This window comes from Diadema antillarum, unplaced genomic scaffold, assembly GCF_040938485.1.
Source record: "Diadema antillarum isolate AM-2024a unplaced genomic scaffold, OU_Dant_1.0 seq00001845_RagTag, whole genome shotgun sequence".
Classification (NCBI taxonomy): domain Eukaryota; kingdom Metazoa; phylum Echinodermata; class Echinoidea; order Diadematoida; family Diadematidae; genus Diadema; species Diadema antillarum.
In genome coordinates, this window is record NW_027272517.1 from 48,887 (window position 1) to 175,742 (window position 126,856).

At 38.8% G+C, this 126,856-nt stretch overlaps 3 protein-coding genes across 3 annotated transcripts; 2 read left to right on the top strand and 1 right to left on the bottom strand.

Annotated features, from left to right (window-relative positions):
* The first annotated feature begins 7,183 nt into the window (after positions 1-7,183).
* Positions 7,184-63,888, top strand: LOC139712708 (polyamine-transporting ATPase 13A3-like). The gene is made up of 26 exons (XM_071624511.1): positions 7,184-7,240; positions 13,906-14,076; positions 26,681-26,733; positions 30,066-30,197; positions 35,654-35,734; positions 36,738-36,807; positions 37,951-38,085; positions 40,979-41,045; positions 41,801-41,932; positions 42,535-42,699; positions 46,630-46,740; positions 47,362-47,408; positions 48,532-48,720; positions 49,209-49,270; positions 49,730-49,874; positions 53,650-53,766; positions 54,274-54,427; positions 55,065-55,185; positions 56,251-56,375; positions 58,029-58,204; positions 58,924-59,034; positions 59,838-60,070; positions 60,520-60,840; positions 62,017-62,165; positions 62,746-62,834; positions 63,691-63,888. Exons 1-26 carry the CDS (start codon positions 7,184-7,186, stop codon positions 63,886-63,888), a joined length of 3,411 nt encoding a protein of 1,136 aa, XP_071480612.1.
* Positions 63,889-74,517: 10,629 nt separating this feature from the next.
* On the bottom strand, positions 74,518-79,314 carry LOC139712706 (large ribosomal subunit protein eL22). The gene is made up of 4 exons (XM_071624509.1): positions 79,286-79,314; positions 76,560-76,682; positions 75,745-75,866; positions 74,518-74,903 (listed from the first exon to the last, which is right to left on the bottom strand). Exons 1-4 carry the CDS (start codon positions 79,292-79,294, stop codon positions 74,759-74,761), a joined length of 399 nt encoding a protein of 132 aa, XP_071480610.1. The 5' UTR covers positions 79,295-79,314; the 3' UTR covers positions 74,518-74,758.
* Positions 79,315-83,693: 4,379 nt separating this feature from the next.
* On the top strand, positions 83,694-120,992 carry LOC139712707 (uncharacterized). Its single transcript, XM_071624510.1, has 11 exons — positions 83,694-83,814; positions 84,529-84,635; positions 88,950-89,071; positions 99,420-99,493; positions 101,553-101,641; positions 102,606-102,744; positions 103,328-103,561; positions 112,547-112,674; positions 115,696-115,812; positions 117,879-117,956; positions 120,693-120,992. Exons 1-11 carry the CDS (start codon positions 83,721-83,723, stop codon positions 120,777-120,779), a joined length of 1,269 nt encoding a protein of 422 aa, XP_071480611.1. The 5' UTR covers positions 83,694-83,720; the 3' UTR covers positions 120,780-120,992.
* The last annotated feature ends 5,864 nt before the right edge of the window (positions 120,993-126,856 follow it).

A 126,856-nucleotide genomic window follows, 5' to 3' on the forward strand; every position in this document is an offset into this window, starting at 1 on the left:
CCAATGTCTTTTGTTAAACATTTCAGTACTTTAGCAATGATTGACAGATGAGGTCATCTCAACAATACTGGTTTGGAAGGATTTTTTGTGGGCGTTCCCAAGTAGTCTGAAGAAAAATAGAAGAAAAAAATCATTAAAAATATATGGAATGTTTCTAGATATTCGTTTCACCACAAAAATGATGTTGAGGGTATCATAAATCAACACAAATCAACATGCATTTGGATTTCAGGGCCCCTTTAAGCTAAAATTTAGAAAGCTGTATCAACACATTCTATCCATGTCTTACACCAACTTTTAAAGCAGTAGCATCATCCATTCAAAAGTTATTGTAGTTGAAAGTGAAGAGTGTGTCAAGAAATTAAAAAAATGCAAAGGGGCCTCTAAGACATCCAATCACACTATTCTTTTTTAAAAAAAGCTTTCTAGAAAGAAAAAAAAATGCTGAAATACAATTTCCCATTGTTTCTATGATCCCCAACTTGAGAATAAAGTAGATTATAAAATGGGTTCAAGAATGTAGCCAATAGGAAGCGCTGAAATGAGTCACGTGGGCGTTGTTTACTTTAGTACCATTGCACTGCCGTGCGCACTCAATCAGTTGTTACAAGTGCGTCGCGCGCTACTATACGCGCTGTCAATCCTGTAAACAACTTCTAATTCGGGCTGCCGGCCGGCCTTTCTTGTGTGCATAACATACACTGTATGTGGCGTACGTATACAGTACTCTTATACGTACAGTACTTATATGTGCGGGATTTCCGAGTGCGACGTGCTTGACTCTCTCGAGCGAGTGCTACATGTAGCTGACTGGTATTGACGCACAAAGGTACGTGAAAAATGCTGTTAGTTTTCGACCCATTTTATAAAACAAACGATGCACAGAATTATTTCGTGGCGTTAGTGGAGATACAGCTCACTCTCGGGTATTTACAATGTAGTGCAACATGCACTCGGCTTCGCCTCGTGCATGTTTCACAATTGTAAATACCCTCAAATACGCTACATCTCCACTAACGCACTCTATCCTGTGCATCATTTGTATAATAGCTCTATCAGAAAATATGTAAAACTCAAGATTGACCCATTTCACCTTTTTTGAGTCCTCGCATAAAATCAAGTCGCGTGACTTTGTTGGTTTTCTGATGCATGGTCACACAAAGACACACAAATCAAAAGGATTATCATTTGTGTACATACATGTACTAGTATCAGTTTTAGGGTCCTACATACTGCTACTTCTGCTATTACAAGCCCATGACTGAGACATCATGGATTGAGTGCACACATTGCCTGGCCATATATCTCTATCCATCATTAGTGTTTGCATGTCAGCTATTCATGCCCAATGTCTCGTGCAATGCAGGCAATAAGTTAAGAGGTCTTATTACTCAATACATGGACAGGGTGGTCTTAAGGAAATTGCCAGCACATCAGATATGATTTGTTTCTTGGCATGGGCACTACATCCGTGTGGAGAGTTTCTTCTTCAGTCTGCATAGGTTGCAACACATCACTTTCTCATAAAAGAAGTCTTTATTATACACTTAAATTTAATTTCCTCTTCTTCTTTTTTCTGATTGGACATAATGTAATTTTACAGTGGAGTATCTTGTTTGTTTGTACAGTTTTGAAGAAAAAAAAATGATACCCTGTCAAGGTTTTAAGGTGTTAAAGATTAAGTTCATTTGTGTAGACTTATGTTTACACTCACATATTGTAAGATAATTATATATGTCTGGCTACTTTTAACATTGCAACTTTTCTAGGGTGTGCCCATTATGCGTTCATGTCAATTTTTTATTGAGCTGCTGTTTTTCCTTTTATTTTAGACATTTCAAGCAACTTTCTCTTTCCTTCTCTGCCTGTAAAATCATTGAACAATCAGTCCACATATCTTAGAACATGTAGTCCTGTTTGTTAATGCTGTATTTGGTATTAAAACCGATGAGACTTTACTCTAAAAACAATATTTAAAGGTACTGTTTACCTTTGGGAGCAGTGATTTAACAAATTTTCGAGATTTCACATTTGATGCGTTGATGTGTAGGTTAGGTGTATCACAAAACCTCCTACAATATAACAAATTTGCAACAAAGCCTAAAATGTAAGGAGATATATCACTATTTTTCTCAATAAACCATAACCGTAGACAATTTAGTCTCGAAACATTTTTATTCTTTATAAACATTGTTCACATTTTGTATATTCAACTAAGAAAACTTAATATTGATTATATTGATGTGATTCATATTTTTACATGGGTTATTTCTATCCCTAACTCACATTTTAGAACTATATTGAAGCACTGAAGCTGTGTTTTGTTTCATTTACAAATGATAAATTATGCCTTTAAGAGTTGCACAAGTTTACGATTAGATTATTCTTCATTGAGAGGCATGGATCAAATACCTTGGTAAAGGAATTGGAAACAACCAGACAGCAGTGGCAGAGAGCCATCATGATGGTACGCACAATGGCGAGGGCTCCCTCTACAGGCACACTGGGCAACATTCATACCCAAGCTGCCTGTGGCAAGACAGGTGCAAGAGGATTGTTTGTGTTGGGGCAAAATGTTGAATGAAGTCTAGGTTATAAACTTTGGCTAGTCAAGCTGCAATACCCTTTTTTTCCCTTTTTTTTTGTACAGAAACTGGAAAAAGTGCTTTCCTCATAAAGCTATAATGTATATTCATCAAACTTTTTGTTGACATAAATAAATTGTGTTCATGAAAAATCAAACAGAGCTGAAGTGTATGCCACACCCGTACTTCTCTTTGAGAATCATGGTAATGAACTGTCCAGATGGGATGAGTGCTGCTCTATCACAATGACAGGCCAGAGAAGTTTATTTCAGTTTGTCTTACTCTGCAAGCCGCTCTTGAGATAGACAGTGATGTCAATGGTTATAAAACAAAAACCTATTAGACCACATTAAAACAAAAAATGCATGATTATATACTTAATTACAATGAAACAATTGCCAGAAAAGAAAAAATAACCAATTGACTTGTGGTTAGAAATGTGAAACTCATATTGACGGCATAAGATATGATCAGTGCTGCTCTGTAGGATGCGAATCAATGAAAATCCACCAGTCTCTGACTGATGTGATGTGTTACTTTCTACAATAGCAATTGAACAATAATAAAATAGAATAAAAAATAAACCACAAGGAAGACAAGAGAACAGCCTCTTCACACAGTGAAGCACGCCCTTCTTGTCTGTGTGATGTTTAGGCATGGCACTAGATAGAAAGTTTGTTGAGGAAACATTTGCCATATATGGAAAGGAAAACATTACAGTATACAAGATTCAAAGGGAGGATGAAGGGTAGATGAAAACATCAAGACATGGAGACAGACAAACAAACAGACAGAATTTAAATGTCACTTGACTATACTTAATGTGGGAGAAACTGGACTGTAGTAATCAGACAGTGCCAGATGAAGGATGCTAAGTGAAATGCAAATATGTAAATTGTTGCCAGGGTTGATTGGGGGGGGGGGGGGGGGGGGAGCAGAGACATTAATACTAGATTTGTGTAGATTGTGTCCAAGGGTTGCCAGTATCTACCTCCTGTATGTCCCACTGTGTAAACCAGCCCCGCCCCCTTATACCATATTCGGCTAATCCAGCAGAATACTGAGTCAAAGTAGCTTGGTAGTGTAGGTTTCCAGTCTTACAGTAATATCCATGTATAGTGATTGGTAGAGCATCCAACAAAGTGTTAATGATTTTTGTAGTCTTTAAGTCAGAGTAGACTTCTTTTTTTTTGTGGTATTCCATTACATTACAAGTAACTTCCATCCAAATGTACTATAGAACAGGAAAAAAAATATGGTATACCGTATACCATATTTTTTTTCCTGTTCTATAGTACATTTGGATGGAAGTTACTTGTAATGTAATGGAAAAGACATGACTATAAAATTAAAACAAACTAAGATAGACTTTAGTCTGGTTTCAACTCTACTTGCAATAAAACATCAACTGTGGAAGAGCACTCAGAAAAAATAAAACAAGGTCAGACTTAAATCAACTCTACTTGCAAGACTGAACTCAAGAAGGGAGCTACATAACATTCGTCCATTTAAATGTAAAACTTATACGCTGGACAGTAGGAATTCCTTTTCTCTAAAGAGCAGGGCAACAATAGATTTCTTCCTGGGAAAGGCATGAGGATTGTGTTATACTGTTGTGTCTGCCAGTTGTCTCGCCCCCATCCCCACCTCTCTGTTGACCCCCCCTTTTTTTTTCCCCCGGAGACCTCATCCTGTTCTTGTTCCAAGAGTACACCCCTCAAAATCTGAAAAGAGGGAATGGTAAAGGACCTTGGACATTGTTATCCAGAGTTTACCGTCCCTTTTGTGTGTTCGGGGGGGGGGGGGGGGGGGGGGGGGGGAGGGCAGAGCTCCTCTCTTGCAGGTCAGTTTCTGGCAGTACTGTGTTATCGATTAAACAGGACACGACCTTGCCTCTTCCAGAGAATCGCAGATTTCATCAGAGTGCTACCATGTCCTGATTACAAACTGTGGTAATCAAGAGGTACAGTCTGACACTTTAGCTGCTGGCTTCAAGTTGTCGAGAGCGAGCCCCGTTTCTCTCTGAGCTCTTGCTACCCTCGAATTGTGCGTCTGATTGATTTGGCACTTCCGTAGTTCATTCTTATCGTCGAGTGAGTGAGACACAAGAGGGAAAACATTCAGTACTGCAGGAACCGAGCGCCAGTGAAGAGACGTGGATGTTTCTCCTCTTTCGCGTCATCTCTAGGCTCGTTGTCTGGAGAGTTGATTAGACGGAAACTTCTGTGATAGGACATCAATGTAAGTTGGTTATTATGGCCGTGTCAGCGATTGGGAAATCTACGTGTAATCCATCTTAGAACTGCTGGTTTGTCTGTGACTTCTGTTGGAAGACCATTTCAAGGAATATTGAAAAGAATATATATATTTGACTTCAATGTATAGTTATATATATTTAGTTAGGGGACTTGCACCCCAACTTATATATTCCTGGCACCACTTGATCATGATTATAATCAGCTAAAGCTGTGTGCATGGTCTATAAACTTTTAGTATTAGGAAATAAATAACCAGTGTCAGTATCGGTGCTTAAAGCTTTGTATGGTCCAGACTGAATGATCTGGAAAATATTTTACTGTGAATTTCTCGTCTTTGGAGATGGTACCAGTCACATTTGTAAGTCTCATGTGTGCAGATTTATCCAAAGACAATTTCCAAATGCTAATTGTGAAATAGATACAAGAGCAGCAAATGCAATTTAACATGATCATTTGATATCTATACTCTATAGTGTACCATATTAAAAGCCTTTTTCTTTTTGAGTTTCTTGAGTTGTTTTCTTTAATGCTCAAGACATATTCAGTGTCAGGATTTATACATCAATGCAATATCCAGTTCTACTTTAAAGGACAAGTCCACCTTCATATACATAAGGATTGAGAGAATGCAGTAATATTACTAGAACACGTCAGTGAAAGTTTGAGGAAATTGGACAATCCATTCAAAAGTTATGAATATTTTAAGTGTCTGCGCAGTCACTGCTGGAAGAGAAGACTACTACAGTGTATGATGTCGCATGCGTACAACTATATAAGGAAAATAAAAAGAGAATTTCACAAAACGTTACTTTTTGAATAAAGAGCACATTTCTTCGACTTGCTACTGACGTATGTTAAGGGTAATATCATTCCCCCTGCCTTCTGAAAGAGAGAAGTCGAGTGTTCTTTTGTTATGCGAGAAAAATGGAAATATGTTGAATTTTCTTTATTCTTTCTTTATATCGTTGTACTCATGTGACATCACAAGCTATAGTAGTCTTTTCATTCAGCCGTGACTGAGCAGAAACTTACAAAATTCGTAACTTTTGAACGGATCGTCCAATTTTGCTCAAACTCTCACTGATATGTTCTCCTGACATTGCTGCATTCACTCAACCCATATGTCTATGAAAGTGAACTTGTCCTTTAAAGGTAGGGGATACCTTTTGCAGACCTCCCAAAATGCAGCAAAACATTAAATATGAACCTCAGGGGACTTGCTTAGGACACTGCTTAGAAATTTGGAAGTCAACAATTATCTAAAATTTGAATAATGCACAAAACTCAACTACTCAGTAGTTCTGTGTGTCAGCCACACTTAAGCCTTTTTGTTGCATTCTTCTGTATTTGTGATCTATAAACACAAATCTAAAAGTACAAGAGCTGATTTAATAACATATAGAGTGTGTGGTAAGAATGTATATATAGAAATGTTTGTAAGTGTTGATGAACTTTCCTCACAAAATATACATAATGGACACACATGCAGTACATGGGTCTGCAAAGGTAGCCTAGTAATGTACTGGAATTTACGGTGAGCCCCGAAAACAATTCAATTCAAAATCTAACCGTCAAAAAAATGTACTAAATGTTACCTTCCACTTTCAATACTTTATGGGAGTTTCTAAAATGATATTCTCTTCAACATACCACTGTATTTATACAACTCTTCATTTAAGGCGTGCAAATGGGATTCCCTACCTTTAAAGCATTATTTTCAGATTCAGATTCAGATTTCAGATACAAGATCAGCTTTTGTAGTGAGAGAACTTGAAAACAGAAGCACATTTGAGACCTTGTGTTTGTTGGACTATAACTGTACTTTTTTACATTGTTCTTTATTCTGAAATTGTTATGCTCTTACAGCAGTTATGACAACCAGACTCTACCTCTGCACATCAGATATTAATTTGTTTGATAATATGAGTAGAGCTGTTAAAATACTATGTGATTGAAATTTTGATATATTTTGTATCACTTCAAAATGAAGGGGTAGGGAGTTATTCACAAGTGCATAGGTAGGGAGCTCGAGACAGATGAAACAAACAAACAAACAAACAGATTCATGTCACAAATGCCATTTAAGAGCATTGTGTGACACACATCCATCCTTCTGTTCTCATAGGAGATATCAGAGTGTACTTAAGCACTGGTTGACTATTTCTTCAAATTGATGAAGAACTTGGATTTGTCCCTTTTAACCGAGCAAAGCATGTACACCACATACTGTAGTGTGCTCTGTCAGAGTAGAAAGGAAATCTTTAGTGTAAATTCAGCAGTAATGAAAATTCTTTCCATCTTTTGTTTCATGTGTGTGCATGTAGCCTGTACAAGAGGGCTATGTCAGGCTGTGGCTCAGACAAGGTGAAGATCGCTGAGGAGCGCAATGAAACACTGGTGAGTATGTCCTTATAAAATCTGCTTCCAGACTGAAGAATTTATGGGTGTATATCTGCTGGTATATATTTTGTCATCGTATGTTGTATGTTTGCCATAGGGCCTATATAGTTTGTGAGCATACAGTTGTATTGTTAATCACAAATTTTGACGTGTTCAACCAATGATATCGAGTGGTAATATCTTATACATGTATCAAGAGCCACAGGGATAGAATGAGAAATAAGTATTGAAATTAAGAAATTGGAAAAAAAAAATGAAAGTAAAAAAATGTATTGAAATGAGGATAAGTAGTATGCCCTTTGTGAAGCATAATATTTCCCACTATGGAGACTAACACATGTACCTGCACCTGTACATTGCATATAATGTGTAATGGTACAATAGGCAATATTTTGACATGTTGATAATTGCAGAAACATCAGCTGACTCACAAAATTTGCAAAAAGCAATCATTCAGGAATTATGCTGCGGTATACACACAGTATTTGAAACATGTTTCTTATCATGTAATAGAGTTTTAGATATTATGGGACTCTTCAGATGCTGAAACGAGTTTAACCGCTGAGTGCAAACCACAAATGACATTCCATACAATTCTCATGACGTATGTGCGAATGTCGTGTTATCATTGCTGAAGTACAGTGCTCATGTTACGTACACGGAGAACACGCGACGTATAAATGCAAACAACGCATTTTTTTAAAGTAATCATGGGAGAAAATATACCCAGGGAGAGGTGGGAGCTGTCTTAAATAGGAAACTTTGTTTTTCTTTCCTGTATTTCTCCTTTATTTTTCTCTCTTTTCTCTATTGTGTGCATGCCTTGAGTTTTTCTTAGGACCTATCTCCACTATTAAAGCATTATTATCATTATTTTTTTTTGCAGTTTCTCCAACACATAATCTCGAGTTTCAAATGTAATTTGGGCATACTTTAGATTCATTTTAAGTGTATTCTTCGTTTTTTTTTGTACATCAAATATTTCTTTCTCTTTGCTAGTCTTTAATTTCTTTTTAACTATATAGTTGTTGATAATTGTTTGATGTTTAAATGTATGCTACGATTTTGATTTGTAGAAAACGTAGGTCATACATCCCCAAACATGCGCTAAACGTTCGTGAGAATGTCTCAAAAGGTACGCGAACAGTTTGCGGTTACTTCGTAAAATGATCTGAAAAACTTCGCAGATTTCGCGAAACATTCTCCAAAGTTTTGGGATCTGTTTGGGGTTTCACGAACATTTTGCGAACATCGCGCGTGTCTTGCGAAGGTCTTGCACATATGTCGAGGCTTTAAAGACACTTTTGAGAACAAATCACGAGCAAATCATGACCAAGTGTGCGGAAAAGGTTCGCAAAAACTTTTGAAATTTTTTGAAATTCTCGCCGAAGTAAAAACGACATTTGCAAACAATTGACGACGTTTCCAAACTCTCACGTTCGTTTGGCGATCTTTTGCAGACTAAAATACGAATGTTGGATTTTGCCATTCTCGTCCTTCGCAAATTGTTCGCGTGCTCCGTGAAATCACACCTTTATGAAAAAGGGAGCTTTGATGTACGCCATTTGTACAATGTATGCTATAAAGGGTAATATTATCCCCCTTGCATCCTGAAATGGTAAGTCAAGGGCACTTTCATTGTACTAGAAAAATGAATATATTTTTGATTTTTATGTGTTTTCATTTTATTTTTTCTGTACTGTGATATCACCGACTGTGGCAATCTTCCTATACGACAATGATATCACAATGATTGAACGAAAATTTCTATAAAACCCTTTACTTTTTTAACAAATGTTCTGGATGCTCGTCAAATTTGAGCGATGGGTCCTAAACTGATATTTGTGCATTTATTGAATCCCCATATTTGGAGTAAATCCTCTTTAATAAGACCTGGTATCATTGGGATTAATGGGTGGCCCGATTTATTTGCTTCCCATTGAGGTACATTCAAAGACCATGAATAGCACTCATGGTCAGGCTACAAATGTATGTGTGCCATCAAAGGGTACGCTCATCGCGAACGGTTGACTCAGGGAGGTGTTTCCCACCTGGTGCATGCCCCCCTTTATTTTTTGTAAAAACAAAAGAAATAAAAAGACAAAAATGAAATGAAACCCATAAGTGGCACCAGAAATATTTTTGCACCCCCCCCCCCCCCTCTTTACAGAATTCCTGGATCCGCCCCTGGTATCCCCACACTACAGGGTCTTTATAGGACTTTCTCTGTTTTACGGGGCCATAAAGACCTGGGGGGTGTTTCACAAAGCCGTTCTTAAAGTTGAAAAGGACTTAAGAACGACTGGTGATCAGTTCTTGTGAACTGTGGGGGGGGGGGCAACTGGTGCATGCCCCCCTTTATTTTTTGTAAAAACAAAAGAAATAAAAAGACAAAAATGAAATGAAACCCATAAGTGGCACCAGAAATATTTTTGCACCCCCCCCCCCCCCCCTCTTTACAGAATTCCTGGATCCGCCCCTGGTATCCCCACACTACAGGGTCTTTATAGGACTTTCTCTGTTTTAGGGGGCCATAAAGACCTGGGGGGTGTTTCACAAAGCCGTTCTTAAAGTTGAAAATGACTTAAGAACGACTGGTGATCAGTTCTTGTGCTGAATTACTGCGATTCTGACATAGAGCTGCATTGATACAGCTGTATGGATTTTGATAAGTATAGCACATAAGAACTGATCACCAGTTGGTCTTAAGTCCTTCTCAACTTTAAGAACGGCTTTGTGAAACACCCCCCTGGTGTAGTGTTGTCTGTCAACCCACAAGTTGACTTTCTTTCTGTTGTAGTTTTTAAATCTCACATCTTGATGTTACAAGAACCAACCAACTTGTAAGCCAAGATCAATACAAATGTAGGAAGATAACAAAACATACACATCTGTTGGTGTCATCAAATTCTGAGATCAGTGACAATTTGTATGAAATGTTTACATAGATAATAAAAACTGTTGGTACCTCAAAAGTTTCCCTGAATTTCCTTGTCTTGGTTTGTGTTTCACGTTAAGGTACGTTGTCTGTGAGAATTACTCGCCCCAAAGTGCTCTCATGTCTTAGTAATCATGCAATAATGGTTTCGTACCAGAGCACAGCGTCGATAAATATTGTACGAAACCACTGACTGCGACCAGCAGCGTGCAGCCCATTGTACGCATAGCTAACTGCGACCAGCAGCCCCATACGCATAGCGTAATGGGGCTTCGCATTGTAGCATTCAGGATCATGACAGAATTAGTATCGCGGGTAAATGTCAACTTAAAATCCAAAAATTTTGTCGATTTGAAGACTTACCAATTAAGTTGAAGTATTGAAAACAGGCTTCGAATAACGTTTGGTTCTGCCAATAGTCCCTTTCTTTTCGAATTGATGACTGAATGTGACTCGATCGAGAGGACCTTGGGAGAGCTACATACACTGACTACTACGGCCAGCGCATGCGCACACAAACATCTTATCCGTTGATGGATTTGCAGGGTTCGAAATTGGCGATGGTCCGCTGGCCATTGACCACCCAAAATCACGTCGGACTAGCGAAAAATCGAAAAATTCTGAAGTTACTAGTCCGTCTGGCTAGCCAAAATATTGCTTCAGTGTCAAAATTGATTCTAAGTAGTCCGCCTGGCTGGTTAAAAAAAAAAGTTAAGTGCGACCCCTGATTTGAAATTTGTGCGCATGTGATGTGTTCGCATGCACTGGCTGTAGTATTCAGTGTACAGGTAGCTCTCCCAAGGTCCTCTCGGCCGAGTCTTATTCAGTCATCAATTCGAACAGAAAGGGACTATAGGAAGAACCAAACGTTGCCCGAAGCCTGTTTTCAATACTTCACCTTAATTGGTAAGTCTTCAAATTGAAGAATTTTTGGGATTTTAAGTTGACATTTATCCTGCGATACTAAATCTGTCATGATCCTGAATGCTACAATGCGAAGCCCGATTACGCTATGCGTATGGGACTGCTGGTTGCTATGCGTATGGGGCTGCTGGTCGCAGTTAATTGCATGATTACTAAGACATGAGAGCACTTTAGGGCGAGTAAGTCTCACAGTGTTAGTTATATGAAAGGTACTTTAACCTGAAACACAAACTAAGACAAGGAAATTCAAGGAAACTTTTGAGGTACCAAAACTTTTTATTATCTTTAACCCATTCGGGACAAGTCCCAAGTACATACTTGGGCATGTGTGTATGGGAAATGCGTGTTGTAGCAAAGTCAGTCCGTCCTCAACGGGGTAATGCTTTTTGCATTAGTTTGCTGTCAGGAAGCAGGCATCTCACATGAAAACTGTGATCAAATGTGAATTAGATCAATTGCCAAACTGTCCACAGTGTTCATGAAGGCCATCTTTTTTATGTGTCCATGGAGTGGATTGCTTTTACACAAGTCGTGACTACCCTGGTATATTGTGAGGCAAATAATCATTTCTGTGACCTGAAGAGCAATGGCAATGAACAAATGCGATACCTCCTGATGTTTTTGAAATTCTAGATCCCAACTGAAAAATAACACCAGTAGTATTTGAACAACACCATGTGGTATTGAAAGTGGACAATATATGTGGTTTTTCTTGGCAGAGTTATTTGTGCAGGTCCTTTTGAGCAGTGAGAATCCACATTATATGTAGTTCATGATGGTACAATCAATACATGTACTATGTATGACTGTGTCCTACGGTTTACTGCCCAAGTACAGATTCTTCTACCATTTCTTTTGAAGTCTTTGTCGCAGTACTGGTTTTGTTTTGTCAATGTTCATCAAAAGTGTGATACAAATACCAAAGTGCTACTTGATCTCTACTTCTACAAGATGATCTGTACCTAAAAGAAGAGCAGGGCTTAAAGGGACTGTACAGTACTGGCTGACGTGGGGATTCATGTTTTGAACATTCCTAAGTGAGATAATGAGAAACCTCGTATGAAATATGAAAGAGCATGTAATTTTAAGTAGGATTCAACATTTATTTAGAAGATGAAAATTGGCTTTCAAATGGCTGAGATATCCAAAAAAGTGATAATAATAAAAGGCTACAGGCCACGCCTTTTATTAGGATCTCTTTGTTTCACCTTGTTTTTACTCAGCCATTTCAAAACCGATTTTCATCAAATAAACTTTTGATACCCCTTAGAATTGCATGCTCTTTGACATCTCATAGAGTGGTTTCTGAATATCTCGCAAAATGTTTAAAGCTAAATCCTCACCTCCACCAGAACTGTACACACCCTTTAACTGTTCCTTTTCCCTTTGTAAAGTGATTTATGACAAAGTTGCAAAGATGAAGAAGAGATACATTGTAATATCAGTACTTTTGTCATGTGAAATGCTTCCTCAAGTAGAGTCGTTGAAACTTGTTTATTAGGCAAGTGATTTCACGATTCGCACTTCAGTGAAACTCAGGTATCATCTTCAATATGTGCCTCCAGAGCCATAGGATCCGAGTTCAGTTCCGGAGGTTAACTGAGCAATGTTGTGTGTCACCGTCCCCTCTAATAAGAGGCAAAACACTCTGTCCCTCAGATCGGACATAAAATGGAGGTCCCTAGTGTGAGAGAGCAGGGAGGTGGGAAGAAATGCATAATATAAAAGGTCCTGAGCACTTCATTCATTCATTGCAAAGAGCAGGGTGCATGACCCTGTGAAGTGGTCCTGCCTCACATCCAAAGTGTGGACTCGATGGAATACCAGTTAATGCGGCTGAATAGGGGCTATCCAGCCATCTCAGATGGAAATTGAAACAACCAAAGGAAAAATGAATTGCAAATGAATACTTCCTGATACTTAGTGATAGGAGAGTTTGATATTGTATCAGAAATCTATGCACAACCTTTTCTCTTGCGAGCCACAAAGCTTATGAAATCTGCTTCAGACTGTGCTTGAACAAAAGATTCACTATTTAAAAAGCTGCTATTAAAACATGAGCAGAAATTTGCAAATTATTCAGATCACATCAAAGAATGGTTGATATAATTTTAGATACATTGTGGAACTTGTTCGTTCACTTACACTCCATAGTAGCTCAAACAGAATTCAGTCAATTTTGACAATATGATTAGAATTTCATGCTTCATATAGTCTGCTTTCATCATGTTTGCCACAAAAAAAAAAAATTTGTCAACTGTTCAAGTGAAAAACAAAGCAAGAAAGTGTTTTGAAAATAATGTTAAAGTTCATTGCTAATGTGCCATCTTCTTCTTTTTCTAGGATAATGGTCACTACTTTTTTCTTTTCCTTTTTTTTTGGGGGGGGGGGGCGGAAGGCAGTACAGATGTAGTAGGTTATGACAGTACAATGTCAGAATTGACTATCGTCGCCAGTTTCTGTTTGTCACAATTCTTTCTCCTTGTCGAATTTTCCTTTGATAATATTGTTCTACGTATTTAATCTCATTTGATAGTTTATGAGACTTATGTGGACTATCCATAAGCACTGTTGAAATACATGTAATCCTTATCTCATTTTTTGCATCCCCATGTATTAATGTCAGTCTGTCTCTCACCATTTTTTATTATCCCTCTCCCCATCTCTTTCTTTCTCTTATTCTTTCTCATACACAAACATGTACCGATTCAATGCTGCTGACCTTTCCTCTCTATGCCCCCTCCCCCTCCTTCTCCCCCCCCCCCCCCCTTTCCCTGATTGACCCTTTCTAAAACTCCAGTACTGCTCCGGTTACAAGCGCAGTCTGCCCAGGACGGTGCTGGTGTACATCCTGGGCTTCTTGACCGCTGGCTTCTTCCTGCTGGTCATCTACTACTGGCGGCCGGACTGGGGCCTCAAGCTGACCCACTACCGAAGTCCATTCAGCGAGGCCGATGCTGTTCTCCTCCAGGTGAGGAAGAAAAAATTGTTGGTTTTGTTTTCACACTTGAGGCGTCGATCCTCTTTTTTGTGTCACATTTTCTCCAGAGCTGACATTGTCGGTGACAGTAACATGAACAAAAGTTGCACAGAATCGATGTCATACCAGTCGCAACCTGAAGTGCTCCAGAAATTTGTTTGCTTTGTTCAGGTTCGTGCAGGTGCAACATATGTAGGAATACATATTCAGTTGCCTTCTAATGCTGCTGCACATTTTTCATGTGAATTTATTTTCATGGCCATGATGTCCATATCATGATTTGTTTTTGAAACATATTATGCAAGTTTTTCTCATCAGCTAATTGCTGCATCTGATGCTCAATCGTAACATGTACAATTGTAGTTAGGATGTTAAAGGCAATCGGTCGTCGCAGGCGATTCGCAGCTCAGTAGAAATGCACGACAAGCTGCTCCTCCCGTTATTGTACCCCCGTACGTACCGAATGCCGAACACGACGCTACGCAGCGCACCAGCGAAAACCAGATGGGGCACGAGAGCCGTGCGAGCCGTCCACTGTAATTTCAAAATGGACGCCCGAATACCTACCGAATGGGGCCGAATGGGTGCACGCACAAAACCGCACAACAGCCATGTGCATGAAAATCTCTCCTACGGGTCCCCGTCGCGACACAACAGTAGAGCTGTGTGGTGTACGTACGTACGTATCTGGCTGCAGTCTCTGTTTATTTGCACTATGGTGCCAATTTCAGCAATCTAAGCAATAATATTTTAAAATGTCTGAAAATATTATATAACAATATTTTAAATCATTCATATATTACGTTGTTTAATATTTGGTATTTATAAATATGCTTTGATGAAGAAATATTAAAACTCTAAACTTCATGTATAGCAAGTTGCAATGCTCATGGCCATATGGCGGGTTGTTTTGATCTCATTGGCAATTGTCATGTCTGCTGCGTCAGCTGTGTTACAGTATGTTGGGCCGGATCGGAACATAACAAAGTTGGTATAAAGTCGTCGGTACCGGTATGTCAATATCAATAATGTGTGTGGTATGCGTGTACTGTTTCGGATTAGCCTTGGCTTTGGTTTAGTAATGAAACCTCACAATGGAGATCAAAACAGCCGTCCAACTCGAGTAAAACGTATCTACTTGTTTGACGCTATCGACGAGTGGAGAACGCAGAGAGACGTGTTCTTAGCATGCTTAGGACAGGGAGGTTTCCTCTCACCTCCCTGCTTAGGACAAGTAAGAGACCAGTGGCAGAGGGGGAAGCTTCAGCGTCAGCGTGCCGATGAAAAATTTGCTTTCCACTTGCTGGAGTTGCATGAACAGTTATGCAGGAATTTAGAATGTGCAAATTCGTGTTACGGCATGCACGGTGGAATTGTAATGCCACGGCCAATCAAGCAACCCCAGCTGACCAAGTCAACAACTTCAAGGAATCCAGATCCAGATGATGTGTAAGTAACGTTAGAAGTCTATACATGAATCAATGATTGAAGTGGAATGACTTTTTCTAATCTATCTTTAACTGCTAGGGCCTTTGCGTTTCATCGACAAGTAGGCCTATTTTTCTATGTATAATTCCGCGAAAAACTTCTCTAAGTTCTCATTTATGTCAAATTATGATAACGCCGTAATCGAAATGACATTTGCTGGGTCAGTTTATCGCTTCTTAAAAACTGACCCAGCAGTAGGCAGCAAATGTCATTAGTCAGGGAATCGCAAGTAGTGGTAAGTTTTTTGTCATCACAGTATTGAGAATTTAAATTATTTCATGTGCAAATGTAGAATCTAGATAGATACAGAGAGGTCACTTTCCTGAGCAGCTAGCGTCAACAATCCAGGTTAAATTTGCATAGCCAGATTTCATGGCTGCGATTCAAATACTGTTTCTCCCCATTGATTTAACTGTATAGCAAAGTCTCCTCTTTCATCATATTTAGGGGCCCTACATTTTAAGTTTGGTTAAGGAATTTTCATAAAGATTGTAATTTTCATAAGCTTGGCAAAAGTTTCAGGCATCTATGTTGCATTTATAGTCAAACTTCCAATGCATTTGGTCCAATAATTTGAAACCAAATTCAAGTGACCCAGTGAAGTGTACATCTTTTCATGTGAATTTCTACAAGTATGTTGAAATGTAAATTCTGAAGAAAAAAAAAATTGATCCTTTACAGTTGAAATTCGTTAAAGTTTGGTTACACCGACAGTGTCAGGTCAGTGGTAGTAACTACAGAGTTACAGTAGTGTACGTACAATACCCTTGTACGTGAAAGTTACAGTTTTATTTACCTTCACATCTTCATATAGGAGTGTCTAATAGGGATGTTGATTGGTGTGGAAGTTGTTGATGAACAACAGTTCATAAGAATCCATTGTTTTAATTCTAATACAGATATTGGTCATAGGTCAAGGGGCAATATGAACCTATCAGTTTGTAACATGCTAATATGTACAGGTATGAGCTTCATCAAGTACGATTAATTGGTATCCGTGGCACATCCCTTATTTGTTGATCAAAGGTACGCCTCTGATTGGTATTTTAATCAGTGTTTGGTAGAAAGCTAACCCATTACAATGGCCTTGCGATGTTACACTGAGTTGACTATGGACAAAGGTCTACTGTCCGCGATTTTCATTAATTTGTAGGGCATTTTTCACACATAACCTCAAATACTGATACCTGTGATAGGTTTATTTATAATGGTTATCCTTCACACTGTATTGTTGAGACAATAGTGTTCTGTTTGTTTGTGTAAGAGGGAGATAGACAATAATTTCTTTATGCTCCTGTCTGAAGAAGGCATTACATCTTATTTGTCATGTACTTATCTATGAGTTTTAATGTTCACTTTGTGTGTGTGTGTGTGTCTTTTTTTTTAAGATTATGCACACCAGGCTAAGCTGACAGAACTATAACTGTGAGTTTACCTAGTCAAATGAAAGGGTTTCGGCATTGCTTCTTACATATAGTATATTCCAGGCAGGTGATACAACGCTCACCTTCTTCATATTAGTTAGTAAAACAATGAAGAGTGCAAAAATACTGCATAAATGTGCAGTGCAACTGTGGCCGTTGGCCGTTGGCCCTGCACGGGCACAGTCGCTTCCCCGTCCTGAATTTATGTACACACGCCAGGGCAAGTACATGATACAGGCAGGGTCTCCGACCCAATCGTCCGCGTTCAGAATAGACAACTCGGCGGTAATATCCGCTACCCATGACGATGTGTCATCGTCCATGATGGCCACCCTATCTATTATAATGTGGTCTGCACTCACTAATCTGATCTGATCTGATGATTACAGTATAGTTGACGAGTGACGACGATCGACGATGCGATGGAGAGAATGCGTAGACGTACGAAGTATACGCAGCTAGCTACTAGCTCATGCGAACATCACTCACAGTACACAAAACGTACTGTCCCGCGCTCAGCAAGCGATCGCGAGCAATCGAGATACTATAGCGCGATACATTGCTTTAGGGATGTCTTGCGCACACACACATTTCGCTTCGTAGAAACTTCGGAAGCGAGTTTACGTGCTGCCGCCCGCGGCTGAAATATGTCCATGTATCCTCGCGACTGGGTGTCTTTAAGCATCACCCAACAAGCCTGTGGAAAAAGCATTGACTGCTGTAGAGTATAATGCAGTCAGTAGGTAGTCTGCCCAAACCGGCAAGTTACCTGAATACCAATATGTGAAAACAGTGACAGTGACCTTGCTATATGTCTGATTGTATTATTGGACATGGTGGTGCTTATAACATGATGTCTTTTTTAGACAACTTTTTAAACAGGCACACTATGCAGTCAGGTTTCTACAAAATGTTGGGCTCTGCCCCTATAAAATGCCATTTCCCCCCTTGAACCCATTACCTGCCAGAATGTGGTATCCCCTTCAGAAAGTCTATTATATGCAACATACGGTATAGTGGTTATTTCAGCAATCTTGTAGCTAACAGGTTAAACGAATATTTATATACTGAATATACAAGAAAGTATATATTAATTGAGAGGATGATGGTGTGTAAATTTAGCAGTCCCAGTGCTGTAGAACCAAAAATGCTCATGAAAATTCTTGTCTGCACTATGTGCATTGAATGCCAGTGACTTCGCAAAAATGTCATGCCACGAAAAAGGCGGTTGGTTGGCTCCGATTAGCGAAAATTTGAAATCTCATGTCATGGAAATATCTTGCTTTACAGCATGCCTTATTGCACTGACTGGAATATCTGTGAAGATGTGAATATTTGATTTAAAAAAAGAATGCACCCAAACATTTCAAATGCTACAGCAAGTGATATCTGTGTCATTGAACCAAAGCGGTATCATGGTATACGTGTTCTGGATGTTGGTTAAAACACTCGATGACTCATTACCACAGCTGTGTTATCTGGCTGGTTCTCACTTTCACTTATCTGTTACCTTGGCATCAATGCTAAATTTTTTCCACAACTTTCTCTGTTATTGAAGTAGATCCGTCCTTTGTTTGAATTGACGTGAGCATGGGCAAGCTGTCATTGCAGTTTTATTGCAATCCTGCAGATAAGTAGACTATACCAGGTATCGTAAGAATGAAGGGAATTTGATACAGTTCAAGGGCACAAACTCATTTTCTGCAAGAGTAACAGCAAAAAACATCCGTGTTACTTTTCCCTTGCATCCTGTAGTATTGTACCAGTAGCATTCAAGAGTCATCTTTTTCTTTTTCCTTTTTTTTTGTTGTTGGACATAACGGTTTTTGGTGTGTGTATTTATCTGCTTTATCTCCATAAATCAGTGATTGATTATAGTTGATAGCCAGGTACAGAAAGATGCATGTTTGGAATAGCTGTTGAACAATTTAGAAATCCCCTAATAATGGCATGTTTGATACCAAAATATGGTCACCTTTGAGTGTCAATTTGTTTGCAAAGGTGGAATTCTGTGGAGTTAACCATGATTTTTTGTGATATAATTTTTGTAGGGGTATGATAAGCAGTGAACTGCACTTGATTTCTCTTGCATATAATGTGCGTGTGCATCACCAAACCTACAAATATGTGTACAGGTTAATTTTTCAGCTGGCTGATAATGTGTGTTTGAGGCTAACAAGGTCTATAAAGTCTTCTTTACTCAGTCCTTATTATTTGTAGATTTGCATGCCAGCTTGGAAGTATGAAATTATCTAAGTCAGTTTAGACATTTTTGGATGCTTTTGCGAGAGCCGCATTAGTAGAGAATACTTTTGCTTTCTTTTTCCACCCTTGTGATGCAAGCATGCAAATTTTATCTGACAACCAGTAAAAACAATTGCAAATAACTTTTTAGATAATTCAGCAATTTTCAATTGTAGCATTGAAACTTTGAAGTTAAAATCAGGAACAGAATCCTCAATAAGAATGCCAAGTTTCAGAATGATCTGGTAACCTTTTCCTGGAAATTGTTGTCAAGAGTTTTACATCCTTTAATCGCAAACAGAGTATGGGCTGAGTCCAAGCACTTTAGGAGACCTTCAACTTTGTCGCTAGTTTTTTCTCTCTCTTTACCTCTGCCAAGGGAGGAGGTTATGTTTTCATTACCGTTGGTTTGTTTGTTTGTTAATAGTTACGGAGTAGTTTGTGTGTTTGTCCGTGTGCAAAATAACTCAAAAAGTTGTGCATGGATTTGGATGAAACTTGCAGGAAAGGTTGAGAATGACACAAGGAACAGATGTCGAAATTTTGGTAGTGGTCCAGAAATTTAAAGGATTTTTGATATTTTGGCAGGAAGGGTCAATGAACTTGGAAGTTCAAGCTGCGCATTTTTGAGGTTTTATATACGCGCTCTAAAGTGCGTGCTCTAGTTTCTGCTAGGGCGAGGCGATTGGGAAATCGGGCAATTTTTCAGCATGTATAACTATGGGTGGAAATCTCACCTCTCTATGGAAGAGCCCAAAGAGCTTTTCCCAGTGGTGGAGAGGACAAAAATCTCTTTGGGAAGAGCAAGATCATTGGTGGAAAGCAGAGACTCCAACCCTCCCGTTTTCGACGGGAGATCTCCCGCCGAAAGCCCATTTTCGCAAAATCTCCCGTTCTCCCGTTTGAGATTTGATTTCTCCCGCCCTGGCTCTGTGTCTCCCGGTGGAAAGGATTTCTTACTATTGCTATCGTATGCAAATAAGCCTTTAATAGGAACTTCGCGCTTCGCACACATCAACTTGGAGTCTCCCGTTTGTTAGGGGTTTCGGGCGGGAGAATCTCCAGATCAGAAGGTGCTTCGGGTTGGAGTCTCTGGGAAAGTAGCTGCTGGGCGGAGGTCTGCGCTCTCAGATTGTTTTTCTAGTTTCTTAAATGTTTTCGCAATTTCACTTTCCTGGAGACTGGATTTTGTTTCACCTGTTGCAATGGGTTAATAGGAATGTCCAATTTTGGCATGTTATTATCTCAAGTTGGAAAGGCTAGAGACTCTTTTCTTTTAGATTTGACCCAGACTGCGAAACCTGTTGTGACTTTTGTTGTTAGTTTTGTGATGCAAGGTCACAATTATCATTGGTCAGTCAACGACAGAAAATGGCAACCATTTCCTGTGACAGATGAGATTGTAAACATTTTGATTTCTTTTACCGAAATAACCTTGAAGTACAGATCCAACTTTTTGTATGTTACAATCCATAGTAAGATGGAATTTAACAAGGTCCATTGAATATATATCCCCCCCCCTCCCAAAAAAAAAGGAAAAACAAAACAGACATCATAAACTTGCCTTTTTCACAATTTCAACCAAAATTTAAGGCTAGGTGTTGATATAATAAATGCATATATTAGAAAATTACATGAACCTCCTTGTATTTGTTCTCTCATACAGTAATGCTCTGAGAAATCATTAAAGAGATTTCAGGTCAATAATGCTGCTTGGAGTTTTATATGTTAATGTAGGTCTTCTATTTTTCCATTTACACCCCCCCCCCCCCCCCTCTTGCCACTGCACTTTGGTGATCATGTTATGATTGTTAAAAAATGTTTAAAGCAATGCCAGGTGCAATTGTAGATTACAGATTTGTAGGACCGGTAGTGTAAGAACACATCACATGTCTTTTCAGTTGTTACACAAGAGATTATAAAATCTGATTTCTATACCCCCCCCCCCCAAGTTTGTTATGGTTATGATGTTAACTTTATACATTTATAATGTTTACAGGTACTGGGAGTATTATTCCTCCAGCTATAAAGTTTTAGGAGGAATTGTTTAATCAGCTTGTTTACCAGAGCTGGCCGTTCGTTGCACTTCAACTTCAGTTTGCCTTTCTCGAATATTGCCTCACTAGTACATGAAAGTGATGAAACACAGTATTCTACCCCAACAGACTTCTTATTCAATGTACTCTTCAGCCCAGCAAAGAGAACATGATCAGAATGCTTTGAAAGACCCATTTTACTGCCTGCTATACTACATGGTTTGGATCTTTGTGTCATATACATTGTAGTTCAAGGAGTTGTCATGTTTCATTTGTTTGCAGGATGTTGATTATCTCATCAGTAGACAAGTAGCAGTTACCGTACAGTGGCAATAGTGTAAACAGATAGACTCTGGATCGGAGGGAAAACATTTCCAGAGACCTACAACTATAGAAGTGTATTCTGACATTTGGACCTTGACCACTCTATTTGACTGGATTTTTTCTTTTGTATCAATTGTACAAGACCATATTTACTTGCAGAAAGCCATACATGGAAGAATGGTTACATTGAAGTGGCATGGACCATACACTCGTACCTGCACCAACAGCAAACACCGCTTTGGTGCTAGTCTGGAAACCCTTTGCACGCACCGCCTTTTGTTTAGCCTATTTTGCTTGTTCCCACATGTAGCTTTCATACCCATGTCTTCCAAATCCTAGAATTCGGCTGGTTGAAGTTTTTCATAATCGTAGCTCTGCCAATATCTTCACTGTATGCCAATAACACAGAATAATTTTTGCATTGAAGTGGTTTTTTTTTTTCTTTGTTTAAGGGTGCATTTCCCCATCTTATGTTTATGATATGACAGACCCAAGACTTAGACAAGTATTTGGTATTGTCTTTTAGCACTTCTTTTTCTCCGACTGAGTCTATTTCCCTACCTCTTTTGCAACATGATGGGCCTTTATAAAGTTGAAAGTTTCATCTCCATACAGGTTCTTCTGTTGATACCAAAGTTTGAATTGGGGAAATTTGTACAGATAGGTGCCTAGTTCTTGTGTTTGTTTTGTTTTGTTTTGTTTTTGCTCTCGTGAGTTCTTCCAGGGGTCACGCTTAACTGTTTTTTAAAACTAGCCAGGTGGACTTTTGATATCTAAATCTGTGGTAATCACTTAGTTAAAGGGGGTGGACAGGGTTATGCACTCCTGAGATCGAAGATAGTAGTAGGCCTAGTACTGCCAGAGTGCTATGTATACAATGTTGTTTCCCTTGGAAATCACAATAAGAGGGCTGTGTGCTTAGCTCTTAAAAGTGAGCGCACATTGGTTTAGAAATAGATCGATGTGACTTTAGTAGATAAGGCGGGAGTGTGATAGCAAAAACAGATTTCTGTCACTACAGGAAGTTGTGTGTACATGTGCTTGAATTAAAGGGACTTTTCAGACCAGTTTACACTACAGTTTGCAATGTTTCAAATGACCTCAGCTTTGAAACCGTTAAAGTAAACGGTTGTAAAGCTACATGTAGTACTACACTTGAAATGTAAACCAACTTGTTTGCATGTTAACAAGCTCCCCTATTATGTTTAGAATGTTATTTCAATGCAATGCAAAGAAACCATTCATGTGCTGTCCAGGACATTTTGCATTACGACTTTGTATCTATCTGTCTCATTATGTTGTCTTTCTCATTGTACCTTTATGTCCTCATGGACAGAATTTTACCTCAAAATGGCCTATCATGGGGAAACTACATGTATATTATGTTTGCCAAGGCTGGTTTGACTCGGAATATATTTGGACATCCCCATTTAACACTTCAGAAAATGCTCACACAACAGGCTCTTGCAAGAGGCCCAATTCGGAGAAGACTATCAAGTGATTCCAAACTTCTTTGATAGCCAACCTCCTAGTCTAGACATAGGATTCATGCCACAATACAATGTGGTGCACATCTTTGCTGAAGGGCAATTCTTTTCTATTCTTTTCTATTCTCTTCAATTCCATTTGATTCGATTCCATTCCATTCCATTCCATTCCATTCCGTTCTATTGTATTGTATTCTGTAGTTTTCAAATGTTACGCGGTAGGCAGCTAGTAAAGATTAATTCAACGATAATACAGAGTCTCCCCACGACACAATCACTTCAAATCAGATTTTTATACACCACCAGTCTGATTTATGCTCCCTAGCAAACAAATATCCTTTTACATATCATATAAAGGATATTAGCGTGGCTGCCTGTACTGCTGTGGCAAAAATACAAAAAATATCTAATAGGTACTGGTAGGCCTGTTCTCATTGGGAAATATTGTGGCATGAAACACTGATGTTTACACTGTAACAAAATATTGTGAAGTTTAGATGGCGCCAGATAAAGATTGTGAGATTTTTCTCTTTCTTTTGCCACTATAGTGCGCACATGGCTATTGACAAAGCAATCTGCCTGCTGTCAAATAGAAGTCCCATTCACACATACCCAAAATTGACAGTTTTCAAATTTATGTTTGAATGCAGGGCCTTGAAATTACATCAGTTTTTGTTGTTTCTAAAGTGCCCATTCCCCAGGTTGCAATTCTTGAAACACTTTCCACATTTTCACTCGTCACTGGAATCAAACCAGTGCCTGCAATGCATAATCATACCATACCGCTCCAGTGAGAGCGAGTCCAGCAGTTTCTGCCACTACAAGATACGCACGTGCTGGATCCAATCCCAACGACTCTCGACTTCCTATCTAGCACGCACACACCTGGGCAGAGAGAAGCCAGATGGAAAGAGTTCAAGGAAGCGAGTTCTCTAGCTCTCTGGCAGGCCTTCAAACTTTTGACTGCTTGAGCTCACAAACCTCGTTTATAGCTTAAGAGTTAGCATAGTAATTATTACCATTGATGATAGCTATCATTGTTGATAAAAAGTGAAATTGCCTGTCATGGTGCTTGTTGTCATTGTTCAGTCACATAAAGGTAGTTTTCATCAACAAGCACTACACAATTATGAAATTCAGACATGTTGTGGCTCTCTTGTACCCCATTAAGAGTCCCCCTGTCTAGGAGGACCTCTGGAGGACCTCCAGAGGAAATGCCAGATGAAAGAGTTCCCAGGTTGTCTTGTGCAGTGTCGACATAGGTTTCTATAGAAACCAGTGGGCGGGCGTTTCTTCTTTAGAGAGGCGGCAGTTTCTTATGTGCACAGATGTACACTCCGCCACAAACAGTGCAGGTCACCCGAAGTGTGTGCCATATTCTCCCCAGAGACTGTTTGGAGTCCTCTCATCTAGCACTAGTCTAGCGCAACCTCCGTAGGGTGATCTAGACTCGTGCTAGGCTATCTGGCACAATCCGTACCTCAGACTTCAATGCAAAACTCACCCCAGACTCGTGCTTTGTGCTTTGTGCCACGTGCCACGACCATTTAGAGTCCCCATCTTCAGCGGTATAAACACGGTACAACCACTGTAGGTTGTGCCGTGTTTTCTGGGACTCTGACCTTAGTACCGGTACGGTATTAGCAAGCACTTGCATGAAATTTGGGAGTTACAAAGAGGCATTGTAGCTGTAGTAAGTGATGAGTACTAACTTCATTCTTCATGCACCAAGAACACATATTGTATTCAGTACAATATGTAATTACAGAGCTAAAACATGATGTACCTCAGTCCAACAAGAAGGCCATGGAACAAGATTATAGAAGGGGATTAGATATTCACTGTCAAGTCCCTTCATCTGTGCTGATCAGTGAAGGATCAGCTTGTGTGCGAATTGGAGGAGAAAGCACAGTAAAGGGCCTTCCAGTCATCTCATTGGAAGAGATGTTGCCACGACATGACTGCTGCAACTCATGTGACTCAATAGACTAAAAATGGCTTGTGCTCTCACCAAGAAGCCAATTCCAGGGCAGCTTTTGAGATACTCTCCAAACAAGGTGACAACTAATTTGCCGTGAAGTCACTGAAATGTTGAGGCGACATCTCTGAAACATCTTCAGCAGGTCACCAATTTGACTGTGCAAGATAGTGGAGATGTTTCAGAGACATCACAGACATACTTAGTCTCCATGATCTGGCCTTGACTAAGGGAACATCGCAGAGACATCTCCAAGAAGAGCTGAAGACTGGATAAAGTCTTCAAAAAATTGAATATGATACATTTCTCCTGCAACTCCCAATTGACCAGGTTAGTCTCCAGGAGACATTGCGCGACCAGCAAGACTTGAGTCGCCACCAGTTGGCCACCTAGTCTCCAAGCCAGTGAGATACTAGCCTTTTGTCAAGGCCCTCTCGCTGTATTGGCGAGCGAAGCAAGCCCAGCCGAGCACGACAGCGCGAGGCCTCGCGCAACCCCACTCAGCTGGGCTGTCTTCACCATACAGCGAGAGGGCCTTGACAAAAGGCTAATGAGAAGCCTGCTTATAACCTGTTGTGGACAGTTTGATTTTGCTACAACACGCATTTACCATAGACCCTTGCCTGAGTTCATTCAGGACTCACCCTCAACGGGTTTATAGTTTTAGACCCTTGGCACCAACCAGTAGGCAGGGACTGTGTTAGAGCTGTATACCCCACATGGCATCTCAGTACTACATGTTGAATATATGCCACTGCTGTGGTACACACTGTTTTCTGAGTGGCTGTAAAGTGATTAATGTGCACATAGTTTGCCATGTTAGCTAAGTGTACAAGAAAAAAAAAAGGCACACCTTGGTCTACGATAAAAGAAATGAAGTACCGTACTAAGAGCTTTTTGTTAATACACTGAAAAATGTCTCATGCTCTGTATATTTGCTTTCAATTGTACCTCCCACATATTGCTCTTTAGAATTAGTACTGTATGTCAGTCAGAACATCAATTTCTTAATATCATGCAGTTTTGTGCTTGCATTTTTCGCAATAACTTGCTTCCCGTCAATAAAGATTGTACTTGTATGATGATATAATCTAGCATGTTGATGTTGTGATTGTGATGTAAACAATGATAACGTTTAATTGCATGTATCTGCCAGAAGTAAAATGTCCTGTACATAACGTTGGGTTGGGCTCTTTGTATTAGCTCACTAAAAATGAAATCACTGTCAGTGATATTGGCTAAGGAGCATATATGAAGTCATTTACATTTTTTTTTTTTTTTGGTCTCCTATTTGATTTCCCTTATTTGTCTGGAGATGGCATCTGATAAAGTACCCTGATGACAATTGCAACCTCAAGTTTTGTAACCTGCTGATGTGTACATGTGAATCCCCCAATTATTGGCCTGTTCAGGCATCTGCTGCTGGTGTGTGTCTGAAAAAAGAAATATTGCATCTATTCATTCAATCGTTGTACAATATTGTTGCCATGCTTGAATATAGCCAAACATACATCTTCACAGTATCCACATTGAAAACACAGAAACATAAGTATCATAAAAGGGGCATATTACATTGATGTAAGTGCAGAAAATGTCTTTTTTCCCCCCTTACAGGATGCATTCTCAAGATACCATGTGTCACGCATCTTCAGGGAAAAAGTTGGCGAGTAAGTACCCTATAGATATTTCTTGGTATTATCTATGCTCAGACATGAGTATTAAGATGAAAAGTTTTAATTTGGGTGGGGACAGTTCTCATAATTTGACATACATGTAATAACCTCTTCCCAGAGAGTAAACTGGTTATGAAAGGTAGATGGCATACTTATGATTGACTTGGACACCTGACAATTTTGCAGCAAAATCTGTGTAATTAACTTGAAGTTTGAGCATGTTACAAGCTGTCCATGTGAGCTAGCAGAAATTGTTTGTGCTCGGAGCACAAATCATGAGCAGATAGGGCACATATTTTGTATAAATTATGTTATTATTCCCCCTGTTTCTGAAAGAGGGAAGTTAGGTGTTCTTTTTATTATGCGAAAAAAGTGAAAATATATTGAATTTCCTTTAAATATTTTCTTTATATCATTGTACACATGTGATGTCACAAGCTGTGTAGTCCAATATCATCCAGCAGTGACTGGGCAGAAACTTCAAAAATTCATCATTTCATAATTCATAACTATTGAACGAATTGTCAGTGATTTTCTTCAAACTCTCACTGATGTGATCTTTGCTGCATTCACTCAATCCACATGTCTATGAAAGTGGACTTGTCCTTACAATAAAAGAAAAAAGAATACTCCATGATGACTATTCACCTTTTCATGTCCCTGATAGGATCAGCTTGATGAGCTTGGGTTGATGTTATGAAGCTCTTCAAAATTTATTGGATTACGGATTACAGCTTTCAAATGTTTGCGGAGTGTGATAAAAACAGGCTATCAGAGTTCAGGAACTTTGAATATTGGATACGTGTACGTGTGTATCAAATAACATAGAAATGGGGACATTTTTTTATTTGCCACCCTCTGCTGTAAAAAAATAAAAAGATAAAGAATAAAATTCCCTCCTTCTTTCTCCTCTTCACCCTTTTACAATCTTTTTCTTTTTTCCTTATCTTTTTCTTGGGGGTGCTGTGGCATAGTGGATAAGACCCCTGGCGACTTTTAATCCAAGTAAAGGATTTGAGTTCAATTCCTGCCTTGTGCTTACATCCTTGGACAAGATTTTTTTTTATCTGGCTTACTGTTAAAGTGGATGTTTTCATGTGAGAAATTTACACGCTTTGCTGAGTATTAAGATGATTATCAGGTGTTTATTATTTCTGCAACATCAAGACTTAATAGTTAGTGGTACATGTACTGTATATGTAGCAAGCAAAGTATGCTTTTTTTTTTCCTACTGGCATTTGATTACGTGAAATGCAGCGAAATGTCCTCTTTTACAATACATGAAGACAGAACCTGGCAGCTTTGCTCTGGCACATAACCCAGATTCCCACAAAGGGTATATGCGTTGTCAAGAAGTTATAGATGACTGTATGAGATACTATTTGCACTTCATGTACAAATGTCATGAATTTGTTGTAAACCAGACAGTTGCCTTTCAGATTGATTTGATATCTGTACAGAGGACTGAGTAACGAGTGTTTCTAGCTGAGAAGCACATGTCAATAAAGCCTAGCAGTTTATGGACCTACATATGTACCTGTACTGATTGTATATAATCAAAAGATACAAACCTTTGTGTGATCAGGGATGATTTAATGAGCTGAAATGCGTGTAATTAACTTGTCCATAAAGTTTGCTTGTCTGACAAGCTAAACAGACTTGCTGATGTTTCTAATTGAAAGAAATCAAAGTTCAAGGGCCTCATAAATGTTGTTCATAGGATGATATAAATAGGAATAATACGTACTGTACAATACGTGTTGCGACACCCATTTAAATAAAGTGTGTTGGATCTCACTCTTGCCACCTTTTATTATGTACATGTAGCTCACAGCCTCCATCCAAGCTACCACTGCCCCCCCCCCCCCCCATCTCCTCTCCCTCCAGAAACTGTGAGATTTAACACTATTTGTGGCATAAATATGAATGTAATAACTGTTGCCAGATCTTGGCAAATATGCATGGTAATACTAATAGTGAATTATGTTTGTCCCAGTTAATACCTATTTTTCAACATGGAAGGATAGCAGAAGAAACTGAGGAGTTCAATCTTCGAGTTCTTGCACTTCAAATGTCAGGAACAATTCTAGTTAGGCTATAGACATAGTATTTAATCTGAAAGGTTTTATTAGAAGGGAACAGCTCTTTATAGGTAGTGTACCTGTAATTCAAAATTTTGACTGGTTACCAGTGGGGCAGGAATGAAGTGGTATTTTCATGTAGACCAGATACAGGCCCTGATTTATGACGACTTATTACTTATTATATAGTTGACTTCTAGATAATGGCAGCCTGTGTTGTAAGGAAATTTATAATGCGAGGATATCTTTTGATAAAACAGGCCAGGACAGTAGGGTAACTTCTTGACTTCTTAATATCTTGCCTTGTCTATTGTGCTATACATTGTACATATGTGACCGTGCACCTCAAAACGAACATAAAGTCGCACACACTGATTTTGCGTGAGGACTGAAAATAAGTGAAATGGGTCAACCTAGCAAAACTTGACTTTTTCATATTCTCTGAAAGAGCGGGTCTTCTTTTATATTATGCTAAAATTTGGTATCATAAAACGGGCAGGAAAGTGTGTTTTTTAGCAGTTTATCTTGAATATTTTTGGTAGAATAGTGTGATTAGGTGCGTCTTTAGAATCCCTTTTTCATTTCTGAAAAACCTTGTCCACACTCTTCATTTTCAACTCTAATAACTTTTGAAAGGATAGTGCTACTACTTTGAAATTTGGCATTAATTATGGACAGAATGTGTTAATGAGGCATGCTTAATTTCAGTTTAATTTGATAATCCCTTCATTGTTGTTACTCTGGTGGATTACTTCCTGTTTTTTGTCCAATTCATCGCGCAGCCAGCATGGTTTGGTAAAGATTAAGCGCTTGAATAGACACTGTACTTCAGAGCCTCTTTTCTCAGTTCACACTTTTCTTGAGTTTGTGCTTTCTTTCTAATATTTAGATAGGTTAGGAGAGTCCATTTGATTTGAGTTATACATCATTTTAAAGCTTAAAGTCTGTTCTTTCAGAATATGGTCTTAAGTAAAAATTCATGTCTGGCGACTTTTTGTTTGTTTTGAGGTGCAGGGTCACATATATTAAAAACATGTGCAGTCCCTTTGAAGTTATATAGTTTCCTTAAGACAATATTTTCTCCAGCTTTGCACACCTCAGGAAAATACAATCTCCTGGGGGAAATGTTAAGTGTAGTGGGGATATCAGGTGTTACATATTACACTTCTAAAAAGGCAATATAATGTGAACTACAGTATGGACTGAACATTGATATTATTGCCCTGCCTCCCTTCCTTGTTCCAGAGTCATTAGTAAGGAGGTACTCCTTGAAGTGATGAACCGTGATGTCATCATGGGGGACAGCTTCCTCTACTTTCGCTTCCAGAAGGTCAAGTACATCTGGGACCCCAAGGAGGAAACTTTCTTCAAGCTCAGGTGAGGGCACCCTTCAGGCCTGGTTTGTTTGGAAATCATCAACTTGTGACTTTAACTTGGGGTAAATTGTACGTTAAGATTTACAATGCACTCCCGTTATAACGAACACAGTTATAACAAATTCCAGTTACAACGATGTAAAAATTCAGACCGCAATGTTATCCATTCTGTGTATTTTTATTGTTTATTTGTTTGGTCATAACAAAATTTTGATAAAATGAAAGAAAACTGCCAGTCCCGAGGACTTCGTTATAACTTGAGTCCACTGTGTATAACATCTAAAAAGAATGTAGCTTTCCAAATGGCTGATTGCCCATCACCTGACATGCAGTTAAAAGTACCATCGCATGCTGTCTCTGTCAGCCGTGCAATTTTGTTGCGAGCAAAAATGGATAACACATGGCTGACGACACCAATTTCCATTGACTCCTATGTTAAAGTCACGTTTGACTCGAAGTTTTTGTGCCATTGCATGGCTCTGATGTCACAATGAACAACATTTGCCGCGTGCACTCAACAATTACAAATATGCGCTTTAATACAAGCGTGTATTTTGTCACTCAGTTTTGTAAATAACTTCGGTTTCGCGTACGTACGAATACACGACTGACTGTGACTGTGCTACTCAGTCGCCTTTCAATGAAAATGGTTGGCATTTCTGTGCTAAAGTCAAGGATCTGTGTGGACCACATCTGTTGACATCCAAGGTGTCGTATGAAACAAATACAATAGTAGTGTATGGTCTTTACTCATGCAATGGACCAAGATTTCGCACTAGGTGAAAGACGAGGCACACTATTAACCCTAACCAGGCCGGGCTTTTTTGGGTGTTCTGTGGCCGGGGAGGGGTTGATTCAACCCCCCCCCCCCCCCCCCCCCCCCGAGATCTCGGCCGTCGATCGCGCAATTGCCATGAAATTTGGCACGTGCATTACCTGTGGCGTAATCTACCAAGCTACAGTATACAAAAAGAAATGGAAATTTTCGTCATAATAATTAATTATGCTAATATATGCTTAAAATCATACATTTTGCTCTAAATCAGAAATTAAAGCTCCTAGAATCCTAATTTTTGGTGAAGACATTCTTTGTAGCATTCCTAACAATGTACTTGAAAAAAAAAATTTGGTATCAAAATTAATTTCTTATGTATTTTATTGTTTAATGAATTTCTTATGTATTTCTTTGTTTTTTCGACCTTTTGTTTTATCATTTTTTTTCCGCAAAATTTATGACAGAACCGATATCAAACACAATTATGCTAAAATTAAATAGTTTCACCCTATAAAAGTTAGAATAATCATATCTTTATGAATAAGAAGAGAAAACTCCATTTGCATAGACTTTATACACAAAATCATGATTTTGAGCCATTTTCGGTCTGACAGGCATGTATAAAATGTTATGCAGCGTCATAACGGTATGCACGATTTTCGTGAAAATGGTGTCAAAAGATGCGCGAGACTTGAAAGTAAAAAGTTAGCGAGAGGCGCGGTCAAAAAATTTCGGGCGGCGGAGTAGTGGCGAAAAATGTTGAGGGGGGGTTGATTCAAACCCCCCCCCCCCGGCCATTTTAGGGTTAAATAACTCGGTTTCATCTTGTTGAATAGAGCACCAGTCCTATCTTTCACCTCATGCAAAACTTTGTACCATTGTACTCGTGACCATTTACTATTTGTATATTACAATTGTATATCCCTCACAAATTACTTTTTGTCCTCTGATTGGTCAAGAGCACGGAAAACGACAAAATATATTTCTACTATACAAATCCTTTTCCCATTCGCGTCTTACTATTCTCCCTAGAGAAATAGTACAAAAACTATATCATGCTGCCATGGAGATACTTGCTACATGTAAGCTCACGCGCACCACTCTTGTCACCAGCATGTAACCTGCATGAGACATCACGTCACAGTACAGTTTTCCACCAAATGCGCGACGTCTACGCTTCGAGAGATAAAGGGCATTGTGCAGTCAATGCATACACTTTCACGTTGTAATTTTGTGCCTGAAAAAAAAAAAGATGACTCTAGATCAGTAAGCCACTCACTTTACTTTGCTTAAGTCTTAAAATTCATTGGGAAGGATATAAAGCAAATATACCAGGCCATTTTTTGAGGTTCTGGTTACACCATGTGCCTTCGTAGACTTCAGTAGCACTATTTTCTGAGGGGCGTTGTCCCGAAGAAAATAGTACTACAGGGGGGTGTTTCATCAACGCTTGTCAGCGCCGACAACTGTCACCCCTGACCAATTTCAGCAAAATCCTTGGTTTTGATTGGCTGAGATGCTCTGGTCACTGACTGTTACTATGGTGATTCAAGTTGTCAGCGCCGACAAACCTTGATGAAACACCCCCCTGAAGTCACCCCATGCACATAGTTTCAACCAGAACCTCTCAGGCCTGGTATATTTGTATAATATTTGTTGGTGTGTCTGCTTCCAGTGACTGTCTTTGAGTTCAAATGCTGTCATGATAAAGAGATACCGTAGTTAATGTGTGAGATAATGGTGATGAGCAAATAGTGGGTAGATCATGCCAGTTATGCTTGATTGGTTATCTATTGTTCAAGTGATGCCATCTGTAGCGGTATTCACGCACAGGAGTTATCGGTTTTTGCATGGCAGTGCAAAAAATAATTCTATTTTTCCTGTGTTCATACAACATAAAAAAAAAGAATCACTCTGCTGTAAATGAATCACTTTGAACCCCCAGTCTGCGCATACCTAAACGATAACCAGAGTGTGACAACATTCATGTACCCAATTGTGTAGACCTAATGGCCCGAATTCATGAAGGTGGTACAATTGAAACCATTGTTTAAACCATGGACAATTTGTATGAAGCCACAAGTGTCGCATTGCCTGTTTCGTTACAAAATCAGTCATTTTGGTGATGAAATAATCATTTCGTAACGAAATAGGCCATGCGACACTTGGCGCTCCATACAAATTGTCTGTGGTTTAAACCATGGTTTAAATTATACCACCTTTGTGAATTCGGGCCACAGTGGTGAATTGCATTAAGGGGATTTAAAGAAGGTATGGTTACTTATTGTTCCGTTCATAAGGGTCGTGTACGGCAAATTATCGAAAGAGTTTAAAAGAAAGCAAGCGTTACCAGAAAGCAAGCTTGATCGATTTATAGTTATGGTGTGTATTGCGAGAGTTAAAATCTTTTGTGGTCCACACACGAGAATTAGATATTTTCGCATCACATTGCAAAAGTTGATTATCAAAAACCATTAAGTTCAAATGTGTGTGAATGAAACTTGTGGGTCATTGCGGTCGCCTATCTGTACTAGACAAATGGTTACAAACTTTAATGGGAATGGTGGCTGTGATTGTGGCTTGAAATGTGCCCCCCCCCACCCACCCTCGAGCTTATTGTTTGTCTGCCATAAGACAGATGTATGACTGTTTGCTGAGCTTTAGATGATATTGATGCTCTGAAAATTCAGACTGATTAGTCATTTATAAGCCCACACAGTACCCTCATTCTCTTACTGAGCAAACTAAGCTTTACAGTTCCATGAACTTGTGATTTCCAAGTGTTCAACACTGTTTTCGAGGGTAAAGTCTATTTGCCCAAGCATTGATTGATTTGCCATTGCTTGTACAGGAAAACTCAACAACCACATCCGTCAGTAGTAATTTATATAAGTTGCGTATGAATTTAGAAGTTTATATAACTCTATGTGTCTGTAATATATTGTTCAAACAATTATATGCCCTGCACTATACCAGAGCCTGGTGTTGTAATGTTAAAATTCTGGATTTTAAAGGGGCATTCCACACGATTTTCATGATTTCACATCATGTAGTACATAAATCGACAGCTCCATGTGTAGATTTGTGGAATTTATTGCCGTCCTTGAGCAGAGAAACCAATACTCTAAAAGATCTAAAACAAATTACACTGAACAGTGTTGATGACATAGAAGCCTCACATATTTCAGAAATGTAGCAGTGTAATTCCATTACAATACAGCTTGCTAAGTTCACCTGTGTAGAATCTGTATGCATGCCTTCTTCTTTTGTTCTGCTTCCTTGAGCCCCAAGTCATGCATTCTTATGGTGAGGCTGCCATGTTATCATCCTTGTTCATTGCAATTTGTTATAAATTTTGAAAACACTATTATTCCTTATCCTAATCAATATAAATTCTGAAACTCTGTACTAAGTATAACTAATTTATTGTTGTTCAAATGTAAAAATCTGAAAATCATCCAGAGGTCTCCTTTAAGGTGGATGGAATACACTTTTATGAGAGGTGCAGCCTTGAAGAAAATTTCTGTCACTGAAGAATCTGTAATTTCACCTGTAGCTCGAATCTGTGCATTATTTGTTTATATCACATTTTTCTCCAGGAATTGTCAATATCTTACAACATCATATGGTAGCATGTTGTGTTTGGTTACATAATGCTATGTATGCCAATGGCTGAATAGAATTTCATGAATGAGGAATAGAAAGTTTGTTTGTGTCATTTCGTGGTGAGCACTGATGATATCAATAAATTGCACTTATTATCATTATTATCATCATCAACATCATCATCATTATCATTACCATCAAGTACAGTGTATCAAGCAGCATACTCTCAGATGCATAGACATTCACACATACAAGTATCACTGGGCACACACACACACACACACACACACACACACACACACACACTCACTCACTTTTCTATGTGGCTGATATACCTTTACGGTACTTCAACCTGAACTTGCTGTATGCTGTAAAACGAGGAATGTTCATGTGGATTTTAATTTCACAAATTTTGCGAGAGGCAAGATTCCCTAAATTAAAATGCATGCAAAAGTTCTTGGCTACACTGTATGCATTGAATGCCAGTGGCGATTTGCAAAATTTTAATGCTGCAAAAAAGGCCATAGGCTCCAATTCACGAAAATTTCATGTCATGATTACTGTATATCATGTTTTATAGTAATCTGTGTACGATGCACAAATAACGAATGATTAAGAGTGCAAGAGTTCAAGACTTTTGCGGCAGGTGAAGGAGGAGATACTCTTATCTGATGCAAAAGGCAAGTACTGGGTAGATTAGAACATCCCATCTATCATCAAATAAATAATATTCTGCCTTTTCACACATCAAAACCATTCACTATTTGTTTTATGCAACACCTGATGCCAAGTCAGGAATGTAACAAAACTGCAAAACGTGCAAGCTACGGGAATGCAGTTAACATTGTACATAATGTATTGTACATGTCCACAGTTAGTAATGTTACCATCATGTGCTATCCAAATCCATTCAACACTTTTTGTTTATTTATTTATTAATCTTTTTAATGAAAGCACAATGGTGCAGTAGAGCCCTAATAATATTGAATGTCCTATGATGAGTTACAAGATTGTATTTACCAGTAGGTATTATTATGATGATGATTTCTATTCATTGCTGATGTGTTTTAACACAGGGGACTGGATAGGTATACCACAGCTGATGACTTGTACAGGCGAGCTCATCTGGGCCTGGACTCGAAGGAGAGGTCTGAAAGGTAGGTCCAGGAACCAACAGTGGTCACACTCTCACTGTATAGAAAACTGTAGGAATGAGGTCTCTACCATGTATGTTTATCCAAGATCAAGATTATCCAGTTTGTTGTGTCAGGACTTTCAGTTTTAGTTGTTCCTCTTCTTCATTTCGCAAGAAACTATTCGGGTCTAGGGCAATTACCCTCTGGGCAATTACCCCAGACCCTTCCCCTAGCCCTAATCCTAATCCTGAACCTAATATCAACCCTAACTCAAACTCCTAACCTTAAACCTACCCTAACCCTAATCTTCACTCTAACCTTACCAGTAACCAGTATTTAGCAGGGGGGGGGGGGGGGGGTGGAGGAGGTAATTGCCCTCTGGGGGTAATTGCCCTGATATGAACTAATCATCTTGAGGATTTGTACCATATTCTTTCCTAGATTGATAATAACTGAGTAGGATACATGTACATGTATGTTAGATGTTTGAGTGACTACATGTACATGTATGTTGCCCTTTGTAATATTATTTGGTATGAAATAGACATTTATATTCATTCGTAAGTTCTGCATCAGTTGTTTCCGCCAATCTCATCTATGACTTTGAATCGCTGTAGTTGTGTGTGTGCTTTTTATTGTTGTTGTTGTTGGTGTTTTTTTTTTTGTTTTTTTTTTTGGGGGGGAGTTGTTTGTACATTGAATGTTGTTTGTTTGTTTGTTTGTTTTTAATCCACAGCATCATATGAACCTGTTATCTTTAGATTTTACAATTTCCTGTACAGTTTGTGGCTTGCTCCTTCAATTCCAACAAGCAGCAAACAGTGGGTTAAAGCCCTTCAGGTTGAAACATGAAGGGTACCAATTTGTTTTTCCCACACCCAGGCTCATTACAACTTCCTATGAGTATTAGCCCAGGGCTGCTACAACCACCCCCACATTATTCACTGTAGCAAATCTCTTGCATGATTGATAGAGAAATGTGCAATATGCAATAAACTTCATCAACTGTTTCTTCTCTTTCCAGGCAATCAGTGTATGGTATCAACAAGATCAAGATTAATGTGAAATCCATCCCACTGCTACTCATTCAAGAGGTAATGTATATTGTCTTCTAGTTTAAATTAGAGCTTTTCTCCCTCAAAGTTTTATAGTTTCACCCGGCGTGTCCATCCCACGGGGCGAGAGTTGCAAAATTATCGCCCATGGTCTCAAGTACAAAATATGACAGTTTGTGGACAGACAATCTTTTCATCTCTATTTAGCAGGGCATGGTATTTCTTGCTTGCCTCTCTGCTTGGCACAGATCTTACAATTTATTTTATATAGATATTTTTTTAGTCCATCACAAATTCTAAGCCCTTCAGAAGTGGAGGAGACATCTTGTTTCACAAGAGAAAGAAGCGGGAGCAAAATTATTCAGCTGTTGCCATTTAGCATTGCTGTGCTATACATGTTTTATATGACTCATTATTTTTCATGGACAATGTACTTTATATTGATTCACTATTAATGATGAGGATGGTCTGCTGCAACACCTAATGGGAACATGCAATCTTTGATATCTTGTTTCATGTTGTTTTGTATGTTGGATCAAATTCTCAAAGCTAACATATCAAATTGTCCCTCTTTGTTAAAGGGACTGTACAGTACTTGTTGAGGTGAGGATTCAGGCTAATGGCATTCCTAAGTGAGATATTGAGAAACCTCTTATGAAATATGAAAGAGCATGTAATTTTAAGAAGGATTCAACGTTTATTTGATGAAAATTGGTTTTCAAATGGCTGAGATATCCAAAAAAGTGATAATAATAAAAGGCTACAGGCGACGCCTTTTATTAGGATCTCTTTGTTTCACCTTGTTTTTGGATATCTCAGCCATTTCAAAACTGATTTTCATCAAATAAACTTTTTTTGCCCCATAGAATTGCATGCTCTTTGACGTCTCATAGAGTGGTTTCTGAATATCTTGCAAAACGTTAAAAGCTAAATTCTCACCTCACCTCAACCAGAACTGTACAGCCCCTTTAGATCTTGAAGCCAGGGTAAGAACATCATAATCATAATCAATACAATTGTCCATTACAATTCATTCAAATCAAATCTTGCAATCAAATGAAAGTACATTGTCTACAGTACAGAGCACTACCGGGTTTCTGTGAATCTATGCTTTGACTTCAAGCTTTGGTACATGAATGCATGCTGAGTCAAGAATGGCTTCTACTTTTTTAATTCGGGCAGGTGCTGAACCCCTTCTACATCTTCCAAATCTTCAGCGTGACGGTGTGGATAGTGGACGAGTACCTCTACTACTCCTTCTGCATCATCGCCCTCTCCGTCCTCTCCATCTCCGTCTCGCTCTACACCACCAGGACAGTGAGTCTAACATATTAATTACTGTATACGTGATTAAGCTGTTATTTTTGCATACAGATATTTTCGTGAATGAGGAGGTCAGAGACATACTGTATACGCTATATATTTCGCGTGGGTTTTATTTTCGCGAATTTCGCGAGTCGGGAGCTATTCGCGAAATTAACAACACGCGAAAATATTACCTTCCAAAATGAATCCCTTGCCTTGATGATACGAACATTTCAGTACTAGTATACCATGTCATGGCTTACTGAACAGACCATATAAACTGGCTAAGCTTGTTTACGTACATATAGCACGTCCACGTCGAACTACTAGTATACACAGCCCAGTCGCTGTAAGTAGCATTCGCACAGCACAGTAGACGGCGCAATACTATTTCTGCGAGAAATTCCACTTTCTTTTGTTTTTGTTTTTTTCATTGCGCCACCACGTTACAAACGCGCGGCGTGTCACCCTTGATTACAGTCATGTGCGCTATAGCTCATGCGTTTGCATGCCGCTACGTCTTTACAAGTACTGTATGTCAACTTTAGGGGCCGGGGCTTCGTATGCTCCAGCTGGTTGCCGCTGAATTTACTCGTACCCCTCGTACCACTCGTCAGAAATCTAGCGCGATATACTCTAAACCACTTCAAAAATGTTGAATTCTAACTTACTAGTTAGCAGAGTTTGGTAAGTTTTTTGCATGCAGTGTATAACTAGTATCATTCTTATTTGCTAGTAAGTTGAAAATTCACACTTTCTTTGCCACTTCATATTTTCTCTGGTCCCCCAATCGCGAATTTAACCACTCGCGAAAATGTGTGACAGCGGCAATTCGCGAAAATTTATGTACGCGAAAATTATAGCGTATACAGTAATCACAAGATATTGTTTCTGCGAATTGTAGCAAGCATAAATGCGCTACCTCCCAAGCCCATCGAGACATTTTCGCATGTTGTTAAATTCGCGATCCAACTGTGATTCGTGAAATTTGCGATGATTAAACCCTCGCAAGCATAACAGCTTATTGACCGATTCGGGTTCGTTGAGGGCAGCAGACATTTCATGGCACTGGGCGCAGCCATAGTGGGTGTCTGAGCCGACCCCCCCTGCTCTCCCCCACCCCGGGCATCATGTTTATCACGCACTTGTAACAAAGGTTCGCGCACTAAGCAAGCATTCGCGCACTCAGTACGAGACGCCCATTGGCTAAAGCAGTTTTTCATTCTGCGCGCGTGCTAATGTAGGGAGAGGGGTGGGGAATGGGAAGGGGGGGGGTCGGCTAAGACACCCACTATGGCTGCGCCCATGCCAATAATACACATAGCGCGTCACAGAATCGGTCAATACAGTATCGGTGACACATGCAGTTTATTTGATTGCATCACAGTGCAACTGGCACTTGATTTATGCTGTAATGTGGATGCGTCTCAGTTGCGCATGTTGCCATGTCACACTGTTCAGAATTGTGTTGTGCCAGAGTAGGTTGTTACCGGTGATACCGAAATGATTTAAAACAAGATAAACTGAGTTTCAGTAGGTGAAAGGAATGAATCTAATCTGTGGCCTGTTAGGAGTATAATTTTGATAGTGTGAGTGCATGTTAACAATCATTTATCTGTATGTGGAGTTGTTTATTTGTTTAGACTCCATCAAAAGAGAGCATCTATCAAACCTCCCATTGTGTGAGTCCGCAGTGGGCAGCCTGCACAGTAAGTGTTGTGACCCCTCCACACAGAACCTCTTCTTCGACATCCATTTTGATGATGGTGACAAATTCTGTTTGTTTTCATTGTTTTGGTGATAGATCTGATTGCAATCAAACCTGCCCATAATGGCCACCTGTCAATAGTCTTCACTCTCCTTGTTTTTCTCTCAAGCTTCCGCCAGAGATGAATGTATCTGTGTTCATTGGTATTACAGATGCTGGAGGCACGATCTGAATTGAATGTGAAAGTTGTATTACTACTAGATATGTATATGGCAATTATTTATATACCAAGGTAATTTTCCACTGAGTCATTGGTTGTATGTCTGTAGTACATAGATACATTACCGTTTTTCATCAGTTTACATCATAGTCATTGAGGTTACATTCTCCTCTCTCCTACCTGGACCTTTCTCCCATTGCTGTTTTTGTCAGATCCCTGATATTATTTTTACCTCCGCCAAGGGGGGAGGTTATGTTTTCGTTACCGTTGGTTTGTTTGTTAGTTAGTTAGTTAGTTCGTTCGTTCGTTAGTTCGTTCGTTCGTTCGTTCGTTCGTTCGTTTGTTCGTTTGTCTGTGTGCAAAATAACTCAAAAAGTAGTGAACGGATTGTGATGAAACTTGCAGGATAGGTTGAGAATGATACAAGTAACAAACGATTCACTTTTGGTAGTGATCAGAGAATTTTGGGGGAATTTATGAAGGATTTTTGATATTTTGGCAGGTTGGGTCAATGAACTTGGGAGTTCAGGCTGCACGTATTTGAGGTTTGCATGTGCGCACTAAAGCGCATGCTCTAGTTTCTGCTAGGGCGAGGCGCGCTGTGCAGCTGAGAGTTTATGACGTAACAAAGGCTTCTATATTGGGAAATCAGGCGGCTTTCAGCACACAATGCAGTACGTATGGGTGGAAATCACTGATCTCAAACAAGATCAGTGCGGGTGGAAATGGGCTGCATGCTTGGCGGAGGTCTGCGCTCTCAGAGTGCTTTTCTAGTTTATCAATTTATTTGTTGCACAACACAAGAATATCTTTTCCCTTTCTACTTTCTCTTTCATTCTCCTTGTATGAAATACTTTCTGCTTTTCATTCTGTGGTATATTTAAGGCTTTGTGATTTACAAAATTATAGTATAGTTATTCACTGATATAAAACTACCTAATTTTTGAACATCTCTCATTCTCCTTGTATGTTTGCAGCAAGCAACCACCTTGCGAGCCATGGTCCGGTCTAACACCACCGTTCAAGTTCTTCGTCCAAATGGAGGTGACCTCATTTGTTGTTTTCCCCTTCGTCATTTCTGAATTAGAATGTCTGATTAGAGTTTATACCATAATTCTCCTCACAAACCTTTCCTACGACTTAACATTGCAGCATTTCTTTCTTAAATTTGTAGAATTGTAGCAATGATTTTACTCATATTGAGATTATACCTTTGGTGTGTGCATATGGCTTATGTGATAGGAATTACAGGTCATGACAGTCTAATCATTTAGTTTTGTTTTGGTGTGCTTTAACTTTTCTTTTTCCTTGGGAGATTTAAAAAATATATAGTATACATCCACATCCAGGCATCTGTGTGTGTTGTCAAACAAGGTTTACTATGTAATTATTGATTTAGTTTGAGAGGGAAATGAGAGTCTGGTACAGCCCATCTAAATTTGCAGAAGTCTCTTAATCAAAAAAGAGATGGATTTTTTTTTGGTCCTCTCTCCCTCTATCTTTCTATCAATCTTTGTCTATCATTTATCCGTTCATCTGTCTATCTATCTTTCTGTCTGTCTGTCTATCCCTCTATTTGTCTATTCATCTATCTATCTATCCATCTATATATCTGTCTATCTCCATTTGTATCTCCATCCATCTCTATCTCTATTTGTCTGTGTCCATCTATCTGTCTTTCTGTCTCTCCATCTATCTATCTATCTATCTATCAATCTATCTATCTATCTATCTATCTATCAATCTATCTATCTATCTATCTATCTATCTATCTGTCTATCTCTGTTTTTGGAGAGCAGAAGTGGAGACGGTGTGGGAGGACCAGCTGGTACCAGGAGATGTCCTCATTATTCCCTCCAGTGGCTGTACGATGACGTGTGATGCCGTCTTGGTGGCGGGGAACTGCATCGTCAATGAGAGCTCCCTCACAGGTAGGATTAGATCATGTGACTTGTGTCTGCCTTGTCACTGTCTTTTGACTACTGTAAATTTTAGCATTTCGGAAATTTCCGTGCATTTCATGGCACTTGACACGAGTGCGAAAATAACAAACATGCATTTTTTTTTTTTTTGGGGGGGGGGTGTTGTATATGATACTTCTTATTTTAGATTTTGATTGTGATGAAATGAAAACATAGAGAATTCATCTTAGCCAATCTTATCTTGAAGGCAATCATCACTGAAAAAATGCCTCACACAAAAATTTACACTCTTACAATATCACTCTCGTAGCACACTTCTTCTTAGTTGTTGCCTGATGAGAATTAGCCCTGAGCCTTTTTGATAGGCAATCAATAAATCATGATATGTGTTGGAGTATAAAGGTATTAAATGTGACTGTATCTGCAAACCATCAACAGCTAGTTGAAGGAAAGAAACAGGGTATGGAAGATGATTTTATAACATGTACATGATACTTACAGGTTCATACCCTTCATATGGAATGCTACATAACTTTGAATAAAAGTTGGTCCCGCAAAATAACTAAAGGGGCTAAGGATTTGACTCTTGTGACTTCATTAACCTCTGCCAGGGGAGAGCGTCCCCATCACGAAGACACCACTGCCCAACCCTGAGAGCGGAGAGCTGACGTACTCCATGGACGAACACAAGCGACACACTCTGTTTTGTGGCACTCACGTCATCCAGACCAGGTTCTACGCAGAAGAGAAGGTCAAGGCAGTGGTTGTTCTTACAGGTGAGATACCTGGGTAGTTGAATTTGTATTAATGGTATAGATCTGTAAAACGAGAAATGTTCGCGTGCATTTTAATTTCGCGAATTTTGCGAGCGCCAAGATTCGCGAAATTAAAATGCATGCGAAATTTCTTAGCTACACTATATGCATTGAACGCAAGAGGTAATTCACGAAAAAATTTTGCCACGAAAAAGGCCGTCGGCTCCAATTCGCGAAAATTTCGTGCCGCGAATATATCATGTTTTACAGTAGTCTGGGTGCCAAACAGCGTGTTTCTACAGAACCCCAAATTCCGGGTCTATCGGATTGTATCCGATAGAGGGGGCTGTAGAAACACACCAGTAACGGTTTCTTTCCGATGCAGATTCCGATACTGATTCCGCTTAACTTAACCGTCTAATGAGGTAGTTCTTTCCGGGGCAGTTTCCAGTGTCAGCGCTGTAGAAACACGCCAGGTTCAATAATCCGATACTGACCCGGAAGACAATCACCAGTTTGACATACACGTGTACGGTAATGTGGCCATGACTTTTATGTGCATGCATGTTGCAGCTATTTTATCTAACGTTGAATAGATCTCTAGTTGGGTGTCTCCAAAATGTCCGAGTATCAGGTTCTAACGTTACTAGTCACAATTTGCCTCAGATTTGACAAACTTGTAAAGAAAATACTCTGAATTTTAACATAAAGAAAAGACACACGAACAGGGGCAGGGGTGTTATTTTTACACAGTTGCGCTGTAATTTTAAAACCAAGGCAACTAACACTAGATCTAGTAACCGTTCTCATATAGTTAGGCCTAATACTTTTTAACGTTAGATTCGAGCTAGCGTTACTAGAACCTATAGATCTACGAGTACGACTAACTTGTTACATTTTAAGTGACAATACTATACTAACTAGCGCTAACAATACGTGTGAGATGCACATAGAATCTAGTAGGGGTCTATTAAAAATAGATATTCTCTAGGCCTAGCGTTAATACTTTTTAGTTCGGAAAAGACAAACTCCAAAGTCTAACGTTAGCATTAGCAAACTAAAAGGGTTTGTTTTACGAACTTTTTGTCGTTATTCTAAAGGTTCGTTACTAGGGTCTAGTTTGTTAATCCGACAAAGAATCAAATAGAAATATGGATCTTGGTAGGGCCTATAAAAATACGACGTTTCGTTAGTCCGAAAATGAAAGGAAATTCAAACATTCATTTACTGAGTATCAAAACATAATTGAAGCACATTTTGTCAATCCAAAAGTGGAAAAAGTGAGTCCACTTGGGGTGTAACGTTAGAATATGTCTAGACCTAGTTAACGTTAGATTTAGGTAGAGGCAAGGTGCCTAGAGGTTCTACCTAACAAACTTTACCGTACGTTAGAATCAACGCTATCTAACGTTAGCCGTTAACTGTTTTGTTAGGCATCCTAACAACAGCTACTTCTGTTCTAAAATCTAACGTTGACTTGGAATATAACTAACAGTTCTTTAATGTTCCATAAACCCGAGTTTCTACCCGAATTAAATCCTACCTGCCCGAAGAAAGAGGTCTAGCACAGTTAACACAAACAGTCAACGTTAGCCCTCACGTTTAATAGGCCTTTGTTCTAAATACTTATAAATCCAATGACACACAGTCGATCCTTTTAATTGTAACGTTAGGTCGTTTGTTTTTAAGACTCTAACAGTTAATAGACTATACTGAACGTTTTAACTTGTTAAGTTAGACTCAGTGGTTCTCTAGCACTAGGTCTAGGGCCTAATTTAAAGGGGCCCTGAAATTCAAATGCATGTTGATTTGTGTTGATTTAAAATACCCTCAAGTTCTCAATAGCACTTTTGTGGTGAAACGGATATCTATTCTAACGTTAGAAACATTCTATTTATTTTTAACGACTTTTTCTTTTTATTCTCCAGATTAACGTTAGACTCTACTTGGGAACGCCCACAAAAAAAAGAAGAAAACACCTTCCAAACTAACACGTTTAAGTTCTAACGTTAGATCTACTTTAAGACATTTCTAATCAATATTATTCCTCATCTGTCAGTCATTGGTAAAGACAGTATGTAATGCAGTAGTAAAGTACGTCTACTGAAATATTTAACAAAACTATAAAAAAAAACACCTTCCAAACTAGTTGTAGATTGACTTTAAGCCATTTCTAATCAATATAATAAAAATAGAGCCTATAATATGGAACGTTTTAGAACCACCCTTATATTCCCAAAAGTGATGTTTTCAAATAAAATTGGATTTCAGGGCCCCTTTAGAAACGTTAGTAAAAGTAACTGTTTAGGCCTAATGTTAGAATCTAACGTTAGGCCTAATGACAAGTAGAAATGTGGAAATCACTAACATGAATAGTCTAACATTAGAGCTAACTTGTAGTAGTAGTAAGATAGTATCCAGTCGCAGTAGGCCAAAACGTGTAACTGCTAGGCCCTAATCTAATCATTTTTTATCTTAACTTGTTAGCGTTAAATGTTAGACTAGAAATATGCCTAACGTTGGGCCTAGCCCAACAGTTGAGTAGGAGGTTCTACTTCTACTCTAGAAACTAGTTAGAATTGATGATAGAACTTACAGAACTCAGTCAGACGCGACAGAAGCTGTGTCTCTGTGAACTGCTGTTGTCTCGTCACATGTGATATAATCCAGTTATAAAAATCCAACCTTAAGATCCGTGAAAAATTGACGAACCAAAGAATTGGTAGAAAACAAAACTAGTTTCTAATCCATATAAACGTTGGAACGAACGTTAGAGTAGGAGCCCTAACGTTAAGTTAGATGAAAACAAATTCGTCCAGCAGCCGGTCGTGGTGAAACTTGTACCCACACTAGGCCGGGCCGGCCGCGCCGGCCCAGGGCTAGGCTAGCTAGGCAGGCCCTGTGCTCAGTTTCGTTCAATCGGTGATCGCATCCGCATCATCAGTAGATGCTTGACCTTGACCCAGGCCCACAATGCACCAGCCAACTTTCCAGACATCCGGTCACACCTGCATTCAGGTGGAGAATCGGATTCAATCCGATTATGCGCTTTCTGTAGAAACAACCCGGTTCCGCGTTAGTGCACTGTTTGATTACGCGCTTGCAAATGCTAGGTCTATCGGATTCTCTGTAGAAACACGCTGAAAGTCACATTTTGGGCCTAACCTTGTTTTACCGTCCTCACAATATTTTTTTTTTTTGATGGTTTTACCCTATTTCAAGGGTGTTGAATCCAAATCTGGATGATGCAGCTCTTCAAGATGATTTTTTTTTTATTACATGAATAAAGAATAGAAATAAAGATTAATGAAAAAAAAAACTCTTACACCCTTGAGTGTTTTGAGATATTCAAGATGGCTGCCAAAATGGCCACCACAATCTGAAGTTTCTGTATATTTCCTTGTAAATAGTGAAAAATGGACACAAAAATGAAGTTTGACTGTATTTTGAGGGTGCTGAATCTGAATCCGGATGATGCAACTTTTGCTTTCTTGAGGATTTTGAGATATTCAAGATGGCCACCAAAAATTTGAATTCCTGAATATTTCCATTTAGCTGGTGAAGAGTTAAAAAGATATGATGATTTTAATCAGTTTTGAGGGTGTTGAATCAGAATATGGATATGGCAACTCTTGAATCCCTGACGGTTTTGAGATATCCAAAATTAACATATTAAATGTATCTTTGAACATAATCAAAACAGCAATTGAAAATGAAAAATGAAGCTTGAATACTGTGTTAGCTGTCAAGCTAGAAATGTTTTATGTTGTATTCTGTATGTGATTAACAGTATAGTCCTAATGACTTTATAGATGTTATTGAGATAGAGGTCAGTCCCATCCGAAATTAAAGTCTGTGTAGACAAGATTTGAAAGTTGGAGATGACTGTGTGTACATTGTAACTCCACCGTGATGTATTTGCCTTTATTTCCCCCTTTTCTGTCATGCTAGGTTTCTCCACCGCCAAAGGAAACATGGTTCGCTCCATCCTGTACCCCATGCCCACTGAAATCAAGCTCTTCAGAGACTCGCTCCTCTTTGTCGCCATTTTGGCAGGCTTTGGTGAGTCTTCTTTCCCCCTTTGAGGGCATTTCCAGTCCAGAACTACTTTATCTTGATTGAAAAAAAAAAATTAAAATCTGGTGTTTCCTTTCAGCAGAGACACAAATTCACAAACTTTTGTGCTTTCCATAAGAATATTCTTGAATAAAATCTTATGCCAGCTTGTTGATGTGTGGCATTCCATTTCCACACAGGGTCACTGGAGTGATAACACACTAGACGAGGAGCTTATTAGTGAGTGGAATGCATTGGAATGCATTGTAAACCAGCCTGTCAGATTGATCTTGATAAATCACTGGTCTGATCGAGTTCATTGACCCTTATTCCGCTGGGCTTGTTTTGGTATGTTTGTCAAAAAGAGAAGGCTTGAATGACACTCCTAATAAGTCACTGGTCAAAAGAGGTCATTATTATTTCATCTGCACACAAGTGTTGATTAAGTCTAGGCTATTACATTTACATTTTCTCTCTGTTGTCAATAGGCATGGAAAGGTCAAGCAAGCACAAAGACCATTTCATGTCCAGTCCTTGCCTCGTTGTTTATTTATTTTTTCAAGCATTGACCACAGGTTCTTTACTGTGTGTAATCTGAATTTATCTTTTTTCCCCCCTTTCATCCAGCTTTTATTGGTTTCGCATACACTGTGGTGGTGCTAGCATTAGATGAGGTATGTACAGTATATATGAGTATTTTGGGTTTAATATGTAGAAAGACTTCAAACATCTGACTTATGTTAGGAGGTTAATTGCTTGCTGTAGACTAGGTTCGTTGGTGGCTTGAATGTTCTTTAGAATACCTGGTAGTGTCAGATACCTCGAGCAGTAAAGGGGTTCAATTATGAACTAAACCTGGTAGTTTGATCAGTGAATATTTGAGAAGGCCAGGGGAAAATACAGAACAATTTTACCTACAGCAATAAGTGCAGAATAGTAGGAAGTCTGCATGGTGGCTTGAAGTGTGAATTTAGTGTATCAGACACATGGAAATTTTATGACTGAAAACAATGGACTTGTTCTCAAATAAAGATATATACTTGTCATGACATGAAATTTCAAACAGGGCAAAGTCTTTTTCAGAGAGTCTGCTGTTCAAATCATGTGCCAACCTGAAGGAAATGAGGGGTCAAGTGAATTTAAATGTTGTATAGATCTGTTACGTATTATTCGTTATCAAAGAGTCAAGTTTTTGGTTATTGTTACCAACTGTTCTGTATAAAAACAGATACATGTAGCACATGTTATATAGTACAGATGTATAATGTGTAATAAAAACTATTGAAATTGTACAAAATAACCATACTGTGTGGTACCTTAATACATGTATATAATGTTTGGTGATATTGCTGAAAATTGATGGATTTGTAAAGCATTTCCGTACACAGAATCAAATCAAATCAAATCATGCCAAATCTGGAACTTTTGACACAGTGTTTATTGCATGGGGCCATATCACAGCAAATTGATATCATTGTTCTTCTATTGCTGCAATTTCATGTATGATGAAGGCGAGAGGCATTTCACTTTAATAGGACTTTTGATATGTACTACCTCTTCATGAAACTACCATGTTGTTAGATGATAATTGCCTTTCACTCATGCCAGCAAGTATGGGTCTGAAAAACAAAATAGTGAACCAGAAGGGCCATTTTGATAACATAAACTAAATTGGTGAATTACTCAACCACATATGACTATACCGGAGGATCACGCTATCACATAGGTGTCTATGGAATCATTTTTTTCTTGCCCCTATCGACTACCACCTTTACCTTCCCCCCATGAAATCCACAGACTGCCGTGAAGGAGATCGTTCTGAAATCTCTGGACATCATCACGATTGCCGTCCCCCCTGCCCTGCCCGCTGCCCTGACCATCGGCATGGTGTACGCCCAGCTCCGGCTCAAGAGGAGGGGCATTTTCTGCATCAGCCCCCAACGTATCAACCTGTGTGGAGCCTTGGACATACTCTGCTTTGACAAGGTCAGTTGCAAACTGGGCAAAGCAGAAAGGCTGTAATCACTTCATATTATTGATGTTGATATTAAAATTGGTATTGGTATTGGTATTGGTAGTAGTATTGATGTTGTTTTTTGTATTGATATTGGTATTGACGTTTATTTTGGTATTGGTACTTTAATATGTTGGTATTGGTATTTATGTTGATTTTGGTATTGGTATAAGTGTTGATGTTGATTTTGGTATTGGTATTGGTATTGATGTTGATTTTGATATTGGTATTTATGTTGATGTTGATTTTGGTATTGGTATTGGTGTTAGTGTTGATATTTGTATTGATGTCTATTGATGTCGAGGGTGCTGTGCAGACGAAGTGCCTAGGATTTTGATTTCCTTTTGATGTTCTAGATATTACTTTGATAGTTGGCACTAGTCCTAGGTTTATGTGTGTGTCTTCCTCATGAACCCAGACCTTAACTTGTCTCTTTGTATTCTCTTCACCCCTTTGGTAGACTGGGACCCTCACCGAGGATGGATTGGACCTGCTAGGGGTGCAGGAGACCTCAGAAGGAGGGTATGTCGAGTTTTGCCATGACTTTCCCCAGACTCACAATTTGTTAATCGATCATATTGTCCTTGGGATGACAAGACCTTTTTGTCTCTCAAAAAACTTCTCTCATTTTTGCAATATCTTCATAAAGATGATATCAAATATGATGTCAAATAATGTAGGAACATTGTTTTAGATAACATTGATAATGGTACTATTTTGAAACTCAAATCAGTATTTTTCATATTCAAATTAAGTAAGAATTTTATTTCTGCTCTGAGTGTTGAACTAAAAAAAAATGCCAAGAGGGATTATTGATAACATCAGATGACCTGTTTGAAATGTACATCTACATCACAAAGATAAGAAACTGTAACTCCTACATACACGCTTGAATAATGATATTATTTTGATTTCTTTTTCCAGCTGAACTTTGCAAGTAGGTATCAACGATTGCTTTTCTCTTGTTCTTTCTGTGGTCAGTTTTGGCCCCATGATAGCTGACCCCAAGTCGATCCCCATCGGTCCATTCGTGTCCACCATGGCCACCTGCCACTCGCTGACCTTCATCAACGGAGAGCTGGCCGGGGACCCTCTGGACATCAAGATGTTTGAAGCTACGGGATGGGTGAGTTATCCACCTCTTCTTCCTTTTCGAATTTGGCTGTTTTCTCCTCGTTTTCAGTAGGAAAGTTGGGATAATGGTACAGTGTGTTTAAGTCAAATTGACAGGAAGTTTGTCTATGTTTCAATAAGCCCAAAACTGTAAAAATGGGGGGGGGGGGGGGGGGGGGGGGTTCGCATAATTTTTCACGCTCGGTTGGGTGAGATGAATTTCATGGGCGTTTTTTTATGTCCACGGAATCAAGACATTTATGAGTGGAACATCGACGTGCAAAAATATGTACATGTTTTTATTTTCGCACTGGTTTCTGATTGTGCAAAATGTGTGAAAATTTCTACTTTTACAATTGGTATTCTAACAATAACCTAAAAAAAATCAAGAAATGTAAGACTCTTCATCCTACACATTGCTGTATAGAACATTTGGGTGTGTGTTGCAAAATTTGTGAAGTAACTGTCTCTGTAAAGAAGGTTATTGAAGAATGAAAAGGCTAAACCATATTGTAGGCAAACAAAGAATCATTCAATTGAGAATCTGGATATATTTCAGTCTGTCATCATACTTGTATATTATCTCTCTGTATGGTCTCGTCAATGTTGACTCAGTGAAGGGAAGACGTACAATGGTAGAACATGAGGAAGTGGAAAAAGATACAACTGTATCAAACTTGTTAATAGGAAGGAGATATTCAAAATGTGTTGCACAAGATAAGTAGGCTCTACGTGATTAATAGTTCCTTGACTCCTCAGTGCTTCCTCTTGGAGCAAGAAGAGGGCATTACTGTGACACCCAGTGCTGCTTGCAAATCTACAGTAAAAGTGGACATTTTTTGTGGTGTTGAAATTTTCGTGCAACCCGCGCAACCAGAATCTAGTGCAAAAACAAAAGCACACAAATATTTTTGCTTGCCATATGTTCCAGTAGTTGATGTCTTGATTCTGCGGAATGAAAGACAAGTGAAACTCTTACCTGACCGAGCGCAGAAAAAAAAATTAGTTGTGCAAAAATATCCACTTTTACAGTACACGTAACTCTCCCTGTTGAAGAAGGCAATTTATTTCTTGATAATTTGCATTAGTGTGAACAAATTTGGATTTTTTTTTTTGTTCATAGATGTGTGTCACCTACAAGCTCTATTTGTATTGATCCCAAAAATATGGTGGATAGTGATGCCAGCTACAGAACCATTTACAGACCTACATGTATCATGACCTTTGACCTTTCAAGTGGGAGAACAAGTAAAACAGAATGTATATTAGTTGCTACCGGCAGAAGAGCAGCTGGAGGAGGTTTAGATGCATTAAAGGTTATGCTACACTCTCTGCAAATTATTCAGGGGCACCATCCTAAAAAGCCCCTCTAGACACAAAGGTACATTGTAATTAGATTGTGTGGTTGAAGTCCTTTTCACATATGTATCAGCTCACATTCACAATTTGATGTTTGTTGGCATACACGATCTGTCATGCAGTTATGCAGACTAAAGCTTACATATTGAGCAATATGTAAGCTACCGTTGTAAATGCAAGCAAGAGAGTTGAGTCTCCTAAACCTGTTCCATGGAGTCATGTCAGTTTATATGACTATGCAAATCTATAGAATGTATATTTCTTCCTGGGCTATAGTAGTATTTAGGTAGTATTAAAAGAGGATATTTTTAGAGACACATGTTTGTGGGTTTTGCATTCTTTGTTCCAAAGACGATGCATGAACATGGTGATACCGAAGATGGTATGGTATGTAGAATCTGATTTCATACTCTACATTAATGTCACAGCAAGCTTCCATACATTCATGTATAAACACTCCACACAAATCACTGACTAGCCACATACCCTTGACAGATTACAAAAAGCATTGTCATAATTCATCAGTGATAAGCGTCATCACATCCATTGTCATTATCATTGACATGTGATTGCAACTTGAAGGGCAATCGTTTTGTTGTCATGATCACAGTATGCTTTGTCTTTGAAATATTACAATAAAACAATGTTCCTTTCAGACTGACTGTGCAGTGTATAATCCAACTCTGCTGATTCAATGCAATCTTTATCATCAAACATTTATGTGCATGAAAATTAATCATGGAAATTTCTTTTATCGTCAAATTCTAATCATATGTACACATATGGATTGAGGTTCATTCCTCCAGTGCTATTAACATTAATATCGTCAATTTCAGACTGTTTTGTCAAATTTCTCATACCAGACAGAAGTTCATGAAATTGTCATACTTACATGTATTTTTGTTCATATGATCACCAAAACTACCATTGATTGATTAGCCATGGTTCACAGCTGCTGTATAGAGAATTTCCAGTTGACCTAAACAAGGCATTTGTTGTCCAAAATTCTTCCTAAGACCTACAGTGTACTTTGTAATATTTATGCTATGGGGGACTCACACCTAACTTATTTAATCAATGTTCAGTGATTTTTTTTTTTTTTTTTTTTTTTTTTTTTTAGAGTAATTGCTGTCATTTTAGATGGATGTCTCAAGAATTATGCAAGTTCAGTCAAACGTGCATAGCAGATTGTATTGCAATACTGGTCACAAAAAGTGACTTGGAAGCAGCTTTTGTAAGGTATTGTTGTTCGTAGGTGGATTTTGATGTGTTATCCGTTTTAGCTGTAATGAAAATTTTCTGTTGGTCTACTTTTCACTCTACAGATGTATGTAATAAAAGTCAAATTGAGTCCGCGGTGAAGATCTATACAACGACATGATATCCTGTAACAAGTAACAGTTTTGGCCTCTTGTGTGATGATATCGTGCTCTTGCAATCATGACACTACTCAGCCACATTTGCTGGTCAGGTGACCACCCTGTCAATCACATGACAACATGATCTTATCACACATGACATCACATCCCTTTGCTCATATGCCACATAATCTTTTGCTGATTCAGTAATATATAATTTAATGAGAGTAATATTCAATGTTGTCACCCCTAGTGGTAAAGACATATATTATATCAAACCAAATGTCTTCTCAGTGTTTTGTACCACGATATGCTAGGAGGAGTTTATTGATTTTGTAACAAAACTGCCTCTTTGTTTGTTGGTATACTTGAATTTATTGCTATGACTGTATGCTTGAATGTAGCAGCTTGGCTAGACTGCTGCTGAGAGCATGCTGCGAGTGCAGTGTAGGTTCAGGGTTTCATTACAGTGAATGTGTAATGATATGATGTCGGACACTTTAAAAGCTGTGATGTGATTGATCAGGGATGTATATTAAAGAGGTGATTATTATTATTTGCATCGTCATTACTAATATTGATATTAAAGTATTATCAAAGTTATTTGTCATCAATTATTCAGTCATCCATGAAAGGAAAAGATAAATGTGCCAATGACACATGTGTGTGTGTGTGTGTGTGTGTGTACGTGCGTGCATATACAACATGTACATTGTGCTGTAAAACCAGAAACTTTTGTGAATTGGCGCTGACGGCCTTTTTCGTGACACAAAACTTATGTGATTGCTACTGGAATTCAATGCATTGAGTAGACAAAAAACTTTTGTGTGCATTTTACTTTTACCTGTCGAGGATGAGTCCCGAGTATACTCTGGCGATGGTCTATGGGAAATGCGTGTTGTAGCAAAATCAAACCGTCCTCAACGGGTTAAGTGAATCTTGAATCCTTATGAAATTCACGAAAGTTTCATGCACAAGAAAATTTGTGGTTGTGCAGTAGTTTGCTTCATGTAAAACACAGAGTAACATCCCATTGCCTGGTTCTACTGATTGTTGACTGACTCTCTGCAGATCCTAGAGGACTCCAACCCGGCAGAAACCAGTAACTATGACGCCATGGTTCCCACGGTGGTTCGCAGCCCAGGCAAGCATGCAGATCTCAAGGCTGAGGGTGACACAGGCGAAGAGGTACAGCAACTTTCATTTAATATCGGTATTCGCTTGTTACTGCTTAAAAAACAACAACAACATTTTTGTGCACTCGGCTGGATAAGAGAAATTTTGTGTGTATTTTAATTCCACGGAATTGAGATATAAAGTAGTATTCAATACAATGAGCAAGAAATTTGTTTGCTTTTGATTTGTGAATGAATTTCTTTTCAAAAGAAATGCATGAAAATTTCCTCTTCTACGGTATTATTTTGATATGAAATGATATGCATTATGTGCAAACATAACACCTTCAACTCCCCAATTTAGGCCAAATGGCTCACTGAAAATTCTTTTACTGCTCAGAATACAAATTTTGCACCAATATTTATGTTAAAGTTTTATATGATGTTACAATGTTAAGCACATCTCCCAAAAAGAGAGGAAAAAAATGAAAATCTAAATATACTGGTAGTTGATCATGAATTGAAGTGCACTAAAATTGCTAAGACGTGGTTTGATCTGTCTGTTTCCATGGCAACACAGGATGCGGGCGAAATTGGCATCATCAAGCAGTTCCCGTTCTCCTCCAGCCTCCAGCGCATGAGTGTGATAGCCAGGGCCATGAACGCCAAGCACATGACTGTCCACTGCAAAGGGGCACCGGAGAAGATCGCCTCACTCTGCCTACCAGACACAAGTATGAATGGGTGGGACTGAGACAAGCTTGTCCCCATTTTAAGGGAATATTCTGAGCTACAGATGCTGTTGATGCATGAATCATGCTATGTATTTCTTGCAGCCATTTTCACATAATGAGCTCTATTTCAGTGAGCTCTCCTTATTTATAATTTTGCACATACAAATATTTTGTACATACCTGGTTTCTTGTATGCCAAAGATATTGCACATTATCATTTTCTGTGCTATACGTACACTATGTAGTTCAGTGGAGAGCAGAATTTGAAAATGATTCCAAATTGTTTTCAATAGCCGTTCATTTTAACCATAATCACTTCAAAGGAACCTGGCGCATCCTGGCTTATGGACAGGCTATCAATATCAGTATTAGTAACTTTTAAAAACAAAAGAGGTATAATTTGGTATACATCTTTGGTAAGTTAAACATTTCTTGTGTTGGTTGTTTTTGCGCAGTATTCAGTTAATGCTAGATTGCACACAAAGGAATAGTTAACATAGTTACATTAAAAAAAAAAGATGAATGAGAAGTTGTGAAATAAACAGTCAAGATATCATGAAGAATTCCCAGCAGGCATTACCTGAATGTATGGGACATGAATTAATCATGGTGTGGTTAATAATCATTATGCCTGCAGTTCCAAACAACTTTGAAGACACCCTGAGATCCTACACTGCCGATGGCTTTAGGGTGCTGGCGTTGGCATGGAAACCCATGGACCCCAGTCTCCAGTGGCACAAGGCACAGAAAATACAAAGGTAGGAATGTGACTGGCCCATTGGCTGGCTGTACTCTTAACACTTTGAAGGCTAGTGCAGAGTATACTCAGCCAGATGTCCATAGGAAATGTATGTTCAAGCAAAATCATCTCATCTTCAATGGGTTAATGTGATGTCCTTTGAACTGGAGGTGATGTTTTATGTTCACTACAAAGATGACACGGTATAGTAGCTACCAGCCCATGCTTTCGCTTCACATAGCTATAATGCCTTAGTTCCACTGCTGCCGAGGGCAAGTTGAACTTGTTTGATGAGCAAAATGAATTGGTACGTTATAGGTTTTTCTGCTCACTGTGATAGAACAGAGAATCTGGAAGACTCAGGGGACAGAAGGAAGAATTAGCATACCAGTCATGGGTGTAAAGCTGAAGGGGTCAAAGAGAAGTAGAGTGTACTTGAAAAGTGGATATTTTCGCTCGAGGAATTTTTTGTGTTCGGTTGGGCAAGACAAATTTCACATGTTTTTAATTCTGCGAAATCAAGACATTCATTAGTGGAGCATGTGACGTGCAAAGATATTTGCATATTTTTATTTTCGCACTGGTCTTTGGTCGCATGAAATGGGCAGAAGGTTCCACACCGCAAAAATTTCCACTTTTACAGTGGCTTACATGGCAGCTGTGCCAGAGCATTGCAAGCTCAGCGAAAATGAGACTGAAATGTGCTGGTGACTGGCGTATTGGGTAAAGAGGTTGCAGAGAATTAGAATGAGGATAGCTGAGACATTCCCACTTTGCTTCAGTGGTCAAAGAGAAATGAGGATCTTTGTAGAGCATGTCAGGAATTCCTTAACTCCAAGTTCTGTCCATCGTGTTCACACATGAATATGCAGTTCCAGGAGCATTTTTTGTTTTGGAACATACTGTACACCTACTTGACCCCCATAGCACTCTGCAATATGTGACCACTCGCCGTTCTGACATAGCTTTTATGTATGGTCTGCTCTGGGGTGACAGCATGAAGTATCAAGCTTGTCATATTGAACATGTGACCTGAATGCCATGATTTGATTGGTCCATTTGGGTTCCTATACCATATTTTCAGGGACTCTGTGGAGAAGGACCTGCAGTTCCTAGGCCTCCTCATCCTCCAGAACAAACTCAAGCCGGAGACGATCCCTGCCATCAGGGAACTCCACGATGCTAACCTCAGAACTGTCATGATTACAGGTATTTAGAATGAGAAAATGTTTGTTGTTGTTTTTTCCTCATCTTTTTGTAACTGGCATCAATGAATCTTAGCTTGAAATACAATGTTTAAAGCAGGGCTTTAAACTAACCTTTTATGCCTCCGCCAACGATGTGGCCGGGGGCATTATGTTTTCGGGTCGTCCGTCCGTCCGTCCGTCTGTCCGTCCGTTCGTACGTCCGTCCCGTTTTGTTTTTGTCGATATCTCAAGAACCGCGTTGTGGTTTTACATCAAACTTGGTATGAGGGTATATCTTGGGGGGATGATACTTTATTTGGATTTTGGGATCACAGGGTCAAAGGTCAAAGGTCACAGGTTATTTTGTGAAAAAAAGGTTGAAAATTCATGTTTTTCTCCATATCTCGCAAATGGTTCACGGTATCTTCATGGAACTTAGTATATATGCTTGTTCCAATGGGCAGTGATTATCTAGGGAAGTTGGGGGTCATGGTTCAAAGGTCAGGGGGTCAAAGGTCAAGGTCAACTCCTCAAAATATCACTACTTTCCTTATATTTATGCAATGCCTGAAGGTTTGGTTTTTTTTTAACTTGATGTATGCATGTATTACCCAATATATATTCTGTGGGAAGTTTCTTGCCAAAAGGTCAAAGGTCAAAGGTCAAGTGTAAGTGCTAAATTGCACTTTTTCCTCCATATCTCGAAAGGAACTCAAGGTATCATCATAAAACTTACATATTTATACATGTTCAACCTAACAGTGATTCTCTTTGGAACTGTGAGATCAAAGGTCAAAGGCCAGGTTTAGATGATGCTATTTTACCATTTGATACTGAAATTATACTTTTTCTCAATACCTTGAAAATTACTCAATGCATAAACTTATAAAAGGGTCAAAAGTCAAGTAAAGATCGTCAGTTTCCCAAATACCTGCACTCTGACGTTTTAATCATTCATCCAATTGAACCTAGTTCTAGGAAAGTGAACATTCAGCTCATATGTGACAAACCTGTCATTTTAATATTTTGCCAGTTGTGTGAAACTGTCATCACACATTGTCAAGACATTGTACTATAGACCTATTGGGAGAACCATGCGTTATGGCGGAGGCATATCAGTCGCCGTAGCGATATTTCTAGTTTTCTTTGGTTGTTGACACCTGTTAGAGTAACTCTTCACGGAGTTGGTAAGGCAAGTGCTTGACTGTCCTATAATGTTGAACTACACTGTAGATTATTACTCTGTGTTGATAGATAACCCAGTACAAGTGATCACTTCCTTACTCTGTCCACAGGCACAAATATTACAGGGTTGATAAAATGAATAGAGCTTACTTCATCCCCCTTATCTATACTTTCTCGGTCTTTAGTTTTGGAACTCACAGTGTAGTAGAGTCAGGGGGGGGGGGAGGGGAGGGAGGGATTACTGAACACTTGAAAAAGCCTTGCATGTTTTGATGGAGTGCATTGGCATGTAAAGGCTTAGAAAAGATGTGACATTAAGTTGTATGTGGGTAATACATGTACTTCCACCATATTGACCAGTTACATTAACATTTGTGTATTTATTTCAAACTTTGAAAATAAAAGATAATCTACATGTATATATTTGCCAAAGAAAAGAATGTAGCTTTGATCACTCTCTTTTTCTCTCATTTCCTTTCGTGGAATGCAGGAGACAATATTTTGACAGCAGTCAATGTTGCCAGGAAGTGTGGCATAATCCGGCCAGGGGGGCGTGCCATGCTGGTGGAGGCCACCACGCCCCTCAACGGCGACAAGCTGGACGTCCAGTACAGTGTGATGGAATATCATGACACTAAGGAAGAGCTAAGCACAAAAGGAGACTTGGTGAGGAAGAAAGAAAAAAGACAAACATATCGTCGCTGGGGCGATAAGACCTCGTATCTACAAAATGTCCAATGTTCAGGAGAGCCAAAAAACATGGCGGCCAAAGCGCTGTGGCGAATGGGATAGCCTTTCCTTTGGCATGCCGTGGTGGCTTCATTTTTGGAGTAAGACATTTGGGATTTGGACAGGACATCACTTAACCCATTATTTGACCAATAATCCAAAAAAGTCATTTTCACCAAAATTGCAGATACAAGGTCTTATCACCCCAGCGACGATATATCCTTTTCTTTATGTATTCAAATATGTATGCCTTTAGCATATTACATAATCAAAGCTCAACCAAGTCTCACAAAGCAATCTTTTCTTTTTTACCTCAATCGCTTCTTTAATCTTCTCACGCACAGCAGCTTGCATTGACATACTAAGAAGCTGATAATTAGGTAATTTACAGAATGAGAATATATCTACATGATTACATACTGAACACACCATTTCATTGTCACACTATGTAAATGGGTAAAGAAACACTGGCTGTGTATTGGTCAAAGAGTACATTTTGTTTCAGTGTTTCTGCTGCATTTGGATGAACTTCACTTATTAAAACTTTATGAATCACCTAACTTCCTTTATTTGTTTGTAAAATCAATCGGAAAAAGAAAATGTGTGCTGATTGTTTGTCTCATCATGATGCGTCCCATCCTGTAAACATGTCACAGGGTGTTGGAGAGATCATAGTCGACATGGAAAACAGGAATGGGACAGCGTACGCCATGGATGGCAAGACGTTTGGCGTTATCAGAGAGTATGATCCAGAACTCATGAACAAGGTAGGCCGAATCTAAGACTTTCTGTCCACTTCACATTTATAAACAAGAGTTATACTGTATACGCCAAATATTTCGTGAGATATTTATTTTTGCAAATTTTGTGAGTCGGGTGCTGTTTGTGAATTTAAAAACAAATGAAAATATTAACTCTCATCCCGACATGAATGTGTCATTCATTCCTGTACTCCACAATCACGAATTTAAACACTTGCAAAATTGATGGGAAATCCTGACTTGCGAAAAATTAGACTTGCTAAATGTACGGCGTATACAGTACTGTAAAAGTGGATATTTTTGCGTGACTAATTTTTTGCGCCCGGCCGGGCAGGGAGAGTTTCGTGTTTTTAATTCTGCGGAATCAAGGCATCAGCTACTGGAACATACGGCAGGCAAAAATATTTGCATGCTTTTATTTCCACGCTAGTTTCTGGTTGCGCAAAATGCGTGAAAATTTCCACTTTTACCATAGTCTACTCAAATTTCAACAACCCCCACCCATCCCCCCCCCCCCCCCCCACACACACACAAAAAAAAAAAATGCATGAGTCTGTCAGAAGGCTAGACTGGCAGATCGTGAAATATATTCATGGCAGTTATAGGTCAACATGTTTCTTGTTACAGATTTATCCTGACAGTATACTATATATTCACCGCAGGATTACAACAATGTATGTTCAGTTATGGACTCGCAGTGAGCACTCATAGCAAGTTAATATCCACCTGAATCTCATATTCATGGCAAGTATATGTCATCAAAGGTCTTCTGATGTACACATATCCTCTTCTCTCCTCCCAACCACCAGTTGTCTGTCCATGCCAGCGTGTTTGCCCGCATGTCTCCCGACCAGAAGATGCAGCTGATCGAGATCTTCCAGAAGCTGGAATACCACGTTGGGATGTGCGGGGATGGAGCCAACGACTGCGGTGCTCTCAAGCTGGCCCACGCGGGCGTGGCCCTGTCGGAGGCGGAGGCATCGGTGGCGGCACCCTTCACGTCCAAGATCCACGACATCTCCTGCATACCGACTGTCATGAAGTGAGTTTACTGTAATACTGTCTGTCTGCTCAGTCAATTGGTCTATCTATACATCTTTCTGTTTTATATCTGTTTTTGCGTTTGTACATCACATCAATAAGTGCTTTATTTACTGACTTACTGCAAAATTGCTCTACTTGGAATGTAGGATAGCTTTGCTATACCTGTAGCAAGTTTGTATTGCAGGATGCATTCTTTGGCCCTGTGCCCAATCCTCAACTCTGAAGACCAGCGGGTCTGCTTTGTCTCACATCTGTGCTTTCACCCAATATATGGCTACCAGGAGATTAAACTTCTCCCATCTCATCCCCATGCATAAGCTCCCAAATCACAGCCATGTTGAAATCCATCAGGAAATAAATGAGTATATCTCAAATGATGTACCAATGTTAATGCCGAAGATGCACTCTCTCTCACACGCAACTTACTTACTCCTTGTTGCCGCTCAGGGAGGGCCGTGCCTCTCTCACCACCTCCTTCGGCATGTTCAAGTTCATGGCGCTGTACAGCATGATCCAGTTCACCTCAGCCATGATCCTCCTCTGGGACTCCGGTTACCTCGGCGACCTGCAGTTCCTCTACATCGACATCATCCTCAGCACGGTGGTGGTGCTGCTGATGGGGCGCAACGAGGCATACCCCATCCTGGCCAGCGTGCCTCCCCCGCCCCAGCTGATGGAGGTGACCATCATCTTCTCCATGGTGGCCAACGTCTTTGTCCAGTGCGTCCTGCAGGGGGGCATCTACGCCCTGACCCAGCAGCAGGTCTGGTGAGTGCACTGTCAAAAAAGATGCCATTCCGAGCACTGTATACTGTATACGCCGAATGTTTCGCGAGATTTTTATTTTCGCGAATTTCAGGAGTCAGGTGCTATTCGCGAAATTAAAGACATGTGAAAATATTGACTCTGATCCTGATGTGAATGTGACGTATGCGTGTACACTTCTCCATTCAGTACAGGACTCCATGATCACAAATTTAACCACTCGCGAAATCGAGAATTCCTGATTCGCGAAAATTTAGACACGCAAAATATATGGCGTATACAGTAAGCTGCTATTTTGGTGTACAGATATTTTTGCAAATGAGGAGGTCACAGACATTTTTGCGAGATGTTGTTTTCGCGATTTGGCACTGAGGCTATTGTAAATGCATTATTAGCCTAGTGTATTGCGACATTTTTGCATGTTGTTAAATTCACAGTCCAACAGTAATTTGCGAAATTTGAGGAAATTAAACCCACACGGAAATAACAGCTTTCACGGTAACATTTGAAGAAAGTACTTCGTTTAAGAAGTCATCATTTCTTCTGAACATTTGGGTTATATCAACAACTTGCAAAAAAGGTCAAGAGACTGCGATTTGCAAAAATGTGTGTACACAAAAATATCAGTGTATACAGAACTGGAAACGCATAGTCCATTGATGTGATCATTTTTGCACATTTTGCCTGTCATGGGGCAGAAGAGATTGCCCAGCTAGAAGCCAACCCAGGGTGGTCCACGTGGGGTTCGAGCATGTTCCTGCAACATGCTCAAATTCTTGTGCAACATCCTCAAAAGCCGGCAACATGCTAGACGACAGTCTCAAAGTGAAATGTAATCAAACATGTAAAAAACATGTGCAAAACTTTGAGAAACATCAAACTACTTTGAAACTTTGTGCAGAAAGTATGAGACAAAACAGAAGAAAGTCACAAAATATTGCATGTACTCATGATGTGCAATCTGCACACATACAATTTCTGCAATATTCTCACCTTCAGAGCTTGCAATATGCTCAAATTTCAAGTCGTGGACCAGCTTGGAAGCTATTCTCCATGTTTACAAAATTTGATTCAGCAAGCGGTGCTTTGTGCAGTAATCACAAAATGATTTCTTGATGTAATGTGTGTATTACACTCTGTGCTGCTGCATTTCAAGATATGCATTCTCTGCCTTGACAGGTACCACCCACCCGAACGGGATGAGGACGGCATTACGGTCACCAGCTACGAAGGCACGGCGGTCTTCGTCCTCTCCTGCTTCCTCTATCTCAACTCAGCCGTGGCCTTCTCCCCGGGAAAGCCGTACCGCCAAGAGCTCTACACCAACTGTAAGTTGGGATGTTTTTTTCTACATTTCATGGCCTTCGCTTTGTCCAGGGCAGTGCAAAGTCTTACTTTGAGACAAAGATATTTGATTCTTTTTACTAGAAAGACAGGGTCTTTCTGCCCCTTATAGTATAAGTAAGTCAGGAAAGAAGAAGGTATCAGTGAAATTTTGGTGGCACTATGCAGCATCTGTAGATGTCGAGAGAACAATCAAGCATAGTGCTTTTGTTGCTTTTCAATGTTGAAGAGTTGAGATGCCAACTGTTAGTTTTGTGCATTACTTTGTACTTTTTTAACCAAAACTATTGCAGATTTCATGGAATATAGGTTTATTATTGTCCCAAAGTTGTATTACTGCACATGTCTATTGCAGGAAAGGTAAAAATACTGTTTCTCCACCAAAAATATGCCTTTGTAACCCTCGGAATACTGCAGTGCTGTTTAAAAGGTTGGTATCTCTGAGAGAGGAAAAAAGTTCTGTGACAGACACAATTGATAGGTACAGGATGTGTGGAGTACTGTTCCCTGAACAGCAGACCATGTCCTTATTGCATTGCTCTATGTATTCTCTTCATCTTGCAGGGCTGTTCTTGCTGTCTCTGATTATCATGTACACCATGACGGTGCTCATCCTCTTCCACCCACCGCAGTGGCTTCGAGATCTCATGGAGGTAAAGAGACGTGTCACAATTTATTGCAAATATGCCCATGGTACAATTTTCACTTAACCCTTTAGCAACTGAAGATTCCATACATAATGGCGTATTGTTCCCTAGAAGGTACAGCAATGTCACTCTCATTTTGACAATTTTCAAAATTGTGCAAAATAGCTCACAGCGTGTTTATTTACATTGTATGTCTATGATAAGTTATGTTTATTTAGCCTATTAAGACTTTACCAAGAGAATGGCGTGTCACAGAATAAAGTCTGACATACTTTCGGTGGCCTTTGACCTCTTTCAAATAACATAATTATATATTGTATATGAAACAAAAAAAAATGGTAAAGCATAAAACTATCCAAAGCAACCAACAATCCAGAATACACTCAAATTCGCCTTGTGTCTTTTTGATTGTGCTAAAGTTACCATTGGGTGGATTATTCTTACTTCTGTCCAAAGTAACACACGTTAGTTGTATACTGATGACATGCCACCAGTCAGCTGGTGCATAGGGAGGAGCTATCTCACACTCAAGAATTATGATTAGTTAGGAGTTCCACTCATGGTTGTTTCCAATGATGTGCATTTTCATTCCCCCCCCCCCATCTTAGTTTTAATTGTAAGCTGAAATGGAATTGAATTTTGTCGTTTACATCATACCCTGGGTCAAAACCTGCTGTACATGTATTGTGGGATATGTTCAGTGACTGTCCTTAATAGGGCCTACCATGATGATAAAGAAATGTGCTTTGTTCAACAACAAAAAAAAAAGGAGAAAGAAAAACAAGATGTATTATTTCTTTGCAAAGTACGTGTACAGGTGATTTAGGTAAATGATGATGGTGCCATTCTGTGTATCTTGCAGATTGAAGATATTCCAGACTATGCCTACAAGGGGATCATTCTTTCTTTCGCCATGGCCCACATTGCCATGGCTTTCATCATCGAGCTCGTGCTGGTGCCGTGGAAGGGTCTCATGCGCATTGTGTCGTGTCGGCACTGCCGGAAGACCTCCCTCACCTCCTTCCAGCAGCTCCAGATGGACGACATGCGGTCGTTATGACAACGGCCGAGGAGTTTGCAAAAAGTTTTCGGGAGGGCGTTCCCATCGGTGCTTCTCCCGCACCGGAAGGTGTACCCGCCTCTCTGTGACATCACATTTGCATTTCATCCACCTTTTTCGCATGGAACAATGTATAAATGTAAATATATTTCTCTTTTTTTACTCGATGCTATGAGATGATATTTCTCCACTAATTTTTTACTACCAAGCAATGGCATGGGATTATATGGACCATTTACTCCTGGAATCCTGGGCCCTGTTGCAAAAAGAAAGAAAGAAAAAAAAAAACAAGATGCAACAAACGTCAGTCAGAAAATCAAGCCTACTGTAAGTCGGTTACCAGACAATCAGAATTGAGTATTCAGAGACCTATGTTTGATTCTGCTGACTTATCATTGATTGCATCTCTTTATGCAACAGAGCCCTGGTTTGTTACTTGGCCAATGCAGGAGATATATTTTTTTCCCATTATTTATCAGGTCGTTGCTGTCATCTCTAGCATATTAACTGATGTTGTACAGATATTGCATAAATCTATGATTATGGTGGTTGTAATTGACAGGGTTCATCTGTCAGGTATGTATGATAGAGAAGGGCTGTGTGGTGCCATTAACTCTCTCAGCCTTGCTGACAAAATTATTATATGCAATGTCAATGGGATCCCAAGCTGGTCATCCTGAGGGGGTTAAAGGTAAAATATAGTTTCCACATGCCTGCCAAAATTTTCATGTTTTTGCTCTAAGATAGACGCATATGCATAGAATATGTATGAAATAATGCTGTGATAACGTGGTTTTTAATTAGGTAATAATGAAAAACATGAAATGTAAGCCAAAAAAAAGGTACACAAACGGTATCATAGTTGCTACGTAATGTTTTATACTAGTAATTGATTTCAAATCGGGCCATAGCAGTATCCATCGATCTTCCGCGCAAGAGTGAATGGCATACAGTTGTTGGGAATTACTAACTGCTACTGCACAAATGATCGTCATGTGATATTTTGCATACCAACATCTGAATGGGGAGATAGTACGTGAGATCATTCATTCAGGGATGAAACTTGTGTTCTACGATCAAAACTGTTTTACACTTCTGATCTCGAGATAACTCCAAAACAACTCATTATCCTGGCAAATTGCATCTGCAGGACAAGTTGCTCGGTAGACCCTTTTGATATATTGGAAGCAAATTCCAAATAGTGGAAGATGAATTTCTGAGCTCTTCAATCTGATAATTACGTTTTACCTTTAAAGTGGGTGTTCAGGTGCCTATCCGGGAGTGTCGGTTAGTAGGTGATGTGAACCGACAAACTGAATACAGCGCCCTCAAGCTTCCATTCTGAAAACTGGTTTTTGCCTTTAATCCTTCATTTTAATGTACAGTCAGGCATGTGTATAACAGGCACTCCAGAGGGAAAACGTACAAGGTGGCCTTAGTTCACAGGTGGCCATTGTGGACGGGTTGATGACAATTTGAGCCAATTTGATTTTAATAAATTAATGTTTGTAATACATATCACCCATCTGAATTATGAGTGTCGTGAAATGTTACCAGCTACCTGATCTTCGAAGTATTCCAAGCGGAAAAAAAAAATTGTATTAATTTCATTACCTCAAAATTTACAATGGGTTGGCCTCCCAAGGGATTAATGGAAAGACAAAAGAATGAGATGTGTCATATATTTGATTTCATTTTATACTTCTGGATAACCATTTGGGCTGGTCCTAACAAAGGTTGTTAAGTGAGAGCAAAGACGAAAGAAAATATCTAGCTGAAAGAATTAATGAGAATTGGTGTGCCAACAGACAGTGCTTAAAGGGTGTGTATAGTTCTGGTCGAGGTGAGGATTTAGCTTTTAACGTTTTGCGAGATATTCAGAAATCGCTCTATGAGATGTCAAAGAGCATGCAGTTCTAAGGGGTATCAAAAGTTTATTTGATGAAAATCAGTTTGGAAATGGCTGAGATATCCAAAAACAAGGTGAAACAAAGAGATCCTAATAAAGTTGTGGCATGTCGCCTTTTATTATTAGCACTTTTTTGGATATCTCGGCCATTTGAAAACCAATTTTCATCAAATAAACATTGAATCCTTCTTAAAATTACATGCTCTTTCATATTTCATTAGAGGCTTTTAATTATCTCACTTAGGAATGTTCAAAAAATGAATCCCCACCTCAACCAGTACTGTATAGTCCCTTTAAACTGGCAATCTGTTGTCTCTGTGAGCAGTGAAATTCGGCTATGCCAGACAAATTACGTTGCTGCTATGTGCAAGGACGTCGACATCTGATTTCTCCCTGGGGAGGTTTGAAGCTGCCGCATAAAATAAACAGAAAAAGACTGAACTTCGTTGCTCTGCTGCTTCCCTTTGGGCAACAGAGAGGGATGGTTTGAGTGAGCTCATCGGAGTAATATCAGCACATATTTGTACCAACTGAAATGGTGATGAAACGATACTGCCACTGGACATAACTAGCCACACTGGTTCAAGCAGTAGTTACTTGTGTGTCAAGCAGCATTCTTTGTAAGTTTTATTGGCGTTATCCTCTGAATATGAAGATTTCTGTCATGACATGCCATTGGAAAGAATGCATAAACAAATTGTTGGAAATGTTGATGAGCATCTTTATAAATTTGATTGTCATTGATTAATGAACGCAGAAGGAAGCAAGCACACACTGTATTAGATCTATTGACTTACAACCTTCTGCCTCTTAAGTTGTCAAAATCATGGTTGCACTTTAATCTAGTTTTAAACAGCAAATATCTTGAATCTCTCACAATGTTAATTGCAATAATTTTTGTTTTCAAATATTTTGGCTGCCATGCTGCTAAATGTCGCAAAAAATCAACTCAGCTATAGATTTTCCTTCATTTCATGGGAAATTGGATTCACGATTTGCCAATATGTTCAGTGTATTCATGAATTGCACAACTAATGATGAGTTTTGTTTTGTTTTGTTTTGTATGAAGAAGGCATTTCAAATCAACATTGTTACATTTCTTCTGAGGCTGTAAATGGAGTGTCAAAATTCTTCCCACTCTTTTCTTCATTCTGTTTGTGTGTGATGGTCTCTACAAAATTTCACACCTTGTTTTCTCATCATCTCTTGGTCCCGTAGCGAAGACTGTGCTATTAATAATGTTGAAGTTTGTGTGTGTATTGAGAATTGTTAACAAAAAGTATCTGCTATATCCGGAAATGTAGTTAACAAAGTAAGCTTGTACTCTGTAGAAAAAAAGTTAACAATTTGCACGGTAACAGCATTATACAAGTATGATGTAGTTTTGATAGTGTAATTGGCCTGCATGCATGCCATGGCACATAATGTTTCAAAGGGGCACTTCTGCGGTGTTGATAATTCCTTTACCGTAACCTTACTGTGTGGCCTTATTTCAATCTGCACATTCACACGGAGATCACGGCATGTCATTAATATTTCTTTTTTTTTTTTTTGGGGGGGGGGGAGGTACCCACCCTTTACCCCATCCCTACAATAAAAAAAAAAATACCAAAAACATCGCCTTAGCATAGGGAGTGGTATGATATATCCGGCTAAGACAAGATAACCATCAATGATCATAGATTTTTTTTAATGGATCAGTGTTGACTTTTAGTGCAATGAAGGCAAATGCTACTATTCTGCTGAATTTTAGAAACATTTTTCCTTTTTCTTTTTTGAAACAGTGATGGAAGAGAGAGAGGAGGGTGTGTACTCTTTCATTATAGACCTTAAAATTATGCAGATATCATCAAAGTTATGGAAAGGAAAAATCATTGCATATGAAATCGTTTTGTTTTATTTTTCTTTCCTTCTTTTGGTGCCACTAAATTTCTCAGGGATATGAGGTGCTGCTGTTTGCAGCAAGTTTTCGAAGATTGAATATTTTGTTTTCTAAAAAGTTATGGAATTTTTGTAAATTTATCTGGTAAAAATGGTCTTTCTCCAAGGATTTCAAATGTATATTTATAATTTTTTTTTTTAGTGGCAGATTCTTGTGGATTCAGAGCTGAAATCATGTTCTTGCAAAGAAATTTTCATAAGTGTTTATAAAAGCACTTTGCATCAATGTGGTAGGCAGTGGCAATTATCTTTTTTAAATCTTCAATTAAATTCTTTACTTTTCCCAATTTGACATTGTTGCAATTGAATGAATTGACGGTGCATGAAAGGGTGAACATCTTTTCGTAAACAAGCCATTAATATTATGAAATTTGAGGCATTCTTCATAAGGAGCATTAAAACTGGATGTTTTTGACTTTCATTTGTATACATTTTCAGCATTGTTGTCTTTATGTAACCAGATTTCCATGTCCTTTAACCACAGTTGACCAGTACCTGTATACACAAACAGACCAGGTATATTGGTCATGCGAGAAAGATGGTAATCTGAATACAAAGTACCATATATGTGGAATTTCCCTGGAAAGAAAAAAATGTATGTAGGCATTACAATACATTGTACTCTCTTGAATTGGCGCTCATTATACCAACTCTATTTGAAGAAAGTATTTTTCCTTGCCCCAAATTCAAAGGTACTTCGTATTTCTATTGTTTATCTGACCCTGATATAACAAACTTTTGATATACATATAAAAAAGTGATAACACAAGTTCTCTGTACACGTATTCTGAATACAATGCCATGAGTGGACCATGATGTTCTTTGGACCATCAGCTGTCCTCAGACAGAACATATTTTCTGTTTTTTCAGCAAGTCCGAATCAGTGTTGAGGCACATTTAAAGACACATAGACCCAGTGGTTGCAGGGGCAGGGTTCAAAATTGGCGATGGTCCGCTGGCCATTGGCCACCCAAAATCACGTCGGACTAGCTAAAAATCATAAAATTCTGAAGTTACTAGTCCGTCTGGCTAGCCAAAATATTGCTTCAGTGTCAAAATTGATTCTAAGTAGTCCGCCTGGCTAGTTAAAAAAAAAGTTAAGTGCGACCCCTGAGGGGCGCTGTTGGATGATACTGCCAATCACCGTTAGCATGATACAAGGATTGCTGAAGTTGAGATGTCATCAAGAGTAAAGCGCGTGGGTGTTGCTCGGTAACATTGCCTTTGTCGTCTTCTCTGCGCATCACACAGTCTGTGGTGATGCCAGGGTGTGTGTTTTTTAGTATGACGTCACAGAAGAAGTTTGCTAAAGCTGTCATCATCAGCCAAATCATGAGCCGAACTGTGATCGGACCACTGACTACAGTGGATCAGACTTCTTCGGACTTGTGGAAATGGGTCAATTCAAAGCGTAAGCGCTGATGAGGAGTTGATAGCATAGGTCTCTGTAAGAAACATGTGCTTTGCGCCCGCGTGCGTATTCGACTAAACCACCGGGTCTATGTGCCTGTAATACATATGAAGGTAAGGTCACAACCAAAAAGTACAGGAGTACAAATGTGTGGAGCATGACTATTGTGTCACCACAGTCAAAATAGTGCCTGGGGAGTGGAGGCATAGAACAAAGCAAGCTGCTAGACACTAATGTATACGCCAAATATTTTGTGAGGTTTTTTATTTTCTTGACTTTCACGAGTTGGGTAAATTCACGAAATCAAAGACATGCGAAAGTCACGACTCTCATCCCGATATGAATGCAACACACACGCATACATTTCTCCGTTCAGTATACTCCACAATAGCGAATTTATCCACTCGCAAAATCATTGGGAAGTCCCGAATCGCGAAAATTTAGACTCGCGAAATATATGGCGTAAACAGTACATTTTCACTCGCCCGAGAAAGGTCCACAAATCATGTACCCATGACATCTGGGACTTTTAGTTGCAGCAGTAGATATATGTAATTTTTGTAATGTTATTTTTTAAATGTTTTTTATTGTGTTGACAAAAAGCAGGAACTCGCACAGTGTCCCCTTTCTGTCCACTAACAAGTGATGCAGGGTATATTACATGTACAAAATATTACATGTACCATTTGTGCTCCTAATAAATCAGACACAGTTAATATTCATGTGCATTAGAAGTTGATAGTGTCATCATTCGTGTGTGTGTGGTCTGTGTGTGTGTGTGTGTGTGTGTGTTTGTATTGATAAGGTCATTGTACAGTTGTGCTTGGAAAAGATGCAATTTAGATAACATGGGTTCCATCAAAATAGGACCGAGGTCCGGGAACTTCAGTTATCCCCGTTTTCATAAATCAGCGATTTTAGTCTCACCCTTTTACTTAAAAAGTGACAGATGTGGTAATGTCATTTACCTTGTAAGTCTCCAATTGAACCATACATGAATCTTTGCAAATTTCCTTTTGTGATTTTAAATCAGTAGATATAAAATGTATCCTTTGCAATAACAAATAACAAGGCAACTACATGTTTGTCTGTAAGGGGAAAGAGATATCTTTTCTAAAATTCCTCCAAAACTGTGGCAAAAGTGGCAAGGAATTGCACGAAAAAAACTTTGAAAATAACGTTGTACAACATAATTGCATATTGCCATAAATTAGTCACCAAGACAGCAGTATGGCTACACCAAGCAACCAACTACACGTATCTTTGCTGGTGCCATGGCAACTGCATGTAAAACTGAATTTTGATGAAAAGGACCTCTTCCTAGGGACATGGTTTTTTCATGTCTGTGTATGTGTGTGTGTAAGTGATTTCCAGGTATACGAGATAGGATTTCGTCCCGTGTTCGGAAGAAAGAGGCGAACGCACGCAAGACGAGGAAGGTGTGCCAGGGAGCATGACACAAACACTGGTGAGGCCCGCAAGTTCAGGCGTGTAACATGTGCCTCATGTGCGTTTGCGTTGTTCTTCCGGGCACACCTTCCTTGGAATCGCACGCGTTCGCATCATTCTTCCAGGCACTTGACGAATTGTACAATATGTAGTATTGAGCTCAGGGCATAGCTGCACAGACTCCAACCCCAAGCACCTTCTGATCTGGAGATTCTCCCGCTCGAAACCCCTAGCAAACGGGAGACTCCAAGTTGATGTGTGCGAAGCGCGAAGTTCCTAGGGTTCTAGATGTTCTTTGGTGCTATCTAAGGCTTATTTTTGCAACATACGATAGCAATAAGTAAGAAATCCCTTCCACCCGGAGACACAAAGAGCCAGGGAGGGAGAAATCAAATCTCAAGCGGGAGAACGGGAGATTTTGCAAAAATAGGCTTTCGGCGGGAGATCCCCCATCGAAAACGGGAGAGTTGGAGTTTCTGTAGCTGTAGAGTATGAGGTGATTGGCTGTCAGTCTTGGCACTAGCAGACATGAAGAGGCCTCTGTCACATCCTGCAAGTATGTACTGTAAAACCAGAAATATTCGCCTGCAATTTAATTTTGCAAATTTCATGAGCAAAAATTTGTGAAATTAAAATGCACGAAAGTTCTTGTCTACATTCCATGCATAATTAAATACCGGTGGCAATTCACAAAAATTTGATGCCGCAAAATGGCCATCTGCTCCAATTTGCGAAAATTTCATGCCGTGACAGAGGCGTTGGCTCCAATTTGCAAAAAGATTTCATGCCACTAACACTTCTTGCTCTCCAGTGCCCTTATAGGATGCAAAAAAGCTTTGACCTTTCGAGATATAAATTTATATAAATACATGTACAGTCTTTTGAAAAATCACATCAACAGTCATACAAAATCGTATTATCAGTGGTCACAAGAGATCAGCCTTGTCTACTAGTTTTAGAATTCTGACCAATGGATTACCTCTGAGCATAGTGTCAGACTGGCTGCTGTTTTGCTAATTCGTATTGCCACGCAAGTCCCATGAACAGTTAAATACAGGGCACTCCCGTTATAACAAAATGCTCGGGACCGGCGGTTTTCTTTCGTTATAACGAAATTTCGTTATAACCGAACAAATACAATATATAACGAAAACAAGGAACCACGTATATTTATCATATTATGTTTGCTGAATACTCCTCATACACTGGAAAGCTCTTTTAGATGTAAAATAGGCCCCAGGCCCCCCGCCCCCCCCCCCCCCCCCCCCCCCCTCCAGATCGCGGCCATCGACCGCACGATCGCGATGAAAATTGGCACAAACATTGCCAATGACGTAATCTAAAGTACTAGTAGCATGAAGTTGATTTTTTTAAAAAAATCATCATTTATGGTAATTTATGCATGACGCATGAAATCAGACAATTTGGTATAAATCACTAAATAAAGCTCAAAACAGGCACTTTTTGTGTAAATATTCTTTTTTGAGTGTCCTTAGCAAATGTAAGGGAAAAAATTGTGCCGTTAGAAAAAATTACTTAAGTATTTTATTGTTTTTTAATTTCTTATGTATTTCCTTGTTTTTTTTACTTTGTTTTTCATTGTTTTTCATTGTTTTTTCAATGAAATTTGTCCGCGACATTGTTCCGATCCAGAAAATATGTTATTGATTTTAATCAATAAAACCCCAAATAATCATGCTTTTATGAAATTTGCCCAAAAGCACAGTTTGCATTGAAATTGTACACAAATTCACGTTTTTGAGCAATTTTTGGTCCGACATGCAAGTGCATATTTATGCGCAACTTCGGAACCGTGTGCCTGGGCATCGCAAATTTGGTGTCAAAAGATGCGGGAGACTCAAAAGAAAAAAGCCATGAAACGTCACGGCGATAGCTTTTCGCGACAGCGATACATCGCGTGGAACGTCGAGGGGGGGGCCTCGGAGACCCCCCCCCCAATAATTCCTACCAATCATATCTTCCAAAAGATAAAACAAACGAGGATCCATTCAAATGCAATGCCATTATGCCTTGTATCTATTTTTTGTTGTTGTTGTCTAAATGAAGATATACAATTGTATGTACAGTGCACTCCCGTTACAACGAACACGGTTATAACGAAATTTCGTTATAACGAAGTAAATCTTCTGGTCCCAAAATTATCACCATTAAAGTCTATGGTACAAAATTCGCCTATAACGAACACGGTTATAGAGAAATTTCCGTTATAACGAAGTCTTTTCCGAGTGCCACAGACAAAGAAAAACAAAAGAAATGCGCTCCGTTATAACGAAATGCGAATTGCTTTCGAAAATACGTAGCGGAACAAGCATTTATAGCGTCTCTGCATGGGTGAATGCTTCACACCACTGTGTGTTCGCTCCTTGTGCACACACAGTTTCTGAGGGGAACTTGCGTTTATTAAAGGACAAGTTCACCTTCATAAACATAAGGATTGAGAGAATGTAGCAATATTAGTAGAACGCATCATTGAAAGTTTGAGGAAAATCAGACAATCCGTTCAAAAGTTATGAATTTTTGAAGTTTTTGTGCAGTACCCGCTGGATGAGAAGACTACTGCAGTGTATGAACAACTTAGATGTCACATGCGTACAACAATGTAAGGAAAATATAAAGAGAATTTCACAAAATTCCATCTTTTGAAAAAAGTACACTTTCCCCTGAATCGTTACCGACAAATGTTATGGGTAATATTATTCCCCCTGCCTTTAGAAAGAGGCAAGTCAAGGGCTCTTTTATTATGCGAAAAAAGTGAAAATATGTTGAATTTTCTTTTACATTTTCTTTATACTGTTGTACGCATATGACTCACAAGCTGTAGTAGTCTCCTCATCCAGCCGTTCCAACACAAAAATTAAAAAAATTCATAACTTTTGCATCGATTGTCCAATTTTCCTCAAACTTTCACTGACGTGTTCTACTAATATTGTTGCATGTTCTCAATCCTTATGTTCATGAAGGTGAACTTGTCCTTTAATGTAATACAGTTATCCCATCACATTTCACATAGCTTTGCAGTGTATGATGAGTATTTAGCAAACAGAATATGATATATATACGTGGTTTCCCTGTTTTCGCTATGGCATTTGTTCGGTTATAACGAAAGTTCGTTATAACAAAAGAAAACTGCCGGTCCCGAGCATTTCGTTATAACGGGAGTGCACTGTATTCCTGATGTATGCATGTTGTGTCCACATGTGTTTTCTATGTAGTTACTGTTGCAGACAAGTAAAATGCTGTAAAACACACACACACACACACACACACACACATGCATTTCACTATGAATTCAGAAAGATTTTTTTCAGAATGAACTGCACTTATCACTATGATTCAGATCTTCACAATGACTTTTGACAAGACACTTGTTTGATGCTTCACACATGCTTTTTCTATGAAACTTTCAAACAACCAAAATCTCATTGCAACTGATTGACAAATTGCCCTACATAAACATAAATAAGCACTGAATTGATCAGTGTTTTAGTAGTAGCCATGATAAAAAATTATGGCCATACATACTTGAGCAGGATTCGAACCTACGACCTCCTCATCACCGGACAGGCGTCATCTCCACTAGATCACCGAGCTTTCGCCAGACAGTAAGTGTTGGTTCTAATCCTTATAGCATGCAGCGGGTACTGCCTTATTATTCAAATTCATGAAATTTGATGTCGATATATTTACATCCATGTAGGGCAATTTGTCAATCAATTGCAATGAAAACATCTCAGCGGAATATGGATAAAAATAGAAATATAAGGAATGAGTCCTGCAAAATCATCACATATCTCGGAAGTATGATCTATTGATAGAGATGCATTGAGAATCTTGAAGGCATACTACAAACTGTACAATAAACAGCACAAACAACATGACCAACAGTGTTTTGTGCAAATTGATGTCATTTATTCACACTTGTGTGGTTCATCGCCGAAGCAGCCATTGAATGACATGTCATCAGGTATACAGCCATTGTCAAAACATAACTCTGTCACCCTGTCCCTGAGATCAGTGCTGTGTTGTTCTGTTTACAGCAAATGGAGTCGGTGACCACAAGACATCTCATGAGTATCAGATCGTCGACACTCTTTATGTTTGACCATTGCCTCCGTGATGGACCAAGGCGAAAATCGCGCTTACGAGTCGTCTTCCTCTTCCTCGTCATCCTGGTTGATCTGGAAGTAGCGCAGCTCGTAGGACTCCTTGTTGGCAGCCACGACGCGCAGCCAGTCACGCAGGTTGTTCTTTTTCAGGTACTTCTTGGTCAGGTACTTCAGGTATCTGTAAGTGATAATGAAAAGTTTAAACCGTGATTGCAAACGCCGTGGTCTGTGACCCAAATTATGCTTAGAAATTCTCTGGCATTGTGCACGCTCGTCATAGCACATCATACAATGAACATCATCAGCGCTTACTTTATCTGCGAACAGCAAAATACAGTCAACTTTGCATAAGTTCATCTCTAACAAGTCAAAACATTGCCTAAGTCTAAGAAAAATTCAACCCCCTATGGAAATAAACACGTGTTAGATCTGTTGTGTACTGGCAATAGGTCAATTTTCACATGACTGTGTCCAAGGATTTTCTCTGGCCCCTTGAGATTCCACTCTGGAGAGGTTGACTGTAAGTGACACAAATTTACATGTTGCCATCAGCTATGTACATTTCTCCCTCTTTTCTCTGCAATTTGTAGCTGCTTCCTTCCAATACATTTTGCCCGTCGAGACCCCCCCCCCCCCCCCCCCCCCCCCCCATTGATGAGGAATTAATTTCTTGCGAATACAACTGAAGCTAGGATGGGCTTCAAAAATAAGAGCACTTTTTTTGCAAGCTCTCCCATTTATATCAAATTGTATCTGGAGATGTGGTATGAAAACAGTGCAAGACCAATTTAACCTACCAATTAGATTTCCGGGGGGGATGAAGCATTTTCTTGATTTTCAGCACTATTGATAATATGTCTGGTTCATCATGACAATGCTCATATTTTATTACCACAGGAGTGATATATTCATACTTCAGTCTAAAATCCACTCCTACAAAAAGTGTAAAAAAAGGAGGACAAATCAACTGGAATAGTTTATGCAACACATGGGTAAGAAAAAATGGTCAAAGTACTAACCTCTTTGAGAAGGCAATCTCTGATTGGACAGTGACTTTGCTCTTCTTGCGCTCGATGGTCAGGTTGTTGCCAAAGTTCTTGGTCTTGCCGTTGACCTTGATGCGTTCCTGCAGGAACTGTTCCTGTTTTGTGAGGGGGCCACAAAATCCAGGGTCCAGTCGGAGATGGGCAGAAGAACAAAGGCAGAGTTGGAGGGAGCTCATGTTAGGGAAGGTGTCCCTAGTGTGTGAGCATGGCTTTGTTTAGGGAAGGAGTCCCTATGTTGGGTCAGGGAATGAAGCCCTGAACCAGTGATGGATTCCAATTAGTTCTCAGGGAATGAAAATCTGCACATTCAGCTCAAACTCATGCACAGAGTAGCATTTCCCATCAAGCTCCAGCAAAATTACTACAAACAAGCCCTATCTAATATCACAAACAACAAGCCAAGTCCAATATCAAAATCTAGTGGAAAAGAGGGCATTACTTGACCCTTTGAATTTCATCCATTTGCAAGACTTCAGTTTAAGCTCTCTTATCACTCACATACATAAACCACCAGCTCCTAGAAAATCATTATCTCTCAAAAAGGCCCTATACAAATTGACAAAGATGTATACTAACATAAATTTGAAACTAGAATGTCAAACTTCGTTCCAACATTGATTCTACTAATTGTTGCAATATTTGTGGTTTTACAAAACTAGCAAATAGGGAGCACCTTTTTGATCATATCGAACATTGTATTTGGGGTAGACAAATTAGTCCACAACTATATTTTTAGCAAAGACACAATTACACCATAGAATCCTGCATTCATATCATGAAACACTTACGAAGTTTGAAGCGTCCATGATACCATCTTCAACAGGCATGGCACAGTCAATGGTGAACTTCAGTGTCTGCTTCTTCTTCTTGCCCTTGGCCCCGGAGGGGCGGCCACCCTTCTGAGCCGTTTTCTACAAGAGGCAAAAAACGAAAATAAGCATGAGTTGGGAATAAGTGGGAAACAGAGAGGGAAGCAATCATGTTCTGACTTCACACTGATTGGTTTTACCATTTTCACTGAAGATACTTCTCTAAAGCTGAGAATACAAGCTGTGAAATTGAGGGAAAGAGATTTTCATTAAAAAATGAAAATACTGATTCTCGGGTCGGGTTCTGCCACAGAATTCTGTCACACATCAGCATCGTAATTGCACATTTGGGCGATTTTTCCTCAATCAAGCCCACATGCACTCAAAACGCAAGCTAGATCAAGTTTCAGAGCTTGTTAAAATATGCAGTCAGTGCAATCATATTTACAATGAAATATGGTATTTCACACAGGATTTATATCATCACAAAAACACTGTAAAATAACAGAATTCGGTCATTTAAGTTTTTTTTTAAGTATAAGTTTAACTAAAATTATACATACAAAATCATATCAACAACAATGTTTGTTAAATATATCAAACTGGGCAATTCCGCGGTTAGTAACGTTACATTTGAACAAATTTAGATATTTGTTTTTACTACTAAATTACCATTTATTCATTTCAAGCCAAAATTATGTCAAAAACATGTTCATCATTCCCAGGTTTATGATACAGATAAGGATGAATACAATCCAAGAAATAATAGCATTGCTATGCAACTTAAAGGACTGGTTAGTAACGTTACGAAAAAAGGACATGACAAAAAAATCAATGTCTTGTAACAAAAAGTGTGCAAAAATTCAAGTTACTTGAAACAAAGTGTTGCATTAATTTCAATTATTGCATCATGACAAATGTTCACACAATGTTTTTTAGCAGTTCGACCAATAATTTCTTAGCTAGACCCCCAAAAGCATGGTTAGTAACTAGCCCCGGAGACCCGCCGCTCTGCGGCGGGGTCCTGGCGGCTACCCCGCAGTTTCGTTCAAGTGAGAATCACGAACAACTCCCTATTGCCACATATACGGCAACTTCACAAATAAATCATGGCTAAATGTCCATCATAAACACAGTGACAATATAAAATGAAATATACACTACCCCATTGCCTTGGTCCTTCTCACCAATTTATCTGGAAACTGAATAATTTTCCACATTTTTTAGGAGTAGGCGGTCTGCCCTAGTGGAGAGCTTTGCTGCTATTTTGAACGTGTATATCCATCAGTACGCATCTACGCATGCGTAAACAATGACGTCAACGTTACGGACGCAAAAGGATATGAATAATGCATCATCGCACGGTGAATATGCATCATGTAGCGAGTAATACAGCTGTCAATGCACTGCACTGAATGCATTGTGTGCGCATGTGCAAGTGATTGTGAGTTTTAGTGAGCATCGGTGAGCTGAAGATATTTGCCTTATAAGACAGCATTTTCTGCATCATAAGCAATGAAATGCATCAAACAGTCGCCGATGTGAATCATTTAGGTTTAGTCCACCCATGTAAGTATTCCCAGTAGTTTTTGTTGAAAAATTAAGGAAATACAGCGCCGGAACGGCACCCGAATGGTACAACATTAAAATATCGAGGCCAAAACGGCGCAGCCCCAACACTGTACGTTGTACGTTGGGGCTGCTGGTCGCAGTTAGGTTAGTAACGTTACGGTTAGTAACGTTACATTTGTCCGGAGTAATTCCGCAGGTCATTTCACCCTTTTGTAATTGACAAAATGTCACATGACTTCTGGAGTATTTAAATGTATTTATCTTTTACCCTTTAGCAAAACTTTGAGGAAAAAATTTCAAAGGAACCCACTGTAATTTGCATTTACGTGAATTTCAGCATCCCCAGTCCCACATGTACATTTTAAATGATGGTTTTAGATCTCGCGAAATCAATCAATATGAAAGATAAAATCTACTGAATTTGAAAGACCTTAATGATTGGTGAACATCCATGGCATTAGTTGATACCTAGATTAAAGAGTAAGATAAAGAGGCACATTTCTTTTAAAGGGGGGGGGGGTCTGGTTGGGAGCCTCATGGGACAACAGTCCTTGACGAGTGGGGCAAGCTTGCAACCCCTGCCCTGCATGCGCATGTCCCATACTGAAACTTACAATTACGACTAAAAAAGTTGTAGAGCGCATGCGCGCAAAATTACACAATTGTTAGAACTACACTTCTACTCACTTTCATTTGTTTTTTAAAAAAATACATAACTAAGGATATCTTCTCTACACGATCAAGAATCCTCCAATTCCAACTTTTACAACCACCATGCACCAACCAACCACCAAATCCCTTTTTGACTATCATCCATGCACGCACGCACGTGTGCGTGGCAAGCCTGCACGCATGGCATGTCCACCGCCGCGCTTTCTCACCACATCACGTCACTTAGATTCTACACTGAATATGAATGCCGTACATTGTACGTGGTTGAAAATTCTGCTTGACTTCATGTGACGACACAAATTTATTGCGATATTCTTCATACTTAAATGCAATATTCATACTTTCTTTTGTTGAAATACAATACAGGACATATATCATCTTAACCACAACCAATTTCTACACAAATACGGGTAGCAGTTTTCGTTAAAAAATCATTCATATTTTGCAGACTTTCCACTCACTCCAGGCATGTTCTCTATCTTCGGTCGAAAAGACCATGCAAGTGAAATGAACTAACTACAGACGGTAGCTTAACATCTTGTTAAAATATATCATAATCACGCGAATTTTCGAAAAGCATTTAAAATTTCTTTTAGTCTTTATGATTTTTGAAATTCCAATTTTTGTGTCAATGTATTTTTATATAAATAAATAAAATCCAAAATTTCAAGATGATTCTACTGGCAAAGAGATTGCTAATGAAAGAGATACAGCATATTGCACTGCAAGTACGCACCTGTAGTACGTGTATGGATATTGGTCCTGTACACTGTCCTGTGGCTGTGCTTTCTATCTAGTAAATCTAGACCTACATTATACAGACAACAACACGCACGACGACACTCGAGATCTGCATTCTGGATGTTGATGTTGTATTTCAATTGTAGGCCTACTCAAAATCCATTTCGGAGCTGTATGTGTGAAATTGGTAAGTTGATCACTAATTTCACATTTTCACGCACGTACTTTAAATTTACATCACCGAAAATTTTTACAATTCTTTAAAACTGAAAGCTTAGTTTTCATAGTTTTCTTGGGCAATTTATTTACGTTTATTCTCAGTTTGTAATAAGCAAAATCAGCTCAGCTGCCTCAGTGATAGTGATTTATTGTCAAGCCAAGGCAAGGCCAAGGCCAGCAGAAGGGCAAGGCTTAACCTTTCACTTTGAGTCAGCGGCAATGCATGCTAACGTGTTACTGTTACACTTGTACTACAAGTCTGCAGCAAAAAAGATTTAACAGCATGATTTGTTTTGATCCTACTATTACAGAGCAACCAAGTCTCACACATTTTGCGTGAGACTCAAGAATTGGCATTAGGGGCCATCTCACGATCTCACGCATGACACCCATTTTTCTCACGCATAGGGCGAATTGCCGAAGTCTGCAACTTGGGCCTAATGAGCATAGCTCAAAAGATTAAAGTGATAGTTGCAATTGAAGGTATATTTCCCTTTTGTCTTTCAAAATAACTAAAAAAATAATCTGATCACTGAAGTGTGCACCTGTTTGCACCATTAACCTGTTAAAAGCTAAAAATTGAAAAAGCTCCCTACCGTGGGAGGCCACAGGGGGAAAAAACCCTCCCACACCCTCGCTCGCGCGCACATTCGCGCGCCGAGATGCAGAGTCATGAAAATCTCACTCATAAAATTTTTTTGAACTTGGCATCCCTGCTATTGTAGACTGAAACTAGATACCTAACATAGTTACTGCATGCTCACTAACTAAACTATAATGGTAGCTCTAAATAAAACTACATATCGACCACCCTCTTTGAAACCGACCGCGTAGTTTTGGCGCACAGAATGCTTAACTCTTTATGTGCCATGGTGGAAACCCCCTGTGTGCCACCTTAATATTCTGAGACACGAAGGGAGTCATGCTTTGAGAACGAATTCTGTTTTTCCAATTTGTATAACTTCTACAAATTTCTGTTAAGATGGGCATAATAGTAGGCAAAGTTAAAGAGGAATGACAAGCTTTGTTTCGATATGAATTGTATGACGAATCTATTTCAATGTTTCTTTTGAATGACCAGTTGCTACATTACTCTAAAGGCATGTTTTTTGCACATAAAACCTTGACAGAAACTTAGAATGTACAATGTACAAGCAAATCTAGTTTGGAACACCGCTTGATAGAGTAAAATATCCCATTTGCGGCAGTTTAAGCATTGTTAAGGGTTTTTCCAACTTGTAAACAAACCAGGCAAATTATTTTCAACCATTTCATATATCATAGACAAGATTATTCATTAACGCAATTGTTTTCATGAAAGAAATTTACCATTGATAAACGCAGTTTTCATGATTTACCAGGGCAAAACCCGGCACAATTTTCGCCGATAAGGGCGATATGCGACGTAGTATTTCTGCTTGCGGCACGATGTACAATCCCTATGCAATACGCGCGTGCTCCGCGATCTTTAGCTGAACGCCTTCACATGTCTCGCGAACATTGCGTAAGCGCCAATTCCCATTGCGAAAGCACGTGAAAATAGCGTGCGCACATGCATTGGCCGCAAACAAGATCGCAATTCTGGCGGTGCTGTTGATGTCTTTCTCGTGTTTTTCTCATTTTTTTTCGATGGCAACATCCACTTTCCGAAAAAAATGGCGGCCCACATCGGCTCGCGAAAATTCTATTTTACGTGAGGATATGTTTTCAAAATCCATGAACATCGAGAAAACGACAAAAAATCCAGTTTCTTGGACCATTGTTTCTTAACTGTTATGTTAAGAAGTACCGAAAATTTCATTTTGGATGCGATATGTTGTCATTTAGGTGAGAAAATTTCACTTTCGTCAGAGATCGTGCCCATTTTATCGGTTGATTTTTGTTGATTGCTAGTGTGTTAGTATATGTGTAGTGTGCATGTAACAGTACAATGCTGTGTTTAGCTGTATATTACCGTGTATGTTGTACCTGCCGCGAACGGCTGCACGGCCGCTTACTGACGCAGTTACTCTAGTCAATTACCACATAGAATGCAAGCCGAGAGGAACAAAAGCACGAGAAACGCTTTCGTTGTGCCACGGGATTAGCAGTGATTAGCGATTTATCAATCGGTTTTGGCGGCTTTGTTTGTTGAGCAGAATATGCGAAGTTGGCACGCCGTCAACTGAGTCGGATGTGCGAACGTGGCACATAAAGAGTTAATGCACTGGGCACTGCACTGCGCGCAGAGCACATAAAAGATTTAATGTATTGGCTTTGACCGTTGATGAGGGTGTGTGGGAAAACGCGAAAATTCACTGTTCCTTAATGGTTTTAATCAAGGACAAAATTTCGAATGAATATTTTAACCGAATCGCAATGTCGGGCCTAATGTCAATGCATTTTCTAAAAAGTTTCGTACAACACGTTGTTCAATACAACTCGGTTTGTGTGCATTGTCAATGCAAGAACAGCGGTCGATCTTAATAAGGAGCGGCACTGCGGGGATCTGAAACGAGGCCACGCAAGTTCGACGGCAATATTTTTGCACTGAAACTTCGTATTGAAAAGGGAACAACATCATTTGATAGTGTTGGATTTTCTCAATAACATAGGTCAAGTTTTTACGTGAATTTCAGTGTTAAATATTCTTATCAAGCAAATAAAGATTAGGCGGTCGATGTGTATCAGTACGTGAAGTAGGTCAAACCTTACATACAAACTACCTACTGCATGCTCATTAACTTCGACCAGCCCCAACGCGTAGCATAATGGGGCTGCGCACTGTAGCATTCAGGATCATGACAGGGGTAGTATCACAGATAAATATCGACTTAAAATCGAAAAAATGCTTCAATTCGAAGGCTTACAGGTGAACTTGAAGTGTTGACAACAGGTAACGTGCAACACTTGGTTCTGCCCTTTCTGTTCGAATTGATGACTTAATGTGACTCGGTCGAGAGGGAGAGCTACACTGAACTGACGGCCAGCGCATGTGCACAAATTTCAAATCCATTGACCGGATAAGATGTCGTTCTCCCAGGTTCCTCTCGACCGAGTCACAGTAAATCATCAATTCGAACAGAAAGTGACCATTGGCAGAATCAAACGTTGCACGTTGCCTGTTGACAACACTTCAACTTCACCTGAAAGTCTTCAAATTGAAGAAATTTTTCGATTTTAAGTCAATATTTATCCACGATACTACCCCTGTCATGATCCTGAATGCTACAGTGCACAGCCCCATTATGCTACACGTTGGGGCTGGTTGCGTTGGGGCTGGTCGCAGTTACATTGTACATGCTCACTTACATCCGATGTATACAAGTATTTTGGCAGTGCACTGTCAATCAGCTGTTACAATTTACAAGCATTAGCAAGCTATTAGTCATTTTACTGAGTTGTAAACAACTTCTAGATTTCTAGCCTACTTCCATGTAGAAGTGTATAAGACTGTTATTGAGAGAGCATCATTGGATATTTTGGCTTTTGAGCAAGTTCTACTTGTAGCTAAGCAGTAATGCTTTGCTGTTGATCTTCAAGGTTTTGCAAAATGTGTATGAGTAGGCCTACTGTTGAAAAAATTTTATAGACCAGTGAGCACTGGAAGATGTTAGAATTGGATCTCTCATGTCTTTGAAGATGTGTGTATTTTTTTTTTTAATCCTGTGTAAACACTTACATAGAAGGGGGTTTGCTCCTCGGAAACTTTCCAAAATTGCAATTTATACCAAATGATTAGTAAATTACAAATGTGAGTGCAATGGCAATAAAACAATACCTTACTCTCATGTATTTCATCATAAAAACCCACAGTAAACCTGTAACTGCTCCAACCCCTGTCTGTAATAATTTAAAGTCTGTTCTATGTTTCTTTCTGACCATCTTCAGGTAGCCTTTAAGCAAGGTGTGTGAACAAAAGTGGATGTCCTGGCCACCCCAGCTAGCAAAGCCACCATGCCTGCCCTCTTGGAAAGGCCCAAACTCACGAAAGCTATGGCTTTAGCCTTGAGGGTGCACATTGTGAAGGAGAGGGAGAGGAAGAGACAAGGTTTCTGGCATCCCTTTCACTCCCTGTCATTTTTTCGATTTTCCTAATTGTGAAAAGTTATTTATTGTCATGTATAAAAACACAATTGTTGCACTGGACAAGAATAATTTCAGCAACAATTTTTTGTTCTCCATAATTTGTATATTCGATTACAGCATTGTGGATAGAAATAAGTCCTTCTTTTGCCAATATGATCTGTGACTTCCTGGCTCATTTACAATGCAGCATATTAAAATGATTGTCAATACAGGGGCTCATCTCATTCGTTTAGAGATTATATGCTCAAAATTATCCTACTAAATTGAAACAGTTTTTTTTATTACCCTGATACATTGTTATTATTCATTTGTACAATTTCAATTGCAAATAAGGCAAACATACACAATGCATATTTGTACTGTATTGCTGAAAAGTACAATATGAATGATAATCAGCTGCAGTGTATTATATAGGCCAGTATTTCATTTTTTTTTTTCATTATCTAGTGAAAGATACTATCAAATTCACAGTTCAGTTGTCGATGGCCCTGATGAGATTTTGTAGGCGGAAAAAAAGGTTTGTTACCCTGGAATAGCCTAATTGAAAAAAAAAAGAAAAAGAAAACTAGTAGGTCAAAATAGGTACAGTAGATGTTACTATTGATAATTATCATTGATTTTTATTTCCATTGATGTGAAGTGGTATTATTTTTTTCTGTTTTATTTTGCCTTGTAGAAGAGGAAGAAGCAGACAAGGCTATTGAGAGGAAGAGACAGGAGCAGGAGAGGTTAAGAAAGAAGCATGAGGCTGAGACACTTTCACTGGAGGAGACAAAGGAACAGGTGAGCACTCGCTGGCTTTTTCCTTTCTCTGATGAGACAAATTTTAGTACAAACAGACAAAATAAAACAAACGCTGTGAATGTTATTTCAAGTGGCACCATGAGAAGAAAGATGTTACACAGGCATTGGTTAAAGGCATAATTTACCATTTGCCGATGAAACAAAAACCCAGCATTAGTGCATTAAAATAGTTCTAAAATGTGAGTTAGGGATAGAAACAACCACTGTAAAAATTTGAATCTGTATTTATATATATATATATATATATATGGGCAATTCCGCAGTTAGAGGGACATGACCATAAAATTTCAATTTGGTTTTTTCCTTGATTTTTGTGTTTGACTTCAGAAAGAACACTTTGATAATTCAGGAAAAACTATTTTTCAGGGTATCTTGATAGTTTTAGGTATTGAATTCACCAATTTTGAACACGTAATCTTTCAGATTGAATTTCATCAGCAAAATCTCCATAATGGCAAAGAAGATAGCTAGTCAAGTTAAATGCCATTTTCTAGCCACAAATATTGAATTCATAGAGGCAATGCAGTGCTTTCATGGATAGATTAAGTAAAATCAACTTACATGTCTTCGAAATGCAAACATGTGTGCATTTCCCCAACCATTGGACAGTCATGTAACGTTACTAACCAAAAAGTGAAATTATTTACCTCCAGAGAGTATAAAGTGTCTATGAATGATAATATTTCAATTTTTCCTGCTGTGTCCAATGACTAATTGAAATATGAAAATAAGTATTACTAATCATTATAGAGGTTAGAAATAACAGCAGTCAAAATGTGTAACGTTACTAACCACGTAACGTTACTAACCACAGCCTGCGTGTATTGTAACGTTACTAACCATGAAATAAGTGAATAAGACTCCAGTGGACAGGTCCTGGTCTGGCAAAATTTTGCCTGATGATAGAGCCAGATGTCAACTACAAGATTACGTGGTCATACAGTAAAAAGATATTGGCTTTTTTTTGGTGTAAATTAATTATGCAAATTTACGCATGAAATCATATTTTCACCTATAACTCCATAAAAAAGACTGAAGGATTGCTAAATTTTTGTGTAAGAGTTCCTCAAGACACATCAAACAATTTTCTTGCAAAAAAAATAGCAAAATCAAAATCAGTTTCTTTTGTTTTTTATTGTTTTGTTAATTTCTTATGTATTTTAATGTTTTTTTACCTTTTGTTTTCTATTGTGTTTTTTTTGCCAAAATTTGTTGCAGGCACTTTTTCAAGCTTATCTACATTAGAATTGATTAATTTCACTGGTCAAAGGTTGAAACAATCTAATTAATATCAAATTAACAAAAAAACACAATTTGCATTGGATTTGCACGCGATATCATGAATTTGAGCTGTTTTCAGGTCGACATGCATTTATGCAAAACATTACATAACTGCAGAACGGTGTACCCGGACGTCGCAAATTTGGTCTCAAAATATGCGGGAGACTTCAATGAAAAAAGTCATGAAATGATGCGGCAAAATCTTTGTGCGTTGCGGAATCGTGGGAAATGTTGGGGGGGGGGAGGTCTGCAGCATTCGCATCATTACAGAAGGCTCACAAGGTGCACATTGAGCGATTTTTTTTTTTTTTTTACCAATTCCCATGGGAAGGGGCAATTGATGGAATCTGTGGGCCAGCAGAGCATTTTGTGTAGAAAGTAGTGTTAAAAACAATTGAGGCCATCACTTCAAATTTTCTGTCCCAATATGAAATTATCATACAATGGTTTGTCGGGGTTAATTACGCTTCAGGTACAGCGAACAGACTTTTGTTTTCAGAACAATGCAGAGATTAGACATTCAAACTGGTCTAAAAGAAAAAAGAATACATGTCTCTAGACTTGAATAAACATGAATTCAACTAATACACTGTATTATTTGAGTTAATGTCATATGACTTGAACTACTTTCACAATAATATAAAACATTGCATTATTCTGGATTTCTATTGTGCAATGACTACGCACACCACAATTGGCCATACACTGTACATACTACATACCGGTACATTAGTTTTTGCTCTTTGATTTCTTTCCCCTTTATTAAAGGTACTTAACTGTTTTGCTCAATAAAACAGGCAGCTTTTGTGAATTACTGTGAGTCATGATGAACAGTGATTGGCAAAGTTATGAAACTGTGGATATCACTTGACCTAGTCTTTAAGAGTGGTACTCTTTTTTAGTTTGTAATTTATGCAAACATTTTTTCTAGTCTTTTTTAACATGTACAAGTACAATGGTACTATACTGCATGAGTTTGATGATTGAAATAAGAGTTTCATGTCTTATCTGATGTTTCTTAGCTTTAACTTTGCATTCTCATGAGGAAACATGTAATGATTTGAGTTAACACACAATTCTGTAATCACTGGACAAACCGTAACGTTACTAACCGTAACGTTACTAACCCTGATTTTTGTACTTAATTTTCAAACAAAGTTATAATGAGAAAGGATATTTGGGGTAGATATTGCCCTTAAAGCTAGAAATGAAAAATAAGTGTTGATATATTTCAAGCTATACCAGTTTTAGCAAACTATTTGTTCAAAGATGCTCATCAATTTTTTATGTCCTTTTTTTGTAACGTTACTAACCGGCATTAAAAGCAGACCTTTCTTCTAAAATAATTCATGAAATGATTTCATTCTTTGCTCTGTTCTAGGTCTACACTAGAATGATCTCTGGTGACATTAATGAGACTTAACATCCACAGATAGAGAAATGAGTCTAATCAAAATCATGAGAATGTCCCTAAAATGTAACGTTACTAACCGCGGAATTGCCCATATATATATACGATATAAATCAAATACACAAAATGTGAACAATAGTTATAATAAAAATTATGTTTCCAGACTAAACCGTCTACAGTTACGGTTTATTGAGAAAAACACTGATATCTCCGTATATTTTATGCTTTATTGCAAAAATTTTGTATGGTAGGATGTTTTGTGTTAGAACAGACCTACACATACTGTATGCATCAAATGTGATATCTTGAACATTTTTTGAAATCACTGTTCCCAAAGATAAACAGAGCCTTTAACAATGTTTCCATAATGACAGTATTGAGCTGCATGGTCTCTGCATGCTGCCAATATCTCTGGTACTGTGTAAAGATGAGTTCCATGACATTTGCTCCTGTGACAGTTGCTCCCATGAAATATATGCACACTAAGCCAAACATAAAGCCTACCCCAAAACATAAACCTAACCCTTAATCCTAATCCTCAAATCAAATTAAACCTAAAACCCTATCACAATCTTAACCCTAACCCTAACCCTAAGTCCTCTGAGAAAATTATACCAGAGCAATTGTCCTTTATATTCGCAAATGTTATGTCACCGTTAAGATGAGCTCTACTGAAAATTCATATTTGAAAATGACCATTGAATGCTTTTTCTAAAAGCAGAACAAAACATGTGAAAAGTAAACAACTACACTGAGTGACCAGCTTTGCCCCATAGATACACAATTTCTCCCATATTACTATGATAATAAACCATTTGAAAAATTCTCTACTCTCATGGTATTTAGTTATTCACAGATATCTGCTTGTAATTGTGAAAGAGGTTTTTGTGCACTTGAGTGTTTGTTTGTTTGTTTGTTTGTTTGTTTGTTTATTTGTTTGTTTTTTCATCCATGTGAACATTGTTGTACAGCTCAGTCAGCTAAGATAGAAAAATAGTTTAAAATTGAGCACCCACACCCACTATTTCAAAACAATTTCTTTTTGGTCTCTCTATCAAATAACACAGGATTTTTTTGATGAAATTTAAAAACAAACAAACATTTGTTCAAAGGGGTAATTACAACTGATGTTGTAGAGAAGATATGTGAATAGAAACCCAATTCTTCCCACTCGCAACTGTGTGCTATTCCATCAGTGTGGATTGTACTTTACTTGTAGACAAAATCAGTATTCCTTAAAGTTTCATGGCATGCTTTGATGTCTTGTTGAAATGCCCAAAATATTTGAATACATCATATTTGCATTAGTTACAAATGGCACATGCATACTCCACCCACTGTCACACCGACACCGTAAGTCATAAAGAATGGTGTGTGTGTGTGTGTGTGGGGGGGGGGGGGGGTGAATTAAGTGGGCTTGAACATATTTTCCTGTGATTTCTTGTGGAGATGGAAAAACAAGAGTTGGAGGGAGCCTGGTGTACTCACTTGAATATTTGTATTTTTGTGTAGTTTAGACACCATGGCTTTTAGCGAATGTTATCTGAATGTTTGTGATTTCCTTGCAACTGATTGACGAATTGCCCTACATCATTGTGTAGATCAAAAATATGGAGGAAAAGCTGAAGTCCTTACAGCAAGAGAAGCATGAACTCTTCCTCCAACTCAAGAAGGTTCTCAATGAGGACGAGGTCAGGCGCAGACAGGAGGAAAGCAAGAAGAAGTAAGTTTTCCTTTCCCACCCAAGGACACACAATGAAGCGAATTTTCCTGTAGCCAGCCAGAGATTCTTGTAGATAGATTGTCTCTTTATTGTGTCACCAAGGATGTGACAGTGGATAAGGGTCATGTTTGTGATTTACAAAGACATTCGCAACTATTGCAATTTGCAATGAGTGTACTTGGAAAGGTATTGAGTAAATTCATGGCAGATCAATAGTTTGTACCCAGCTCCTGTCAGAGTAATTGTGATCATTGGAAATTTGATTTTTGTTTAACTTTATTTCATTTGTAACTACTTAAATCTCTTCATGAAATGAAGGCCGTTGGACTTCATGGATCTCTAGACTGGAAATATTGAGTGTGAGCATCTGAGAAGATGTTTATCCCAAAAAGTCCCTATTGATTCCGGTGTTTGAAGAAAACAAAACAGAACAAAGAATGGGCACTTGTTGGTGTTGGGATAATAATGATCGCAGAGCCATTTGTAGTCTGGTAGGAATGGGGGGTCCCCATGCACCCCCCGAACACATTTTTTTAACTTACTTTTTTGTAACCCTTAGGGTGTCTAGTTAATGAAATTTTTTGCTCCCAAGAAAAAATCGTGTCCCATGGGGGTCATTTGCGGCCATCTTGGCAGCCATCTTGGATTTTCAGGGAAAATCATGAATTTCCATAACTTTTGAACTACACAGCATACAATTACAAATAAAGCATTTCTTCAGGGTAAATGTGACATGAGGAATCGATTGAAACGATTATTTACATGATTAAAGAAAAATTGAAACAAGAAAAGTCAAAAAATATGACAATTTCAGTGTCATTTACACCGAAAAATACCCAAATAGTTTTACTTTTGAATTACATAACATCCAGAGACAAATAAAACATTTCTTCAGAGTAAATACGGCACGAGGAATCGTTTGAGATAGTTATTTACATGATTAAAGCAAGTTTCATACTAGAAGAGTCCAAAAATGCAAGAAAAATTAGTGTCGTTTACTCTAGAAATTGACCAAATAGTCTATATACATAGTACATGACAATCTCATACCTCATAAGAGTGACTGACTACTTTGTCCTAATAGTCTTGTAGTAAAGGGGGATCTTCATACACCCTCCTTTTTGGTATCCCTTAGGGTGTCTATTACATGATTTCTTTTTTTTTTTTGTTTTCACGTAAAAATCGTTTCCCATGGAGGTCATTGGCGGCCATCTTGGATTTGCGAGGAAAATCATTAATTTCTATAACTTTTCACGTTTCCAACATACAGGGACAAATAAAACATTTCCTCAGAGTTAATATAGCATGAGGAATCGTTTGAGATAGTTATTTACATGATTAAAGCAAGTTTCATACTAGCAAAGTCCAAAAATGCGAGCAAAACCAGTGTCGTTTACTCTAGAAATTGACCAAATAGTCCATACTAGTATACATGCATGACAATCTCATACCTCATATGAGTGACTAACCACTTTGTCGTAACAGTCTGGTAGTAATTTGGGGGCGGGGGTCCCATGTACCCTCCTTTTTGTATCCGTTAGGGTGTCTTTATGATGATTTTTGTTTCGTTTCTAAGTGAAAATCGTGTCACATGGGGGTCATTGGCCGCCATCTTGGATTTGCGAAGAAAATCATTAATGTCTATAACTTTTGAACTTTCCAACATGCAAGGACAAATAAAACGTTTCTTCAGGGTAAATGTGGCGTGAGGAATCGGTTGAGATGGTTATTTAAATGATTAAGACAAGTCTGCAACAAGAAAAGTCCAAAAATGCAAAAAAAAGCAGTGTCGTTTGCTCTGGAAATTGCCCAAATAGTCCATATAATATACATGACAATCTCATACCTCATAAGAGTGACTAACCACTTTTGTCTTGAAGGAATGGGGGGATCCCCATGCACCCTCCTTTTTTGTATCCCTTAGGGTGTCTATTGAATGATTTTTTTTTCAAGTAAAAATCGTTTCCCATGGGAGCCATTGGCGGCCATCGTGGATTTGCAAGGAAAGTCATTAATTTTCATGACTTTTGAACTTCACAACATACAGGGACAAATATATCATTTCTTCAGGGTAAATGTGTCACGAGGAATTGATTGAGATGGTTATTTACATGATTAAAGCAAGTTTGATACAAGAAAAGTCAAAAATATGAAAAGTTTAGTGTATATACACCAGTACTATATAATCCGTTTATATACATGACACAAACTACTTCACAAAAGTGACTTATCACTTTGCCTTTAGATCATAGCTCAGATCTAGTGTTTTGTATCAAAAAGAACATTCAACATTATCTTAAAGTAATCAACTCCAAGCATTCTGACTTCTCACTTTTTGAAATCAAATGAAGAATGTAAGCACTATGGCAATCCATATGCAAATACCCCTAAAATAGCACATCAAAAGAGGTGAACATACAGATTTTGATCACAACATGTGAAAGTGACCGTTGATAATCGACAAAAATAGAACCCAAAATGAAATTGAATACTTTTTGTGCGCATTCTATTTCACTTAATTTGCATATGAAGAGTTTGAGTTGGGGTATTTTCATGAAAACAATCACTCGGCCAAGATGCTCTGCCGATTTCAACAATTTAGGTGCCAAAATGTTATCATTAAAACTTATTGAAGATTAAGTTAAAAGTGATTCATTCAAACGTATTTGTTCAAAGCCTTTCTGTCTGAAAATAAACATATGAATTTCACTTGACAGCCAGAAATCCACTCTGTGAATAGAGACTGCTATATCAATGTGGATTGCGGCAACTGATTTTGGAATATTTGCATACGAATCGCTGATGTGCTTACATATGTATTCTATTTCAACAAAAGGAAATTTCAAATTGTTTGAAATTAACTTTTCTTTTAAATTCTTTTAAAAGTTTTCTGATGCAAGACAAAATATTTAACCTTTGATCAACAGACAAAGTGGTTAGTCACATTTTGTTACTTGTGTACTGCAGTATGTGTTTTCCATGAAGTATGGACTTAAAGTATATCGAGAAAAGTAACACAATATGACTTCACTTTGTCAAAAGTATTCTGAATTCTCATCCTGTGCAATTATACAAAACACAGAAGCGGTAAGCGATATGATAGCTTTTGGTTTCACACTTCTGTAATTTCTAGTCATCATCAAAACGATCATTGTAATTAATGTCTGGCTGCTCCTCTTCATCCTCCTCCATCTACGCAGTAATTTTCTGAAGTAATCAATGAGGGAAGTAGTAAGGATAGGGCCAGTTAACCACACCGGGTCCATGATACCGAAGGCTGTCTTCTGCCACCCTTGTCCAGGATCAAAGGGGGTTAGCGCGCCATAGGACTGGCTGATCAGCTCGCTTAAAGATGGCAAGGTGCTGGTTCACACATTGACAGTGTTGGATAAGGTTGCCCCTGCCAGGTGGGAGCATGGAGAAAACCACCTTGGATTTGGTCATCAGTTGCTCGCCCTCTCCCCTCATCTGCTTCAGCATGATGCTGCGGACGCCATTAATAGATTTCTCCCGGGCCTTGCTAAACATTGGCATGTGAATGCTTTAATGTCATCTGTCACCTCTGGCTCCACAGACTACCTATCACCAAGATTTCTGAGGAAAAAGCAAACAAACATTGGCACAAAATGAAGTCATATTTTAAGATTTCAGTAGTGTTTATTATGATAATACTGAGCAAGTTACTAGATTTCAGTAAAATACTTCTGGAATTATGATATCAGACTACTCTCACATGAATGCTATGTGGTACATGGGGTGGCTTTGTAGATTCTTTAGGGGTCCAACGTACCTTGCTCAACCCTTGAAGGTACTTAATTATTACATCTTCCCCGGTAAACACATACAGTCCAAGTATTGTGGTACAGTAGTCAGCTCATTTTGATTCTGCATTCAATTTCACTGACATTCACTATCTGGCAATGCTTGACAGTCCGTTTATTAAGGAAGATACTACATTGTAGAAGTGAGGGCGATGGATTAAGCATGGAGCAAGGGGATTGAAAATGTCTGTGCATGGAGTCCTCACAAAAGCTACCTTGTACCAAAGCTTAGGGGCGCACTTGAGGTAGAGCACGACCCTGGTGTCCGTCTGATCCTCCTGGTTAGACAGCCGCTCATGGATATCGCTTATCGTCTCCTGGAACATATCATTGTGTAAACAAAAGGAATGTAACAGAAATCACATTCTCTGAAGCTCAAGTGATTCCTGTTACATTATTTCTATTCACACAATGATGCGTCCCAGGAGACAGAGACAATCAGCTCTATCCATGAGCTGCTGTCCAACCAGGAGATGGACACCAGAGTATAAGTGCTCTACCTTGAGTATTCCACTGAGCATGGGTACAAAGCAGTTGTGGTGAGGACGCCAGACACAGACATTTTCTTGATCCTCTTGCACCATGCTCACTCCGTCACTCGCTCTATATTCCTTGATAAACGGATTTTCGAGCACTGCCAGATTGTAAATGTCAGTGAACTGGCATACAGAATCAAAGGGAGCTAACTACTGCACCACAATACTTGGACTACAAGTGTTTACCGGGGAAGATGTAACAAGTGCCTTCAAGGGTAGGGACAAAGTCGGACCCCTAAAGAATGTACAAAGCCACCCCATGTACCACACAGCATTCAGGTGAGAGTAGTCTGATATAGTAGTAGTAGTCTGAGCAATATTTTACTGAAATGTATTAAATTGTTCAATATAACATTTGATAAACAATGCTAAGATCTTAGAACATGACTTTATAATGTGCCAATGTTTTGCCCGCCTCATAAATCTTGGTGATTGGTGATCTGTAGAGCCAGAGGTGACAGATGAGATTGGAGCATTCGCATGCCGAATGTATGGCCACGAGGCCTGGGAGAAGTATATTAATAGCAGCATCATCCTGAAACAGATGGTGGGAGAAGGCGAACAAATGACGATCAACTCCAAAGTGGATTTCTCCATGCTCCAACCTTGAAGAGACAACCTTATCTCACACATTGAATGTGTGATCCATCGCCTTACCATCTTAAAGAGAGCTGACCAGCCAATCTTCTGGTGCTCTGTATTGCATGACCCCTTTGATTCTAGATAAGGATGGCAGAAGACAGCCTTCGGTATCACGGAGCTAGTGTGGTCAAGTGGCCCTATCTTTCCCACCTCCCTCATTGACTTGCTTCAGAAAATTACTTAGGAGATGAAGGAGGATGAAGAGGATGAGCTAGACATTGATTACGATGATGGTTTTGTTAATGACTAGAAATTACAGAAGTGTGAAATGAAAAGCTGACATATCGCTTATGTCTCAAATGTACACACTAGTAGCTATGTACATATTATGATGTACTGTATGCATGGTTGTTTTAATGTGTATAATGTACACAGGTTGACCAGAGGAACATTCTATTTGGTATAGATATAGTACATACAGGCTGACCAGATTAGTGGAGAATTTTCTAGGTGGTATACAATGTACCTACACCACATGCATGTGACAGGAAATAATGTACATTAAAGCTCACTCAATCTAGAATAGTATCTCACCCAATCTAGAATGTTCCAGGAAGTGCTTACATATTTGGCTGAGTGATGCACTGTCCCTGTAGCCCAATGTGATTGGTAGTTATTTTTAGTAGGCTGTTATGCACATAGTTAGGCAGTGAGTCAGCTCAGATTTTTAGAACCGTCTTGGACTTGCTAGTATATACAAGTGTGTGGCCCCAGGTTGGAGAAAATTACAGAATCTTCAAGAAAGGGGTGAATGGATAGTATTGTAAGAAGGGGAAATTCTGAGGTAGGCAGAGTACCCAACACCTCTACTCAGAGAGTTACATCACTTCTGGCTCTGAAGCGACTTGTTATAGTCATTCCTGTGTTACCAGCTGACCTGCTATACAAACTGTGTTTGTGGAGATTAGGCTATGGAGACATTTTGCCTGTAGAGAATTATTTTGCCTTCATTGGAGATAGACTCCATATTTTAATGTCAACGGACATTGCTACGGCAAAGCTGTGACGGGCTGGATTCCTAGCTGGATATTATTAAAGTGAATCATCATTCAACGCATCGACTAGACGCGGTCGTCATAACGTTGGATTTTTGTACATATTTCGCTGTGGACATATACCCTGGATATACTTAATGTGGAGTATTAATTGTAACCAGCGCCTCTGGATTACGTCGGAGGAATCATTCATCGGTGAGTCACAGATCATTCATCGGTGAATCGCGGATCATTCATCTGTGCATTGAGCATCGTATTTGGACATTTCCAGGAGATTACATGGATTTTGTGATTTGAGATTTGGCTGTAATACATATAAGTGATTCCATTACTGATACATAATTGTTTATATTGATTATTATTGTACTGATGTTAAAAACGATTACGAGTCTGTACCCACAATATCACTGTTAATAAACCGCCTGAACATTAGTTTATTGTTTCTTTTTTCTTTCTCAGAGTGATTTTGGTCGTAACACTTACTGCTTCTTTTGTTTGTACAGTTACACAGGATGAGAATTCAGAATGCTTTGGCGAAGTGAAGTATACTGTGTTACTTTATTTTTTCAATATACGTTACTTCCATGCTTCATGGAAAGCATATACACACGTCACAGATGTAGTCACTTTGTCTTCTGATAACAGCTTAAATATTGTGTCTTGTATCAGACAACTTTTAACAGAATTTGAAAAGAAAAAAACTTAATTCCAATCAATTTGAACTGTATTTTGTTGACTTTGAATACAGAATGTAAGCGGAAAAGCGATTCATATGCAAATATTCCTAAATAAAAGTAGCAGCAATCCACATTCTGGTATAACAGTCCCTTTACACAGGGTAGATTTCCGGCTGTCAAGTGAAAATTTGCTCTTTGTTTTCGGACGATAAGCTTTAAACAAATACATTTGAATGAACTGCTTCTATAACCCAGCCTTAAATAAATTTAAATAAAAACATTTTGGCAGCTACATTTTTGAAATCGACTGAACATTTTGTGTTTTCATGAACATTTTTCATATTTTTGGACATTTCTTGTATCAAACTTGCTTTCATCATGTAAATGACCACCTCAATTAATTCCTCGTGCTACCTTTCCTCTGAACAAATGTTTTATGTGTCCGTGTATGTTGTGTATGGTTCAAAAGTTGAACTATTTTGGTACTTTTCGATGAAAACGACACTGAATTTTTCATATTTTTGGACTTTTCTTGTATCAAACTTGCTTTAATCATGTAAATAACCATCTCAATCGATTCCTTATGCCACATTTGCCCTGAAGAAATGTTTTATCAGTCCTTGTATGTTGGAAAGTTGAAAAGTTATAGAAATGAATGATTTTCCACGCAAATCCAAGATGGCCGCCAATGACCCCCATGGGAAACGATTTTTACTTGGAAACAAAAAAAAAAAAGTCATTAAATAGACACCCTAGGGGATGCCAAAAAGGAGGTATGAGATTGTCATGTACTATGTATAAAAATTATGGACTATTTGGTGAATTTCTAGAGTGAAAGACACTAGTTTTTCTCGTTTATTTTTGGCTTTTCTAGTATGAAACTTGCTTTAATCAAGTAAATAACTATCTCAAACGATTCCTCATGCCGTATTTACTCTGCAGAAATGTTTTCTTTATTATTGTATGTTATGTAATTCAAAAGTAAAACTATTTGGGTATTTTTCGGTGTAAATGACACTGAAATTGTCATATTTTTTGGCTTTTCTTGTTTCAAACTTGCTTTAATCATGTAAATAACAACTTCAATCGATTCCTCATGTCACATTTATCCTGAATAAATGTTTTATTTGTAATTGTATGCTGTGTAGTTCAAAAGTTATGGAAATTCATGATTTTCCCTGAAAATCCAAGATGGCTGCCAAGATGGCCACCAATGACCCCCATGGGACACGATTTTTTCTTGGGAACAAAAAATTTCATTAACTAGACACCCTAAGGGTTACAAAAAAGTAAGTTAAAAAAATGTGTTCGGGGGGTGCATGGGGACCCCCCATTCCTACCAGACTATTGGGAGAGCAGTGACTATCTTAAAGAGACTTCACTATATGAAAATGAGGCCAGATTTTTGCCTCAGACTTTTGCTATATATACATACACAATAGGCTGAACAGCTTAGTATGGGCACATATTAAAACATGTACCTTGCCGATTAGAATAGTAGGAGTCGTAGAAACGACTTTCTTTATTGGAGATATTCCAAATTTCGAGAGTGATGGAGGTTCAGGAGTTATTTGTTTGTTTGTAGTTTGCTTTTTCTTTTCAACCAAAATATCAGCTAAAGCTTCTGAGCCTGTAGATGTCACATGCTGTATCATTGCTCCAGTAGCCTTGTTACATTGTTCTTTCAATTCCTTTGTACAAAAGGAATAAGATTTCACACAATGATGGTGTTTTGATACATGGTTTATCAATGACGCATCCAGAGAGAGTTTTAAATTTCATATGCCATCCATCAAAACTGTTTTCCTCAATATAAAAGGTTTTTGAAGTGGCAGGCAGAGCACTGATGTTCTCCCATCATGTGCATAAATCCATCCATTAGACTTTTTGTAAGAAAAGTGTTTGAAGTTTTGCTGAGGTTTTTATATCAAGTAATCTTTTATTTGGTTGTGTTTTTGGTTCATGATCATCAATATATGAACAGCAGTTAGTTTAACTTTGTGCAGGGAGGTGGAGGTTCCACCTCCCTGCTTTATGCATGTCTCAGGGCTGCACACTAACCCCTTTGTTCTACTGGTCCAACCTGTCTGTCGGACCAGTAGGTACCCAGTTTTTCCATTTTTAGCTCACCTGAGCCAAAGGCTCAAGTGAGCTATTGCGATCGCCCTTCGTCCGGCGTCCGTCGTGCGTCGTCCGTCGTCCGTCGTCCGTCGTCCGTCGTCCGTCGTCCGTCGTCCGTCGTCCGTCGTCCGTCGTCCGTCGTCCGTCGTGCGTCGTGCGTAAACTTTTTACATTTTCATCTTCTTCTTGAAAACCCCAAGACCGATTTTCATCAAACTTGGCAGGTAGCATCCCTAGGGGGTTAGGAACTCAATTTGTTAAAATGGGCACCATGCCCCACCCAGGGGGCCCCCAGGGGGGCCCAAACCCCCCAAAATTAAGGAATCTGTAAAAATCTTCTTCTCTAGAACCAGAAGTGATAGAGCTAAGTTAATACTATGAGTTAGTACATTGATGACTGTAGTTTCAAGTTTGTTCATGGCAGAATCAGGGGTGCCCCCCTTGGGACCCAGGGGAGGGGGGTGGGGAAGGGTTCTAATGGGGCCTAAATTGTACATTTTCATCATCTTCTTGAGAACCCCATGACCCATTTTCACCAAACTTGGTAGGTAGCATCCCTAGGGGGTTAGGAAATCAATTTGTGAAAATGGGCACCATGCCCCACCCAGGGGGCCCCCAGGGGGCCCAAACCCCCCAAAATTAAGGAATATCTGCAAAAATCTTCTTCTCTAGAACCAGAAGTGATAGAGCTAAGTTAATACTATGAGTTAGTACATTGATGACTGTAGTTTCAAGTTTGTTCATGGCAGAATTAGGGGTGCCCCCCTTGGGACCCAGGGGAGGGGGTGAGGAGGGGTCCTAATGGGGCCTAAATTGTACATTTTTATCTTCTTCTTGAGAACCCCATGACCTATTTTCACCAAACTTGGCAGGTAGCATCCCTAGGGGGTTAGGATCTCAATTTGTTAAAATGGGCACCATGCCCCACCCAGGGGGCCCCAGGGGTCCCAAATCCCCCAAATGAAGGAATCTTTATAAATCTTCTCTAGAATCAGAAGTTATATATAGAGCTGAGATAATACTATGAGTGAGTACATTAATGACTGTAGTTTCAAGTTTGTTCATAGGAGATCCAGGGGTGCCCCTCTTGGGTAGGGGGGGGGGGGGGTGGTGGTTGGAAGGGTCCAAATGGGGGCCTGAATTGTACATTTTCATCTTCTTCCTGAAAACCTCATGATGGATTTTTGTCAAACTTGGCAGGTAGCATCCCTAGGGGGTCAGGATCTCAATTTATCAAAATGGGCACCATGCCCCACCCAGAGGGCCCCAGGGGGCCCCAATCCCCCCAAATTAAGGAATCTTAAAAAAATTGGGCCCTTATTGTACATTTTCATCTTCTACTTGAGAATGCCTGGTCAAATTTTGGTAGAGCTGTGAATAATTTAGATTAGTGACTGCGTGAAAGGTGAACTTGCGATACTCAGGTGAGCGCTAGACCCGCGGGTCTCTTGTTTTACTTGTCCGACAGTGATTTTTACTGGTCAGGGACCGTCGGACCAGTGCCAGTGTTCAATGTTGTATATGTATGTCCTGTTTATTTTGATTTCCTCATCTAGTGAAATTCTTGCTGCAAGAAGCCAGCCCTACTATCCTGCCTTGCCATTGTCTGGACCTCACATGTTAGTCCAAAGTAAGTACCAGGCAAATCAAGCCTCATTACAGAGCTTGTCACTTTATAGGCCAGCGTAATGGACAGCCGGTGATTATGTCATTACGAAGCTCTGTCACATTTTGGAAATTATTCCGCAACCCAAACAAACAGTGTGTCCACCCAAAATCTTGAGTAGCATTCCTGTTTGCGAAGTCAGCCATTACTCCTGTCACATGCACTCACTTCTTTGACATTTTAGAAAGAATTGCAACACTTTTTGCGAGTACAGTCATATGAGTAGTAGGCATGCTCATGGATATTGGAGTAGAGCACCTTTTTCCTTCACAGTAAAACATACCACAATTCTTAGGCCTAATGGAGAAAAGAAAGAGGACGAGGAGGAGGAAGAAGATGAAGATGGAGTATTTCATGAGAGATCATAGGAACAGGCTCCCTCCTCCACTGGAAATAGTTGTAATGATCTTTTGATTCATGTTCAAAGTTTGTCATGCATTGTTTAAACAACCACTATCAGAAGCAGCTCATCGTTATAACTGCCCATTAAAAATAAGTAAAGATGTGTTTGTTGCAGAGTGTATACTTTGTTTGTATAAAACTGACTGGAACTTTTCATAATCCCATGTTCAAATATCAGATATTTCCTGAAGTTGTCAGTGATGAATACATACCAAATTGGATTATGTTTTTACTGGCAGTGGGATATTTCAAAGATCAAGTGCAGGCATGATACATTTCCTATGCCTGAATAAAATGTTGGCTTAATAGTCCATGGGCCAAGACCCGAAAAATGGGTTGTTGGTACCATCTGAGGTGGCACAACCTTTTTGGTGTCAGTTTGTTTGTCGGGCATAGATATGCTTATCAAGCTATGATAGCATTTCCAAATGAGTAGCTTAGTCATAATAATGAATTTTTAACCAATTTGGTCTCGTTTTTATATCCCTATACTTCTGAATCGAAATTAAACCGCTATACAAAGAAGAGCACTGCCTTCTGTATGTCCACAGGTGTTCTGTTGTAAACGCGGTGCGCTTAGTCTTTATTCAAGGCAGCGAAGGGAATATCCAAAGGGTTATGATGTCCACAGCTGTCACGCAGTGCGCTTAGTCTTTATCTAGACCAATGTACCGTTATCATATCTACAGTTCCTCGTAAAAGGGATTATCTATACTGTTTTTATACTACCCTATCAACAAATACATCAGTTTTAAACAAAAATCACTCTGTTCATTTACAATATCATTCATTATAATGTATCGTAGTGTACCGGTACATTGTTTTTGCATTACCTTATATTGTTGGAGGGAAATAAAGCGACATTGGCGTGGTATCAGCGTTTTCACCGTAGCGTTTTCGCGGGAAAATGATAAATAATTGAAAGATACGGTAAAATTCACGAGGAATTGCTTTTGTTGTTGTTGTTGTTTTTAGATAAAAGGATATACACTGTATCATACGCTTTGTATATTCCCTTCGCCGTCTAGAATAAAGACTAAGCGCTGTGGACATCATAACCTTTGGATATTCCCTTCGCTGCCTTGATTAAAGACTAAGCGCACCGCGTTTACAATAGAACACCTGTGAACATACAGAAGGCAGTGCTCTTCTTTGTATAGCGGTTAGTTTCGATTCAGAAGTATAGGGATATAACAACGAGACCAAATTGGTTAAAAATTCAGTTACTATGACTAAGCTACTCATTTGGAAATGCTATCATAGCTTGATAAGCATATCTATGCCTGACAAACAAAATGACACCAAAAAGGTTTTGCCACCTCAGATGGTACCAATATCTGGCCTGGCCCATGGACTATAAAGAAAGTGTAGGTTTCTATCATCTCTCTGAGCATTGTTAAAGGTCCTGTTTACCTTTGGGAGCAGCGATTTAAAATTTTTTCAAGATATCACATTTGATGCATATACGTCAGTTGTATCACAAAACACTAATGCTGGGTTTTTATTTCATCAGCAAATGGTAAATTATGACTTTAAAGTGGAGGAGATAACAGTATAATTTTTTTTAATGTAATTTATGATTACAAATACAACCAATGTTTCTGCATGTGTCTTCTTATAGGTGGTAGTCTAGCCAGACCTACACTGCTTGGAGATGGAGCCAAGGGTCACTACTACAGAACACAAACGCCACCATCACAAACAGTCCAGGTGAGATGCTCACTCCCCCACCCCACCCCCCCCCCCCTTTCTCCTTCTGTGTCTTTGGGAAAAGACCTGGGCCCCATTTCACGAAAAGTTGAGAATCAAGCTTCCTGATTGGCTGTTGCTTTGGGAAGTAGCCATTCCAGCAAGAGTTGCCATCCTATCAACTTTAATGAAATGGGGCCCCGATGATGATGCTGCTGTCAGTGATGATGATGACTGTACTGATAGCTGTGATGATAAAACCCATCATAGAGACAAAAAATGGGAGATAGTATGACTGCAGTAAAAGCTACAGTGATTCTGATTAGAGTGGAAAAGCTGACAATTTCAATGACTAATACAAGGAAGTATCTGGTGACGCTGTTGGTATCATTACATAAACTTGTAAAATGTATATTTATGCCAACAGATTCAGGTGATTGTTGCATGATACCAGTTATGTATAAACATTGTTAGTTAACTCAGTGGGGTTGGGGGTGCTCAACCATTAACTTTACCCTCAGTTTTGTATGATTTATAGACGTTGACAAGGTACAATTCCAGCTCTATTTTACTGTAATACTGTCTAATTTTTCCCAAATTTGGACTTCCTGACAATTTTGCAAGTGGTAGGATTCGCGATCGTGAAGTAGTGTTAATTGTCATGCACCTTGTTCATGTACTGTGTATTGCATACCAGCACACGAATACGTTAACCCGTTGAGGACGAGTCCCGAGTATAGTCGGGCAGGTGTCTATGGGAAATGCGTGTTGTAGCAAAATCAGTCCATCCTCAACGGGGTAATGTCCCTTTCACGTCAGTATCAGATCTCAAGAGCTTACATTTTCGCATGTTCTTCCAAATCAATTTTTGCAAATAGAACCTGACTCGCAAAATTGCAAAATATAAACCCCACGTAATATGTGGCATATACCATATTCATAACTGTGCTGTACTGACAGAGTTAATTTTGTTTGACCCCCACAGGGTGTGAAGCGGTCCCGCAGCCCCTCTCCTCCTGTGGTGGACCTGTACCCCAAGCATCACATCCAGGGCAGCCACTACACCCAGGGGGCCTTTGCCCAGAACCAGGTCACACACACCCACAGTCCCTACAGGCAGCAGGGTAAATGCACCATCCACTCTCTGCATATCTTGAAGAGCACCCCCTATAGTTCATCTTCTTGTAATGAAACAGCACTGTGCAGTTAAATGGCTCGCTGACATACCTTCAATTTGTACACAAAGTAGTGAAAAAAAAATTGTCTGTTTGTACTTCAAAGAACAAACAAGAAAGTTGATGCACAAGTCATTTGTGCAATATGCCTCATTTGTATGTCACAAACATGTCTGTTTCTGTACACTTATAGATACTTAACTGATATGATTATGTTTGAGATAGCTGCTTTTATTTGTTGTTTTTTTCCTTTGTACTTTTAATTTGTTCTTTGATGTAGTATGGTGACTAAAAGTGAAACTCCTTGCCATGTTAATTAATAGAGTAGATTGTAATCATTTGGGGTTAATCAAGCAAACACTTAAAGTTTTAAGAGATTAAACAATAAAGCGAATTTGTCTTCAGCGCTTGATGAGAATCTGTACATTCATGTTCCCATAGTTATGATCTATACATGTCGAAGAATTTCACCATAGTTCATCGCTTTTTCGTTGATGATGATTCGACAATCTATGATGATACCCCACTGCAGGCCATATAGCTTACACCACAGCTCAGGCACCTTCCTCAGCCTTCATCAACCAATCAGCGGCCGGCTACCCGCCCACCCAGCAGCCTGTCCACGCAAACTACGCCTCCAGCAGCCAGTCGAACCCAAACAAGTACCAGGCGCGGGAGTCCGCGTTCAGTTCCTATGGCAACCACTTTGCTGCCACGCCCAAGGAAATGAATGAACAGTTGTATCAGAGACAACAACAACAACAGAGTGAGTTGCCATTTCTGTGTTTCCAATAGTCTTTATTATCACTCTTGTTGTGATAATAGTCATCATGATGATAATGATTATCATTTCATTCTTATTTTACTATCATGTTTATTACTTCCGCCAAGGAAGGAGGTTGTGTTTTTCATCGGCATTTGTTTGTTTTTTTTTGTTTGTTTGTCTGTGTAAAAAATAACTCCAAAAGTTGTTCATGGATTTGATTAAAACTTGCAGGAAAAGTTGATAATGAGACAAGGAACAGATGATTAAATGTTGGTAGTGTAAGAGCGTGATTTGTGTGTCCCTTGTCGGGTTGTGTAGCGTGGTACAATCACAACTCTTACGTTCAGACACGAAGGAAAACCAGGTTCAAACCATGATATGCAGTTTAGACAAGTGCACATTTATTGGTAATATATAATGTATCCAACGTGGAATATAACAATAGATGTATATGCACACAGACTCCCTAAATTCGTGTGGTAGCCATATAGCTACCCATGACAATGGTCATGGGTATGGCCAGGGAGTATCGCCCCTGAGGACTTGTCCCCAAGAGGGGAGAATCCAGAATGACCCATCTAACCATGTGAGGTCACTATATAAGAGATGGGTCTTTGATGTAACAATTACTTTGGTTACAATAATGTAGTAGAACTGGACAAAGGACTGGCTGTGGGAACTGTAAATACAGGAGTCTGAATTACTTACAGAACAAGAGGAAGGATTAAGTATTAAGTTCATTGCGGATTACTAGAGGAAGGAGTATATTGTGATGGTGGGCTTTTACACGGGAAGTTTACATGGGAGTTTGATGACATTGTTGAAAGAATATAAGGACTATTAAACTGTGGGAATTGTAAACAGGAGTTTACATGGGAAGTTCAATGACATTGCTAATGAAAGAATATAGGAACTTTGAAACTGTGGGAATTGTAAACAGGGTTTGGGGTGGACTGGATTTCTAAATGAACCAATGTTCAGGGTAGCATCTTTCCGTCTTACATTCGTCTCATCTTTCAAAAAGAAACGTCCTCGTTTCATAATTATAAACTGATGGATATTGACAAGAAATCAGGACATTGCAAATGGGAAAAAAAACAAATAGAAAACAAAAATGATAATCTAAAACCAACATCAACATTAATTTAGATTACATTGTCCATATCATCCTCTACACCTTACTGGATTTTCTATCCATATGATCAATGCACAACAAATATACAGCAACAAAATGTTTAAACTGGTTCAAACTGGGCAAAGAAATGATTTCTGAAAAAATACAATAATATATGAAATTATCCTAATCAAAACGCAATATGAAAAACACATCTAAACAAATGCATAGATGAGCGAATTGTAATCGGAAAATGAACCATATATGAAGCTAACACCCTCATCATTACTACTGATAACATAAGAAAAAAAATGAGAGAGAAAATAGCAAAATTTTGAAAAAGCAAGGGAGGGAGAAAAAGACTGGGATTGAGATATCTTATAGAGAGAAAGAAAGGGTGGTAAAGAGACGTAAGACATGAAATTTATAGAAAAGGTAAACAGAGGAGATAGTGAAAATTCAAGGCATAAGCCGCAATCATATGAGAACTTAAAATTCAATCGAATACAATGTAGTATGTACAGTATGATTATTATGAGACGTTCCAGAAGCATATTACCTTTAAGGAATACAATCAATGTAGGTATACAGATTACACAGAACACAAACGTACAAACCCGAGATATCCACGAATGTCTAAAATAACTTAAAACACTGAAAATAATCAGTTTGGCAGACTTAAAAGAAACCCAAAGTGGGAAATAGATTTAGGACAATAACTCTAGTTATAGCAAGGCCTAAGGATCCATAAAAACACAATCTCAAAGTACATGGTTATTCTCAGGAAAGAGATACCAACAACCAAGATTATTTCAGTTAGAAAATAACCTCAACTGTGATTAAAATACGCAATTACAAGACAAACATATCACAAAACTAGCAATTATTCTATAGAGATTGGAAAATGAATATATGGAACTCATGGTAACGAAAATATAATGTCATGTATAGTGGTATTGCCTCAAATTCATAAAAAAGTGGATGTAAACTAACCAGAATGTTGTGATCAATTAGGAAAGATTAAAAGCCAATAGATAGCAATGAGCATGATGAGAGGCCAATTATAAGTGAAAGAAACAAAAAAAAGTTGTGTGGCAGACAAGACAAACAATGAGACCCAAATATTTCAATGTGATCATCAAATAGATTGCAGTATAATTCAATGAAAAAAGTTAATACATGCAGCACATCTCAAGTTATGAGGTGGCAAATCATGAACTCTAAATTCAATGAGGGATACAATAAGTCCAAACGCAAATTATGTCGTCATGTACAGTATAGTAAATTTTCAGACCAAGCTGTCCATGTACGACACCAAATTAAAGACACGGGCACATCCAATAAAGGGAAGAGTGATTGAAATAACTCCAAAAGAACTAAACTAACGTGCGAGGCAATGACGAATCAAAAAGGAGTAAACTATTGTGCAATGCAATGATGAAGAAAAAAAGATAAAATCAGTGAAGAGCATTTACATGAATAATGAAAAATCCTATGATCAAAACATTAGATCAATGCATTACTCAAAAGAGATATAAGCGCTGTAAGCAAAGAAATTTACAAATAACTACAGAGATCCTCAAGCATAAAACAGTGATAAAGGAGAAGGGTAGGATGCGAGGAGGGTTATTAATGCAAGGATAACAAAAGCAGGGTAGAAAAGGAGTCTTAAAGTGGTGACACGTGATCAAAAGAGATGTACGCAGAGTTGTATTGACCCCGTGAGCGAGACTGAGTATGCAGGGAATCAGAACGAATGCGTGGTTGGGAACGGAATCCTCACATGTATAGGCAACACGAGTCCCGCAAAGAGTTTCATAGGAAGTGACGACACCACTGCATCAAGGCAAATGTGACATCACCAGAAAAATTAGGAGGCAATCATATAAGGATAAATGATTCCCCACGGTAGGAAAAGAAGAGGAGACGACATCAACATCATAAAGTGAAATCGGTGAAGGAAGAAATAAGGGGGGGGGGGCAATGAAGAAAAAAGAAAAAAGTGAGGTGGTGATGTAGCACAAACAAGGTGTCACAATGAAAATGATAGGCAGTTGAGAAGCACCGAATAGAAAACAAGATGAGAAAATAACAAAGCAAAGGTGCCAGCATATCCTACACCACTATGAAATAAACAATTATCAAATATAAATCAAAACACAAAACATGCAAAAATTGAAGGACCACAGACCCCAAAATAAAAGGACCTCTAGTGCAGGGCACAGAGACTGCGCAAACTGAGCATTTAGATATAGTGCAGGCTAACTAATTCCAAACAGTGAATATAACATTTTCTAGTGTGAGGAAGAGGAAAGTTTGCAGAAACCAGAGCTAGAAGAAAAAAAATTGAGCAGAGAAATTGCCCTATTAAGTACAGCACAATCACTACCGGCAACTCACATACAGGTATACGCAAACCCCAAATCGAATGCAGCGACAATAGCATCAAGTCCCAAAATCAAACTACCATACAGTAGAATACAAAGATGGGAAAGTAAAACATAAAATATACCTGTCAAATCAACTAGACATAAACTTCAAGCAGTAAGCATATACTGTAAAATGAGGAATACGCGCGAAATTTAAAGGCACGCGAAAGTTCCTGTTCATATCACATGCACCGAATGTCAAAGGCAACTCGCGAAAACTTCACGCTGGAAAAGGCCGTCGGCTCCATTCACACACACAAAAAAATATGCCGCGAAAATATCGTGTTTTGCAGTGTACTCGAAATGTTATGTATGATTGACAAGAAAAAAAATATAACTAAAGAGGATCAACTTAGCAGTTCAGTCCTGGTCATCGATGAAGTCGACACCAACACGAAGAAGCAGCAGCTAGATGTCAATACAATATTGTAGATCCAAAGCAGTGCTGGTGCTGATGACGCGTAGCGATCTTCTCATCGACCGCGAAGAAGATATAGAAAGCAGATCACCACAGAAGAATTCCTAGGGTTGAATTTAGATTCCTAGGCGATGGAGATGTGTAGTGATGATCTCGTTGACGCGAAGAAGAGATGTAGAAAGTGGATCACCACAGAAAATCTCCAGCGTTGAAATTGAAATCCGAAGCGATGATCCGTCGACAGCACGTACGTACAGTAGGCACCTCAAAATGATAAGTGGCAAGAATTCCAGTATCAGCAACAATCCAGCAACAAGCAATCCAGAGCTGGAACGATCGGTGACAGAAGCATCCAATCGAGTAAAACAATATTACCCGGTAATCAAAGGCATATACGACGAAGACTTTTATGTCTTTGTATATACATGTAGTGCAATTTACAGGACATAAAATAATATATTTCAAAGTTCAAAACGGCAAAGCGTCCAGCAAAGAGCTGTTGAAGAATTGGTCATTCTTAACAGCAAATTTGCGAGGTAAAAAGGTAAAAAGGTGAAGCACGGTCCCTTGTAGAAATCAGGACAGCTGCTAATATCCAAATAATCAAAATAGGCGAGCTCATAAGTCCGAATATCCGAGCGGGAAGCGATGGCTCCAGTTTTACCGCTGCTACCAATTGTAAGAGCGTGATTTGTGTGTCCCTTGTCGGGTTGTGTAGCGTGGTACAATCACAACTCTTACGTTCAGACACGAAGGAAAACCAGGTTCAAACCATGATATGCAGTTTAGACAAGTGCACATTTATTGGTAATATATAATGTATCCAACGTGGAATATAACAATAGATGTATATGCACACAGACTCCCTAAATTCGTGTGGTAGCCATATAGCTACCCATGACAATGGTCATGGGTATGGCCAGGGAGTATCGCCCCTGAGGACTTGTCCCCAAGAGGGGAGAATCCAGAATGACCCATCTAACCATGTGAGGTCACTATATAAGAGATGGGTCTTTGATGTAACAATTACTTTGGTTACAATAATGTAGTAGAACTGGACAAAGGACTGGCTGTGGGAACTGTAAATACAGGAGTCTGAATTACTTACAGAACAAGAGGAAGGATTAAGTATTAAGTTCATTGCGGATTACTAGAGGAAGGAGTATATTGTGATGGTGGGCTTTTACACGGGAAGTTTACATGGGAGTTTGATGACATTGTTGAAAGAATATAAGGACTATTAAACTGTGGGAATTGTAAACAGGAGTTTACATGGGAAGTTCAATGACATTGCTAATGAAAGAATATAGGAACTTTGAAACTGTGGGAATTGTAAACAGGGTTTGGGGTGGACTGGATTTCTAAATGAACCAATGTTCAGGGTAGCATCTTTCCGTCTTACAGTAGTGATCTGGGAACTTCTATGGATTTTTGAAGGATTTTTTTTCTTTTGGTAGATAGGGTGAATGAACTTGGGAGTTCAAGCAGCCCATATTTGAGGTTTGCATATATACGCTTTAAAGTGCGTGCTCTGCTGGGGCAAAGCACTGCGTAGCTGAAAGCTGATGACATTGAAAAAGGCTTCTATACTGGGAAATTGGGCGATTTTCAGCATGCGTGTATAATGGGTGGAAATGAGCTGCTTGGCAGAGGTCTGCTCTCTACAAGTGCTTTTCTAGTTATCAGTATCATCATCGTCATCACCATCATCACCATTATTATTATTATTATCATCACTATTGTTGTTTTATCATCATTAAATGTGATAATGAATCCTTGAACAGGTTAATATACATGGTGTCATTTTATACTGCTTTTCCCCCACTTTGCAACAAGAGGAAGGCACACTAGGGGAACATTTATACCATTTATGTGCCCTTGCACTTTTAGCTTAACTTGTCAAGCTTTTCCATCAGCATTCAATAATCCTACCAAACTTGACCTAGTTATCTTGAAGCAAGCCCACTCAGGTGTAACAATGTGCCTCAATCCAACAGGAAGGCCATGGTGATACAATAGGGATAAGGGGATTAGAGAGATTAGGTAATCTCTATTAATTGCAATGCAGTTCTCAGGCATCTGTACCAATCAGCAGACCAAGCACATCAACGGTTAAAAAGTATTGTACTGTTCTGTTCATTATTTGCTGAGTCTTGTCCACTCCATCTCAATTGGTTGCTGAATACTGATGATAATGATGATGGTGATGATGATGATGATGATGATGATGGTGATGATGATGGTGATGATGATGGTGATGGTGATGGTGATGATGATGGTGATGGTGATGGTGATGGTGATGGTGATGGTGATGGTGATGGTGATGATGATGGAGATGATGGTGATGATGATGATGATGGTGATGATGGTGATGGTGATGATGAGGATGATGGTGATGGTGATGGTGATGGTGATGGTGATGGTGATGATGATGATGATGATAAGGATATCAGTGACATTGATTGTAATTATTGGGATATTTAATAGAAGTAGAAGTATTGTAGTAATAACAAATAATCATGATGATGATGACAGTGATAAAGATAAACAACGACCAAAAAAAATTAAAAAAACATTTAGGCCAATTTTCATGTGATTCTGCTGGAGAAATGGTGAAGTTCGGAAAGTTTGGAAAGTCAAAACAAGAGTTTACTGAGAGTCTGTTAAAGAACAACAACAGTACTGTCAGGGACAGGACAGAATGTAGAGACATAGGAGTGAGCATGATGTATTTCAGTGTTTTCATGTCTGCTAGACAACCATAATGAAATGTTGGCACAGTCAGAACATACATATTGTACTTCCTGCTACTAGCCCATCACGTTGCTTTTGAGATGTGCTATGTCCTCATAGATTCAATGCATGGTACATCTGGTCTCCGACTCAAGTGAGTTTATATTTGACCTTGATACGACCTATTAACTTTATTTAGCACTCTTGCACTGGTCAAATGGGTAATCAAAAGTAGTTTTTATCTGAATGTGGTTGTGAAGCTACAGGTGTACTATGTGCAAAGTATGATAATGCATCTCTTGTGCAAAGTGTAATGAACTGTCAGTTTGTGTTGGTCAGTTTTACGTGCCTGCATACTTGCCTTTATACAACCTATATCCCGGCAGCTTTGACCCTTGGTCAAAATACCAATGCAATACTCCCAGAGTGCATTCTATTGTATTGTATGGACATGAACTTAGTGGCCTTCCATTGATAATGGGTGAGAGTCGATCAGTGTGGTTTGAGGTTGGTACGCACATACTTTGTTTGTGTACTGCGCTATCATGCTACAACTGTATGTCATATGGCAATACTCTATTAGGATTTCACTTCAAGGGGAGTTTTCCCAAATAGACCTGACATTAACCCTAACCATACAGGCCTATTTTTCATTATGCAAATTTTATGAGATATTTCCCCAAAAAATTTATGGATTGAGTGACTGCAGCAATATTAGTAGAACACATCAGTGAAAGTTTGATAAAAATGGGATGATCCTTTCAACAGTTATGAGTTTTTAAAGTTTTGGCTGGCATTGCTGGATGTGAAGTCTACCCTTACAACATTTTGTGTTGTCATGCACACCAGTATGGACAACGTCATAAAGAAAATATATAGAAAATATTTTCACTTTTCTAGCATAATGAAAGAGCAACGTGACTTCATACTTCTTTCAGCAAGGAGGGGAATAGTGTTGATAACAGGTCAAAGGAATGTGTAATTTTCATGACAAAATGAAATTTTATGGAATTCTATTTTCATATTTTCCTTATACACTGTATCATTTTACATATAATGTGACATCATGAACTGTAATAGTCTTCTCATCCAGCGATGGCTGCAACAAAATTGTAAACATGCGAAACTTTTGAATGGATTTTCCAATTTTCATCAAACTTTCACTGACGTGTTCTGCTAATATTGCTGCATTCACTCAATCCACATGTAAACTCGGAGTGTCATCAGATCTTATCAACTGAACTATTTCGTATACACTTATACATTTGATAGTCCCGATTAATTGTGCAGATTTTGCAAATCTAAACACTGTTGGAAAAAACAAAAACGAATTAAGAATCGGGACTATCCAATGTAAAAGTTTGAACCGAACCACAAAATGTCAAATATGAAAAATGATAGAATGTTTCTCAATAATACACTGAGATCATGTGCCATATCCTCTGTGTAGAAACTTTCTATGTAGGAACACAGATGAAACTAATATAATTAAAGTCACAGCCTGTCCAAAATGTGGCTGTCTATCTGCTTACCACTTATATCAACATCAAGCAAATAAACCTAGCAGTGTGGTTATTCGATGTAGGATATGGTTATAAAAGTGAATGCACTTTTCTTTTTCTTTTTGTGGGGGGGGGGGGGTTAACTTTCAGGGTAGGTAATAAATTATGCTCATGTTTCCTGCTATTCTAAAAAAGGAAGATAGAAAGATTCTTTCAAAGGCAGCTCATTGGCAGTGTTTACACAAACCATGGCAGATGGCACACCAGCACTTTGTCAAACCAAAAGTTTTTTGAAATTTACAAATATTTAGCCACCTGATGTATGAGTGTAAATGCAAGATATTCCCTTCAAAAACACAAGTTGACTACTATTCCACCTGTGCTCTTCACTTAGATGGCATGCTTTCACTTTTTCTGTTTTGATCTCTTGTTGTTGTTGTGATTTTTTTTTTGGGGGGGGGGGGGTGCTTAGGGCCATGGATTTCTTTGCCATTTGTAGGATCTATACTGAGCTAAGCTGCCCTGGCCATTTGCTAAAGGGTAAATATTGCGTTTTTGTGCATTTGCCCGGCAAGGGTCAGTGTCTAAAAGTAAAATGTCAGATCTTATCCTGTAATAAAAGTGTCACAATTTGTAGTTCTGTATGCACTGGGTTCAGAAGCCTATGTACTTTGCACAAGCCTGTATATTCAAGCCAAGTCATCTTATGATATGCCCAGGTGCTTATAGTTTCTATTTTATGACAGTAGCAGTACCTTTATAAAGTGTTATGTCTTTTCTGTTTTGTAGGATATATACAGGGAGCTGCAACTTCCAGCCTGCACTCAACCCCCCACCATGCAGTGGAACAGTCCAGGAAGCCGGGTAGCGAAGGTGATGAGCAAGGCTACTACCAGGCTAAACTCCAGGGCCAGCAGGTAGGTCAAAGTCATTACTACTGGAGGGATAGGAAGCCAGGGATTTTGATGTTTAGATGCACTTGAATATCGGCAGTTTCTGTGTTGTAAACAATTAAAACACTCTTTGCTTCCGTTTTCCCCCATTGTCCTATATTCCTGGTTTACCTCAATCACATTTACTTTTTCTGAAGCGTGCCTAGAGTTTTCTCCTGATTTTTTTTTTCCCCCCACTATGTGTAATTAGTTTTCCATACCAGCCAAACACACACATACACAAATAGTAATTCACTAATCTTAGCTTTGAAAGTCATTGTATTCTGTTTGTCATGTGTATGTATGTACATCATCAAATATTTTCTTTTCCCTTTCCTTTATATGTCCTGTCAAGAAGAAGTTATTGCTTTATATGTAGCTGCACAGGATTTCGAGCAAAGATATCAGTATAAAACAAGAATGTATGAGAGAGCATTATGATGTAATTTTGCCATATACGCTTTGTGTATGAACCACAGGAAGGCATTGCTAAAACTGAGGGGCCGACGAGGAAAGATATTAATTAAACAAAAAATACACACACACAAACACACACACAAAAAAACCCCTCAAAAATCAGTACCAGATTCAAGTGGCTGTGTGGGGGAGGGTTGTGGGAAATTTTTTGGCAGAATTTTGTCAATTTATTGACTGCATTGTGACTTGGTACGTGGGATCAGCCGTAAACAGGAAAGCAGGAAACCAATAAAGATACCACCAACAAAAGTGTGGTCAGACTGAAGAGGAAGTAACTTTTCTGTCTTGTTTTTTTTTTTTGTTTTTGTTTTTTTTTTTTTTCATTGGAAGCTTGATTTGTTAATTGTGTTTGGTCGTTGTGTAACTTGGTGTCTTCATTAGGAGATGCCTGGATTTTGTCGTATGAGAAAAAAGAAAAGAAAAAAGAAAAGGTGCCATCATTGATTGAAGTGAATGAAACTAAATTGATTATCTCTGCAACTTTCATCAGTTGCTGCAGAGCTGTCCTTCTTTGGAAACGTGGGGGGGGGGGGGGAAGCAAAATACAATGAATGCAGAACATCTTGCATGTATCAGGTCTTCACAGACAGCCCGCACTTTAGCAGACAAACTTTCAAAGCTATTTTTTGATTGTCTACATAGGAAATGACATCACTGTCATTTTTGTTGTCTTTTTATGGGTATGATGTGTGAAATTCAGTTTCTGCCATTGTTGTTAAGCTGCTCTATGCATTGACATGCAGTCACTGCTATGTAAAATCAAAACAATCTTCACCTTTTTGTGTGCCACATTATTCTGAGACAGCTTTCCAAAGCCATGCCACTTTATATGAAGCATTTATGCTTGAAATGCAGTCCAACAAAGTTGTGGAGAAAATTGCAACTATTTCTGTTATGCAAATAGTAATTAGTATGACTGAGCCGAGGCTAATTTAAAAAAAAGAACAAAAAAATCCTAGTCATGATGACACATACTTTCATGCACAGGTTTAGGAGACATGACTTTTTTATAACACAGTCAAAAAAAAAATCATAATTTACCCTAAAAATGGAACACCACTGTTCCACCCACTGCAAGCTGTATTGTGATGGAGTGGTTTGCCCATGTCAGGTTCAATGTACTGTGGCATACATGTACATGTATTTCGATTTATCAACCAGTTTGTGGGCGGTTGTACATTACTTGCAAAGTTGGCCAGCAAAGTCCGGCATGCAAACATGGCACACAAGGAGTTAAAGACTCGTTAGTGTGGGGAAAGAATGGTGGCCTGATCGAAGAGATCTTCACTCGCTGCCCACCGACGTACATTTGAAAGCTACAAACAGCACATGCCTGCTCGAATAGAATTGCCTGTTGGCGAATGTGTGCATCGAAGCGTACACTCATCAGTAATGTTGTACTCGAGTCGAGATTCTTCATCTGTGTGTCTACTTACATAGAGATCCTTAAAGGACAAGTTCACCCTCATAAACATAAGGATTGAGAGAATGTAGCAATATTAGGAGAACACGTCATTGAAAGTTTGAGGAAAATCGGACAATCCGTTCAAAAGTTATGAATTTTTGAAGTTTTTGTGCAGTAACCGCTGGATGAGAAGACTACTGCAGTGTATGAATAACTTAGATGTCACATGCGTACAACAATATAAGGAAAATATAAAGAGAATTTCACAAAATTCCATCTTTTGAAAAAAGTACATATTCCCTTGAATCGTTACCGACATATGTTAGGGGTAATATTATTCCCCCTGCCTTTAGAAAGAGACAAGTCAAGTGCTCTTTTATTAGTGAAAAAAGTGAAAATATGTTGCATTTTCTTTACATTTTCTTTATACTGTTGTACACATATGACTCACAAGCTGTAGTAGTCTCCTCATCCAGCGGTTCCAACACAAAAATTTTAAAAATTCATAACTTTTGCATCGATTGTCCAATTTTCCTCAAACTTTCACTGATGTGTTCTACTAATATTGCTGCATTCTCTCAATCCTTATGTTTATGAAGGTGAACTTGTCCTTTAACAAAGCTATGTAAAACAATTCTTTACAGGGATTTCCAAATGATATCCAAGTCGCGCCAGCCTTCCCAAGGCATGGTTTCCCCACACAACTGAGTATTTACGATAACATACAAAAGTTTCAGTGCAATTTTATATCATGATAATTTTTTCATCCATAGATAAATTGATTCTTTTTTCTATTCAGATGAAAATTTCACTGTTCTGTCATACTTTAAGACTATTCATGAAAGTCTGCTTTTTGCATGAAGAAGAATTTCCTACTGAAAAAATGTATGTTTAAGAAAATTGATCATTCAGTGTATTTTAGTCTCACTTCAACTATAATACCATTATATTGTCATAATTACGTTAATTGTATATCATACCATTGTCTTGTTTTGGGGTATGTTATGTGCCAATGGTACATATGCATAAGATGGACAGTTTGATTTGATGTCGTGAGTTCTCAATGAAGTGCTATGATGATATTAAGACTGATCCGTGAGACCATACTGTGCCCCCCAATACAGCACCTGCGGCAGCTGAACTCCGCCCACTCCCAGGCCCTTCACCACCAGACGGCCCACCAGCCGCTGCTCACCCAAAGTCAGGTGCAGCCTCACCTTCAGCAACAAGCCCAGGCCAAGGTAGGATGGACAACATACTGAACGTAATGCCACTCCATGCTCCAATTCAAATATTGAGAAGTGGAGTAAAATCAAACTAGCAGAATGATGATATGAAAATCAATGATCCTTGCATGGAATTGTTTTTATTGCAACCGATTGACAAATTGCCCTTCATGAACATGAGTACACACCAATAATTACATTATTTTTTTCATTTAGTAATGGCCATGGTAAAAATCATTGGCACACATACTTGGATGGGATTCAAACTCACAACCTCTTGATTGCTGGGCACGCATCATATCCACTAGACTACTGGGCATCTGCTCTGTAGCCAGTGATGATTCTATCCTGTATGGCAGCAGCGGGTACTGCATATTCTATTCAGATTAATTATTCTTGCACAGAGGTTGATGTTTTGTTGGTTTTTTTTATGCCTCCGCCACGAAGTGGTGCCGGAGGCATTATGTTTTCGGGTTGTCCGTCCGTCCGTCCGTCCGTCCGTCCTTCCGTCCGTCCGTCCGTCTTTCCGTCCGTCCGTAATGAATTTTGTGGACAAGGTAACTATCAAAAGCTGTTGAGGTATCCTAATGAAACTTGGCATGTACATGTATGTGTATTAGGGGGTGAAGTTGTGCCTATCAACTTTTGGGTGCACGTGCTCAAGGTCAAAGGTCAAAAGGTCAAGGTCAAATACATAAAATTTCACTATTTCCACCATATCTATGCAATGCCTGAAGATATTTTCTTGAAACTTAGTGTATGCATGTATTACCCAATTTAGATTCTCTGGTGAAAGTTTGGGTCATGAGGTCAAAGGTCAAAGGTCAAAAGGTCGAGTAAAAGTATTAAAACTTCTTTTTTTATCTGTAAATTGGAAAATTGTTCAAGGTATCTTCATGGAACATAGTATATATACATGTACTGACTGGCAGTGATTATCTAGAGAATGTAGGGTTCATGGGGTCAAAGGTCAGGGGTCAAGGTCAAGTGCAACACTTCAAAATTTTACTATTTCCCTCATGTTCATGCAATGCCAGCAGGATTAGTATTTTTTTTTTTACACTTGGTGTATGCATGTGTAACCTAATAGAAATTCTCTGGAGAGTTTTTTTTTCTTTTTCTTTTTTATTGCCTCAAAGGTCAAAAGGTCAAAAGGTCAAAGATCAAGTGAAAGTGCTGAACTAACTTTTTCCTCCATATCTCGGAAGTGGCTCAATTTATCGTGAAACTTACTGCATATCTATGCATGTTCTACCTGAAAGTGATTATCTTATGAATTTTAGGGTCAAAGGCCAGATGAACATGGTAACAATTTACTATTCAGTACAGAAATTGCACTTTTTCTCCATACCGGTACCATGAAAATTACTCAATGCATAAATGTATGAATGGGTCAAAGTCCTTAAATCCCCAAATACATGCTCTCCTATTCATCCAATTAAACCAAGGTCAAGGAAGGTGAACATTCAACACATTTGTGACAAACTTGTCATTTCAATATTTTGCCAGTTTTGTGAAAATGTAATCACACATTGTCCACATGTACTATCTAGACCTATTAGGAGAATCATGCATTATGGCGGAGGCATAACAGTCGCTATGGCGACATTTCTAGTTTGTTCATTGCACCTTATTGACAAATTGCCTTTTGTCATCTAAAGTACTAATACCCACCGATTATTATGGCAGTGCCTGTGCTGCCACTTTTCATTAAAAGCGGCTGACAAGTGCAGGAAATTGGTCCTTAATGCATGCACTGGACACAAGGTTTTCTTCAATACTCTGCAAACCTGCATCAAAAGAAGCCATTTCACCCAGCTGCCATCTGTTCCTTGTTTGATTTTCTGTTTCCTAAAATCCTGTTGATCAGAATCAGTTATTGAAAAGCTGTCATGTCATCAGAAATACCATTAGACTTCACCCTTTCTGTTTTCCAAATTTCCCCTTAGTTCTGAAACCACTGCTTTGATGGCTTACACCATTTTAAAAAGAAGAAGAAAAAGCATGATATATGTCGTAAAGTTGTTTGTATGGTCATTGATGTAGTCTACGTCATGGTTGTGTTTCGCTTTCACAAACAGCCAAGCATGGCATCCTCCTATGGCAGAAGGAAGCCGGAATCCCCCTTATATCAGAAGAAACCAGCCCAGCAGCACGGGGTGAGTTTACTTGACTGTTTGAGGCTCATCATCATCACACTACCATGAAAATGTTGCCAATATTTTGGTGGAGAAGTGTGCAAAGTAAAACAAAACAAAACAAAATAAAACAAACTAAAACGAAGTACAAAAAAACAGAGGGTCAAAGATTGAAATGTGAATATCTTAACTACCTATTCTCCAAATTTTGGATTCTAAGGATGGTTTAAAATTAGAAACATTACATCCTTTTGTGAGCATGCTGCAATAGTGTCTTAAATTGACCTATTGTGTTTGCAAGCCTCATCCCCACACACAGCTGACCACATCTAGACTTCACTGCAGACCCCTTCTGAGATATGTTTTTGTCTGGCACCTGGCTGTCTCGATGTTTCTGTGGTAGGCCTCTGGAAGTAACGTGGAACCAATTGTAGGTTGGAAAGCTTTGGATCTGCACAGTTCATATACATTCAAAACTGGGAAAGTCAATGCTAGGTTACTTTATCAGAGATTTTGTGGTGACAGGTTATGCACACTCAAGGCAGTAAATCAGCACAGAAATTGTTGAGATTACTAGACATTAAAGTATGGATGCTGTAATTCAAGAGAATGGTTTAATCACATAATTATGCACCTCTTCCACAACGGTTGTTGATATTTTGTGAGGGGAACATCATTGAACATTCATTATATGAACTCTTGAGAAAATTTGTTTAGAATATTTCAAAGTGGTTTGCATATTCATTTCTAGCTGTGATATTAAAGGCCTCTTGTCTGTGTCCTGTGTGCTCTATTTGTCAACACATGGTCAGATTGGGAGAGTAGGTATATATATATATATTTTTTTTTTCAGGGGGGGGGGGGAGGGTAATATTTTTGCCACTGGTTGGTAGTACATTCTTACATCTTTTTAAAGATTCATTAACTCATCTGTGTAGTTCACTTTGTAGTTGGGATATTTGGTGTGGCAAAGGTTACATTCCAACTGTCTGTTGCTATGTGCTTCTTTGTTTCGGAATTGCCTTTTGTTTTGTTGAGTTTTTACTTTTTCCTGTCTTCCTTGTTTCTCTTCCTGTCTATTGTTAGAAAAACCCATTCCTCTGTCTCTCTCTGTGTATATTTCTGTATTTCTCTATCTCTATCTCTCTCCCTCATCTCTCTCATTATCTGTCCATTCGTCTATCTGCATTTCTGGCTATTTATCTGTTCCCCAACCACGGCCCTCCCTTTTTGCTGCATCATTATCTGTCTAACTGTCTTCCTGTGTCTAATCAGCCGTTGTGTTCGTCCTATCTCTGATATCGATTAAAATGGTCAGCCGTAGGGGTTACAAAATTGTAGCGTTGATTGAGTAATGCTCAGAGTGAGCCCTGGTCTCAGGAAAACACCCATGCTGCCAAGGCTAGCTCTGGGCTTTTTATAGTCGAAGGACATTCAGTCTGGCGTAAACCGCAAGTAGAATTCGCCGGAGCAGCCTGTCAAATGTTAGTCACCTTTACTCTGTATGACAGATGTGACAAGTCTGCAGTCGATAAGACAAATATTTGTATTTTAGTCCCTGATGTCCATTGTGTCATTCTGCAAAGACAAATTTGTCTTGTTTATAATGAAAGATCAAACAAAAGGAAGTCATTTAAATTTACCTGCAAGAACAGGTTCTGCGATGTCTCTTAAGTATGTGGTTCTATTTCAGTAGAAATGGTTTCTTTCACACTGTGGATGACCCCTATAGTTCCAGTGTCTATTTTCCACCTGTCAACCTTTGCTGTTAAACCTTCCATTGTTAGTGAGTTAAAAAAATAATGTACAGCACTGATGATTACTATTGATGGTTAAACCAACAACTGACTCACCATAGAATAGTAACCATTTGCCATCACACCTGCAACCTTTACCCACCCTCCCCCCAGCCCCCAAAGAAATCCAAATTTACAGTCAATACTAAAACGATTTTGCCGACCATCTATTACTGTTGTTCTTAGGTTAGCCACTAAACATGTACTTGACTATGTGCTATTAATGCATTGCAAGGAGAAAACTTGTGCATTGCATGCATTCATCAATCTTAACAGACATTGGGTGTGAAAACACATACATTAGTATGTGACAGTGAGGAGGCCACAAAAAAAAAAAAAGAAAGAAGGAAGGAAAGAATAAACTTGTGTTAGAGATGATAGAGTATTGCAAACTGAATCAAAAGTTTGAAGGTTGAGTTGCTCATAGACCCTGGCCGTGGAATGCGCATTTCATCTATCCAACAGACATGCATGGGAACCAAAGTTCCACTTTAAAGCAGGAAACCGGGCCGTGTGGCATTCACACGCAGAGGATGCATTCTTAACCAGTCAGGAGTCTGACTTTGGAGAGATGAGACTCCAAACTTCCCTTTCATTTGATAAAAACATAATGAGTACGGCTGATTTTTGGAGGTGTCAAGTGTTTGTGACCTTGCGTGGTTAGCTCCATTTCCTACTCGGTTTGTAGTGCACAAATTCTTTCATGCTGCTTGTAACTGCTAGTATGGGGACTTGGCAGGTACATGGCAAAAGCATTGCAACATTGCAGGGCTGGTACTGCCGATCAGGTTTGAAATGTTTGCGACTTTGAATGTCGTTTGAACAAAGTGAATTTAATTCATCGTTATCATCACTCTTCATAACAGTCATTATCATTCTTCAGAACCGTTTTTACATAAGTTTTGGTGCTACTATTACTCTCTCTTCATTTCCCCTTTCCCACGCCTCCTGTGGCTGTCAGTCGAACTACTCACCAGGCCAAGGGAGGGGACGGGCTGGCTACACCCCTACTCAGGGACAGCACCCGAGTTCGAGCAGGTACTTTTAGGGGGACACCGATGGGGCACATCCTGGAGCCCATCGCTCCTTGAGGAACCTCGTCTGGCTATGAAAGCCCCCCGTTCTAGGTGCAGGGGCTATCCCGGGGGGTCTATACCTGATTCCCGAATCCCAGGGATGAATTGTGTGTTATGTACATGAGTGTAAAAGCCAAGCCAAACCACACTACTGGTATTTTCTATGACCGTTGTTACATCAAATCTATGCACCACACCGTCACCACAAAACCACAAAGTTTTGTTTTTGTAATGATTTGGCTATATGTATCACTGATTGTTGGTATTTAGACCAGTGTTGAGAAGGCGGAGATAGCCTGCTATGTGTAATATCTGTATGTAGTGTAAAATATTCGGTTTTAAGTGTAGCAATTGATCACATATCATATCTGAAGGAAAAACTAATCTTAGCAGAAAATATCATGTTTTGGGTCTGATGTAAAATTGGATAAGCCAACGGCAGTAGATTTATATGAACCTTTAAGAATTTCGAATCATGGTTACTTTAATCTGGGCAGGGTGTTGTTGTTTTTCTGTTTGAATATGAGACGTATAAAGTCTGTACGTGCATGTTAATGTAAAAATGTATGCTGCATCTAAGTGGTAAGTAAGACGCTAGATCTATGCTTACATCAATCAAAAAATTACAGATGAGTCCAACTCATGCCTACTTTAGTATTTCATTTTTTTTTTTAAATGATAATAAAGGTTGTGTTAGTCCATTGTTGATACAATGTAAGTGCAGAGGTTTGTGGAGCAAGTCAAGCCACAATATAGGAGAGAGCAAGGTTATTCCATTTGACAATATAGAATTCAACAATTTGAATTTAACAACCCCAAACTTTTGTTCAAGCACATTATTCAGCATCTTTTGGACCTATTTCTTAGAAAATATGATAGGCATGTTTACTGAATGAAATGTGTGAATCAAATTATTTGATAAATCAACACAGTTGGACCAAGGAGGTGGGTGTCTTCTCAGCTCCCTGGTTGGACTTTGAGGAGTGTTTGTAATGGGCAAAAAATAATGACGATATCACATTGTTGGAGAAAGGATTTTTAGGGGGTTCTGGACAAGCACATAACACTCCACTCAGAAATAAGGAAAAACAGTTAGTAGTTGAAGTTGTTTGACCTACAGTTGTATGTGTAAAATCTGATGACATTTCCCTCAAACTTAAAGTTGCCTGCCTGCATGTATACAGAGAAACTGTGTTGTTACATGCTTACTTATTAGGTACTGCTTTTATTGAGTTGAATTTGGCAGTCCCAATTATCTACATATGTTATCATATGGCAAGCCAACCAGCTTAAAACTAGTGTATGACTATAACCGAAATCATGGCTACAGCGAGGTCGATTCCAGTGATTGATAATGATAATCTGAGGTGATTTTCCAGATCCGATTCAATCGTTGACATGCAAAATTGCTTATAAACTGCATGCTAATAAGTACAATCCTTCAACCTGATCCAGATTTGACTTTCAGAATGTTTATTACATGCTCCCAAAGCATTTACTATAGGCCATTTCATGTATAATGTGCAGTACGATGTTCACTCAGTGGTTAGCTACATTGTGTGTGTACTGCACTGCACACTAAAATTGCCAAGAATAAAACTTTTAAAAAGGACCTACCATGTAGATATGTCAACCTGGAACATCAATCTGGATTTCTGTGCACCCCATTCTGTTTGTACTCGTTGCTGATTGGATATTGCATGTGCGAGATTTTAAATGGTCCATTCGGTGAATTGGGTGCAAAGGGGTGTAAATCAAGATTTAGACAGAAAATGAGGCATGCATTAGGAATGTGCTGGTTTTATTCCCATTCAGCGATTATTGCAGCTTTGATTTACAGGAAATTTCCTGCTTTATTTCTGAATTATGTTCAAATCTTGATGCATATTGTATGTATCCCATGTCATCAGCACAGTTGTTGATAACGTGTATGAAACGTATGAACATGTAGGTATCATTACTAGTACATATACTGGTTATAATGAGGTAAACTCGGTCCCGATGACAGGTTTTCCCTGTATCTGGCATAACATTCAGGGCCCTGTTTTATGAAGAGTTCAAATTGATTATAAAGTTGATTTCCATCGTAAGTTTATGACAGCCAGAATGTTAAAGGTCCAGTTTACCTTTGGGAGCAGTCATTTGAAAAATGTTCAAGATATCGCCTTTCATGCATAAGTGTAGGTCTGTTGTACCACAAAACACCCTCCCATATAAAAGTTTTGCAATTAAGCCTAAGATGTCAGGAGATATCAGTATTTTTCTCAATAAACCGTAGCAGTATACGGTTTAGTCTGAAAACATTTTTATTATAGCTATTGTTCACATTTTCTATACTTAACTATACTTTGCATCCATTGTACTGATTCATATTTTCACAGTGGTTGTTTCTACCCCTAACTCACATTTTAGAACTATTTTAAAGCACTAATGCTGGGTTTTTGTTTCATCTGCAAATGGTAAACTATGCCTTTAAGGAACTTTAAAATCGATTATATCTTTTGATAAACAGGGCCCAGATCTCCAGTGGCTAGGACTCGACCTGCCACAATTTCCGATTAATATTCAAATATTGAATGTACCGGATACTCAACATTATAACATCTTAGTGCATTCTCATCAATGCACAAACAATAAACTGATAAATCTGAACATCTTCATACATATCTACAGCTGTTCAGAGGGTCATAAGTATCACACCTACAAATGGACTGTAATCATTTGTACATTCCGTACTGCATGTTTAGATAATAACCCATTACAAGTGTCATAGATTTGGCAATAGAAATATGACAGAATTCGTTGTCACAGGGGGTTAAAAAATGAAGGAAATTCTTCATTATTTTTCTGAAATATCTAACTCTGCTTTAAGAAGGTGATTTGTATATGACCAAAGTGTTCTGAAAAAGATGTGCTTGATCTGCTTTGTAGAAGTCACCATCATATTGTGGGACAGTGTATTTTATTGTGTGTGTGCGTATGTGTGTTTTAACTCGGACACTGAATGTGATTTTTTTTTTTTATTAAGTAGTCATCTAGCAGTGATCATCTAGAAGAAATGTGAACCCTTGGAAAATAGGTTCATTTTCAGCAGGTCACCATGTATCAATGGATGCAGTCTTGCAAAGTTCAAATGTCCCTTTTGCAACCCTGAATATTAGATTCTTTCCATAAGCCAGTATATTGTAGAGGTAGGTAATTCAGACCTCTCCTCAGAATAATAAAACTAGAAACTTTTTGATGGCGGGGAAAACAATGTACTACAGATTTCCAGTGAATTTATTCAGACCCCGAAAGTACAGGGGAAACTCGGTATAACGAACACTGCTATAACGAGATATCGGTTATAACGAGGAAATTTTCTCGGTCCCAAATTCCTTCCACACAAGTCTATGTAAAATGCTACTCTTATAGCGAGATCGGCTATAACGAAATAACTGCTATAACGAGATGAATTTTGTGGCTTCCAAACAAAGAAAAACATAGTAAATCAAACCTGCTATAGCGAGGTAAAGCAAAATGCCTTCGGTAAAGCTTTACTTCGCCTGTGCTATCATCTTCCGAGATTGTAAAGCTTGATGCGCCAAAAACTGTCTTGTACACACATAATCATTTTCTTCAGTGCACCAGCTAGCACTGCATGTTGTAGTAGTAGTACGTGTGAAGTGTGTGTGCACGCACACTGATACATGCAGAAAAATGTGGTGGGACGGCCATATGTATACATGACATCATCGTGACGTTTAGCAGGTGTGAGGCAATCTGATGCTGTGATTGGCCTTCTACTTAGGGAATTCCCCGTCTTCACACACACGCAGTCATAATGTACAGAATGTGTCACATACACACACAGCATTGTGCAGACCATATTCAAGCTTTCCACACAACACACACCCATACGATATAACCACATACCAATCCACAGACGATCTTGATACAATCGCAAGCTATATAAATTTACAAATTCAAACATCTACATTTAATAAGAATCACATTCTTGATATTGGATTTCCTTGGCGAAAAACATCTTCTTACCCATAAAGGTGAGTAATTCCCTCACACACAATATCAAGTTATCAGTATTGATTGAAATATGATGGGTAGTCCCACATGTGCAAATTAATGTCTTTATTTTATGCCTTCTTTTATGCCTACTGATATAACGAGATATCGGCTATAACGAGGAAAATGACTCGGTCCCGACCATCTCGTTATATCGAGTTTCCACTGTATTCCATCGGTCATTCTGGGTTCAAAGGGGTAGAGTATTTTCATATTGACAAAGGGTAAGATTATCTGTCTGGTTTCCTTCTTCATTTGTGGTGTATTACTGTCAGATTTCATGCACGATGTTGGGAGACATTATTCTTCAACCATGCAAGTGATGTTTGTAATAGGGATGTAGGACCTTAACTTGTGAATTGATACAAGTTTTGCATTTGCTTTTTCATTTTAACTACATCCCGTGAAAGACTGGTTTTCGTCTGTATATCAGCGACATGTGTCCTCTTGGGCTTTCCCGGTACACTGTGTAGTTCAATTTTAAAAACTGTAGGAATACTGTTCTGTACATTTTCACAATGTGATATTTGTTGCAGACTTTTGTTTTGTTTTGTTTTGTTTTGTTTTGTTTGTTCTTTTACTGTGTGGACAGTTATGCACATATAGCAATGGAATCTTTGTATCATGTGAGGTTACATTCTTGTAAATTTGTGAAATATAGCAGTGGTTAAAAACAAACAAACAAACAAACAATTTACATCAGCTTGCTCACTTGTACCTAATTGTGTTGGAATGTGTCCTGCATTCTTACTGCAAGTTTTAATACATGCGTACTTCACATTTACACTGATACTCTTTGGTCAATATTAAGGCATTGTGGTAATTTTGGTGTTCTATTACTGTATACTATTACTGTATACACTGTGCAGGTTAAAATAAAGTAAAACAAAAAAGTAGTAATAGTGTGAGAATGTGAGATGCACGAAGATGCATAAAAGAAAAGTGAGTTCGCAATCTATCTGTTTAGTACTTGTGTTCAGAGATACAAGTAACAGAAGAATGTTAAAAGATAAATATAATACACATGTTAGACTCAAAGGAACAAAGTTCATGTGCATAAGCCCAGTATTTTATGACCAAATATAAAAGCTATGCTATTGGGGATATTGATGTTGAGTGAAGTTGGGGAAATTAATTGGCACCGAATATCTTTTACAAGGGTCAATGAACTAATATGCAAACGTTCACTGGTTAAAATGTTTGCACACACCAAGCTTTGAATGAATGTAGCTGAAATCACCTCTCCAAAAGAGGGCATTTTTTCCACAAACTCACAGCAACCCATTTAACTGGCTTTATGATCACTTGTGTAAGCTTGTGATGAACACATACAATATGCCATCAGTTGCTGCATAAATATCTATTTGTCCCTTTAAAGTGACTGTACAGTACTGGTTGAGGGGATTCAGGTTTATAACATTCCTAAGTGAGATAATGAGAAACCTCTTATGAAATATGAAAGAGCATGTAATTTTAAGAAGGATTTGTGTGTTTGAGTGCTGGCACAGAAAACTTCATACCATTGTACACACTTTCCAAAATACCAAGCACAGAAAAGGTTTAAAAAAAAAGATTAGAGCTCATTTGTAAAGTGTCAAACACAAAATACAGAACACATATGTGCAGTGTATCAGTGACAAGTTAAGCAACATTATTTGTCAAATTATTAGAAATATGTGTACAGGACCATATTTAAACCTTAGTAATCTTGCATGAGATCTTTCTGACAAAAGTGAGTATAACCTGCTGATTAGACCCCTAGCATACGATTTGATTTAGGCAATGAGAGCTATCAAGATATTGAATACAGTACACAACTTTTGTACAACTTTTGACTGGCTTCCTTATAACCACTACCACCTTCATCATCACTATATCTATGAAATTATTCTTATTACTCGGCGCTCCCGTTACAATGAACATAGTTGTAACAAAATTTTGCTACACCGAAATAACAATCCAGGTAGTAATACTATCATGATTAAAG

Coding starts and splice junctions, on each gene's coding strand:
- LOC139712708 (XM_071624511.1), top strand. CDS start 7,184: ATGTCAGGCTGTGGCTCAGACAAGGTGAAGATCGCTGAGGAGCGCAAT. Junction 41,933..42,534: donor CAATGAGAGCTCCCTCACAG/GTAGGATTAGAT, acceptor AACCTCTGCCAG/GGGAGAGCGTCCCCATCACG. Junction 48,721..49,208: donor ACATACTCTGCTTTGACAAG/GTCAGTTGCAAA, acceptor CCCCTTTGGTAG/ACTGGGACCCTCACCGAGGA.
- LOC139712706 (XM_071624509.1), bottom strand. Junction 75,867..76,559: donor TCATGGACGCTTCAAACTTC/GTAAGTGTTTCA, acceptor CTCACAAAACAG/GAACAGTTCCTGCAGGAACG. Junction 74,904..75,744: donor GAGATTGCCTTCTCAAAGAG/GTTAGTACTTTG, acceptor TATCACTTACAG/ATACCTGAAGTACCTGACCA.
- LOC139712707 (XM_071624510.1), top strand. CDS start 83,721: ATGCCTGCCCTCTTGGAAAGGCCCAAACTCACGAAAGCTATGGCTTTA. Junction 102,745..103,327: donor CAGTCCCTACAGGCAGCAGG/GTAAATGCACCA, acceptor ACCCCACTGCAG/GCCATATAGCTTACACCACA. Junction 115,813..117,878: donor AGCAACAAGCCCAGGCCAAG/GTAGGATGGACA, acceptor TTTCACAAACAG/CCAAGCATGGCATCCTCCTA.